Below are 144,179 nucleotides of genomic sequence, written 5' to 3' on the forward strand. Positions count from 1 at the left end.
AATCCTGCCCGCTCCCATCCCCCGTCGTCCTGCGGGAGGTTTGGACTAGGAAGTAAACTGTCTTTAGCTCTGAAGGAACATCCGAAACATTTAAAACATTTTACATCTACTCTTAATAGAAGTTTCTAGAAGTATTTTTAAAATGTTTTTCTTTTTGATATTTAATAATGGTTGTATTTTTTTTTAGCTTGGGTCTTTTCCACAAGTTGACAGTAGATATCTAACAGACTACGGACCAGGTGATAGATATCTAACAGACTACGGACCAGGTGATAGATATCTAACAGACTACGGACCTGGTAGATAAATATCTAACAAACTACGGTCCAGATGATAGATATCTAACAGACTACAGACCAGATGATAGATATCTAACAGACTACGGACCAGGGGATAAGTATATAACAGACTACGGTCCAGGTGATAAATATCTAACAGATTACGGACCAGGTGACTCCATATATTTTTATACACTTGCTGTGAGATGATGTGTTTGGGTTGGACTAAATGTTGTTTGAAAAAAAAAAAAGAAGTTGATAGAAGTCTAGTGGCCACTCCTGAAAGTAAACTTTAACTTTCATCTTTTTCTGGTAGTCTGTCAAAAATCTAAATCAATTTTATAAACTTAATTTATGATATGCAGAAATCTTATCAGAATCACGTTTGTCAAAAATAGATTGAAATATTAATCAAAATTAGACTTTTAAAACCATCTTTGACTGATTCTTTTATCTCAAATCATCAATTAAACATTGCACTCTATACAAAAGAAATGAAACCAATAGTAAATAAAATAAATGAGAAATGGACAAGTTCTCATCCGAATCACAAGAAAGATGATGCCTAATATAAGCTATCCCCATAAGGTCAACGCTAATCTTTCGTCTCAGGACCGGACACAACAGAATGAGACAACATATGTACCGGAAGCTCAAAATTGGAACCAGTGAAATATGCCCTTGTGGAGTGTCACCAGAGAATGCTGACCATGTCCTTCAAAACTGCACTCTTTATTAAGAGATCCAAACAAGACACTCGCCCCAAAACACCCCAATAGTAAGAAAACTATATGGAGAGCTCCCTGATTTGGGAACCACTGCGCAGTTCATCTCATATATTGGTCTAGTCATCTGAACACTCCAACATAACAATGAGAACGAGGAAGAAGAAGAAAATACTAGACTATAAGGCTGTCCTTTCTTCATACAAGTTATTTTGGGATCTAATGAATAAGTTGCGTAGTTATCGGGAGGTCACTAAGAACAAATAGCATTCTTGTCACATACATAAATTATTTGTTTTATCTTGGGGATGGCTTTTAATGATGAAGTACCCACTGAATGTGAAAACCTTTTGCTTAGTTTTAATTGTCTGTAATTAAATAATGTGCTAAATATAGACATTATAACGCCGAGAAATGAGGCATTGAAAACATTGTCCAAATCGAGGCAATTTGTTTTGAATAATAACATGAATAAAGAATATTGGATTGGAATAAAAAGTCATTTTTCTTTCTTTTTTTTTACTTCGAGCTTCTTAAACACTTTTAACAGTAATTGTGACGCAAGAGGTTTGATTGCAGGTCACGTGGTTCGATTTCCATAACCAATTAACAAACGTATTGATCAGCTCGTCCATTCATGCGTCTACCTTGGGAACCTATTATTACCACGTTCGTTCGTTTGAGGCAACGTCTGAGTGGCCAGGTAATACTTGATTGTTCTGGCCAACATAGTCTTGCCAAATATTGGAAAGTGTATTCAAAAGCCATTCTGGCATACTCCAAAATTTTAAGTGTCAATTATATTACAATTACATACATGTAACGGCGAACTAGGATATGTACGCAACCAATGGCTTTTAAGATTGAACGCATACGGCTGTGGATTTTATAGCCACCGATAACTTTCTCTTTTATTGGGAGTCCTATAAAGGTTATATTCATACGAAAGATTATTTAGAGTGTCTGCTAAAAATAGCTCTGGCGCATTCAAAAGCCTAGAATTCTTTATCAAAATTTCAAACAAAATCCAGCACAGGACCACAGACCATGAATGACAAGTAAAAAAAATAGCGATTATGAATGCGACAAGCGATAGAAAGTTTAGAGAGACATATCCAGAAGGTTCTTTCTTCGATGTCAGCGAGGAGGCTTTGAAAACTGTAGACATTTGTATCAACTGTATTTTGGTTCATCTTCTTGGAATGTTTGGGTTCACAGGCAACGGGCTAAACATCGTGGTCCTGACTCATCACGGCATGAGAACCACGACCAACCTGATCCTCTTCTACCTGGCAGTGTGTGACCTCTGCTTCTCCTGCATGACCTTGATCTATTACTCTCAGAAAATTGTGTTTTACCTGAACCAGTACTGGTCGACCACGTGGTCTTCCTACGTCTACGTGACCTTGAACCCCGTGCAGACGTGGCTGTTCTTCACGAGCACATACCTCGTGGTGATATTGTCGGCGGAACGCATGGTAGCCGTCTGCTTCCCGTTTCACGTCGCCATCCTGATATCAAGATCTAGAATTAAACTCGTGGTCGGAGTTTTTGTATTCATACTAGCATGTCTTTTGTCCCCGTACTACGGCGCGACGTATTTAGACTACGCTATAATGAATAATATTACTGTTGTATTAAGGTACAAAACTGACTTTAGCTTAAACTCATACTTTTATTATTGCAGCTTCGTCTCATCTATATACGTCACGGCTATTATAACATTTCTGGTGCTTTTATTCACACTGATGACGCTAATCGCGTTAACCAAATCGTCAAAGAACCTCAGACGTCTCTCGTCAGCCGCCATGTTGAGACGAGCGCGGGAAATGAGGTCTGCCAAGACCAGCTTGTTTCTCTCTACGTCCTTGATCTGTCTAGTCCTGGTTCCGTCCGGGTTAATGGACGCTTTGTTGTCCACTAAAAGCTACATGCTGTATTTTACCCACAATGCCTTAATGTTGCTGAACACATTCAAACAGGTCCTCTATGTCCTCAACTCGTCCTTCAACTTTGTGTTCTACGTCATCACGAGTCCGAAGTTTGCACAAACTTTTAGGAACATTTTCAGGAAGAAAAAATATTTAAAGTATTCTAAAATTGCCTAAACTTAAAAATAAACCCAACAAATTCGCTTGATTTAAATTTTGTCACAAGAACTTTTTTTTCTTTTTTTTTCTTCTTTTCTAAATCCAGTTTATCTGCATGATTTTATATTCTTAGAAATGAATGAAATAAAATAATTGTATTAAATAACTTAAAAGCATGACAGAAAAAAAAAATACTAAGTTATTTTTAAAAATAAAAATGAAAAGAATAATATATTCCTTATCTCTAATTTAAAACACAAATTATATAAAAAATGGTCAAAACCATCGGAGTTTCCCTTTAACATTTGGTAAATGTCTAGCATATTTTTAGACATAGCAATAGGCAAGATAAAATAATCCGTATCAGTTGAAGGTATGTACTATATCTTTTGTTGTGTATTACATTCATTTTTTTATTGTTTCAAAATTCAACTCTTTAAAAATGTATTGTTTTTGGAAAGGTGGACACCTGTTTGTGTTTTCAGAAATAAAAATGATCTTAAAAATTCAGATACTTTGTTTTGTGAGTTCTCTCGCACCCAAAAGCTATTCCAATGTATGTGCCACCTTTGACAAGAAACGGTGTCAGTGCATTCAATTCGGTAGCGACTTCTACGGTAATAGTAACATACCGTAACACTAATGCTTGTGTGAACTTTTAACAAGAAAAAGCGCATAGCTTTAATTGGCAGCTGTGGTCCCTATTTAACAAAAGCACAAGGGAAATAGTTAACAAGGACACGTATAAAAGATTAAATCTATTATTATTACAAAAAGGGCAGAAGCTATTTTACGAATTAAATTTATTTTTATAATTTTAGAAAAAAAAACGACAATTTGTTTTGTTCCACTCCGTGTCACTCGTTAATAAATATCAAAATCTTGCAGCCCTCACCTCTCAAACACCCCCCCCCCAGCGACGCCACTGGCCAAACGTATTGATAACATGGATTTGTTGTATAAACTTTTTTTTTTTTTTTTTCGTTCACGTACTTTGTAATTGTGCTAGTCCAATCGCTATGCTTAGAAAAAGAGGCGTCCAAAAGGTCGTCAAGAAAACAAACTAGATTGGACTGGATGACTGCCTGGTCGTCTGGTGTGTGCTCTGGACTGTCGGTCGATGGTCCCGTATTCGAACCCCACCTTCCCGATGGAAGATATTAGGATATAATTATCTTCAAATTATAAGAAACATCCAAAATGTATACAAACGTACTGTCCTCTTATTGTCGAAAGTTATTGGGGGGGGGGTCAAATGTTATTACATTTATTCCTGAAGAAAAATTGGTCTAACAGAATCCGAATAAAATAAAATTTATTCCTCATTTGTATAATTAGTATGTATACATGATTACATGACATAGTGAAAATATAATAACATTTATTAACAATGTAGCCTATTATACAATTCGATGATTACAATTCTTTTGACTCATACACTTTCTATCTGTCAGCTGCTCTAGACGAGGGATTGGTTCTAATTTGGTGTTGTATCATTCTTTCAGGAGATGTCCTGGAAATACATTGCATTTAATAATATTAGATTTTAAAAGTTATCTACACATGAATCTGGTTATACCACTAACTAATACTAATACTAATACCAAATACTAATAGCATTACCATTACCAATAGCCTACTAATACCAATACCAATATCTATATTATAAAGTAGAATGTAAGGTGTATGTATGAATATGACTTATAGACATCAAAACCGCTTGACCAATCTTGATAAAACTTGTCAGGAATGTTTCTTGGGTACCAACTTAGACCGTAGTGTATGTATTGTAGCCCTAAAACAAACTTAAGACCCTCAAAAAAATAATGTTGTCCGACTCTATTACAGCTATAGTATTTTATGGATCTAGGTCATGTCTACAATGTTGACATGAGAAAAGATCGAAAGGATTTAGACCTAGATCTAATTTCAAGAAATACACTTTGCGCAGATAGTTTTTTACTTTGACACATGAAAATACAAAAGAAGATCCATTGATCTCATTATATAATAAAATTAACCTTCAATATATAAATACTAATACCAATACTAATACTAATATTACTACTAGTGTCTAGTACTACTACTACTACTACTACTACTACTACTAATAATAATAATAACAACAAAACTCGACTCTAGCTGCGCCAGAGAATGAATAAAATCTTACTCTGGAATAAATGTAACCTAACACAACTACACCAAGCTGCATTAAACTTTCAACAAACATTCTTATTAGAAAAAGACATTAACCAACCAGTCGATGACCTCTGGAATTTCATTAAAAACCATCTTAAAAGCATTATAGAAAATCAAATACCAACTAAATACACATCAAACAAAATAAATAAATGCTGGTTTAATAATAGACTAAAGAAGCTTTGTAAACAGAAGGAAAACCTATATAGAAAATTTAAAGAAACTAATGCAGAAAGAGTTTACAAAAAGTATATAAAAATTAAACACTTAACCCAAAAAGTAAGCAGACAGCTGCAGAGTGAATACATAAACAATGTAATATCTAAAGACAACAACAAAAACCTATGGTCATACATTAAGTCTAAGAAAATGGAAACAACAGGCGTAGCGCCATTAAAAGATGAACATAACATAATACATAATGATAATGAAACTAAAGCAAACATTCTAAACAAATACTTTGCATCAGCATTCTCAGCCCCAGGAGACAAAGACATATTACTGAATTTGAACCAAGTAGACAACATAGAAGATATAGTAGTACAAGAAAATGGAATTCAAAAACTATTAGCCAACACCAAACCAAATAAAGCTTCTGGACCTGATGGTATTCCAGCTAGATTACTCAAAGAACTAAGTAATGAGCTAGCCCCAGTGTTCAAAATACTCTTTCAGGCTTCACTTAACCAGGGCAGAGTACCAAAGGACTGGAAAGAAGCTAATGTCACCCCCCTATTTAAAAAAGGAGAAAAATCTGACCCAGGAAACTACAGACCAGTATCACTTACCAGCATCACATGTAAAATCCTAGAACACATAATATGTAGCAACATCCTAAACCACTTAGACAAACATAATGTCCTCACACCATACCAACATGGCTTTAGGAAATATAGATCATGTGAAACACAACTAATAGGACTAATTGATGATTTTTCAAAAGGTTTAGATAATAGTGAACAAATAGATGCTATCTTACTAGATTTTTCTAAGGCTTTTGACAAAGTTCACCACCATAGTTTGCTTAAAAAATTAAAATATTTCGGCATTAATGGTCCACTGCATCAGTGGATTAAAGACTTTCTGATAGGGAGAGAACAAACTGTAATAATAAATGGCTCTAAATCAACACCGATAACAGTAAACTCAGATGTACCTCAAGGAACAGTCTTGGGTCCACTACTATTTTTAATTTACATAAATGATTTACCAAATTGCATTACTTCAGGAACAAAAGTCAGATTATTTGCAGACGATTGCATAATATATAGAACAATAAAAACAACACAAGACACAGATATTTTACAAAGAGAATTAGATGAATTACAGAAATGGGAATCAAATTGGAGCATGTCTTTCCACCCAGAAAAATGTCAGTTGTTAAGAGTAACAAAAAAACTAAAACAAATTAATTCCACTTATCTTATTCATGGCAAACCAGTAACACAGACTAAAAACGCAAAATACCTAGGTGTTATAATAAATGAAAAACTGTCATGGAATCCACATATTGATGAAACTACAAAAAAATCAAACAAAGCATTAGGATTTATTAAAAGAAATTTCTATAAATCAAATAAGAACATAAAACTAAAATGTTATTTAACCTTGGTTAGGCCAATAATAGAATATGCATCCTCTGTTTGGGACCCCTCAACTCAAGAAAACATTAAGAAACTAGAACAGACACAAAATAGAGCAGTGCGATTCATAACAAACGAATATTCACATTTGACTAGAGTAACACCTTTAGTAAAATCACTAAATTTAGAAAGCCTTCAGGACAGAAGGCTCAAAAGTAAAGTAGCAATAATACATAAAACACTGAACCATAATCTTCAAATACAAAAACAAAATTTAATAAAATACTCTGAAAGACACAAAGATAAAGGCACATTCCTCGTCCCATATGCTAGGACAAATTTGTACAAATACTCCTTCTTCCCTAGTGCTATTAGAGCATGGAATGGGTTGCCTGAGCTAGCCAGGAAAACCAGTGACTTGGCAGAATTTAAGTCATTGGTTAATATGCATGACTAAATGCATGACGCGTAGGACGTAATCATCTTCTTTTTTGAAGTAACGTCTGTATTATATAAGATAAGAAGATAAGAATAATCATTCGTGTCTAACATTATAATAATATAACACTGTTGTGGCACGGTTACTATGTGAGGTCATCCGTAACACACGGTCAAGTGCTGGAGACCTGAGAGTTAGGGGACTTGCAGGAAGTCACGGGGTGTGTTGTAAACAAGGGCAATAAAGAAGATCTAGTGGAGTTGTTTTTGTATATAATGTTTTGCCTTGTATATATGTTGCGTTTAAATACTTCAAAATTAAAGGCACTTATAACTAAAGGGACTTGTTTCTTCACAAACGAAAATAATAATAATAACAATAATACCTTTCTGTACTTTGTTTTCTGTGTACTAATTATCTAAATGAGCTTGAGGTCTGGCTGTCAAAAACAAAAGAGAAACAGATTACTCACAGTCAAGTCAAGAAATAATGAAAATGTGAAGCTTGTAACTGACATACATCGAAGACACCCATTCCATTAGACTGCAAGAAACCAAAGGGCGTTAGACTTACGTAACTCTATAACTTCTGAACTAAAAAAATATTCAAGAAACATGATGAACACAACTGTGGCTCATCTCATGTTATGAAATACACGAGTTATATGCCTCTGTCTATAATGTCTATATATGTCTTTATATGTTTATAATGTCTATATTCTTTATATGTCTATAATGTCTATATATGTCTTTATATGTTTATAATGTCTATATTCTTTATATGTTTATAATGTCTATATATGTCTTTATATGTCTATAATGTCTATATATGTCTTTATATGTTTATAATGTCTATATATGTCTATAATGTCTATATATGTCTATATATGTCTTTATAAGTCTATAATGTCTATATATGTCTTTATATGTCTATAATGTCTATATATGTCTTTATATGTCTATAATGTCTATATATGTCTTTATATGTCTATAATGTCTATATATGTCTATATATGTCTTTATATGTCTATAATGTCTATATATGTCTTTATATGTCTATAATGTCTATATATGTCTATATATGTCTTTATATGTCTATAATGTCTATATATGTCTTTATATGTCTATAATGTCTATATATGTCTTTATATGTCTATAATGTCTATATATGTCTATATATGTCTTTATATGTCTATAATGTCTATATATGTCTTTATATGTCTATAATGTCTATATATGTCTTTATATGTCTATAATGTCTATATATGTCTTTATATGTCTATAATGTCTATACGCTTATCGCGCCAGAGCTTGTTCTGTGTCATTTGGTCGAAAAACATCTGTATACATTTTGGAGGGAGAAGCTATAATGTATTTATGCTCCCGGAAATAAACAATTCAGCACAAAAAACAAAACGAAACCGTGTTTTAAAATTTCATCAGTATTTGAACTTTCGAATTCAACTGAATGCTGCAAGGAATACAAGAAAGAAATGGTAGCCAATGGACAGAAATGTGGGTGTATCAAGTTTCGATACAAAGAGGATACCCATCCGCTAAAAGTCCGAAGATTAATGAGGAATGAAGCATTTTCCGTGGCTACGCAGTCCTAATTGTGACCTACATATGCCACTTCCAATGCAAGCATAACCATTGTCCGCCGGTGGTCGATTAAGATTTTCTTTTCGCCGTCTGTGTCTGCCCTAGGCAGAGGATTTTTTTTTTATCTCAATTGTGTATTCCGCGGCCTTTTGTGTAAACTCCATCTGTCTCGATCAGAGGCCGCATGCAGCCAGGTGCTCTCTTCTATATCAGCTAAAGCGAATTGGCGCCTAAGCTGGTCTTCAAAGTGTTTCCGTGGAGCACCTCTGTTACATCGACCACCTTTAAGCTCACCAAAAAGGATTGCCTTTAGCATGCTGTAATATACTAAAGCTACAACCTGTGCCTTGTATGCAATCGAGAAGATCGGACTTCACAGCCACCTTCGAGTTTATAGGAAAATGTAAAAGTAAAGTTTCCCTTTTCGGACCTTGCGATCTATGGGGCAGATGTTAAGGTCATCTGTTTCTTTGGCCAACGGTTAATGAGCAGGGTGTTATGTAGCCAGCACAACGACCAACCGCCTTTACTTTCCCCAACTAAAGTCAGTTACCCATTAGAGTTGGGTTGACTCAGGGGCGCCCTAAAAATCCAGAAATTCAAAATCCCAGTCTTCATCGGGATTCGAACCCAGGACCTAAGGTTCAGAAGTCAAGCACTTAACCATTCGACCACCGCGCCCCCATTATAGGAAAATGAGTTTGTGCTAATCTTTTATACGAAAGAAGTACTTAACATGAATATCTTAAAGATTTTATTTAAACAGTAGACAGTTGGTCAACATCCAACTTACATTGATGGCTTGGGATAAGGAGTTTCTCAAAGGTTTCGCCCTGCTCGCCGATATTGGAAGCTCTTTACCATCTGAATAAGAAATAATAAACATCATCCATAAAAAGGGCTTTGGAACACTGTTATGGAGTGTAAGTGCGTGTTTCTGGTATAACCATGAGAAAAAGTGGGCGGATTATTTGGTTGTGTAGGCTGAAGAGATTCTGATGAAATCACGAGGTGGTCTGTCGTAATTCAAGTTATAAATAGAGTTGTTAAAGAGGAAGCGAGGAGAAAAAATGAGAGAAATGTGACAGACAGACGTATACGAAGCATGTAACTGGAACACATGGTGCATTCTTTTCCTTTCGGATTTCCCACTTTACAGATATCCAAGAGCTCAACTCACTCTGTCTGGTAATAAGTTTGTACACGTTAATTCTCCCACACCCAATCTCGGATCAAGCTGAAATTTTGCACTATTATTTTTATTTACCTGACAACACAAGAATCAATTTTTTAAAAGTCAACCAATTATTTATTGATATTTACTTGTTTTGTTTGTTATCAAACAAAGGAAAGAAATTGTACTTGATAGATGTGGTGGGATAAGTTGAATTACGGCTTGAGCCCTAAGGAAACAAGTTTTTTTTATGCATTTAAAAAGCGATTACGGTAACATTTACACAGATACCTCCCTTCTTTCCAACCTTTCCCACCCTCCTTCTCTATACTGGCCCAGACGAGTGATAGGATCATAGCTTATTCAGAAAGCTAAAAGCTAAACAAAAATAGATGGTAAAAATATTTCTAATCACACAGAGTTATTATTGGTTACACCTAGCTCCCCATCACATAATAACATGACTGATCTAAACTAATTGATGCAATTACACTGTATATAAGCTTTGTACTTTTGTTAATTAAAGTAAGAGTTGAGTATGCTAAATTAACTTATCAGTTTATAATTAATTTGTCAGCCAGATTTATTTTTGTGTGTCAATGTATTTGAATTAAAATACGAATTAGGTCATAAGTAGCTGACTACGGAGAATAAACAATGTCAAATTGTCTTCAAATGTGGGCCCTGGGGCTGAAGGCTTATAATAAACAGCTTGGCTACCTATCAAGGGGGTGTAAGCTTGAATCCCGACTCGACCAGAGTTGTGTTTGCTGAGCTCCCAAAAGGCAGCACGGAAACGCTCTCCCTCATACCCCCTGCCCACACTGGTCAACAAAACTAGATTGGACCATAGCGTAAGTATAAAAGATGCGCTAAATAAAACTAATTACAAAAAAAAAAAAGCTTAATCAGCTGTAGAATGTCCCCATTTAAGCCAAGCTTTAAACTGTTCCAGTCTCTTTCCGCACTGCAGGAGGTTTGGACCAAGATGTAATTGTCTTTATTAATGTATAGGCGTAGACATGTGTATAGCCGTAGGCATGTGTATAGCCGTAGACATGTGTATAGCCTTCCTCCCTAGGGCTATTAGAGCATGAAATGGGTTGCCTGAGCTAGCCAGGAAAACCAGTGACTTGGCACAATTTAAGTCATTGGTTAATATGCATGACTAGATGCATGACGCGTAGGACGTAATCATCTTCTTTTATGAAGTAACGTCTGTATTATATAAGATAAGATAAGACATGTGTGTATCCGTAAACATTTGAGTATCCGTAGTCATAGGTATAGCTGTACACATTTGTATATCCGTAGGCAAGTGCGTATCCGTAGACACGTGTGTACCTGTAGGCATATGTATAGCCATAGACATGAGTGTTGCCATAGAAACGTGCATGGCCTGCCCTTAGAAAGACAAGAAACTTAAAAATGATAAAAAAAACAACTGATCGATGTGTTAATCTATCGATTACTTACTTCTTTTTGTTTTTCTCCTTACAGATATAATCTTCCACCTGACGCCATATCTGTAATTTGTTCGACTAGAAACAAAAAATTTCAGCTTTCAATGTTTACAGAGTCTTAAATTTGATTAAACTTAATTAATTAAAAAATATTATTTAGTTTTAGAAAATGCCAAATTAATAACATACCAGGCGAAATATTTTCTGTTCGACTTTGCAGAGCCTTTCTTTCGCAAAATAGCTTCTGAAGAACGAAAAGACATATGTACTATTGATCAACATAAAAGGACAGTTGTTATTATAACAGGAAAAAAAATATATGGTGCATTCTTTTCCTTTCGGATTTCCCACTTCAAAGATATCCAAGAGCTCAAGATAAATATTTAAGAAACTGAGGCAAACCTATCACTTTATTTCTTAAACATTTACAATGATACTATTTTCCGATAATCTTATATACATTATCCAATCTAAAAGAATCTACCAGGACTCATTCAAGTAATTTTATTTTTAGAAAGCTTATATCAACTCACTCTGTCTGTCGGTCTGTCTGCGTGGAATCTTGTAAATGCTATTTCCTTTCCAAGTTTTAGATCAAGTTGAAACTTTGCACAATTATTCATTGTCGATGACAACACATGAATCAATCAAAAACATTTAACCAATTAGTTAATTAATAAGTGGTAATAATTAAATTTTGTTTTATTTAGAAAAAGGGGAAACAAAACTTGCAATATTGAGACGTATGGCAGCGCTTGAATTGTGACAATATTTATAGATATTTTTTTTAATAAAAGGATCTGATTAGTTCCCTTTGTTTGGTCATTAGCTTTATTCACAACATTAACTCTTTCTCTTCCGTAATTATTTACCACATTCTGGTGGAATCAACGTTGGTATCGTCAGTTAGGAGAGAAAGAGTTAACAAGAAATTAAAAAAAATTGTTTTAGCTTAAATTCTACTCATACCTGCTTCTGGCGCCAGTCGGTGAGCCACAATACTTCCATATTTAGGAATCCACACTGGGTCCCTATCAGCTGCTATCTCAGCTTTCATCTCTGTAGAACCTAAAAACATATGTTGAAATTAGTAATGGCTTCAATGACTTAACTCTTTCTTTCCGTACTTATTTTACACGTTCCGCTGGAGTTATTCATTTCGCTCATTTGTGTTTCACTACCCTGCTATGATTAAACTTCAACACATTTTTTTGAATGTTGTCAGGAAATGTTAAATTAGGTTATATAATTATAGAAGAATGTATGCTCTGTTTATATAACACAAAATTAAAGTTTATAAAACCAAAATTTCATTTAATTTAGCGGTGTCAAATCAACGTAGTGTTGTCAGTCAGGAGAGCAAGAGTTAAACAAGTGTTAGCATGAATGAGTTCTATCCCCTGCATTCCCGCCCTTACTTCCGGTGCTAGCAGTAGTGACGTAGTTCGTGACTATGTCTGGCGTCTGCTGCCGATCTAAATATATGACCAACTTATGATTTAAACTTGTGATATCCCCTGAATTTCCGCCCTTACTTCCGGTGCTAGCAGTAGTGACGTAGTTCGTGACTATGTCTGGCGTCTGCTGCCGATCTAAATATATGACCAACTTATGATTTAAATTTGTGATATCCCCTGAATTTCCGCCCTTACTTCCGGTGCTAGCAGTAGTGACGTAGTTCGTGACTATGTCTGGCGTCTGCTGCCGATCTAAATATATGACCAACTTATGATCTAAACTTGTGATATCCCCTGAATTTCCGCCCTTACTTCCGGTGCTAGCAGTAGTGACGTAGTTCGTGACTATGTCTGGCGTCTGCTGCCGATCTAAATATATGACCAACTGATGATTTAAAATTGTGATATCCCCTGAATTTCCGCCCTTACTTCCGGTGCTAGCAGTAGTGACGTAGTTCGTGACTATGTCTGGCGTCTGCTGCCGATCTAAATATATGACCAACTGATGATTTAAAATTGTGATATCCCCTGAATTTCCGCCCTTACTTCCGGTGCTAGCAGTAGTGACGTAGTTCGTGACTATGTCTGGCGTCTGCTGCCGATCTAAATATATGACCAACTTATGATTTAAATGTGTGATATCCCCTGAATTTCCGCCCTTACTTCCGGTGCTAGCAGTAGTGACGTAGTTCGTGACTATGTCTGGCGTCTGCTGCCGATCTAAATATATGACCAACTTATGATCTAAACTTGTGATATCCCCTGAATTTCCGCCCTTACTTCCGGTGCTAGCAGTAGTGACGTAGTTCGTGACTATGTCTGGCGTCTGCTGCCGATCTAAATATATGACCAACTGATGATTTAAAATTGTGATATCCCCTGAATTTCCGCCCTTACTTCCGGTGCTAGCAGTAGTGACGTAGTTCGTGACTATGTCTGGCGTCTGCTGCCGATCTAAATATATGACCAACTGATGATTTAAAATTGTGATATCCCCTGAATTTCCGCCCTTACTTCCGGTGCTAGCAGTAGTGACGTAGTTCGTGACTATGTCTGGCGTCTGCTGCCGATCTAAATATATGACCAACTGATGATTTAAAATTGTGATATCCCCTGAATTTCCGCCCTTACTTCCGGTGCTAGCAGTAGTGACGTAGTTCGTGACTATGTCTGGCGTCTGCTGCCGATCTAAATATATGACCAACTGATGATTTAAAATTGTGATATCCCCTGAATTTCCGCCCTTACTTCCGGTGCTAGCAGTAGTGACGTAGTTCGTGACTATGTCTGGCGTCTGCTGCCGATCTAAATATATGACCAACTTATGATTTAAACTTGTGATATCCCCTGAATTTCCGCCCTTACTTCCGGTGCTAGCAGTAGTGACGTAGTTCGTGACTATGTCTGGCGTCTGCTGCCGATCTAAATATATGACCAACTGATGATTTAAAATTGTGATGCCTGAACATGATTTTTTGCTCAATAAAGCAAATCTATTATCAAGGGAAAAAACTGTTCTTCGCCTTAGGGCCTTGTTACATATTAAGCTATACAACGAGGCAATAAGACAATAAAATATTTTGGTTCAGAAAACTATTCTTTTGCAAAAAAAAAAAAAAATAACAAAAAAACAAACAAATAAACAAAAAAACATTTGGCTGATGAGAAGAGACAGACCTGAACCTTGTGCTTGCGTTTCTTGCATGTCTTCTGCATGTTTTTCTTGAACTGCTTGAAAAGACATAGAGAAGACATTTTGAACCTATTAAGTTCGTGGATATAATTTGAATGCACTGGAATGTAGACAGCATCCAAAAAATTAAAAAAAAAGGAGTGCATTTATATTGCACAATTTGTTGGAGGTACAACATTTGAACCAGCTGTTGGCGTACAAAGTTTGCACCGGCTGTTGAAGTAAGACGCTTGCACCAGCTGTTAGAGTACAACGATTACACCAACTGCTTTAGTACAACGTTTGCACCAATTGATGGAGTGCAAAGTTTGCACCAGCTGTTTGAGTAAGATAGTACCAGCTCTAGCTAAAAAAAAGTTTAAACTTTCATTAAAAAAAGACGTTTGGAAAAAGATGTTTGCACCAGCTGTCGGAAAAAGAATAAGATATTTGCACCAAGCTGTTGGAATTAGACGCTTGCACCAGCTGTTGGAATAAGATGTTTGCACCAGCTGTTGGAATTAGATGTTTGCACCAGCTGTTGGAATAAGATGTTTGCACCAGCAATTGGAATAAGATGTTTGCACCAGCAATTGGAATAAGATGTTTGCACCAGCAATTGGAATAAGATGTTTGCACCAGCTGTTGGAATAAGATGTTTGCACCAGCTGTTGGAACAAGATGTTTGCACCAGCTGTTGGAACAAGATGTTTGTACCAGCTGTTGGAATAAGATGTTTGCACCAGCTGTTGGAATAAGATGTTTGCACCAGCTGTTGGAACAAGATGTTTGTACCAGCTGTTGGAATAAGATGTTTGCACCAGCTGTTGGGATAAGATGTTTGCACCAGCTGTTGGAATAAGATGTTTGCACCAGCTGTTGGAATAAGATGTTTGCACCAGCTGATGGAATAGGATGTTTGCACCAGCTGAAGGAATAGGATGTTTGCACCAGCTGTTGGAATAAGATGTTTGCACCAGCTGTTGGAATAAGATGTTTGCACCAGCTGTTGGAATAAGATGTTTGCACCAGCTGATGGAATAGGATGTTTGCACCAGCTGTTGGAATAAGATGTTTGCACCAGCTGTTGGAATAAGATGTTTGTACCAGCTGTTTCAATAAGATGTCTGCACCAGCTGTTTCAATAAGATGTTTCAACCAGCTGTCAGAATAAGATGTTTGCACCAGCTGTTGGAATAAGATGTTTGCACCAGCTGTTGGAATAAGATGTTTGCACCAGATGTTGGAATAAGATGTCTGCACCAGCTGTTTCAATAAGATGTTTGCACCAGCTGTTGGAATAAGATGTTTGCACCAGCTGTTGGGATAAGATGTTTGCACCAGATGTTGGAATAAAGCTGTCTAATGTAAACTTACTTTTGTAGTGGGTTGCGAGGTGTTAGAATGATATTACGCCAGATCTTTACCTCTAAGCCACGGGGCCTGAGGCGGTTAGCCCACTCGCCTTTCCTAAAGGCCGCCTCTGGGTGGGGCGCAACTTTGTTCTTCTCACGAAGAAAAATGTTTACTGCTTACGAGGTGCAAGAAGCTTTTCATTCACCCACGTCAACACCAAGTCACCAACACAAACACACACACATTTTTGAAATGCATTTTTGGACTAGGGGCCATAAAAATGTAAAATAAGGGCCTACTTACGTAACTCGTCTTGTTTGTCATTGAGGTCTTGGTCTGTCGAATGAAATCAATCATTTGTATAAATAATCTCTACTAATATACTTTTACAACGTTAAACTGAGCGATTACTAAGGTGTGGCTGTATGTTTTTAACTATTAAATCAACTCTACCTAAGTTTTAAGAAAATATATCGGCGAGCAGTGAATACAAAATATAATAGTGGACTACATACCAGACATGAATAGAGTATCAGAAGCTGTTTCAGTCATTGGCCTAGTGAATAGAAGGGAAACATAATTCTTACATTTTATTACGGATAGTCATGAACATATAAAATGAAAGTAATTTTTGAAAATTGTCGAAACTGGTTAATCTGACAACCCGATTTTTTGGGGCCAGCCGCTTATCTGTACCGCATTCTGAAGTACTGAAACAAATCCGGTTAATCGAATCAGCCGGTTATCAGAACCTTCAATGAAGTCCAGAAGGGAATCGGCGACGATTGCAATATCCCATGGCACGGCACGGACATAGGGCTCTTCGCCCCTGACCTGTCTGAGGGCTCCCAGTAGTAGCGGTCATAATGACTGGGCTAGAAAGCAGACCGTACCACGTACACAGCTCACCGCCCCTAGTCCTGGGTTCACTCGCTATAAAGTGGTCGAGACAGCGCTGACCATGGGGGGCTTGTCTTATACTGTAACCGCCACTGTCCAGTGCAGGGACCACCACTCCAGCTAACGGGACACTGATGACGGCCGCCCTTTGTGGAACGGAGTGGTGAACTTATTGGACTATTAGAACCAAACCGATCGTGTCAGGACGTGGTCCGATTTACTGGATTGGATTGTAAGTTAAGTAAAGATTCCCTTTCAGAACTTGCGACCTGCAGGCCCACGGTTAGCTAAGGTGTCTTATGGCCACCGACATAGCACGCTAAACTGTATTACTAAACCTAAATCTAAATCGACCACCTGTGGACAATGGTTATGCTGGCAGAATATGTAGGTCACAGCTGGGGCTGCGCAGCCAAGGGTAATACTGCATTCCTCACTAATCTTCAAACTCGAAGACAAGCCTGATAATTATTATATTAGTTACAAATGTAAACAAAAAAAATTGTTGAAAGGGTGTTTATTGACATTATAATTTGTGTTTAAAATAGAAAATTAAGGTTTATTGGTGTATTTATGTCCAGCTCAATGTTTCTAAATAGCAAATCTCCTCGTGCCAAACATTTCTATTCAGTTTCTTTTATTTGTGACGAGGCTCATTACGGCAATTAACCCACGTGGTACCAAACAACAAGACGGGAAAACCATATTAACTCTTTGACTGCGGAATTATTTTCCACGTTTGGACCAAGTTAATTTTGTTGGCTATTAATCCACGTGGTAAGAAAGAACAAGACGGGAACACAGTCAACAGCTTCTGTACAATGACCAAGAATGCCGGATACGAAATAGGGTTCAATACCCACATCGAAATTGGGTTCAATACCCACATTGGGATCTTCCTAGTGCAGAATATCTTCCAGTGTTTGATTGTTAGTAATAGAATTGTACTTAATAGACCATATTAACTCTTTAACTGCGGAATTATTTTCTACGTTTGGACCAAATTAATTGTGTTGGCCTTTCGATTAAACTTTTATTAGCGAGTTGCTTATAATTCAAATTATCTGATTGGATAAACTGGCTTTCAGCAAAGACGTTATTTTTATTGTATATCATTGTAATCTCTCTGTGGACCCCCTATGTTTATTTTGCGGACGCCTTTGGGTCCGCGGGTCTCAGTTTGAGAACCACTGATGTGTGGTGCTATACAAGTCAAAGATACTTTCCTGGGAATGAGTGAGTTACGAATTTAATGCCCTAAGATAATGTCAGCTTTTTTTTTTAAAAACCTAAATGTATTTCAATTTCATTTACATACCCAAGACTTCATAAGATGTACAAAAAAAAATATTGCAAATTCTTCATTAAATGCAAATTTAAAAACTTAAATACTTATTTTGTACTTACCCAGACTGCGTTGACATTTCAACTTGAGACATTTCCGGTGTGCCGGAGTAAATAGTGACGTCATTTCCGTCAAACTCATCTTCGTCCACTTCATAGGTTGCAAAGTAAAAATAAAATTGTTCATTTTTTTTAAATACAAAAATAAGTTTGACCTGAATTGAAATCAATATATATTCCTGACTCTCAAATATTGACCTCATAAGTGTATATCCCTTATCTCAAATCTAGACCTCACAAGTGTATATCCTTTAACATTCTATTTCTATTCTCGTTGTCTACTGTAAATAAAACAGTTGCATGCAAGAATTTAGGCCAAGATGTAGAGAACAAAACGCCTTTTTATTTGTCGTTAGGTCAACCACTGGTTTACCATATAACTATTGCAATTCAGAAGTGTCTATTATGAGACTTAATTGCCCTGAGTGTGTCAAAATATGTAGGTCACATCTGGGGCTGCGCAGCCACGGGAAATACTGCATTCCTCACTAATCTTCGAACTCGAAGACAAGCCTTATTATTATTATTATTATGACAAATAGCACCGTGATACAAGCAGTCTTTTTTCTCTCTTAAAATTAAAGACAGTTCAAAAATGGGTAAATCCATTTCAAAAGTTAATAACGAAGACCTTCTTTTCTCCACTAAAATACACGGTAGAAGTACATTAAAGCAGAATAAAATCTTTTGAATTATTTCTCCACATTTTATCATTTTCCTTCAGACAAGGAACTAGGCGTCATGTAATATATGAAACAGAAAGTAAGGTATATGCATGTATGTAGCTATGTATGCATGTCCCGCATATAAGTCAAAGTCGTTTGAGCAATCCTGATAAAACTTGAATAAATGTTCCTTAGACAATGGTGAAGACCGAAGTGTATGTTTAATGTCCCTCCCATAACCAAAGGGACCCAAAAATTATTTAAAAAATTTGCTATCTCTATTAAAAGAAGGAAAGTTTTTTGAAAATCGGGTAAATCCGTTTTCACAGAATTTTATATTGATATGAATGTATCGACTTTACGGGAAAACACATTTTCGCAACCTACTTTTATTTTCGTGGCGAAAGAAAAAAAAATGAAAGTAACATTAGTTAAGTTCGACATATATCTAAATCCAATCCACTAAATCAGTAATACGCAAACTAAGGCCCGCGGGTCATATCCGGCTAGTAGGATGGAACGTCCCCTAACATGTATGGCTATAGATAGACAAATACATAACCAAATGTAATTACTTACTAGTAAATGTTGAGTTTGGACTGTGCCTTGAAATGTGTACCGTGAACATAGAATACAAAAAGGTATTAATTAAAATTTTAACTAGATAAAATTACTTAAGAATTAATTATTGTTTAATGTTTTTGAATGAAGTATAGATGTCACTATGCTGCTGACGGTCGTTGACTTGTAACACCAAACTGCTGGTAGACAACTAAGCTGCAGCAGTAGTTTGGATTCAGAGCTTTCCCCCTTCTAGGTGGGTAGCCAGCCAAATACCAATCATCATAGGTCTGAACACTGACCTTGTGACGTGGCAACCTGTGGTCAGTGGAGACCAATAGCTTGTTGCCTTGTCACAGGTCTGAAGTACTGAATTATTGGTCTCCACTTACTATGGATAGTAGAATTCTTATATCCTTAACCACTTCCGACAATAACACTCTTACACAAGCCTCTGAGTCCACACAACTCTAATGGGTACCTGACATTAGTTGGGAAAAAGTAAAGGTGGTTGGTCGTTGTGCTGGCCACATGACACCCTGATCGTTGACCGTTGTCTACAAAAACAGATGACCTTTACATCATCTGCCCTGTAGACCACTTTACTTTTAGCCCTTATTCAATGAAGTAACTCAAGTACAAGCAATTATCTAATTTTACCGTGTTTCTTAAAATTGTAAAAAAAAAACAAAATTCTTACCCAAGACTTAATAAAGCTTTCTGCATCTCTGATAACTGTTTTATACAGGAAAACAAGAGTTACAATTTTTAAATGATGTGTGATGGATTGTTTCTAAATAAAACTATAAAAATAATGTCTTGTGGGCTTTTGGAGTTGTCGCGTAAGGTCAGCAATTCTGCCTGGTCATCGGCTTATAATGGTACAATTTGGGGAAAATTGTACAAAGGTATCATGTGGTCAGAAATCTTTGAAGGTGCAGAAATCTATGAAGGTACAATGTGGATAATGACCTATGTACAATTAATAATAATATTTAATACTACTACTAATAATAATAATGATCATGTCTTCGATTTGGACTATTAAGGATGAGTGCAGTGTTTTGCCACGCCCCATATCTCAAATCGCTTTGGGCCCCATCAAATCTAGATCCGGTCCTACGCACTTGTGGTGGGCTCGTCCTTGGTTTTCAAGTTAAAGACTGCTAACAACTGCTGAATAGATGCGAGAACCATACACAGTTCACCTTAAAGTTTATCAACTGCCTATAATTGACCAACACAGCAATGTGTAACGAGCCTTGAGTTTATTCTCTTAACATGGCCAATGACTGAGTCCATTTGCCATAGCAAGATGTCGCCTAGTGTAGTCCTGTCATGTAGTCTTATCTTGAGTCATTTAAAAAGTGTATGGAGTTTTATTGATGTCTACCTATGTCACAGGGGTTTTCAACCTGTGGGTCGCGACCCCCTTGGGGGTCGATTGACGATTTGCCAGGGGTCGCCTAAGGTGTCGCCTAAGACCATCAAAAATAAGGATTGTTATTGTCTATTCTTCTATTGCTGTATGTGTGTGTATAGGGGGGGGGGGTCGCGGCAGAGTGGGATATTGTAAAAAGGGTCGCCGAGCTTAAAAGGTTGAGAACCGCCTATGAGATATAACGTACCTCTGACTTGACGTTCCTCAATTCTCGTTTTATTTTTCGTTTCAATTTCAGCATGAGATCTTTGACGTATTGAAAAAAAAGTGTTCACATTAGCTTACTATTAACAAGTGTTCATTTTGATTGTGTAAGAAAATATATACAATTATTGATTTCAATAGAGAATGATTAATAAGCAAAATATAAAAATATTGTAATAAACAAATATTATTATTATAGCTTTTATATAGCGCTGCTTTCATGTTTATAGCATGCTCAGAGCGCTTTTGGTCCAATCTCATTTGTGGACCAGTTGGGGGGGGGGGAGGTATCTAGGAGTTGGTTTTCCATATAGCAGTAAACACAACTCTGCCCGAGTCGGGTGTCGACTCTCGAGCCCCCTTCTAGGTAGCTAAGCCAAGCCAAGTTCAAGCGCACTTGGCCTCTCGAGAACGCTTCCCTAATGGGAAGTACTCCGTCTTTACAGTTGTATATATCGATATCAAACAAAATAATTAATTAATTTTTTCATTGATTCATTTTTTTTTTGTTAGGTGAAATAAATAGTTCTAGCTTGATCCGAGAATGGATGTGGCAGAAATAACTTTTCAAAATTTTTACTAGACAGACAGACAGACAGAGTTGATATAAGCTTTGTAAGAAAAAGTAAAAAAAAAAAACAAAACCGAAAAATATTAACAATACAATATATTCATTATTTAATTTTAAAAAATGTTTTATATGTTTCGGACGCTAATTGATAAATTAAGATTACGAATCCCTAGCCAACAATTCTTTCAGTACAGAGGAATGGCAGCGGACAAGGGTCTGACTCTGGACCATCTTGATGACAGACCAGTGCACAAACTATTAGACCATGCAGCCACAGATTGTCACTTATCCAAAGAAATACATCTATATGATTATTAGTCTTAAATGACTTACCTAATCCTATTTCTCCCACATCTGCAGCCAGCACCAGTTATAATATAAGAGAATATAAATATAATCTTATTAGAAATAGAACGCACATCTACTTATATAGTGTCCATATGGACGATACAGATTATTATTATTATTATTTTTTTATATATTATGATTATATCTGAATATAGAGCACTTCATATTTTACATATGAACATGTTACATTTAAACTAAGCATAATTGTTTATATATGTTATTGCATATTACATTCTTAATACTTTAAATCGAATTGAAGGATATATTAAAAAAATTGTGATACTTTAGTCAACGAACCTTTATGTGGACACGTGATCTCATTCTCTGTATGTCTGGGGCTATAAAAAAAAGAAAAATTATTACCAAGTCATAACATTGTAAAGGTATACAACCTAAGGCTCATAACTCATAGTCTCCCTTTTGTGTCTATGTTTGTCTATATATAGCAAGGATGTGTAATATGTATTCTAGTTTGACAAGACTGTATAAAACAGTTATGTTTGAGAAGATGAGGGGTTGCAGAGTGTTTTAATAATTTGAGCACGCTTTTTAATTTATTCACAAAAAACTATTTTTTTTTCCGACTGGCTACTGAGAATTTCTTAAATAAAAGTAATGTGCAGAATGCGTCGTTCTTTGATTTCAGTTGTCTAATAGAAAGACTGAGCAAAAATTATTATAAAACACACGTCAGAGGACGTATCTAATATTTTTAGCTGTAATGAGATGGACGGTCAAATAAGATCGACACAAAGACAGGGGAAAGTAGAAGAAACTATCATCTTGTCTGGCTATTAAAACCCTAGGCAACGGCTCTCAACCTCATCGGGGCGCCCGATGGGTACGGTCGCCACAGGAGACGATTAAGTCAATAGAAATGCAAAAGAAGATCCCGATAGGGGTGCCTAAGAACTTAGGGTTCGAGGTCGCTTTCTGGCGGACACCCGCACCACCGATGTGACGCATAGAAAGAAAATGGAGGACTTTCCCTGGTGCTCTTGGCTTTTGGCCTCTAGTCCCGAGCGTCTTAGGATGAGGCCATCAGCAATAGGGGTGTAACTTTTACGGTATACGGATGTATGCAAACACCACATGAAGCTCTTCAAACTCGACACAAGCAGCTGGGAAAAAGTAGCACTGGATAGATCCACATGTGAGCGAGCATATGCCATACACAACAGAAGCAGAAAGAAGGGTGAAAGTACAACGGTGCCTGGTGATTATATATGCCCAACCAGTGACCGCAGATGTGTATCAAGGATTGGTCTCTTTAGTCACACAAGAAGTTGCAAAGGGAAAAGAGCATCCCTCGAGACGAAAGATGCCGCACAGAGAGATAAGGATGCAACGTAATTACTTTTGCTTTAACTCTTTCTCTCCTAACCGACGATACCATCGTTGATTTGACCTCATTAGATTAAATTCATGTTTAATTTTATAAACTTTTTTTTCAGTAATATAAAAAGAGCATGCATTCCCCTTTAATTCTATACCAAATAAAACATTTTCTGATAACAAACAACAAAGTTATTGAATCTTAATCATAACAGTATAGTGAAATAGTAATGAGCAAAATGAAGAATTCCGTCGAAATGTGGGAAAATAATTACGGAGAGAAAGAGTTAATCTCTACCAGACAGATGAATCGTTCAAACAGAATAATAAGTCTTTACTATTTAGCAATACAGAATATAGGAAAAAAAAAGATTAAACTAAAAAAAAAAGATTTTAGAAACTTACGGTGGTGGATTTTTGATGGCTAAGTCTTTTAAGATGACATCGCGTTGTTCTGTTTGTATTCTTCTGAGTTTCATAGCCTCGTAATCGTCACGGATTTCATTTTGAGCTGTTAGAAAGGTGAATGAAATTTGAATAACACTTCGTTATTAATAATCTCAATTAGAGGATATCGCTAAATGATGACATTCTACATGTTAGTGCTTCATAGGTTTAAATTATAGCTTAAACCAGTGATTCCCAATGTGGTCTAGATAGACCCCCAGGGGTCTACAAGGACTTCCAAGGGGTCTACGAGACAAAAAAGTTTGGGAACCATTTGCTTAAACCTTAAATGCAGCCGAACAGTATAATAGATTGTAGTCTTTTGATCTTTAATTGAGATAGACTTAAGGTCATTCGGATAACTAACTCTAGAAAAAAAAACAGAATTTTAGTCCACCTGCCCAGAAAGTAAATAGACTGTGTCCGACTGATTTTAACAACCTACAAATGTGGGCCAGTTGTACTGTAGTGTGTAGTCGATGATAGCAAGACCACACTGCGCGTTTTTTTTTTCATTGCGCGTCATGCAGTAGTGTTTGTTGTATGTTGAGTCGTCAGACAAGAAAATAACACAATTACGTTGTTAGCTACACGGGTAAAATGTTTCATAAAACACTTCCAGTGTCGTCTTTTTTTTTTTTTTTTTTTTTGGTTACTGTAAATCTTTGTGTGAAATATTATACATTTATTTTTAGTGACATTTAAAATTTATCGATATAAGTAAGATTTTCTCCGATATATAATAAGTTAATACAATTTAAAAAAAAAAAAAATTCTCTTCTTAACTAAAGGTTTTAATTAAACGCAAAAATACAAACGCATATATTTATTTAGACATCTTTGATATTAAAATTTTATTATGCAATAACATTTATTAACAACAAAAAAAATCATTTCTTTCATTATGAAGAATTATTTCTAAAATGTTAAAAAATATTAGATTGATCTGTAGGCATACAGTCGGATGATTAAATAGGTCTAAAAAAAATAAATAAATAAATATATGGCCTTGTATAGTTGTCGTAGTTTAATTTTTTTATTTTTAGTTTAATGAAATTGTATTTTGAGATTGGTGATAAACTTTTGGTTTAACTAACTTATTTTAGTTGAAACGTAGTCCTAGTTTCACTTTTAAAATGTAGTTATGGTCCCATCACTACATGCTAACCACTCTGCTAGTAAGGTGCATATGACTATAGAAGATTGTAAAGTAGTATATTGTTTATTTTAAAGTTACTTTAAAGCGGCCACCTATAAATTCAGCTAATACCACCACTTCAGTCAAGTACTATTTTTTCCCCTTGTTTTTTCCCCTTGTTCTTCCCCTTGTTCGAGATACAAGGAGAAATAATTAATTACCAAGAGTTAATTAAATAATTAGTTAATTGTTTTTATTGATTCTTGTGTTGTCAGGTAAAAGAAAAAAAATGTATGAAATTTCAGCTAGATCCGAGATTGGGTGTCGGAGAAATAACGTGTACAAACTTTTTACCAGACAGAGACAGACAGACAGAGTGAGTTGATATAATCTTTGTAAAAAATACATTACGAAAAGGGTGCGTACCACGGTTACAGTGCAATTAATGTTGGATTATCGAATATTACATGTAAATATCAGACGGCTAGAGACAGGTTCAATTTCATGTTGTTTTATTAGAAAATTAAGGTTATGGAGAAGCAGTCATACTCTATATGACATTGAAAAGTCATATAGATAACAGTTGCATTGTTTCTGATCCAATGAGAAATCAAATTTTCTCAAAATCAAATTTTAGATTTCCAAGTATGTAATTAGGGTTTCTATATTTACATAAAAAAATAACAATAATTAAAAAAAAAAAAAAGATGTTACTGTGTATTAAATATCTAAATGTTTTTCATTAAGTCAATCCTAGAGATATTACATTATGACAGTTTAAGTAATACTACTTCTTGTACAATTATAATGAAGCCAACAACTATACAACCTTTCTTTTGGATTGTGTAACGCTATAGTCATATATAAGACGTCTAAGACGTCTCAGCAGGAGTTGTTGTTTTTTTTTAAAAGAAAACAAACAAGAAAAACATAAAAAAACCTAGTCGACAAGGGGCGCAGCATAAGCCTCTATTTTGCAGGGCCTTCTTAGGCCACTGCAGCATTTGCGACCGCAATGGGCCCCCGCACTTTCATAGGCCCCACGCTAAGCCTAGGTGTAAATTATAAAATTAAACCATTTTTTCAACTAATAGAATGCAAAGACGAATTTATTTTGTAATTTTCACTTATTATCCGTATCCCTACCCAAACTAGGCCCTGAGCAATCCGTTTCACATAGGGCCCCTCAATAGTTAAGTCCGGCCTTGCTATGTAGTGCTTTATATTTATTTATATATATATAGATAGATACTTAAAAAAAACTTATATTAAGCGTACTTGTATCGATTAGTTTGAATCAGTCATGTAATTAAATATGTACTAGATCTAGACCAGGGCTGGCCAACCTATGGCTCCAAATGTAGCACTTTGCACGTTTACAAGTGGCGTACTATACACCCCTAAGATAATAATAATAATAATAATAATAATAATAATAATCAGAATCAGCCTACCTAGGTCGCCATAACCAAGTTGCAAAGTTAATACACCAACACCTGGCTTTGACGTACATATTGATCGGTAAGGACACTCCCCCTTATTATAAATACTCTCCGCAAGAGGTTCTCGAGTCTACTGAACATCTGCTGTACTGGGATAGGCCTATTCTGACCGACAAAACGGTAGATTTCAATCGCCCGGACCTGCTGTTCATCGATAAAAAAGAAAAAAACCGCTACCATTATCGATATCGCCGTACCACTGTCTCATAATTTAAGAAAAACTGAGATAGAAAAACAAAGAAAATATGGGAACCTAGGCTTGGAGATTAAGCGTCTATGGAAATTGTCCAAAATAACAATATACCCCATTGTTATATCAACCGAGGGGATAATAACAACTGACCACACAGACACCTTCAAGGCCCTTAACATTCCTAGGAACATCTTCGTTGCCTGTCAGAGGGCGGTACTGCTGCAGACCTGCCACATCACCAGAAAATTCCTCAGTGGAAACTGTTAAAGGGACTACGATGAATTTTGTTTCTCTTTAGCGAAACTCGACCCTGGCAGCGCCAGAGAATGACTACTCGTTCATTTCTAACATAATAATAATAATAATAATAAACATGTCTAATAGTAAAAAATAAGAAAACCGATTTGCAGAGAATAGACTAATTTAATGCATTTGCAACTACGATGTGAAAGAGACTTATTTGTTGTTAATACTAATGGGTCCCAAACCCAGAACACGTATAGTGAACAATACTGTACCAGATTTGGTCATAATAATTTGGACAATATTCAAAGATTAATTTTTTTTCCAGTTTATTTTTTATTCCGTTCTGAAGAGAGATGACCTTGCCAACAACACATAAGACACTAACACAAGTTTACGGTTTACATAGCAATTTTTTTTTATTCACTTTCCATTGCATAAAAAAAAGCAACCAATTTTATGGTATCACAACAACAAATGTAAGAACTTTGTTCAGAATTGTACATAGTTCTCGGTTTCCTTTGCTTGTCCCTTTTCCAGCCCTAGACATACATACCACATGGGCTTTCATCTCAAACGAATTGCATGATCTTCGGAGTTTTGAAGGTCAGTGTCTTTATTTTTTTAATTTTTTTTTTAAAGGAAACCTCAAAATTTGCGCTATTCAATTTTAGCTTTATCATCATATGAAGCCTTGGACCTTGGGCCTCTTTTCTTTGCCTTCATTTTTGGGCTTTATATGCCTCTTTTATGGGCCCTCTTGCCTCTTTTGTGGGCTTCTTTTTTTTTTTTTTTTTTTTTTTTTTTTTTTTTTTTTTTTGTAAGTTCTCATAATTCACAAGTATTAAATGATAAACAATTGAAAAGTGATTAACCTAAAAGTAAAATAATAGTTATAGAAATATTATTTAATATCAACTACATACTACCTAACCATTGAAACCACCAGAGACAGAAAAATGATACATAATCCTCTACCCCAGAACAATCAACACAATATCAAATATCCCTGACCCCCAACAACCCATTTCTGGAACTCTGCCTGAGTAGTGTACAAGCATAAGAAAATCAAACTAGATAATTCTCTACCCTTAAATCAAAAATATTCCTAAATGTCAATTCTAAGTGACTAGGATCAAACACTTTATTATTATGTAGAGCTTTGAGCCAGCTAGCCCAAACAAGATTCCTGTATTCGGAAACAATAATCAAGTAAAAGTTATGTATTATTTTATTTTTTAGTTTTGGCAGCTTGTTTAAAACAATAGACAAATTAACATTTACATAGTTGTCACAATTAGCTTCTAATAAGTCCCTTACAGTACCTTTAACTTTAAGGAATAATGGACATTCCAAATACATATGTTTCTCGTTATCAACATTTTCAAGATGGCATATTTTACATTCACGGTCATTTGCCCGTTTTGAACCCTAGGGGTCATCCCAAAGATAAGTGTAGATTATTTCTCTAGCTTTTGGTGTGATATGTTTGCTGTGTAGGTTTATGAATGTAAAATTCAACAGTTCAGGTTCCGGATCCATTAATAATATGTGAATGTTCCGCCTTATTTTATTACAATTGAATAAACTTATATTCGGTGAATAGGTTTTTAAATGCGTTTGTCATCCCTTAGGAAGAAAAAAAAAGTTACACTGGGTAAAGTGATGTAATTAGAAAATGAACCGCAGGGATGCTGTATAATAGTGTATAAGAAATAGTCCAGTGAACTTACAAATGAGCTGAGAACAAAACACAAACTAAACAATGAAATCTGATACAAGATGCTTCTACTTGGAAATGACCAAATATTTCCTAATTTTGAAATATAGTGGTGAGTTTCCAGAACCTGACAACCTAACAACCTTTTCGATTGTAATTTAAACAAGTCTACTTTAGGTTCTCTCCCTTCTTCCACCCACATTGCAAGACTATGAACAAAAATAAAGCAGAAAGTGATAACAAGCGTTAGTTTAATGAAATGTGGGATAATTAATCCTTATACATTTCAAGTCCAGTAGGAAAACAAATATCCTTTGTTTGTGAGCGCAATGTCTCGAATAACAGAAGATATCTTTTCAGACATTATATAAAACATGACGTTGAACTAGAAGAAAACCAAAAGATAATGTCAGACAAAAAATGCTTGTTCAGGAAAATAAGAGGATTAAAATGAGGCGAAGGCTCTTTGTTAAGAGAAGCTGTGCAAGAAGCGATACTTAAATCATCATATACAAAACCGTACTTCTCTTGTCTCAAAAGTGATAAAACTACTGGAAATAAGCTCAATGAAATCGCTGTCTCAATGACGACACAAGACACATTGATGAACTTTTTATTGTCTTTGAACGAGTCTACTGATATTTGTGTTACCCAGTGAAGTATTTTATAAGAGGAATTGGTGATAATGTAAATATCTCCGAAGGCCTTACTTCACCCCATAAAAAACAACCAAGAGAGCCTAACATATTTTAGAAAGCTGATTCATGTTTGGAAAATGATCAATTACATCTTAGTAAATTCTTAAGTGTCTCTACCGATGAAGCATCACCAATGATTGATAGAGGTACTTGAACAGTAAACAAAGTTATGTAAATGCAAATCAACATACAGATTGCAGTAAACATTTTCATAGATGAAAATATTCGAAAACAAATTGAGGTCGTGACTGTCCGATTCAAATGTGATGAAATGTATCTGTATCCACACCTAAAGCTGTTTCTAGTATCCACATCTAAAGCTCTATCTACTATCCACACCTAAAGCTATATCTAGTATCCACACCTAAATCTGAATCTCTAGAATCCACATTTAAAGCTGTATCTAGTCCACGCCTAAAGTATCTAGTATCCATACCTAAAGCTGTATCTCTGTTATGCACATTCAAAGCTGTACCTAGTGGACATAAAGCTGTATCTAGTGGATATCTAGTGGACACACCTAAAGCTGAATCTACTGGCCATACTTAACTTAACCTCTGTTTGAATCAAGTCAAAAACACATTACTACCAACGTTCAAAAAATTAAATTATTAAAACGCGACATTGATTTATCTTCGAACTAGGGCCTCTCATAATGTTTTCACACGAGGCGTCTGAAACAAGATCATTATAAGTGTTCTACACATCATGTATCTAGTCATTCATGTTAACCAATGACTTAAATTCTGCCAAGTCACTGGTTTTCCTGGCTAGCTCAGGCAACCCATTCCATGCTCTAATAGCACTAGAGAAGAAGGAGTATTTGTACACATTTGTCCTAGCATATGGAACGAGGAATGTGCCTTTACCTTTGTGTCTTTCTGAGTATTTTATTAAATTTTGTTTTTGTAGTTGAATATTATGGTTCAGTGTTTTATATATAATTGCTACTTTACTTTTGAGTCTTCTCTCCTGAAGGCTTTCTAAATTTAGTGATTTTACTAGAGGTGTAACTCTAGTCAAATGTGAATATTCGCCAAGAGACTGAATTATTGAAGATCTGAGTGCAAGACTATGTAGGCGCCTGGATCCGCAGGGAGCGCAAAGGTACATCTTTTGGTCAAAGTTTGAGGCACACAGTTTTTAAGGGTTATGTGGTTATACAAATGTATAAAATAATAAGCAGGGCCGGCTTGGGGGAAAGGAAGCGAGGCTACTGCCCCAAGAGAGGGGCCCCCACAAAAAAGCTTTTATTAAAATCATCAATGGCTTTTCAGCTCGATTCGTTAACGCAGTAATTTTGTTTGTAATAAATTGCTTTTGAATTGAACTCGTTACCACATTCTTTGTTAAAACAATTTTAATATTAGCATCAAATCTTTGAAAAACTTCAAGGAAAAAAATATTTGTAAAATAATTAAGGGGAGATCGTTGGCCCGGGGCCCCTAGACCTCCAAATTCGGCCCTGATTATAAGAGTATATAAATGAGACATTCCTGATCCACTTACTGAATATCTGGTTGCCCTCCTCACGTCTGCAGCAAACAAAGAAGGGAAAGAGAACGATGAAAGGTGGTGGAAGGAACAGGACAGATCGATACTTCAAGGTAAACTGAAAGTTCTGGTAACACCAAATTTTGTAACTGCCTTTCTCTGTCTTCTCAATGGCTGAGCTGTGGATCGAATCGGACCAATCAAATCTCTCACGTCCAGTGTGTTGTAGAGCAGACGATGTTTTAAAATTAAAAAAAAAAACAAAAAAACTGACAAAATTTTGTTTAAAAATATGCAATGTAAACAATACAAGTGGGCAGACCCAAGCAAACCTGGAAGAGGTCAGTCATCAGTGAAGCTGAGGGTGCTGGAATGACATGGGAGCAGATGAAGAAAGCTGCTCAGAACCGAGTTCGGTGGAGAGGTGTGGTTGCGGCCCTATGCTCCCCTGGGAGTGCACAGGATTAGGTCAGTAAGTCACACAAAACATTTGGAGAGTTAAAAATAAAACTTTATCTCCCCGCCTGCTCCGCCCATCACTTTGTTACACATTCATCAATGCAGTGATATTTTAAAAAAATACTGGATGAAAATTTCAGTGATGCAAATGACATGGAAAAAAGATAATTTTAAGACTTCTAAACTCTAAACTCCAAACTCTGGACAATTCAGATTGAACGCTCTTTCTTTACATTCGCAAAAGGTGGGGGGCGGTGGCTGATTGGTTAAGCGTCCTGGGTTCAAATCTCGGTTAAAAAAAATGGGATTTCGCATTTCTTAATTCTTAGGGCACCATTGAGTCCACCCAACTCTAATGAGTACCCGACTTAAGTTAGGGAAAGCAAAGGCTGTTGGTCGTTGTGCTGGCCACATGACACCCTGCCCATTAATCGTAGGCAAAAGAAACATAACCTTAACATCATCTGTCTATAAGTCGCAAGTTATGAAAGGGGGAACTTGACATTCGCGACCCCCCCCCCTCTCACCAGTTTCACCAGGGAAATGTTGTTTTTTTGTTGTTATTTATTTTATTTAATTACCCACAATGCGCCCAACTCCTCCTAAGTGGGCCACAATCGATCATATTCCGTTGTAAAAACCTTTACAAAATATTGTTGAGTGGGATCTAAAAAAGCACATACCCTCATAAATATTTCTCTAATAAATCTTTCTGACTAAGTAGGACCCGAATGGAGCATTCAGCTTTTGACTTGTGAAAGGTTTGTGTATTATTGTATTATACAGAAGTATAGTTCCTCTTTCAGACTTTGTGGTCTATAGGGCAGATGATGTAAAGTTCCTCTGCTTCTGTGGCCTACGGTTAACGAGGGTGTCATTTTGGCCAGCACGACAAACAAACCCCTTTACTTTCCCCCAACTAATGTCAGGTACCTGGGTGGACTCAGAGGCGCCCGAAGACCATAACATTAAAAATACCAGTCTTCACCAGGATTCGAACTGCGGACCAAGGTACGGAAGCCACGCACTTTATCACTCAGCCACCGCGTATTATTGTACTAGATACGTTTAAAACTAGAAGTATGCTACATACTTGAACGCAGCGATCAGAAAGTTTAGAAGCAGGATATTGACCAGGACGACATAGAAGGCCATTAGAATAGGTACATAGTATGTCCCGGACTCTGTCGGGCATCTCGTCTTCGTGTACGTATTGTACACACTTGGGTCATCGGTGCAGGAGTCATCTGAAACATTGTAAGATTCATTACATTGTATTCTCATATTACGGGCAGGAAACGAGGGGTTAAAAAGTCTCCAAGTTAACTCTTTGTCACTGAAACATTGATTCTGATATTGGTTTTTCATTGACATGGTTCATCAACTTTTAAAATCTAGAATTCTTTAGTTTATGAAGCGAGAAACCTATCAAGCTCAAATGATAATTCTTTAAAGATTTTGTAAGCTCCCATTTAACTAAATAAACTTCGAGCGTCTTTAGATCATAAATCCCTTTCATTTTGATTTGATATCTGGGAAATCCTATTTCACAGTGAACTAGAATTTATTTGTATTTTTGTGTTTATTTGTACAAAGCTTATATCAACTCACTCTGTCTGTCTGTCTGTCTGTCTGTCTGTCTGGTACAAATTTTGAACACATTATTTCTCCCATGTTCCATTTTTGGAGCAAGTTAAAACTTTTGGACAATAATTCACTATCTTTAATAAAACATGAATCAACCATAAAAAATAATTAATTAATTTGTGGTAATTAATTAATTTTATTGGATGTAGAATATATAGCACTGTAAATGTTGAGTGTTTATTCCCCTTAGATAAGCTTTATTTTTTCAAAGTATTACTTTTATGTTTTGTTTGTTATTCTTATCAACGAAACAAAAAAAGGAAATAAAACAAACAGTACTTGAAACATCCAGTTCGTCGAATCCGTATTCCCCGAAAATGGACCAAAATGGCCGCGTGTTAATGAAGTAGACAAGTTTCCCGTTAGGCTTCGCCACTGGGTATAGGACGGACTCCGAGGCGACGGCAAAGGCGACGTAGAACACCATAATGATCAGTACAAACTTCAGGAATATTTTAGTCTGCAGTAATAGAGATATAAAGAATTACTTAATGTTTTAGAATCTGGACATGGACAATGTCACATGCATAGTAATAAGTAGAAAGATTTGAGTTTATAAAGACTATCTTTATTATTTGGCTAATATACATGTAAAATTAGGGCCTTGTACAGGTGTGAAATTAAGGGGGAGAGCACTCAAGACGATATATATTATTGTAGTTGTTCCTACCTTTTTATTGTATTGATCGCTACTACTAGTAATATCCCTTAATTATTATATAATAACAAGTTAGTTATCTTATCATTATACACATTCTCTTCTTTCTGGAAAGACAATGGATGCCTCTAAATCAGTGGTTCTCAAACACTGGTCCGACTAGGTTCGCAAAAACACAAATATTATAAATTTTAAAAAATAACTTCGCTAAAAGCCAGATAATCCGATCAGATAGTTGAAATAATAATCAACTCGACCCCTCAATACTGTTGAATATGTTTATTACGTTCTATTCTAAGTCGACCTAAACCAGAGATGGCTGCCTGGTCGTGCGGTCTGTGCGCTGGACTGTCGTTCGGATTTATCGACGGTCGAGGGTTCAAACCCTGCCCGCTCCCATCCCCCGTCGTCCTGCGGGAGGTTTGGACTAGGAAGTAAACTATCTTCAACTCTGAAGGAACATCCGAAACATGTCAAACATTTTACAATTTGAGGATAGTCTTTACTTGTATAGTCCCGACTGGGTGTTGAAATAATCTTTTTCGTGCAAGGTTTTCAATCATGCATGAATCCATACTAATATAGGAGCAGCTTATTGAAATAAGGATGGCTGCCTGGTCGTGAGGTTTGTGCGCTGGACTGTCGTTCGGATTCATCGACGGTCGAGGGTTCAAACCGTGCCCGCTCCCATCCCCCCGTCGTCCTGCGGGAGGTTTGAACTAGGAAGTAAACTATCTTCAACTCTGAAGGAACATCCGAAACATGTCAAACAAACATTTTACAATATAAAAAAAAAAGAGGAAATTAAACCAAAAATAAAACAAGGATACTGTCGTGCGCGCGTGTTTTCCGTTCATGTTTAATAGTTGTGTTTTTATGTACAGGAAGTAGTTTGTATTGGGCGTCTTTTGTTGTCAAGGCCATTGTGTGCTACTTCACGCTTCTAGTTTCTGTATTGTCTTTATAGCAGAGAGAGCTTTTTAGCTGTAGAGCTGATTGCGCTATAGTTTGCAGTTTTACTTTTTCTCCGTTTTAAGGGGTGTTAGGCTTGGGGCCATGGTGAAGAGTGTCGTCTTCTCGACCTTGGAGCCGTGACATTCTTGAGTTGTTTGTTGTATTCGGAGCTGTTGATCCGTAGGGCCAAGATGGAGTGTTCGTGTGTGAGGTGTGTGTTATTTGTATAGTTACCAATGCAATATTTAAATATCCATATCTAGCATGTAAGCTTTCCTGACACAAAGAAGACTACGCTGGCTCTGACATGTCACAGGCATTCTGGCAGATGGTAGAGTCTCGAAAGATATCTTATATGTTGAGCTTGTGGAGGGAGTCAGACCCAAGGGCCGCCCAAGAATAACATATGGAGATGTCTGCAAGCGAGACATCAATGAAAGTATGTGGGAAGAAATAGCCAAAGACCGGAGTGAATGGAGACAGACTGTGCGTGCTGGGACGATCCTTGCTGAGAGCAAAAGAAACGAAGCGGCCTTAATAAAGAGAGAAAAAAAGAAAGCTGCCTTGTCAGCTAGCCCTGAATAAAATGCATACAGATGCACGAATTGTGGCAAAGTCTGCCCCGCTAGAATTGGCATGGTTAGCCACACGATATTCAGCCCCGTCTCAAGACGAAACCAAAACCAGTGACTCATCTAGGTGAATCCATTGCCTTCCGAGACAAATGGAACCATATTTATTTAAATATTTATGATTCATTGATTGGCATTTGTTGAAATATATTGTTTATTGTGTAATAAGCTTATTATTAAATATTGTTCTTGTTGAACAATTGTTGATTAGTTATTAACTGGTCAGGTCGAATGACCATTTATTAACTGTTCAGGTCGAATGACCATTTATTCACTGTTCAGGTCGAATGACCATTTATTCACTGTTCAGGTTGAATGACCATTTATTCACTGTTCAGGTTGAATGACCATTTATGCACTGTTCAGTTATTTAAAGGGTCCTTCTCCTCAGACTTATATCTAAAACTAAAGGGTCCTCCTCATCAGACGTACATCTAATACTAAAGGGTCCTCCTCGTCTGACGTACATGTAATACTAAAGGGTCCTCCTCGTCAGACGTATATTTCACTTACCATGTTTTTAATAGTCAGCAACAGCGGTCCTAAAAATTTAAAGATGTAGTAAAACTCTAGGATTCCAAAGCAGAAGAGAATGTAGTCAACGCTCAGTATCACACGAGAACCTTCCATCCACCGGGAGTTGTCGTGGTCGTAGTAGGCCCCGACTTTCATGAAAAAACCCACCACAAATAAAAGCACAGCCGAAATTTGAAGAAGTTGGAACGTTTCTATTCTCTCTGTATACAACTAAAACAGATACAGAAATAATACCCATTAAAACCTAATCATGGATAATGAACAAGGAAGTACAAGAAATACCACTAATAACCTAGGAATACATCATAGATCATATCATTGTGTACAAGAAAACGGTGTACTTTCATGGCACTTGATAATCGAGCTTGCTTATTGAATGGATGCCAGTTGTTAATTAAAATCGGACTAGATGAGGTGTATCCTATAGTATATTTCATATAATGAGTGGTACTGAAAGATACCCAAGATTGGGCTTAAATATAGTATCCAAGATAGAGAACCCAAGATAACCCAAGATAAGGCAACCCTGATAATATACAGCAGATTAGTCTCCCCTACAAAAGCGCCAAGAGAAGGCAGGTCCAGAAAAGATACCAAAAGATATATCGCAGAAAACCCAGCCCATATCAAGATCAGATCCAGATCGTTTTAATAGGAGTGGGGCAGTTGCCCCAACCATCTCCTCCCCTATCCGCCAGTGCCTCTTATAAGCTACCTAATAAAAAAGATGAACCAGAGAAGATACCCCAATGTGGCACTATAGATAGAATCATCAGTTAAAGTTTAGATACCAAGCATCATAGAGGCGTAGAGGCTAACAAGCGAATATTTAAAATGTGTTGTGATAACCAGTTGAATTAACCTTACAAACAAAAAACACTACAATAACCATAACTCTTACTTGTCGTATCAGCTCCAGAGAAAAACTAACAATAAAAGCCCAGACGATCCATTCCAGGACATGAAAACTGCCGCTTTCCAAGAAGGACACAAGTAGCACTGCATACACCACCAGAAAACAGATGTGACCAAACTAAAAAAAAAAAAACAACCTCCCTGGTTATGAGAAGTGTTTTTAAAGAGAACAGTCATAAAAATTGAATGGAATCAACATTAGTTTCAAAGCTATCTAAATTTCAGTGCGCTATTACAAGTGTACATATAGACCTTCTTGTAGCATATAAAATTTCATTTTTCAGACCATGCGATCTATAGGGCTGATAATGTTAAGGTCATCTGTTTCTTTGGCCAACGGTCAACGAGCAGGGTGCAATGTGGCCAGCACAACAACCAACCGCCTTTACTTTTCCCAACTAAAGTCAGGTACCCATTAAATTAGGGTGGACTCAGGGGCGCCCTCAAAATCCCTAAATCAAAATCTCAGTCTTCACTGAGATTTGAACCCAGAACCCCGGGTTCAGAGACCAAGCGCTTAACCACTCAGCCCCTACGCTCCATTGTAGCACATACTAGTGATATATACTAATGACATGTACTAGTGACATATACTAGTGATATATACTAATGACATATACTAGTGATAAATACTTAAGACATATACTAGTGATAAATACTTAAGACATATACTAGTGAGATATACTAGTGATATATACTTATGACATATACTAGTGACATATACTAGTGACATATACTAGTGACATATACTTGTTATTTATACTAATGACATACTTGTGACCAGACAACAGTTATGTAAGCGCTGAATGTAGCAATATATGTTGGTCACAGGTAGGACTTCGTAGCCACGTTAAACACTTCACCCCTTAATTAAATCATCGGACCCGAACATAAGTCTTCTCAATATCAGGAGAACGGATCAAGGCGAGTAACTGGCGTCACAACCAGTAAGCAAGGGGAGGAAGGACCTTGGCTGACTGCCCACCTAGAAGAAGAAAAACTCTGCTTTCAAACCCCTGCTGCCTTGCAAATATACACACACTTGAGAAAGGCTAAGTGAGATAATCCTGATGGTACATGAAACATGGAAACAAATGTTGTAAAGATACTGATGGTACATGAAACATGGAAACATGGGTTGTAAAGATACTGATGGTACATGAAACATTTACACATGGACTGGAAAGAACCTGATGGTACATGAAACATGGAAACATGGGTTGTAAAGATCCTGATGGTACATGAAACATTTAAACATGGTTGTAAAGATCCTGATGGTACATGAAACATGGAAACATGGGCTGGAAAGATCCTGATGGTACATGAAACATTTAAACATGGGTTGTAAAGATCCTGATGGTACATGAAACATGGAAACATGGGTTGTAAAGATCCTGATGGTACATGAAACATTTAAACATGGGTTGTAAAGATACTGATGGTACATGAAACATTTAAACATGGGTTGTAAAGATACTGATGGTACATGAAACATTTAAACATGGGTTGTAAAGATACTGATGGTACATGAAACATGGAAACATGGGCTGGAAAGATCCTGATGGTACATGAAACATGGGCTGGAAAGATTCAGATGATACATAGAAGATGTCTGTTATCTTGGCTCCATCATATCCAACGATATTCTACTGGAAAAAGACATTAAAAACAGGATAGCCGAAGCATTGGGCACCATGTCCTGGTTACAGAAAAAATGTGGGACAATACCCTGCTGAAAAAAATACTAAAGATTAATTCCATCTATTTTCAAAATCGGCATTAGCAGCTGGTAAAACGTGACACTGGATAGATCCACATGCAGAGCGAGCATAAAAGGTCCCGGATTGCAGATGCCATACACAACAGAAGCAGAAAGAAGGGTGAATATGAAACGGTGCCTGGTGATTACATATGCCCAACCTGTAACCGCAACTGTGCATCAAGGATTGGCCTCTTTAGTCACACAAGAAGTTGCAAAGGGAAAAGATCGTCTCTAAAGACGTCAAATGCCACAGGGCAAAAAACACAATTCAAATATATTCCTGAATGTTTCGACCATAAACATATAGCCAATTGGAATAATATTTGTTTTCGTAAAACATTTAGATGCACGCAAATGCAACAACATCCTCTCCATCATCAAAATTGATAATATAAATTTAATAAATATATAAACTGTAGACAGAAGTTTAAAAATTATAAACACTTTGAATATTATATATTTCTAAAATATGTGCATTCTTATAGATATAATCTGTGGATGCAGGTAATTCCTGATGTTGTCCGCAGCCCGTAATCTGCCCACCCCTGCCACAGATAGATACATATTAGTGACATATACTAGTGACATATACTAGTGACATATACTTGTATGTGCATTAACTTATGTCTTACCAGAGCCATAAAGGCCTTGGCTCTTGGGGATACAAGACGTTCCATGCATGACAACCTGAGATGGCAAACATTTTTTTAATTACATTGATACTGTAATACAGATGTAAACAGTTTAATGAATATTATAATTATACAAAGATGTTTTACCATAAATTATTAAAATATATAAGAAAGGGTTAGGGTTTGGAGAAATTAATGCATTCTTCTTCTTCTTCGATATTACAGATATTACTTCATAATACGTGATACGCATTTCATGTGTCATTCTAGTCATGCATGTTATAATAATAATAATAATGTTATTTATAAAGCGCTGTTAACAAACAAAATGTAGGCTCGAGGCGCTGTGATAACTTTTTTTTTTTTTTTTTTTTTTTTTTTTTTAAGGACTGTGATAACATTACAAACACAAACACGACAGCTAAAATGACAAACTAATCTAAAAAAGTTTTAAACAGATAGGTCTTAATGTTATTCTTGAAAGTGGTGTAGCATGTTGTCTGCCTGAGATCAGTGGGGAATGAGGTCTAAGCCTTTGGGCCGTGCACTGAAAATGCCCGCTGACCGTAGCTTTTGAGGGAGAAACTTGGCACTACTAGCGCAGGGATCTCTGAGGGACTTAAACTACCCTATACGCATCTACTAGACCAGATACACACACTCATACACCCATACAAAATCACACACACACACACGCACTCTTCTAGAACCCCACACTCTTTCCCACAATATCATATTTGTCCAAAGGGCCGCAATCCCACAAAAAAGTTTCATCTCATTCTTACAATTCTGCATTCACGCCCTTGTCGAACATGTCAGCAAATTCCCGATAAATTTGATAAGGTCTTATTATTAAATGTCTTTTCCGCTACCATAGTGCAAGTCTATTTAAAAAACAAACAAACAAACTACCAGCTGCCTTCCTCTATGCAAAGGAGGGCATACCGACTCCTAAATTTGTCTTTAAAGCGGTTCCGGGGGTGGAGGCTCCTCTGTTACGCGGCCCTCAATTAAAAATCATAAAGAAAACCCTTTCAGTAGTAGATAGTAATGTAAAGTAAAAAAATGACAAAATGACAGTAATATGCAAGTTGCAATTTGTTCTGCGTTATAGCGTCTAATGTGGCACTCTTCTTTATTACTTTGAAGTTAAAATCTCACCACAAAGGCCTCATTATTGTCGTTTGAGTGATGAGATGGTATTATTATAGAAATTTGTGTTTCTCACGGAGACACGCCACTACATCGAAGACCTTCCCACGCTTGACCTTGCACATATTCCTGACGTAACTTCTGTGTTCCCAATAGACTAAGCACTGTGCCAAGTTGGTTAAGCACTGGATAAGCGAAGTCTGCTTGCCATTATTATTTTTTTAAACTCCATTTGTGACTAGGGCCCGAGATTCAGTTGGTAGGGAAATAGAGACTTGGAGTAATTACGGCTTTATTGTGGTTGACAAACACAAATATTTTTAGAACATAAATCGCTTACTTTTTGGGATTCTCCAGCTGTTCTTTCTAAAACATATGGAAAAAAAACAACAACATGCATTTCTATTGCTATTACATAGAAATAACTTACTTCTATATGCAAAATGTAATAATAATAATAATAATATAAAATTAATAATAATAATAATATATAGCTTGTCCATCGTGGTTCGATGATGACCACTTTTGTCATCCAGGGGGGTGGGGGTGGGGCTGTTTAAAAATGTTTTACATGTTTCGGATGTTCCTTCAGAGTCGAAGATAGTTTACTTCCTAGTCCAAACCTCCCGCAGGTCGACGGGGGATGGGAGCGGGCAGGGTTTGAACCCTCGACCGTCGATAAATCCGAACGACAGTCCAGCGCGCAAACCGCACGACCAGGCAGCCTGCACTGGGGATTTGTGCCTCTTCATGTGGCTGGTGAGACCTATGTCAGTATAGGGGAATGGATTGGCTGCACGCATCTGTTTGTTGTTGTTTTACAGATATATGAAACCTGGACATAGGTTTTTAGAATTTTTTAAATTCTTTGTTATAAACGATTTAGCGATTCTAGTAGGCGGAGCTACAGAAGACAAGGGCGGAAGTGATGTTGTCTAGACTTAAGCAGAAGTTTAAAGGTTTTAAAAAAAATTTGGTTTCGAGTGTATGAAAAAAAAAAGATTTCTCTGTATTTGAGTTATAGAAGGCCTTAACATTGACCTTCGACCTCGTAACCTGTGGGTACCGAGACCATTATCTCGTTGCCAAGTCGAACAGACCTGTGACGTGAAAACTAGCTATTGTTCTCCGCTGCCACTGGTTGCGACGTTGCAGGTCAAAGTTCAGGACTTCTATGACGATTAATCTCGTTTATAGAAAAAAAATTGCTTCGGGTAGTTATGAAGTAAAAAGTGCCTACAATAAATAGGTTTTTTTTTATTTTCATATGTCGGAAAACCTATAAATAGCAACCTTTTCGGTGTATCCGGTGAACAGGAGAAAGGAAGTGCTGCCAAGATTTGTTTTTACAAAGTGACATGATTATATTGGTGCGCAATTTGCACTGCACATTTTGTAAATTCTTCTGTTAGTAACATGTATTTTGATGACAATCTTTTATTACCAAAATTTAAGCACCTTCTCTTTCGAACCTTTATGACTCTTCCTACATCTTCTTTATAAGTTAAAAGAGACTCCCTATAAAGAATAAGGTAGTAGGAATATCTAGTTACAATGAATGTTCTAATATAAGCTAATTTTATTTACTGGTATGGTTTATACATGTAAAAGGTAATCTCGTTCTTACAAGTTCTTTGAAAAAGACGGGCTAAACTGCTAATACAATAGACTTCAATAGAGGGTAGAAGAAGCAATAGCTATAATCTAGTACAGGGGGTCTCAATCTGGGGGTCGAATGACGATTTGCCAGGGGTCGCCTAAGACCATCGAAAATATTGATTCTTATTGTCTATTCTATTGCTGTATGTGTGAGGGGGGTCGCGGCAGAGCGGGGGTTTGTAAAAAGGGGTCGCCGAGCTTAAAAGGTTGAGAACTGCTAATCTCGTAGTTTTGTGCTTACATTCTGATATGAAATATTGCTGTTTCTCCAGAGTCTGTTGTTCAGTTCTTGGCAAGCTTTGTGCGCAAGGAAATCCCGGTTCTTCATCTGCAGGGCCAGCTCTACGCAGGACATGTCCTTCCACTGAGGCATGGTCTGGCTGAGTAGAAGGATGGCGTCTTCCTGATACTTGGAGTAGGTGTTGTTTAAAGTCTTCAAAGCAAACTGTTGGTACTTCCTGAACAAACAGAATTTGGCATAATTTTAAAGAAATCTGTTGGCACTTTCTGAACAAACAGAATGTGACATAATTTCAAAGCAAACTGTTGGTACTTTCCTGAACAAACAGAATTTGACATAATTTCAAAGCAAACTGTTGGTACTTTCTGAACAAACAGAATGTGACATATTTTTCAAAGCAAATTGTTGGTACTTTCCTGAACAAACAGAATGTGACATAATTTCAAAGCAAACTGTTGGCACTTCCTGAACAAACAGAATGTGGCATAATTTCAAAGCAAACTGTTGGCACTTCCTGAACAAACAGAATGTGACATAATTTCATTATATTAAGCTTTGGGTACTCTCCAAACCATTTACGCAAAACAAAGCATGATACTTAAAATATTACTTTACACAAGAGTGATCCAAAAAGAAAGATATTGCTTTTTGCTTTAACTCTTTATCTCCGTAATTATTTTCCACGTTCTGAGAGAATTGTTCATTTTTGACATTTGAATATTCTACCTTGTTGTCATTAAACTTCAATAACCCGAATTATTGGCCCGAATAGCACAGTCCACAGCAGCCCTTTCAAAACTTAAAAAAATATGGAAAGATAAGGGCTTAGCCCTCGGCACCAAAATTAGACTGATGCGCTCTCTGGTCATGGCCACATTTTTATATGCTTGTGAGTCGTGGACGTTGAATGCAGAGCTTGAGAGGAGGATCCTAGCAATGGAATTGAGATGCTACAGAAGGATCCTAGGCATCACATTCAAAGACCGCATCACAAACCAAGAAATCAGAGACAGGGTTACTGTAGCGATCGGAGCTCATGACGACCTGCTTACTATTGTGAAAAAAAAACGAAAGCTTAAAATCTTTGGCCACATTACGAGATCTACGGGGCTCGCAAAGACCTTTCTTCAGGGAACAGTGCCAGGAAAAAAGAAGAAGAGGCAGACAGAAAAAGCGATGGGAGGACAACATTAAAGAATGGACAGGCCTGCCATTGAGAGAGGTTCTGAACAAGGCAAAAAAAAGGGAGGAATGGAGAAAGACGGTCGACAAATCTTGCCTGGTGCCCCAACGGTCCAACAGACTAAGGGATAGGTAAAGGTAAGGTAAAGAAAATGTTACTTTTGGTATACAATTTTAGGAGAATGCATGCTCTTTTTATATAACACAAGTTAAAGTTTATAAAAACAAAAAATAATTTAATTTAATGGAATCAAATCAATGATGGTATCGTTACTTCGGAGAGACAGTACATAAGAAATATGAATACTGTTTGGCCTATATTATAAAGTAAGATGCCAACCTTAATATAGGATTAAATTGTTACAACCGAGATAATATATATATATATATATCTTATTTATTTAATGAAGTGAATATATAATGAATTAAAAAGAACATACATATAACATAACGCGTGACTAACTTATTGACTAACTAAATAATTAACTATAACTATATAAAAAAAACAACTAACCAAATGACTAATAAAATATATAAACATATTAAATGACTAAGAAAATCAGTACACGGTTAGCTAATAATAATAACATATTGCTTTTTATTCCAAAGATAAAAGTTGACTAACAAAATGATTAAATAAATGACTAAATGGCTAGCCAAATGACTAAGAAATAACTAAATAACTAGTCGCACGACTAACAAAAAAAATTAAAGGGCTAAACACACGGCTAAATCAATAACTAAATGGCCTACCTCGTGACTAAGCAAATAACTAAATGTCTAGATAAATAGCTTATTGACTAGCTAAATAACTAAATGGCTAGATAAAACACTAAATGAATAGCGAATAGCCAAAAGTCTATCTAAACTATATGGCTAACTATAATAAGCAGTGAGTGCCTTTAACTGAAGAACTATATGAGTAAATAAAGAATTAAATGACTAACTTTTTCTGCTGTTTGATTCTTTGAATATCCTCCACCTTCTTTTCCTTGGCTAGCATTGCACGCAACAACATACAGGCGAACAGAGCTCCACCTATAGGGTACTGTGACATTGAAAATGATACTATATTTTAACATTGAATATCGGCATGCTATCAGGACAATCTAAATATATAATTTTCTTCTTCCCTCAAAAGTTTAAACGAGTAGTAAGGAGTAAAGGAAAGATCACTCTGTTATTTCTATGCTACGGTCGTAGCGCATCATGGTGTGAATGAAAATGGTGCGAATTTGGATATTGAATGGAAGTGAGATTAAAAAGGTGGAAGCCGGAAGGGATGGATCTGAAGAGAGTTGGAAAATATGATGTTTACGTCATTTGTGATCATATTAAAGTATTTTTAGATTAACACTGCGGTCGCATAGGTTGCAGTGGGCTAAGTTCGGCCCTGCAAAATAGCGGTGTATGCTACGCCGCCGGTCGACTAGTAATGATATATTTATGTATTTTATGTAGACGTATTCGTTTAATTATGGTAGTACATAATGTGAGCTTCATTTAAATTCAGCCAGGGTCGGATTTACTGCATTGCAGAAAGTGCAGCCACCCAAGGCATCACCCACAAAGAAGGGCCTTCAATAAGAAAGTTTCCCCATTTCAGACCTTGTGGTCTATAGGGCAGAAGATGTTAATCTCACCCAAATTTTTTACCACAGTTAACGAGGGTGTCATGTTGCCAGCACAACGACCAACCGCCTTTACTTTCCCCAACTAAAGTCAGGTACCCGTTAGAGTTGGGTGGACTCAAGGGCGCCCTCAAAATCCCTAAATTCAAAACCCCAGTCTTCACCGAGATTTGAACCCAGGACCCCAGGTTCGGAAGCCAAGCGTCAATAAGAATAACAAATATTTTTTAAAAAGTCATATTCATACTAAAAATTAATTCAAAAATAGAGATCAAATAAAGAAGTGCTCTAATCTTAGAACTGAATTAACTCTTTATCTCCGTAATTATTTTTCCACGTTATTGACAGAATTGTTCCCTTTTTCACACTTGTACATTCTACCCTGTTATGGTTAAACTTCAAAAACCTTTTTTTTTGTAATCAGAAAACGTTACTTCTGATATAGAATTATAGGAGAATGAATGCTCTTTTATTAGACACAAATTGAAGTTTATAAAACCAACCATTAATTTAAATTTAATGAGGTCAAATCAACGATAATATCGTTAATTAGGAGAGAAAGAGTTAATAAACTACTTTTTCGTTAAAGTTTTCAAAAGAGTGCAGGGGCTTCAGATACTAAACTCCGGCAAAGATTTATAATTATCATTTATATTTCTAGGAAGGGGCGTTAACTGACAGAAGACATAAAAAAAAAGAAGTTTTTACGTTGGATTATCTTACCTTGACATATCGCCAAAATATCTCTGATAATTCAAATTTTTTCTTCAATATTGCAAGTTTGAAGAGGCGTTCAATTTTGTAGTCTAAATAAAGATACACCATTAAATATTCAAGTCAGTTTCTTGATTAGGAACTAATATGTTCAAATCTAACGATAATTTCGTTTGTACACATCACCGAGAAGTAGCTGCACCATAAATATATAGAGCTCTAACTATGGATCACGGACGGAGACTTAAACCAGCTCACATCCCAGTGAAAAGAAAAAGGACGCCTTTTATAAGTTTTCTTGACATGACCGACGCATCATTTTTCGACAGCCACAGAGCAGAAAGGGAAGCACGAGAACTAGCTGCTACCATGCTAGCTAATCATCCAAGTACCCCACACAGTCAGACTTTCTAACCGATGCGAAAACAACCCTCCAAAGCTTGGAAAACTCTGATTCCTCCTGTATAAAACTACTCAGGGCAGCACTTATAAAGCTCAACAACAAAGCAAAGAAAAACTGTTATCCAATGGATACCAGCACATATAGAACTAGAAGGAAATGAGAAAGCTGAGACACTCACCAAGAGTGGCAGAACAAACTCACAAAAAACATGGCACTCTATCCAGAAGAAATGAACAAACTAATAGAAAATAAAATAAATGAAAAATGGACAAGCTCTCATCCGAATCACAAGCCTATTATAAGCAATCCCGACAAGATCAACGTCTAATCTTTCGACTCAGGACCGGACACAACAGAATGAGACAACATATGTTCCGGAAGCTCAAAATTGGAACCAGTGAAATATGCCCTTGTGGAGTGTCACCAAAAAATGCTGACCATGTCCTTCAAAACTGTTCTCTTTACCATGAGGCCCGTACAAGACACTAGCCCTAAACACCCCAATAGAAAGAAAACTATAAGGAGAGCTCCCTGATTTGGAAACCACTGCGCAGTTCATCTCATGTATTGGTCTAGTCATCTGAACACTCCAATATAACAATGAAAGATGAGGAAGAAGAGGAAGTCTACACTGAGATTCAAACCCAGGACTCCAGGCTCAGAAGCTAAGCCAATCCTGTCTACTGATTAACTGAAGATCAAAATTATGATACATAGTGAATGTAACTTAGAGGTATCAGAATATTGTTTGATTTTTTTTTTTTTGGTTGGGTAGTTCTACGGATTTTTTCTTTTTTTGGGGGGAGTTCAATTTCGTCAAAAAACAAAACAAACTTGATGCACAAATACAAATTTTAATCTGTTGACAGTGTTGACACAACACAATAGAATGAGACAACATATGTTCCGGAAGTTTAAAGTCGGAACGAGCAAAGCCTGCTCTTGTGGAGCATCACCAGAGAATGCTGACCATGTCCTTCAAAGCTGCATACTATATCAAGAGGTCCGAACAAGACTCTGGCACCAAAACCCTCCAATAGAACAAAAACTATACGAAAAACTGCCTGATCTGGAAACCACTGCGCGGTTCATCTCACATAGAGGATTACTGATCTGAACTCTCTCATCTGTAAACCACTACGCGGTTCATCTCAGATCTAGGATTACTGGTCTGAACTCTCTCATCTGTAAACCACTGCGCGGTTCATCTCAGATCTAGGATTACTGGTCTGAACTCTCTCATCTGTAAACCACTGCGCGGTTCATCTCAGATCTAGGATTACTGGTCTGAACTCTCTCATCTGTAAACCACTGCGCGGTTCATCTCAGATCTAGGATTACTGGTCTGAACTCTCTCATCTGTAAACCACTGCGCGGTTCATCTCAGATCTAGGATTACTGGTCTGAACTCTCTCATCTGTAAACCACTGCGCGGTTCATCTCAGATCTAGGATTACTGGTCTGAACTCTCTCATCTGTAAACCACTGCGCGGTTCATCTCAGATCTAGGATTACTGGTCTGAACTCTCTCATCTGTAAACCACTGCGCGGTTCATCTCAGATCTAGGATTACTGGTCTGAACTCTCTCATCTGTAAACCACTGCGCGGTTCATCTCAGATCTAGGATTACTGGTCTGAACTCTCTCATCTGTAAACCACTGCGCGGTTCATCTCAGATCTAGGATTACTGATCTGAACTCTCTCATCTGTAAACCACTGCGCGGTTCATCTCAGATCTAGGATTACTGGTCTGAACTCTCTCATCTGTAAACCACTGCGCGGTTCATCTCAGATCTAGGATTACTGGTCTGAACTCTCTCATCTGTAAACCACTGCGCGGTTCATCTCAGATCTAGGATTACTGGTCTGAACTCTCTCATCTGTAAACCACTGCGCGGTTCATCTCAGATCTAGGATTACTGATCTGAACTCTCTCATCTGTAAACCACTGCGCGGTTCATCTCAGATCTAGGATTACTGGTCTGAACTCTCTCATCTGTAAACCACTGCGCGGTTCATCTCAGATCTAGGATTACTGGTCTGAACTCTCTCATCTGTAAACCACTGCGCGGTTCATCTCAGATCTAGGATTACTGATCTGAACTCTCTCATCTGTAAACCACTGCGCGGTTCATCTCAGATCTAGGATTACTGGTCTGAACTCTCTCATCTGTAAACCACTGCGCGGTTCATCTCAGATCTAGGATTACTGGTCTGAACTCTCTCATCTGTAAACCACTGCGCGGTTCATCTCAGATCTAGGATTACTGGTCTGAACTCTCTCATCTGTAAACCACTGCGCGGTTCATCTCAGATCTAGGATTACTGATCTGAACTCTCTCATCTGTAAACCACTGCGCGGTTCATCTCAGATCTAGGATTACTGGTCTGAACTCTCTCATCTGTAAACCACTGCGCGGTTCATCTCAGATCTAGGATTACTGGTCTGAACTCTCTCATCTGTAAACCACTGCGCGGTTCATCTCAGATCTAGGATTACTGGTCTGAACTCTCTCATCTGTAAACCACTGCGCGGTTCATCTCAGATCTAGGATTACTGATCTGAACTCTCTCATCTGTAAACCACTGCGCGGTTCATCTCAGATCTAGGATTACTGGTCTGAACTCTCTCATCTGTAAACCACTGCGCGGTTCATCTCAGATCTAGGATTACTGGTCTGAACTCTCTCATCTGTAAACCACTGCGCGGTTCATCTCAGATCTAGGATTACTGATCTGAACTCTCTCATCTGTAAACCACTGCGCGGTTCATCTCAGATCTAGGATTACTGGTCTGAACTCTCTCATCTGTAAACCACTGCGCGGTTCATCTCAGATCTAGGATTACTGATCTGAACTCTCTCATCTGTAAACCACTGCGCGGTTCATCTCAGATCTAGGATTACTGGTCTGAACTCTCTCATCTGTAAACCACTGCGCGGTTCATCTCAGATCTAGGATTACTGATCTGAACTCTCCTGACATCGTACAATGAGAACGAAGAAGAAAGAAAGAAGAAGGACGTATTTCCGGTACTGCAGACCGTGCCGCCCTCTGGTGCACTACTTAAAATGATGAAGGACTTCACAAACTAGGAAAAATAACGTTTAAAAATTATGTATATTAGGAAGCAAAATATAAAAAATCATTAAAAACAAACCAGAAAGCTTATCTAAGGGAAAAAACTCGGCACTTACAACAATATCACTTACAGTTTCCAATGAATATTGGGAGGTTCAATTTCCCTTTTTTGGTATCAAACAAATGAATTCTGGTAATTAATTGAATAATTGTTCAATTTTTTAAAATTTATTCATGTCTGTCTATGCCAACGAATAATTATGCAAACGTTCAACTTAGTCTGAGAATGAGTGTGTGTGTGGGGGGGGGGGGGACAATGTGTACAAGCGATTTACCATACAGACAGATTGAATTGATTCTAGTTCAATTATATTGAAAGAAAATGAAATTTTAAGCTTCATTTCCTTCCTAGGGTTACACCAATTTTGTCAAGATACCAATACACAATACAGCTGTCATTAAATGTATGGAATATATTGTTATTAAAGCATTTTTAAAAAGGTAAAGTCTTCACAAAAATGCCGTTCATGGTCTCCATTAAATATGCCCAGCTTTAATCATGTCAGAATTGAATAAAAGAAAAACAACACGTGGTTTGTCTGTCTGCTATCGTGTGCGCTTCCATCAGGAGGATTGTGTAATTTTTATTTTCGTTAAGTCCACTTTTTTCCTTCGACACCGAGTCCACTATTACTTTCCCATTTTTCAACTACCTCTAAAAATAGAAATAATCGAGACCATATAGAAAAGTGGCTCTTTGGATTCGACAGTTGGCCACGTCAATGAAAGCAATATTGAGGTTTTATTGTGCACAAATATTTACGGTTTGTTTCCAATTCAAATTGACGCATTAAATGTTAAATCTGTTCCATTTCGTCCTTTGTTTTTCGGAAACAGGTTACCAGTCCATGTCGGAGGGTTCAGATGACCAGTCCTGTATCTGACCTGATATGTAGCAGTGGTTACCAGATCGGTCAGCAGTCGCGTAGCTAGCGATTTGGGGGGCCCGGGGTATGATCTCCTTAGGGGCCCATGTATTTGGACATTTGACATCAAGACAAGAGATAACGTCACAACATTTAAAGTAAACACAACAAATTTCGGACTCTAATTAGAAGGCCCCCTTTAAGTGGGGACCCTAAGGGATTTTCACATTTGGACACCCCCCTCCACCCTACTATAGCTACGCCACTGTCCCGCAGCTCTCCATATAGTCTAATTTCTATATGGCTTTTTTTTTGTGTGGGCAGGGGACCAGTGTGTAGTTTATAACTATTTTGGTCAGATCTTATAATGATGACATTTACCTTCCGTGTATATTCGCTTCTGTCCACAATAGTCTCTGATCCACTGAATCAATAAATCTGTTTTTTTAGCCTGTAGGTAATATGAAAACATATATGATTTTATATCAAGATATTTCAATGTTTGGATAAAGAACAAGATATAGCCTAATGATGCATGGATATTGGATACACATCTGTATGGGAAAATAGCACGAAATAGCCTTCAGTTGTATTGATATTGGATACACATCTGTATGGAAAAATAGCACGAAATAGCCTTCAGTTGTATTGATATTGGATACACATCTGTATGGAAAAATAGCACGAAATAGCCTTCAGTTGTATTGATATTGGATACACATCTGTATGGAAAAATAGCAAGAAATAGCCTTCAGTTGTATTGATATTGGATACACATCTGTATGGAAAAATAGCACGAAATAGCCTTCAGTTGTATTGATATTGGATACACATCTGTATGGAAAAATAGCACGAAATAGCCTTCAGTTGTATTGATATTGGATACACATCTGTATGGAAAAATAGCAAGAAATAGCCTTCAGTTGTATTGATATTGGATACACATCTGTATGGAGAAATTTCAAGAAATAGTCTACTAGTATATCATACGACTATACGGAAAAATTATAATTTAAGGTCAAGCAATGGACGCTTGATAAAAAAAAAATATTTCAACAAATACTTTCAAAAGGATATTCTTCAGTTCCTTTTGTCAAAAACATAATTGTGTTCAGTATTTTTTTTTACCTTTACCTATCCCTTAGTCTGTTGGACCTTTGGGGCACCAAGCAAGATTTGTCGACCGTCTTTTTCCATTCCTCCCTGTCTTTTGCCTTGTTTAAGGCCTCTATCAATCTATCAGTAACTATCATGGTTAAAGGGAACAGATTGCGTTGGGTATGTCACCTTGAAGGAATGCCAGAGAATGTAGGAGCAAGGATTGTTCACCGGCCAAAGCCGAAGGGCAGACCACGCGCAGGTCCTGTATGTTGGTGACGTAGAGGCAGATCTACGACAGCAAGGGGTCCGGGCAAGGAGGCACTAGGCACAGGACAGATCAGAATGGAGATAGATTTAATGACATTTAATACCTCCTTAGTTTTAAATTGAAAATGATATTTCAATTTATATCTATTTGTTGTAAACTATCAACTAATAAAAATTTCTGAAATTAATTAATTTATATATTTAAAATAATATACTTAAATAAGTTTGAGTATGTCAGTTATAAATTACTTTTTATAAATTTAATTTTGATATAAATCAACCTAAAATGAAAACAATTTTTATTTCTTATTTATTTTAAATAAAATTTAAATATTATTTTTTATAAGGTGGTGTCGATCATAAAAGATAATAACAAATTACATACACTTCCTGTTGAATGGGAATAGTTTCCCATATAGTCTTCCTGCATCTATAAATAATCCTATATCAATGTTGTATGAACTAGTTACTGCGATTTGTAAGAATAAATTTTTTATTATCGTCAATGCATTGAGTAACAAACGTTGGAGTAGAGTATGGCGAAACTAAGCTTCAATACAAAACTGGGCTTCTAGACCAGGGGTCGGCAACCTTTTGAGTCGAAAGAGCCAAAAATTACAATTTTCAAAATTTTAAAGTTTTAAAGAGCCGCAAAGTTTTTACTCGCACATTTTCCGAATGAAAGAAAAAAAGAATCAGTTTATTTATAAAAACCTTAAGTAGTGTTTTTCACAACAAATTAAATAATATATATATATATATATGGCATTATTAGATAATTTTTTTTTATTTCGTCAACAACTTAAGAAGTTAAACATTTGCTTACAGCACTAACTTGAACAAACAATTGAGCAAACAAATTTAATGGGACCGTTGACTTCGCATGGTTTTAGAAAGTTTAGATACCATTGCCTCATAACTTGTTTTTAGATTTAAACTCTTAATTTTCAAATTTTCAATTGTCAGTACACTACCTACTTTGCTTTTAATTATATTAATGAAAAAAAAAAACACTCTTTCTCGCTCAAATATGTCGATCTGAAGATAATCAGCACTCCAAATGCCAACTTCTTCCCTCTCGGTAGCAATCTAGAAGAGTATTCCGTGGGCCGAATCAACTTGTAGCATTTCATTTAAAGCTGTCCATTTTTGTTGTTACGTACATACATTTCTGGAATTCCAACTCTCCCAACTTTGCTTTTCAACTCTGTACATTTTCCAACCCCATAAAGCTTTACTTTTTAAATTGGCCAATTGCATTTTTAGAGATCCAGTATCAATGTGGATTTCTTACTACTCATGTTTAGGGAATTTACTCAGAATGCTAGAAAGGTTTTGTTTGTTTTGAACTGCTCAAATCAAGAAATTCATCATTGGTTTTATAAATGTACTGAAGTAATTTGCATCAAAAGTTGCTCTGATTTTATCGCGAGACTGCTTTAGACATTCAAAATGAAGTAACTTACCGCTCCGAATAACTTCTGCAAAAATAATTAACTTTTCTTCAAAACAAACCAACTCTTTTACCAAAACCTAGTATGGGTTTCCCTTTCCCTGCAGTTTTAGATTAATCTCATTTAATTTCTCTGTTATATCAACCATAAATTAAAATATTTGCAAATATTTGTCGTATCATTATTTCGTTCAAACACAAAGCAAAACGTTTCAACACTTTACCTTTGGAAAGCCATTGCATTTTATTGGGAAGAAGGAGCTCGGAATACTGAGTATCCATTTCGTTTAACAATTCTTTAAACTGGTGATGGTAGAGTGCTTTTGACAATCTTGATTACCAATTTCATTACCACTATTTCGGTCCGAATCTTTTTGGCGCAAAGTGCTTCTTGGGTGTATTATTCAGTGAAACGTAAGAATTTTATTTATTTTGCTTCGAAAAATCGCAGTTGCCCTTTTATTTTTTTCCTATCTTATTTCTGGCTCCTTCAATTGTTATTGAAATGATTTTATTTAAATGGATCTAATTTTTTCCAATGTAATTTTACACGGCATGCACTATATGTTTCCCTCTAGTTTGTTCCGAGAGCGGTTGCAATCCTTGAAGTTTTTCTTTTGGACCTTGGGAAGACATATATCTAGCATAATGGGTAACTTGTGCCCTGTCTTTATCAACTTTATGTCGCAAGATTAGCAAGTGACAGGGCAAAAGAAAGTTGAATATCTTCCATCTGTAAATACATTTCAAGCCATTTAAAATATTCTATCTTGCAGTGTTTTCGTAGATTGTGGCAAAGCTTTGATTTTTTAAAATCAAGATTTCTGTTTTGTTTTTGAAATCACGAAACAGCTCTTCAGATGCAAGTATGAAGCAGTCTTTCACATACCATCTGTAAATGGTTTGCCTTTTTGTGTTTTTTCTAGTGGTATCGCAAAGCCTGCCAGATTAGCATTACTTGTAAATTGCTTATAAGTTTGAGAAGATAATCGCTTTTAACTTATTTACTTGAAACAACAAGCTTTACGTCACAGCCAAAGCACGTGGTGAAGTTGCCAATTCATCTAGCGTCAAAAGCGACTTGAAAGCTACATAGAAACATCCGACGATGGCGTCATTAGAGAGCTTCTGACGGACTGACAACAGTGACGACGCGTGTAATGGGGGAGGGTGTCCAATAGATAGAATCGGTGCCTAATCCTCGTTGAACTATTTTTAAAAATAAATTTTATAAATAAAATAAATAATATTTGCGTATGGAACTAAAGAGCCGCAGCTTCTCATCCAAAGAGCCGCATGTGGCTCGCGAGCCGCAGGTTGCCGACCCCGGTTCTAGACAACAGTGGGCTTCTAGACAAAACTAGGCTTCTAGAGTATTCTAGACAACAGTGGGCTTCTAGACAAAACTAGGCTTCTAGACAACAGTGTGCTTCTAGACAAAAGTAGGCTTATAGACAACAGTAGGTTTCTAGACAACAGTGGGCTTCTTGACAAAACTAGGCTTCTAGAGTATTCTAGACAACAGTGGGCTTCTAGACAAAAACTAGACTTCTAGACAACAGTGGGCTTCTAGACAAAACTAGGCTTATAGACAACAGTAGGTTTCTAGACAACAGTGGGCTTCTAGACAACAGTGGGCTTCTAGACAACAGTGGGCTTCTAGACAACAGTGGGCTTCTAGACAACAGTGGGCTTCTAGACAACACTGGGCTTCTAGACAACAGTGGGCATCTGCTACTTCTAGATAACACTGGGCTTCAAGACAACACTGGGCATCTGCTACTTCTAGATAACACTGGGCTTCTAGACAACACTGGGCTTCTAGACAACACTGGGCTTCTAGACAACACTGGGCTTCTAGATAACACTGGGCTTCTAGACAACACTGGGCTTCTAGACAACACTGGGCTTCTAGACAACACTGGGCTTCTAGACAACACTGGGCTTCTAGACAACACTGGGCTTCTAGACAACACTGGGCTTCTAGACAACACTGGGCTTCTAGATAACACTGGGCTTCTAGACAACACTGGGCTTCTAGACAACACTGGGCTTCTAGATAACACTGGGCTTCTAGACAACACTGGGCTTCTAGACAACACTGGGCTTCTAGACAACACTGGGCTTCTAGATAACACTGGGCTTCTAGACAACACTGGGCTTCTAGACAACACTGGGCTTCTTCTATTACTAGACAACACTGGGCTTCTGCTACTTCTAGACAACACTGGGCTTCAAGACAACACTGGGCTTCTTCTAATACTAGACAACACTGGGCTTCTAGACAACACTGGGCTTCTTCTACTACTAGATAACACTGGGCTTCTAGACAACACTGGGCTTCTAGACAACTATGGGCTTCTTATACTACTAGACAACACTGGGCTTCTAGACAACACTGGGCTTCTAGACAACACTGGGCTTCTTCTACTACTAGACAACACTGGGCTTCTGCTACTTCAAGACAACACTGGGCATCTGCTACTTCTAGACAAAATGGGGTTCTAGACTGGACTGGGCGTCGATACAAAACTAGACTAACCTTTTTAGGATTGATTTTGCTCATGCTGGACTCGTTGGAACTCACGCTTGCACTCCCATTAACAGCCTGAAAGTAAAAACATAAATATGGCAGTGATGCCCAAACCACGACCCGCGGGACACACCCGGCTTGTGACGCTGTCATTGCCTCAAAATTTATGCCGACAGTGCAATTTGTAGCCACAGTGGTTTATATTTATACAAAACATCTAGTGATCTGGTCAGAAAAATTTTAAATGACTACCACCTCACGTTTCATCACAGGTAGGCTATGTCACATTGTCTCGAAGTTGGCAACCAACAAACTCTACAATAAAAACAAAACTAAAAAAAAAAAAGAGAACTGGGCGGCAAGCTGTCTCCATAATGATCTATCACTGGCAATGTCTGAAGCCTCCTCCCACCTGGTGTCCACTGTTCTGAGGTCCTCCATGAAGGTGTGTCGCCAGGTAATACGAGGACGTCCCTGTTTGCGCTTTCCTCGTTTTGGCTTCCATGTTATCGCAACTCTTGGTGTGCGTAATTCATTTTGACGTAGAACATGCCCCGCAAACCTCATGCGACGCTCAGTCACAACCTCACTAAGTGTTCGACTTCCAGTTCGGCATAGGATTTCCTTGTTTGAGATCCGGTCTGTGTAACTGACTCCCAAAATCCGTCTCAGCCATCTCTGTTGAGCCACATTTAGTCTTTTCTCAATTTTGACAGATGACTTCCACGTCTCACAAAGAAAGGAATTAAAGCTTATATAGTTGTATCAATTAGTTTAAATAAGTTACGTATTTAAATTTGTATTAAATCTAGGACCAAGACAAAACAAAATAGATATCCTCTTTTTTAAATAATCTTTTTTTTAAAAAAAGAGGGAGACGACCTGTATAGTAACTCATGGCTCAAGCTTTCTGAGGTTTCTCAAGCCAACACGGTAACCACTCTGCAAGTGGAGAGCTTATGAACATGGAAGAGTGTATAGTCTCGTCCTATTTTTCATGTTGTGTTCACTGAAACTCAGACGACGACCTATAAAGGGGACTGATTCAGCTTATACCACTACTTAAGCCAAGTAGAAATTCTTTCCCTTTTTTGAGATACCAAACAAAATAATTAATAAACAATAGTTAATTAACTAATTGGTTGTTGTTTTTAATATATATATAAAACCTTGTGTTGTGTGGTAAAAGAAATAACAGTTCAAAATTTCAGCTTGATCCGAGATTCGGGAGCGGGAGAAATAAAGTTAACAAACTTTTTACAAGACAGACTGTGGTGAAATAGTTACTATTTGTTTATGTTTGTGTAAGGTCGTGAGAATGTGTTCACAACATTGATTTAGTGTGCTACTGTCCAAGTCTCTTTCGTCAGTTCATGTGTCGTTCTAGTTTAATAAAGCCTTGTTTTAGGTTACTCTTCAGTGTTCCTTTATTTCTTATTACACAGACTGAGTCGATACTCTGTCAGACTGTACTGTCGGGGGAACCTTGTTTAGGTGAAGGAGTACCACAATTCTTCTTCATGATATGGCTCATATGCAATCACTAATATAGTGATCACACATCATTAATGCACAATGTAATAAGAAATCACAACATAAGACTCAACATGAAGCTTTAGAAATATTGACGAATCCCGTCTATTGCCTTCCTTTGTATTTAGATTCTCTATAAAATTGGCTTCCTCTATATTTTGACCTTCTTGGCTTTTAAAAATTCCGTTGGAAAATTACTGTTTTTTTTAAAAACGAAATGTAGGCCTAAACATGATGTTTATTGTTTTTACAATTAAAACAACCTTGACCTTCAAACTTATTATTTTCATAGTATTCTTTATCCTATGAAATAGACATAAATAATAGAGGGAATACTGAGATACTGTTGTACTCACTTGTCTTCCAGAGCAAGAACACGAGACATTCACCTCAGAGAAAGGATCTCTGCTTGTTATCTCTCTTTGAACAGCCTACAATCAAGAAAATAGATAGTGAGACAGACAGACAGACAGACAGACCAATAGATAGATAGATAGATAGATAGATAAATAGATAGATAGATAGATAGACAGACAGACAGACAGACAGACAGACAGACCAATAGATAGATAGATAGACAGACAGACAGACCAATAGATAGATAGATAGATAGATAGATAGATAGATAGATAGATAGATAGATAGACAGACAGACCAATAGATAGATAGATAGACAGACAGACAGACAGACCAATAGATAGATAGATAGATAGATAGATAGGTAGATAGATAGATAGATAGATAGATAGATAGATAGATAGATAGATAGATAGATAGATAGATAGATAGATAGATAGATAGATAGTTAGATAGATAGACAGACAGACAGACCAATAGATAGATAGATAGATAGATAGATAGATAGATAGATAGATAGATAGACAGATAGATAGATAGATAGATAGACAGATAGATAGATAGATAGATAGATAGATAGATAGATAGATAGATAGATAGACAGACAGACAGACAGACAGACAGACAGACCAATAGATAGATAGATAGATAGATAGATAGACAGACAGATAGATAGATAGATAGATAGATAGATAGATAGATAGATAGATAGATATTATGCAAGAAAAGTTATTTGGTAAGTTAGGATACACATTTACCAGGAGGTACTTTCTTGTTATGTCCTGCTCCTGGATATAGTGGACTGGGTCCAGTCCTTGTTCAATCATATATCGAACAAAGTTGTACCTTTTAAGTTCCAGCGCTTCCACTATAATCATTCGGCACGTCTCGTAATTCTGAGAGAAGAATTTATATAAGAACTTTTTTTTTAATGCGATGTAGTGCATAGTAACAAGGCCGGGCGTAGGAATATGCTAACTAGGCTGCCTCCCGATTGGTGGAGGCCTCGAACATGATTTAAAAAAATATTTCGGGAAACAAAATTGCGAAACTTCAAATACTCGTCTACTAGCGTAGATCTAAGTCTCTACTGAATTCTATATGGCATACGGAACGCTGCAGGAATTGCGCTATATGAATTTATTTTATTTTTGTTAATTTAGATAAAGCCATGGCGTAGATAGGGATTTGGGGGGCTCGGGGGGGGGGGGCTTAAGCTCTATAGGGGCTCCTGCATTTTGACATTCATCATAATGACCTGAGATTATGTACTTCATAAATCTATAACTTAATAAGGTATAACTCAGGTTACTGCCTGAGCGTAACTCCGACAGAAAGAGTTAATATGTGTGGTATACATGCAACAGGGTCACTAGCCTATATAACAACATGAATAGCAAGATTACATGGCAGTGGCGTAATATTTAATTTAAAATACGAAAGAGCAAACACTCGTTTAGGGGACCCCCTCAAGTGGGGGCCCGGGAGGACTTTTGAATTTGCATCCCCCTTACCCTTCCCATCCTAGCTACGTTATTGGAAGGTTTTAATTCATTGCGTACTTTTATTTTTCGGCCTTTTCTAATTGTCCTAATTCGTCTAGGGTCTTCAATTACCTAAGGCCGGCTCTGCTAGTAAACATACACCTCGTGTTTCTTATAGTTCTCTCGCGAATTATTAAATGCGTGAAACAGTGATGTCCAAACTACGCCCCGAGGGTCATATCGGGCCCATAGAGACATCTACCCACAATGCAGAATGAAACCGCCGAGGCCCAGTTCACGTGGATGACTTTATTTAGTGGTGAGGGCACCAGTGCCATGAGTGTCGGAAAATGATAGGACCCCCACAGATTGGGAACCGTTGGTTTGGAACTAGTAACATCTTTCTTTATATTCACTCAATGCTAAGTTACCATAGCAACACCTTTCGTCATTACCTAATAATTCTAATAAGAGATAATTAGGTATACTTTCTATTTTCAGAATTTAGGACAGTAAACGAACAAGCTCAATTTGATCTTCGTAATGGTCCTAAGACTTGAGTCTAAGACCCTTGGAACTCTAGGCCTATGGAAGCTTGTCTCCCTTGGAACTCTAGGCCCATGGAAGCTTGTCTCCCTTGGAACTCTAGGCCCATTGAAGCTTGTCTCCCTTGGAACTCTAGGCCCATAGAAGCTTGTCTCCCTTGGAACTCTAGGCCCATGGAAGCTTGTCTCCCTTGGAACTTTAAGCCCATGGAAGCTTGTCTCCCTTGGAACTCTAGGCCCATAGAAGCTTGTCTCCCTTGGAACTCTAGGCCCATGGAAGCTTGTCTCCCTTGGAACTTTAAGCCCATGGAAGCTTGTCTCCCTTGGAACTCTAGGCCCATGGAAGCTTGTCTCCCTTGGAACTCTAGGCCCATGGAAGCTTGTCTCCCTTGGAACTTTAAGCCCATGGAAGCTTGTCTCCCTTGGAACTCTAGGCCCATGGAAGCTTGTCTCCCTTGGAACTCTAGGCCCATGGAAGCTTGTCTCCCTTGGAACTTTAAGCCCATGGAAGCTTGTCTCCCTTGGAACTCTAGGCCCATGGAAGCTTGTCTCCCTTGGAACTCTAGGCCCATGGAAGCTTGTCTCCCTTGGAACTCTAGGCCTATGGAAGCTTGTCTCCCTTGGAACTCTAGGCCCATGGAAGCTTGTCTCCCTTGGAACTCTAGGCCTATGGAAGCTTGTCTCCCTTGGAACTCTAGGCCCATGGAAGCTTGTCTCCCTTGGAACTCTAGGCCCATGGAAGCTTGTCTCCCTTGGAACTTTAAGCCCATGGAAGCTTGTCTCCCTTGGAACTCTAGGCCCATGGAAGCTTGTCTCCCTTGGAACTTTAAGCCCATGGAAGCTTGTCTCCCTTGGAACTTTAAGCCCATGGAAGCTTGTCTACCTTGGAACTCTAGGCCCATGGAAGCTTGTCTCCCTTGGAACTCTAGGCCCATGGAAGCTTGTCTCCCTTGGAACTCTAGGCCTATGGAAGCTTGTCTCCCTTGGAACTCTAGGCCCATGGAAGCTTGTCTCCCTTGGAACTCTAGGCCCATGGAAGCTTGTCTCCCTTGGAACTCTAGGCCCATGGAAGCTTGTCTCTCTTGGAACTCTAGGCCTATGGAAGCTTGTCTCCCTTGGAACTCTAGGCCCATGGAAGCTTGTCTCCCTTGGAACTCTAGGCCTATGGAAGCTTGTCTCCCTTGGAACTCTAGGCCCATGGAAGCTTGTCTCTCTTGGAACTCTAGGCCTATGGAAGCTTGTCTCCCTTGGAACTCTAGGCCCATGGAAGCTTGTCTCCCTTGGAACTCTAGGCCCATGGAAGCTTGTCTCCCTTGGAACTCTAGGCCCATGGAAGCTTGTCTCCCTTGGAACTCTAGGCCTATGGAAGCTTGTCTCCCTTGGAACTCTAGGCCCATGGAAGCTTGTCTCCCTTGGAACTCTAGGCCTATGGAAGCTTGTCTCCCTTGGAACTCTAGGCCCATGGAAGCTTGTCTCCCTTGGAACTCTAGGCCTATGGAAGCTTGTCTCCCTTGGAACTCTAGGCCCATGGAAGCTTGTCTCCCTTGGAACTCTAGGCCCATGGAAGCTTGTCTCCCTTGGAACTCTAGGCCCATGGAAGCTTGTCTCCCTTGGAACTCTAGGCCCATGGAAGCTTGTCTCCCTTGGAACTCTAGGCCTATGGAAGCTTGTCTCCCTTGGAACTCTAGGCCCATGGAAGCTTGTCTCTCTTGGAACTCTAGGCCTATGGAAGCTTGTCTCCCTTGGAACTCTAGGCCCATGGAAGCTTGTCTCCCTTGGAACTCTAGGCCTATGGAAGCTTGTCTCCCTTGGAACTCTAGGCCCATGGAAGCTTGTCTCCCTTGGAACTCTAGACCCATGGAAGCTTGTCTCCATTGGAACTCTAGGCCCATGGAAGCTTGTATACCTTGGAACTCTAGGCCCATGAAAGCTTGTCTGCCTAGGAACTCTAGGCCCATGAAAGCTTGTCTCAATTCGAACTCTAGGCCCTGGAAGCTTGTCTCCCTTGGAACTCTAGACCCATGGAAGCTTGTCTCCCTTGGAACTCTAGGCCTATGGAAGCTTGCACCAATCTGCTTATCTATACAAAACTTCTATCTGAGAAAGATCATACATTAAGGTGTCTACATCTCTTATTGATGACTCGTATCACAAGATACTTGGATTAGAAGCGAACACATCTGGGAAACCTCCCCATATTCCCTCCGTTGTGTGGATAGTGACATGTTTGATAGGGCTTTCTTTCAATATCGCAAGTGTAATGGACTTGGTCATTAGGCACCCCCAACGAAGATTCTTTCTTTGCTTCCCTATTGGTCTAATCGTCTCCTCTAAACGACCGTTTCCACCCGAGTGCCAAGTCTAGGCTGACAAGCATTGCCCGCTAAACATAGCGTTAAAATTAATAGTGTTTTTTCTATTCGCTCAAAATCAATGTAATATTCAGTGTATTGAAAACATTGAATTAGATTCGCCTAGGATCAGTTTAAAGAGGTTTAACTTACATTATCATCCACAAGTTTCCAAAGTTGACCGAGTTCCGCCGCTAAGTCCAGCTGGTCAAAGTGAAGAGACAACATTAAAAAAGTGTTCAACTCTACGCTGGATTCTGGAAATAGTTGCAATTAAAAGAACATTAGAAAATCTACTCTACGCTGGATTCTGGAAATAGTTGCAATTAAAAGAACATTAGAAAATCTACTCTACGCTGGATTCTGGAAATAGTTGCAATTAAAAGAACATTAGAAAATCTACTCTACGCTGGATTCTGGAAATAGTTGCAATTAAAAGAACATTAGAAAATCTACTCTACGCTGGATTCTGGAAATAGTTGCAATTAAAAGAACATTAGAAAATCTACTCTACGCTGGATTCTGGAAATAGTTGCAATTAAAAGAACATTAGAAAAGTGTTCAACTCTACGCTGGATTCTGGAAATAGTTGCAATTAAAAGAACATTAGAAAATCAACTCTACGCTGGATTCTGGAAATAGTTGCAATTAAAAGAACATTAGAAAATCAACTCTACGCTGGATTCTGGAAATAGTTGCAATTAAAAGAACATTAGAAAATCAACTCTACGCTGGATTCTGGAAATAGTTGCAATTAAAAGAACATTAGAAAATCTACTCTACGCTGGATTCTGGAAATAGTTGCAATTAAAAGAACATTAGAAAATCTACTCTACGCTGGATTCTGGAAATAGATGCAATTAAAAGAACATTAGAAAATCAACTCTACGCTGAATTCTGGAAATAGTTGCAACTCAAAGATGTATTCAATATGAATCGGCCGGTGCAAAGAAATAAGCTCAACAACAGATTTATAAGTATTTGAAATCAAGGCAGGAACAAAAAAAGTTTCCGCTGGATGAACTAACTGAAGCCATCTTCGGATTTCATAACAAGCAGGAGATCACGACCTCCCCACCACAAATCATATCCACTAAAGAATTAGCACCAAACCTTACCGAGCATTAATATATAGAACAATAGGGGAAAAGATAGAGAAAGGGTTGAAGATGGCTTTACATAACAGTAGTAGAGAGAAGGGTGAAAGTGGAACTGCGCCAGGTGATTACAGATGCCCAACCAGTGACCGCAGCTGTGTATCAATGATTGACCTCTTTGTCACACAAGAAGTTGCAAAGGGAAAATATATTCCACAAGCCGGAAAATGCCACAGACATACATTAATATTTGAATATGGACGACGCACGATAAATGTACAAGCAATAATATATATTTAAAAAAAAAAAAAAAAAAGATTCTAAAGGGAGGCAATACTTAGAATTAAGAATGAAGTAAAGTTGACTCCCTTTTTTATCTAAACATTTTTGCGCCGCTTCAGTTATCGCCGCTGGAATTCAAGATTAAATATCTTCACAGATTATAGCAGATCCAGTTATTACAAAATATATCACAGATCATAGCAGACCCAGTTATTACAAAATATCTTCACAGATCATAGCAGATCCAATTATTACAAAATATCTTCACAGATCATAGAAGATCCAATTATTACAAAATATCTTCACAGATCATAGCAGACCCAGTTATTACAAAATATCTTCACAGATCATAGCAGATTCAATTATTACAAAATATCTTCACAGATCACAGCAGACCCAGTTATTACAAAATATCTTCACAGATCATAGCAGATCCAATTACTAAACCCAAAGACCAATCCCAGGCTGTCATACATGAAATATAACGAAAATAAATCAATCTTTATGTCTAACGAATCTACTTTTACCGTGCATGGCTGTGAGTATAGACTCTGCTAGAACAGATTGGCTAAGTGTGTTCTTTATATCCAAAATATGATAGGCACACTTTGTGTTGACCAGCTGTTCAGTTAACTCTTGTAGCTTACTGGGAAGTAATTAACACATAATCCGAGTTTATTCAAAGTACTAATCAAACTTCAATCTACTTTTTGTAATTCACTATTTTAGTTAATAGACTACAAAATAACAAAGTCAATGACCAGTTTTCAGACCTTGCGGTCCTTGGTGCAGATGATGTTTAGGCTTATGTATATGTGGTAGAAGTCAATGAGGATATCATGTGGCTAGCAGGGCCGGATTTACGTATGTGGAGGCCCCCTGAACATTTTCGAATGTTTTAATAAAGATCCATAATGAATAAAAAGGCTTACATTTTAAAAGCATGCTATATCTTAAAGAAAGTTTTCATAAATTTAATCTCACTTTCCTTTTTAAAAAATATTTAATACGTATATTTTTGTTTTGAGCAAGTTTTTTGAGGGTTATGCCCTCGGTAGACTTACCGTAATCGGCAGCTGATTTTACTTATTCCGAGCATGATACAAGCGTTCTCTTCTAAATCACATTTTTGCCATCCGTAAAAATGCGGAAAAAAAAAAGGTTGGAAAAAAAAGTATCCGGCCCGTCGAAATTTGGATGTATTAAAATTTTTTTTGTGGATTCCCCTTTTCTGTGGATCCCCCGGGTCTATAGTCCCGCCCTTCCTCCCTTAGATCCGGCCCTGGAGTAAACAATGTTTTCCCAACAGGGATTAATTGGATTCTTTAACGTATCACCTTTATCTAGATTTTTTGTTATGTGCCTTAACAGTATGAGGCAATATCAGTGGTGCCCAAACTTGGGCCAGTGGGCAATGGAAACTCCTGCCCAAAAAGACTTAGACGACCTCTTCTATTTGATGTGGCTTTTAAAGGGGGGGGGGAGGGGGGGAAATTTGGGCCAGTAAAGCGTGTATTGGAGATTTATACGGCACCAAGGTCGAAAAGGTTAAGCATCACCCATCTATATAAATTTTTAACATTTTTGGCCCTTATTTGTAATATTTTAGTGTAACTTACTCCTGTGTGCAATTCACTTTATCTAGCAGAGACTCTACGCAGTATTTCAACGACGACTTTTGATTCACAACACTGTGGAAAAAATGTGAAACAAAAAAAGTTTATCCTAGAAAACCCTATTTCCCAGAATACGATGACATAAGAATGCTCAAGGATTGAATTGTAAAGTAATGGCCTCGTGGCCTTTTCAACCATGTCTTTAGTGGAATAGATCTACAACGTACCTTTGAATTTCCAAGATCTCCGCCATGACGTCTGAAAGTCCCCCAGAACCCTTAAGAGACGAAGAGAGAGAAAGAGTCTATTATAGGAAGGATCTCTAATAGTGCATTCATACAGGACGCGGACAAGCCTATTAGAGTTTTTCAAACATGGCGGAAAAACTATGAACAGATCACTTTTTTGGTGTATCCGTGGTACAAAATACAGGAAGTATTGAGAAGCTTTGCTTTTTAAAAGGTATTTGACACATTTTATTTGGTGAACATTTCAGAAATGCAGAATTAAATTTTGTAAGCTTTTTTTTTTTTTTTGGGGGGGGGGGCTTACGCCTCTCTTTTAGTGTTCATGTACTAGTGTACTACTTTATGTACTAGTGTACTACTTTATGTACTAGTGTCCTACTTTATGTACTAGTGTCCTACTTTATGTACTAGTGTCCTACTTTATGTACTAGTGTACTACTTCATGTACTAGTGTACTACTTCGTGCACCAGTGTACTACTTCATATACTAGTGTACTTATTCATGTGCTAGAAAACTACTTCATGTGCTAGTGTACTTCTTCATGTGCTAGAAAACTACTTCATGTGCTAGTGTACTTCTTCATGTGCTAGAAAACTACTTCATGTACTAGTGTAATACTTTATGTACTAGTGTACTACTTTATGTACTAGTGTACTACTTCATGTACTAGTGTACTACTGTCACCGTGTTGTTTTGTATGTTATGAATGTGGCTGTGGTTATCAATGTAGGCGTGGTGGTGACATTGGGTTCTTGTTATAAATCACTGAATAATGAAATGACGCTGGGTGTAGCAGATACAATAAGTTTAATATAACACCACATAGTGAATACACCATACAATTCGACCCAGGAATGGTCAGTATTAATCCAACAGTAATATACGAATATCACAACTTAGTACTTGTTCTATAACCAACTACTTTAAACATCTAACTCTACTGCTTATATCTTAAGTGACTCAATACAAGTGCTTGCTACAAGATCTCTATCTGGACTGACTGCCTTTAACTCTCTGGTTCACCTAAGGTCAAAAGTGTTCACCTTAGTGCAACATGGGTTGTGAATAAGATTCACAATATGGAATTAACATACACAATACAGAATTAGGGTTTCTACTCTATGGCACCAACTTTGAGGTGGTGACATTACCTATCACCCCCCTTTTGAAAAAAAATTTTGAAGAAATTTTTTTTTTAGCTTGACGACATACAATTGCAGAGTTCAAATAGAACTACAAACTTGCAATAAAATATATAATATGACAGTGTTACACAAAATATTTGCTGAATCAAAAAAATTCATACAAGGGCAAAATTCTCTAATTCATCATATTCTTGTAAGGCAATTCAAATAATTCTCTGAGTCAAATACTTAACATCCCAAATAATTCTTTACATGTAGTTCTAATATATACATCAATGTTCAAATGTGTTCAATATTTACAAGTCTTTTCATAATAATATGTGCAAAGTGTGACAAAAATTTCAATGACAATCTCCTATGTCACAATGTGAAAAATTAATACAAGTTTTTATTCACAATATCTATTTATAAAAAATCTTTGACACTGTAGAAATGTTAGAAGTCTGGTTTTTGACACCAATAGTACAATATGTACATATCATGTAGAAAATGTTACAAGTAAGTCTCAATATGTAAGTGATAAGTATAGAAAAATTCAAAATATGTGTCAAAATTCAAGATTAAATTGCTTAATGATCATTGTTACCAATTCAATGTATCTGTTTACTTCAATATGAGGTTTGACATCTCCATAAAAAATTGTTGTGCATTAATATTACACAAGTAAATATGTATAATTCAAGTATCAAAATATTTGCTCAAAAGTATGAACATCAAATCAAAATAAATATCTTTCATAGTGCTTGTTGCATGCACCTTATGTTTCAATTAAGTATTTCTCCATATGACAGTTCAAATAATTTGTAGCTAGTAATGGCAAAAGTTTAATGTTACATTGTTTATCAAATAATTATTGAGTACAAAGTTCAAAAAAATCTTTGTCGAAAAAAAATTCAACTGAGAAAATGTGTCAGTTGTGATACAATCTTTGAGGTTACATTAATTTGTTCAAGCATATACATACAAGCATAACATCATAATGGTTTAGTTGTATTCATTTTAATCTGTTGTGAAAAAATGTGTAAGTCCAATTTAAAAGAATAATATCAAGTGTCTCTTTCAGCACTTGAAATATCAAAAAGTTTGTACAACAATCTTCTTGTTTACATCAATGATTGTTACAAAAATATATAGTCCATAAGAATAGTTTGACAAAAATGTTTTCAAAAAAATACAAGTGTATGTCAATATTTAATTACACTAATTGACATTGAATAAATAAGTTACATTATGAATCAATCTCCTTTTTTCAATAGTATTGAAAAATGTGACTAAGTTATATAATTGTGATAAATGACATAGTACAAAAAATTGCAATCTTGTTTACAATAGCTGTAGAAAAAAATTCAAAGTTGTTCTCAATACAATGAGAAAAAATAATGTTTACATTGCATGGAAAAAAATTAAGCTAGGTACTGAATAAGTTTGGAAAAAATTCAATGTTTGTTTACATTGTTGAGTACAAAAATGTTATTCTTGTTGACAAAAGAATGTGAAAAAAATTGTTGGTTGCAATGTAGTAATCAAATTCCAAAGTTTGTTTACAAATAGAGTTTTTTAAAAAAATGAAGTCTTAGTTCTAGTTCAATGTTTACAAATAGTACTTAATGTTTACAAAATGATGCTCAATGTTTACAGAATAATGCTCAATGTTTACAGAATAATGCTCAATGTTTACAGAATAATGCTCAATGTTTACCAGATGCGATGTATTAAGTCAACAACACTGATGTTAATTGTGAGTCCCTTAATTGGTGTTCCGTATATTTTATGTAATAACTCTTTGTAATGGCCAAAGTTTTTTATTTGTACCCACATTGACTCTCCAAGTTCTGGATGTTTCCAAACTTTTTTATATCCAAAATCACAAGTTATATCTTGTACTATTTGAAAAATTTCTTTCTGAAAATCAGAATCAGACAGGTCATAAAACCATATTGTTTTATGTATTACTGGCTTTTGATGCACTTTAACTTTTGGATAAGATCCAATAATTACTGGACTGATAGTATTTTCAAGTACTACAACTTTTATTTTCCCTTTTATAAATGGTGATTTGATTTCAGCAATGGCAGTTTTACATTCTATCTTTCTAGAGTTTGGTAAGGTTACAATGGCTATATCATTCAAATAATCTTCTTTTTCTACTAAATTGGGCTCTACAAAAGTGATTGTGGATTCTTCATCAACTATGCATACAACATCCTGATAATTGACTTCTAGATCATATACTTCTATCTGTTTGCTGTTTTTAAATGTCAAGGCTAATATTTCTTCTGTTATTATTACTTTAGGTGAGCTAATGTTAATGTCATTTTGTATTTCTTGTTTTTCAGCTTTATCTTTATCATCTATTTGTATTTCATCTGTTTGTATTTCACTATCATTTGTTTGTGTGTTAATTGTTTGGCAATCTTTATTTAGTTTAGATGCTTCTGTTAGCAAATGAGTTTGACATTCTTCATCTATTTTATTTGTAATTGACTGATTATCTTTAGTTCCTTTATGTATACTGACATTGTTGTACTCATGTGAATTAGTAGTTGATGCTAACTCAATATTTTCTTGATTCACACTATTAGCCCATTTTACTAAGGCTTCTTCTGACAGTTCAACTATGTTCTCTATGTTCCCTATAATTAGTTCTTCAGCTGGGTTGTTCATTACTATGGCTTTGTATTGACCAGTGAACCATGGCGATTCAATGAAAACTAATGCTGTTTCACATTCTTCCCATAAGTCTTTATTTGCATAAGTCAGAGTGACCTTGTCTTTTAGGATCTGTTCAGGTTTTACTAGTGATTTCTTCACAATGATTGAGGTGCAGCCGCTGTCACGTAATGCATATACCTTAATGCCATCCACATATGCAGGATAAACTTTTAATTTGGCTACCTTTGTCTGTATATATGCTACTGTTTCATATTCTATTGGTGTTTCAGTTGCTACAGCTGCTATATTTTGTCTGGTATGATTGTTATTGTGGTAAGTATGTTGTCTAACTTGAAATTGGTCTCTTCTAGACATTCTGTTGTTTTGCCATCTTCTGTTTGTTTGATGTGATCTACTGTTAGTTGGACTGTAGCTTTGCCATGTTCTTCTGTTATATTGTTGTTGATAGGATCTATTATAGTTAGGACTGAAGCTCTGGAAAGTTCTGTTATCTCTTCCATATTTATGGTTTCTATTTACATATTGCTGTTTTTCTGATGCCATTCTCTTTCTGCACTCTGCTTTGGTGTGACCCAATATGCCACAGAAAAAACATTGTATGCTCTTGGCATATTTAAATTTATTTGTAGATCTTGGATGGTTTTCTGTCACTGTTGCAGCTACATTGTACAATTCCTCTTTGTCAATGGTGATGTTTGGGTGTGAGTCTTTGTATGTTGTTAAGTTTGATATCAATTCAGCTTCATTTTTTATTTTTCTCTCCTTCAGGAATGAGAATGCTGCATCTGTAACATTAATTAGCACATTCTCAATGAGAAAGAAATCTAAGATCTGTTTGGGGTCATCTAAATTGCAGTTTGCGAGTTGTAGCCACTTTGTCATGTTCTGGCGCATGTCATGTATTGTTCTTTTTAAATCTGTATTCTTTGCTAGTTTTATTTCCCTAAAAAGTTTTCGATAGTGTTCCTCCGTTTTGCCAAAATGTTCAATAAGTCTTTGTTTTACTGTGTTGTAGTCTTTTCTTTGCTCCATAGTTAGTGTGTCGATGATGTTTAGTGGTTCACCTCTTAGGTTAGCTAGAAGTTGTTGAGCCATTTGTGCACTATTCATATTTGCTGTTTGACAGATGTATTCAAATTGAATAATGAAATTTTCCAATGTGTCTTCTTTTGGGTCAAAGTTCCTAAATTTGCTATGATACTGATGGTGAGATGAAGTTTGACTTGCTGAATTGTCTTTATTTTCTTTTGCTAGCTTGGCCATTTTTTCTTCATGTTCTTTTAATTTTATTTCATGCTGGCGTTCTTTTTCTTTCTCTACGTTTTCTTGTTCTTTCTCTCTCAGTCTTCTTTCATGTAGCCTTTCTTCCCGTTGCTTGTCTTTTTCTACTCTAATTCTATCTATTTCAATTTTAATGAATGCAGCTCTATCATCTTCTTTTAACTTTAGTTTATCCACTATCTCTATTAGTTTTTCATATTCAGCCATTTTCAAAGATTCAAATTAGTAATATAGTTTATTAATAGATATGTGTACACAAAAAGGTAGTTGTAAATGAATATTGTACAATAAATACTTATTATTGCTCAAATAGTAATTACAGGTAATAGTAGATATATATTTTGTGCGAAACAATTGAGGTTATGAGGTATCTTAAGTTATTCTTGGTACTTTGTCTAGTTCGTAATGTAATACTTTACTGATCAATTATGTGATTATGTATTTTTAGTATCTCCACTTGCAATGTAAAAATTTATTGCAACAAGTAATTCACAATTATGTGAGCCTTATTAGTCTGATAAATAGTGATCAATGTATCAATAGCATCAAAATAGTTCAATGTGCTCAAAGTATATATTATATACAATCAATCTTGTCACAATCTCAAATCAAAATATATCACATAGTGTATCAAGTGTGTAGTGTAGTGTTGATAATAATAAAAAATAGGTTGAAATAAGAAGTAAAATAAATATATATATATTAATAAGTAATTAGACAAACATAAATACACTATAGATACTAAACAGTCTGCTTTAAAGAGACATTACAAGATAGTAGAAATAGTAGACAAAAGAATTACAATGAGAAATAACAATGACGCAAAAGAAAATTCAACAAATGTAAACAAGACGATATCAATACAAGAGTTTAACAATATGATAGATACTTGACAAATACAAACTTAACTAATACAGCTATACGATCAAGTATTTACTTTATCTAAAGAGTCCCTACCAATACCTGGATGCTTACTTGAAAAAAAAATATAAATGCTCAGACTCAGTAGATAATTAAATTTAGTCCCTAAAGTCAAATGTATATATAAATACAAATGTAAAAAAATTGTGGTGTAGTTCAAGAGAACTAATCAATACTGATAATACTAAGGGTAATTAAAGTTACTTCCCTTAAATATTCACTTGATGCTTGACTTGTACATAAAGTTCCGGTGATGCTCCACATAAAATATGTCCACGGTACAGTTCATATGTAATCCACTTTCTAAATCCGCAGCACAACGGTACAGTTCATAAGTAATCCACTTGTTAAATCCACAGCACAATAGTACAGTTCATAAGTAATCCACTTGTTAAATCCACAGTACAATGTTACAGTTCATAAGTAATCCACTTGTTAAATCCACAGTACAATGTTACATTTCATAAGTAATCCACTTGTTAAATCCACAGTACAATGTTACAGTTCATAAGTAATCCAATAAATACTTCATATGTTTGACAGATAATCCATTAAACAATTCATATAGTTGACAAGTAATCCAATAAATAATTCATGTGCTTGATAGGTAATCCACTGTTTCGTACAGTTGCTGAAACAAATATAAATAACTAAAAATGACCATAAGTAGTGACGACAAGAGAGGTCTAAGAGTGAGAGCGCTCTCTTATTAAATGTGCTGTTAGACAGCGACAATAGGAGTGTGTCATTAGAATTATGACGAGCACTCGATGTAGATGATTCTTGAATATGTCAGCTACTTCGACTGACCATATATCAGCTGTCTTCAAACGATGACTTGAATGACTTGTAGTACTAGATTTTCACCCACACCGGTTGTAGTATCACGGTTGTCTAGTTTCACCCACACAGGCTGTAGTATCCAGGTTGTCTCAGCATATCATGTTTGATCTCTTTCGCTTAGGATGTTAAAGTGACTTTGAACAATGCTGTGCTCCTAAAGCTATCTCAACTGGTGTAAAAGTACAACCACATAAATCAGGCTTCCAGATAAATGACACTTAGGACAGTAGTCAACTGGAAAAGTTGAAAATACAGCTCAGACAGGAACAGTTCAAATTGTTCAGTTCATCACAGATGAAAAAAAATAGCGCGCTAATGGTAACTGTGTCATGGCAGGTCAATGTGACATGTAGTAGTAGCTCTAGATACCAAGTGTGTAGTCAAAAAAAATTTAATAAATTCTGGATTAGTTGCAATTCATGTAAAGTTCAATCTTGAAGTACAAGTTAAAATAGTAGGCACAGTTAACTTTTAATTTCAGCTCTGTTTTCTGTTAGTAGTGTTAGACTAGCTGAAGATAATAATAATGAATAATGTCACTCTTGGATCACGTGAATCTCACTTGAAAAATTGTGTGCTGGTCTCAATAAATGTAGATCTAGGTCATCTCTATAATGTTGAATGTGTCGCTGAACGACCAAATGAGAAAAATAGTAGAGTCTGTAATAATCAGGTTTTAGCTTTCTTGCTCGTTGAGTGGCGTCATGATTTGTGTAAACAAATATTTTTTAGAGTTACTTTTTCATGTGTTAACTAAATAGTTCACTTGCCAACTTAAAAAATATCCGTATAAATGTTACTGTAAGTCACTGTAGTATTAAAATACTTCTGACAGCAATAGGAAAAAATTCTTGACTTGTTCCTCTGGTGCTCATAAATCCTTTAAGTTAGCAGTTCTGACTTCTGACATCATAAAATATCGTTTGCTGACACTTCTGACACTATTCTGACATGAATTATGTCATTTTCTGACAATAAATGACTTGCACTTTGGACACTTCTGACACCAAAAATGTCACCGCGTTATTTTATATGTTATGAATGTGGCTGTGGTTATCAATGTAGGCGTGGTGGTGACATTGGGTTCTTGTTATAAATCACTGAATAATGAAATGACGCTGGGTGTAGCAGATACAATAAGTTTAATATAACACCACATAGTGAATACACCATACAATTCGACCCAGGAATGGTCAGTATTAATCCAACAGTAATATACGAATATCACAACTTAGTACTTGTTCTATAACCAACTACTTTAAACATCTAACTCTACTGCTTATATCTTAAGTGACTCAATACAAGTGCTTGCTACAAGATCTCTATCTGGACTGACTGCCTTTAACTCTCTGGTTCACCTAAGGTCAAAAGTGTTCACCTTAGTGCAACATGGGTTGTGAATAAGATTCACAATATGGAATTAACATACACAATACAGAATTAGGGTTTCTACTCTATGGCACCAACTTTGAGGTGGTGACAACTACTTTATGTACAAGTGTACTACTTCATGTACTAGTGTACTACTTCATGTACTAGTGTACTACTTCATGTACTAGTGTACTACTTCATGTACTAGTGTACTACTTTATGTACTAGTGTGCTACTTTATGTACTAGTGTACTTCTTCATGTACTAGTGTACTACTTTATGTACTAGTGTACTACTTTATGTACTAGTGTACTACTTTATGTACTAGTGTACTACTTTATGTACAGTGTACTACTTTATGTACTAGTGTACTACTTCATGTACTAGTGTACTACTTCATGTACTAATGTACTACTTCATGTACTAGTGTACTACTTTATGTACAGTGTACTACTTTATGTACTAGTGTACTACTTCATGTACTAGTGCACTACTTCATGTACTAGTGTACTACTTTATGTACTAGTGTACTACTTTATGTACTAGTGTACTACTTTATGTACTAGTGTACTACTTCATGTACTAGTGTACTACTTCATGTATTAGTGTACTACTTCATGTACTAGTGCACTACTTCATGTACTAGTGTACTACTTCATGTACTAGTGTACTACTTTATGTACTAGTGTACTACTTCATGTACTAGTGTACTACTTTATGTACAGTGTACTACTTTATGTACTAGTGTACTACTTCATGTACTAGTGTACTACTTCATGTATTAGTGTACTACTTCATGTACTAGTGCACTACTTTATGTACAGTGCACTACTTTATGTACTAGTGTACTACTTCATGTACTAGTGTACTACTTCATGTATTAGTGTACTACTTCATGTACTAGTGTACTACTTTATGTACAGTGTACTACTTTATGTACTAGTGTACTACTTCATGTACTAGTGTACTACTTAATGTATTAGTGTACTACTTCATGTACTAGTGTACTACTTCATGTACTAGTGTACTACTTCATGTACTAGTGTACTACTTCATGTATTAGTGTACTACTTCATGTATTAGTGTACTACTTCATGTACTAGTGTACTACTTCATGTACTAGTGTACTACTTCATGTACTAGTGTACTACTTCATGTACTAGTGTACTACTTCATGTACTACTAGCTTTTGTACTAGATGAACCCGAGAGGGCAGGAAAGAGCTAGGTAGCCATTCAAAAAACTAGCAAGAGACCGTTGTGAGTGGCGTGTTTTTACTGAGGCCCTATGTTCCACGAGGAACGCAAAGGAAAGACGACGATGACGATGATGCCTCTATTTGGTTATTCCGGCCTTATGCCGTTTTGTTTTGGTGGACCAAAAGATCTGAGGCAGATAAGAAACTAAAAGTTTGGAAGTTGTTCCATTTCTAGCGCTGAAGCAATTTCCATATGAATAAAACATTAGTCAATTTTAAAAACAAATGAACTATAAATTAGTGGTAATAAAGAAGAGTTGGTACGAATACAGCAGCTTTGCATTGTAAAGCAGAGTAAAGTTCCCCTTGCAGACCTTGTGGTCTTTAGGGCAGATGATGTAAAGGTCATCTGTTTCTGTGGCCTAAAGTCTACGAGGGTGTCATGTGGCCAGCACAGCAGCCTTTACTTATCCCCAACTAGTGTCAGGTACTCATTAGAAACTGGGTGGAATCAGGGGCGTACAAAGATCCGAAATTAAAAAATCCAAGTCCTCACCAGGATTCGAACCCGGGACTCCCGGCTCCGAAGCCAAGCGCTTTACCGCGCTCAGCCACAGCTATGCATTGAGATAGTGTTAAAATTCTAGTTCACTTCTTTTCTTAGTTGACAACAGACGACCTTCAATTTAGCGTCCTTGAAATTGTTCAGTTTATCGTGAAATTCCCCAATAGGTATAATGAGCGCCTAAATAGTTTATGTTGTCTGTTTGTCTTGTACAAATCTCGTACACGTTATATCTTCCACTGCCCATTCTTGGATCAAGTGGAAAGTTTGCCTTATTATTCATTGTCCTTAAGAAAACATGAATCAACAAAAAATTATTTTTTTACCAATTTATGAATTAGGTAATAGTATGTTGATATAGAATAAAATAAAACTTACTGTATTGAGAGATATGTTTTGTAACTGGGTAATTCGTTCAATTATATAAGTTTTTTTTTTAATTATCTTCTCTGTATATATAATGCTCTACGTCGCCCAATTATGCGGGACAGGACGCACGCACGCCGACTCTCTAGGCCTCGATAAGAAATTCACGAAAAAATAACTCTTTTATTTCTGCAAGTCGGACTAGAGTTACCCCACGTAACTTTCCCGGCAACAGAGCGTGGCTCAGAAAAAAAAAAGGGGGGGGGGGGATGAGAACAAATCATCTTCTTTGTATCTATATTATCTATGTCGCCCAACCATCCACTGTCACTAAATATCGGAGTTCGCTACGTCGCGGGTCGGCTCGATTTTTATATTTTGCTTTTTTTTGAAATATGTCTTACCTTTAAAATAATTAAGGGTGTTTTGTTTTGAATGCACTTGGCTATTTCCTCCACAGACTTTGAAGTTCCATTACACAATATTGTACACTCTAGCCACTCTGATAATGAGGAGACGAACACATGGGTTTAGATTGCATGCATAATGTATTACAGTATTCAATGCATATAACAAACAATGCTGTGTTTAAACACATGTCTGTAAGTGTCAGTAGTGCAACATTCAGTTTAATTTCTTCAAATATTCCATTACATGGCTGATACATTTAAAGGCAGATTGATGCAATCCCTGTTCATGGCGACATTCTTGCGAACCTTGAACTCTAATTATTGGATTGGAGAGGTTGATCCTAGACATGGAATCGAGGTGCTATTGAAGTGACCTAGATAGTTCCCACAGACCGCAACACAAATGAGGAAACTCGAAACAGGATTACTAATTACAATGGCTATTGGGCCGCAGGATGGCCTGCTGACCACTGTCAAAAAAAGCGCAAACTTAAACTGTATGGCCATATCACGAGGTCCTCGAGGTTCTCAAAGACCTTCCTCCAGGGAACAGTACCAGGAAAAAAGAAGAAGAGGCAGACATAGAAAACGGTGGGAAGACAACATTTAAGAATAGATGAGCATGTCATAGAAAGACATAGGAATGGAGAAAGACTGTCGACAGATCATGTGTGGTGCCCCACCGATCCAACAGACTAAGGAATAGATGAAGATGAAAGTAGCATTATTTATATGCATGTGTAAACATACATGTATTGCTGGCTTTTAGTTTTGAAAAGCCCTTTTTTTTTCTTTCTGTGTATTCGTCTTCAGTATCATCTAAATTTACGGTAGTTAAAATCTTTGAATAGTTAAATGCAACAGCTACTTATGTTGTTTTAAAAGCGCACACTTAAATTATCAATAAAAATAATGATTGCACATTTTATGCACATACATATAAACCTTTTCTTAAACAACAATATCAGTTTCAATTATTTTATCATTGGAACAAACTACAGTTCACAATATTGATCGATAATGTACTATTAGAAACCGGTTATGTATATGCTCCAACTCTGATGAAATATTTACCTTTTTTTCTTATTGACGCTCTCATTGCTGGGTGAGTCAGGATGTAGTTTTTAATGTTTGGTGTCAGACTTTGATTCAAATCATTGTTCTCGTGTAAATGGAGCTCACTCTCCTGTTAGTGAAGTAAAAAAAATTAAGGCTTACACGAACAAGAGGGCAATTTTTTTTTATTTTTTTTTTTTTAAAGACATCTTGATGGGAAGAAATGTACCATCATGTGGACAACATTTATTCACTGATTTTGTCTCTAAATGAATAGTAACTCACCGAAATAGATAGATAGATAGATAGATAGATAGATAGATAGATAGATAGATAGATAGATAGATAGATAGATAGATAGATAGATAGATAGATAGATAGGTAGGTAGATAGATAGATAGATTGTTAAGAAACAAGTCCTTTTACGTTTAAAGTGCCTTTTAATTGTGAAGCATTTCAACATAACATATATACACTGCAACGTTATATACAGATACCATACTTCACTAGCTGACTTCCTCTCTTCTTGTTTACACACTCGTCACTTCCCCCAAGTCCCCTAACTCTCCTATAGCCAACTCTTGACCGTGTGTCACGGTTGACCACACAGTAACCGTGTCACAACAGTCCTCCCAGGGCAGAGAAAAAATTTTGATCGTATCAAAATTTCATGAACCCGATAGTTTGGGTGTACATGACATGACATGTAAAACAATGGCATCTTCAATTATGAGAGAACTGATAATGCCTAGGACGACAAATAAATCTTCAATAATATTGCAAGGAACATTTCCAATTAAAAAGTATCGTAGACATCTTTCCTGTTATATTATACAACTTATATTTTAAAAAATTCCGCAGTTAGTTTTTTTCCTATGTAACGATAGTCTTTTTGAATGCCAACATTGTCAGGTGAAAAATACACAATTAATTAATACGTTATGTTACATCAAAACATCTTCCAAATTACTGTGTGGTCAACCGTGACACATATATTATCTATGATAGATAGATAGATAGATAGATAGATAGATAGATAGATAGATAGATAGATAGATAGATAGATAGATAGATAGATAGATAGATAGATAGATATAGATAGAGTTAAAAACAAGCAAATTTTAAAAATCCTATAAAAAAAACAAAGGTTATCTATGGGAAATAACCACGCACTTACAATTATATCCTACAATAATGTAGAAGTCATTTCCCTTATTCGATTTTAAACAAAAAGCTTAATTACCAATTATTGACTGACTAATTAGTAAATTTTGTTAATGCATGTTTTTTAAGGTACAATAGATTATTTTGTTTTAAGTTTCAACTTGATCCGAGAATAAGTGTGGGACAAAACACTACATATTTAGCCTTACATGTGAATGCTGAAGGATTAATTTTCCTTAATTTTCAACTTGATCCGAGAATAAGTATGGGAGAAAGTACGTGTAAAAAACAATTTGTCAGACAGACAGAGAGACAGACAAAGTTGATATAAACTTAGTGAAAACTAATGAGGCAATAATCTGCAATGGCGACCCTACCGGAAGAGTGACGATACCAACAACTGCAGGACTGTAGTCGGATGTCGGCAGGGTGATGCTCTGCAACAGGTTCCCCAAACTCTTGAACAGGGAGGAGTCCTCCCCCTCAATTATGAGCCAGAGTTCTGTTTGGGGGGAGGGGAGGAAAGAAGGTAGACAAATAGTCAGGGATGTGAAAGTAGACTAACTATGTTCGTTTATTGTCTGATTAGTCTTTTTTTTAAAAGTCACCGAATTTTGTAAGCATATAATTTAGAGCTTGCTTGTCCCAGAAAGGGCGAGGTGGCCGAGTGGCGGTAGCGATTGGCGTTCGATCCAAGGGGGTCCAAGGTTCGAGCCCTCGAAGGTGATTTGATTTTAGAGCTTCGAGTACTATCCATCTCTTATGGGTACCTGACACTCTTATGGGTACCTGACACTCTTATGGGTACCTGACATTAGTTGGGGAGACTAAACGCTGTTGGTCGTTGCTAGACTACGTATGTCAGAAGACCTTTGTTTTCTTCCTTTTAGTGAAATGTCAAAACGTTATTTCAAGTCAGGTGATCATGAATCGTCCATAAAACACATTCGTGCTATTGGTGTTATATGAATTGAACTTATTTTTTGATTTAGATCTAGAAACAGAAAAGGTTTTTCATTCATTGCGCATTTATCGGTCTCAATTTTTTGTTGTTCTATTTCATTTGTGGCCACCCTATTCACTTCGCCTAGGGCCTCCAGTTATTTAAGGCCGGCCCTGCTACCAACACTATACAAGCACGCTACCAGTACACTACCAACACTCTACCAGCTTGTATGTAACGAGAAGCTATACAGTCTAGATACTAAAACTTTGTCTACATAAGCAATAACTATATAGTCATTAAAATAATTACCCTCTTTGACTGTCAACTGTATCAACTGGGAGAGAAAGTCTCTGATAGAGAACATTTTCCCTTTGGCTCTGTCTTCTGTTTCGAAGGAACCAACCAACCTGATTATCAACTGAAATAGTTTCAACATTATCAACTTCAACATTTGACATTGTTTTTTTTTTATTTAGCGTTCAAAACCTCTATTGCGGTGTCTTTTGTTTTATAATAATTTTATTGAATTATTAATTATTAATTAATGCCAGATTTTTATCAGAGGATGACTGAATGAAAACATCTGGCCCTGGCTTTTTTTTTTTGGTACAACCTGGTCCACATTTTGTGTATAGTCGTATATCTTATCTTATATAATACAAACTTCAAAAAAGAAGATGATTGCGTCATGCATTCAGTCATGCATATTAACCAATGACTTAAATTCTGCCAAGTCACTGGTTTTCCTGGCTAGCTCAGGCAACCCATTCCATGCTCTAATAGCACGAGGGAAGAAAGAGTATTTGTACAAATTTGTCCTAGCATGTGGGAGAAGGAATATGCCTTTAGTCCAAATAGCTTACAATATCTATTCATATTGATTACCCCCTTCCTGGCATTTGCCCAAAAAAGCCCACATGGTCAATCCGGCTCTGGACAATGTTTTAAGGCGTGTACATATTAAATGTTTACTTTTAAATAAAAATAGTAGATAGGTCCATATGCTTAGTGTTTTGCGCATAAAAAAAATTGTTTAGCTTTGAAACACAGTTTAAGGTTGTTTGATACTAGTGTTAGTAATGCCAGGGGCAGGTCTCTCTTACAATCGGAAATAGCAGACGTAGGCCTATATAAAAATTTATTTGTATATTGGTTTGAAACAAAATTTGAGATATTCAATTTTACTTTAGGGTTCTTGGGAAAATTCCATTTTCTCTGTATTATATGTGATACATGTTCGCTTTGCAGTGCTTTGTCCTCGTCCTGGCCTGTTTCGTTCTCTGTAGGATGTGGTAGGACACATTGATAAATGTTCGACTGTAGATAAATTATGTTAACAATTAAGACAGAGGATACTAACTAGAGTTCTTATACATGCATTAAAAAACTAGAATTCTTAAACATGCATAGAAAACTAGAATACTTAAACATGCATAGAAAACTAGAATTCTTAAACATGCATAGAAAACTAGAATTCTTAAACATGCATAGAAAACTAGAATTCTTAAACATGCATAGAAAACTAGAATTCTTAAACATGCATAGAAAACTAGAATTCTTAAACATGCATAGAAAACTAGAATACTTAAACATGCATAGAAAACTAGAATTCTTAAACATGCATAGAAAACTAGAATTCTTAAACATGCATAGAAAACTAGAATTCTTAAACATGCATAGAAAACTAGAATTCTTAAACATGCATAGAAAACTAGAATTCTTAAACATGCATAGAAAACTAGAATTCTTAAACATGCATAGAAAACTAGAATTCTTAAACATGCATAGAAAACTAGAATTCTTAAACATGCATAGAAAACTAGAATTCTTAAACATGCATAGAAAACTAGAATTCTTAAACATGCATAGAAAACTAGAATTCTTAAACATGCATAGAAAACTAGAGTTCTTAAAATAGAAAGCTAAAGATAAAACAGATGTAGAAAGATATAGAGTTACAGATATTATTTTTAATCAAACCACTAAATACAGTCGGACCAGATCGGTGGGCGATCTTCTTTTTTTCGACTGCTCTGATTACACGAATATGCCCTATCTTATCTTATCTTATAAAATACAGACGTTATTTAAAAAAAGATGATTACGTCCTACGCGTCATTAATCTAGTCATGAATGTTAATCAATGACTTAAATACTGCCAAGTCACTGGTTTTCCTGGCTAGATCAAGCAATTCATTCCATGCTCTAATAGCGCTAGGGAAGAATGAGCCTTTGTACAAATTTGTCCTAGCATATGGGACTAGGAATGTGCCTTTATCTATGACTCTGTGTGTATTTATGAGTATCTATCTATCTCTATATATAATTCTCTTCATGGCTCAACAGTTTGGACACCAAGAAGTAACGAAAAGATCACTCTGTTATTTCTGAAAGTTGGACTAGAGTTACCAAACGTAAATTTAGAGGCGAAAAAAAAGAGGGGTTGGGGGAGAACAAGTAGTATTCACCCGTCACTAAATAGCAGGGCCGGACATTACCATTGTGACCAAGACGTTATGGAAAGAGAACAAGTAATCTACTTTGCATTCACCCGTCAATAAATAGCAGGGCCAGAATTAACCATTGTGAGGCCCTATGCGAAACGAATTTTGCGGGGCCCAGTTTGGGTAGGGATACGGATAATAAGTGAATTTTAAGAGTTTGTATTACAAAACAAATTTCGTCTTTGCATTATATTCATTCTTTACTAAGTCAGAACTACTTTACGATCCTTGCGTGTAGCGAAGTCATACAGTATATCATAAGAATTCTGTTTTCTACATAGATCACGCTCAATAGCAAGAATTACCAAATGTTTTAATCTATCTTTGAGAATTGGTAAATCAGGCGGGCGCGGGAAATCTGTTATAAGTTATAAAATGTTTTAATTTTAATGCTAAACACCTATAGCGCGGGTCCTATGAAAATACTGGGCCCGATGCGGTCGCATGGGTAGCAGAGGCCTAAGACAGGCCCTGCAAAATAGCGGCGTATGCTAAGCCATGGGTCGACTTGTTTTATTAGATTTTGTTTTTGTATTTGAAGATTATGGTTCAGTGTTTTATGTATAATTGCTACTTTACTTTTAAGTCTTCTCTCCTGAAGGCTTTCTAAATTTAGTGATTTTACTAAAGGTGTTACTCTAGTCAAATGTGAATATTCGTTTATGAATCTCACTGCTCTATTATGTGCCTGTTCTAGTTTCTTAATGTTTTCTTGAGTTGAGTGCTCCCAAACAGGAGATGCATATCCTACAAAGAAGGGCGTGTTATAGTTTGTGTAACATTCCAAACCTTTTTTTTTTTAACTTTTATTGAGAGATAATAAGACAAGAACTACAGTTACTTCCTAACTTTGTTTATAAAAAAAAGTGCATAGCGCATACACGTTTTCTTAAGCACAAAAAAAATGTTTTCTTTTCTAAATTCTAGTCAATATTTGAAAGGTAATCTAATCCCACGTGATATGACGCGATCTTCTGATTGGCTGCTCTTGAACAAAGGCACCGGAAATAGAACTGCCTTCTCTCTTGCATGAAATGATGGTGCAAAGTTTCAATGCATTTTCCCAGCATCCTGCGAGGTAACTTGCACCAACTCATTGGGGGGCAGCATTTTCTGATGACGTCATGAGATTCTCTACACACTCTACGTTGTCTCTCTACATTCTCTCTCTACATTCTCTCTCTACATTCTCTCTCAGAAAATATCCTCACCGTACAAATAAACTTACCCCATTCGCTAGTGTGATGAAGTTATCATCTGTGTCTTTCTGAACTTTTTTGAAGTCAGCCTTCTCCTGGATGAACTGTATACGAATTACGACAATCAAAACTCAAGAAATCATTCAGAAAAATAAAACAGCCATAAAATCGAAGCTGCATTTTATTTTATAAATCTAGCATCAGATTTTTTTTTCAATAGCTTTGAAACAAAAACTTACATCAAGATCTGGAGAGACTTGATTTCTTTTGAATAGGGAATGAAATAAACAGAGAGATTAGATGAAAATTGTAGGCATTTATTTTAATAATATATGACTTCACCTTACACCACTCACATAGTAACATATTTGAAGTTTGTAGGACAAACATATTAAAATACAGTTGAAATTTCATGACATACATATACATACAAACATCTGAAAACCATGTTCATGATATATTTTGTTCTAATAAAGAAATAGCACGCTTAATTGAATCGATACCGCATTAACACTACATTCTTTCTTCAGCCGATGGAAGAAGCAGTCTTGACTAACATTCTACATTCTTTCTCTACATTCTCACTACATTCTCTCTCTTTATTATCTCTCTACATTATCTCTCTACATTTTCTCTCTACGTTCTAACTCTACATTCTCACTACATTTCTCTCTACATTGTCTCTCTACATTCTCTATCTACATTTCCTCTCTGCATTCTATCTACACTTTCTCTCTACATTCTCTCTCTACATTTCTCTCTACATTCTCTCTCTTCATTCTCTCTCTACACTTTCTCTCTACATTCTCTCTCTTCATTCTCTCTCTACACTTTCTACATTCTCTCTCTTCATTCTCTCTCTCTACCATTTCTCTCTACATTCTCTCTCTACATTCTCTATCTACATTCTCTCTCTACATTTCCTCTCTACATTCTCTCTCTACATTTCTCTCTACATTTTCTCTCTACATTCTCTCTCTACATTCTATCTACACTTTCTCTCTACATTCTCTCTTTTCATTGTGTTATCTTTTCCTACAGACTTTCTATCTACTCTTTCTTACCTTGACAGTCTTGGAAAAGTCAAGGAACCTTTACTGTTGCTCCTCTCCATGGGATATATTTAGGTCAGTGCAAACATCTCCTGTTCCTGGAAAGTACAGTTTTTAAAACTTACTTTTTTTTTTATTTATCTTGACCCATAAATCAATTAGGCTATGTCAATGAAAAATATGTTTTGCTTCCCATTCACTTTTAATAGATTACAATTCATCGAATTTTCATTCTATGTGTGGATTATGTTTTTACAAAACTCGCTCTGTCTGTCTGGTACAATTGCTCAACGGCTCAATTCAATGGCTCCAGTGGGCACTTGTTAATCATAGGCCCGGGCGCAGTAGCTCCCTTTTGCGCCGATTGTTGCTACGCTACTGTTTGCATCATACACAACGAAACTAAGTCTGAACATGTTTTCGAATAATAAAAAGAAAAGAAATTCTTACAGCATGTATACCGTAGTCAAGTTCAAAAGAACACACCCAGGACTTAGACAAAGAAAATTGTCTTTCTGTTATGACTAAAGGCCAAACGATTTCAGTTTTTGATTATAAATTTAGGCATGAACAAGCATGTCTTAAAGTAAACATTGGAGAGAATTTTGTTTACAGTGATGAAATGTTCACTAAATTGCACACCCATTAAAAAAAATAAGTCTTTTTCAATAGACTGTTTGATATGATTGAATATAGAGCTTAGAGCAGCGGTTCTCAGCCTTTTAAGCTCGGCGACCCCTTTTTACAATCCCCCACTCTGCCGCTACCCCCTCCCCCGCGCGACACACACATACAGCAACAGAAAAGTAGACAATAGCAATCCATATTTTCGATGGTCTTAAGCGACCCCTGGCAAATAGTCAATCGACCCCAAAGGGGGTCGCGGCCCACAGGTTGAGAACCCCTGGCTTAGAGTAACATGTATCGATTGGATATTAGGATTCATTATTTAGACTCTATGGTTACGATTGTAATTATAAACGTACGGTGTCATTGATACCGTTAGGCGAAACTGTTAAATCTTCATGATAGGATCTTTGGATGGCGATGCCAAGAAGGTCTTTCAGCAGACGATCAGATCGGAATGTTCACGAGACATTATGAGATTTCACACGTGACGGCGCGTGAAAACATGGACTAGAAAAGATACGTTACTTTGATAGGTGCCCCACCAGATGTCTTGAGAAGAAGGTATGGCCTGGAGGTAGAATGAAATCACAGTCGTGTGAAGGTCTTAGATCTAGAGCGACGCCCAAATTTGCTTTTATGATACGAGAAGATATCATGTCTCGGGGTATTGAAGCTAAACATTAAACAAAAGAGGGAGGAAGAGGCGGATAACAGAGGATATAATAGGGAGGCACACGCAGTAGCGGCCTTAGGGCGTGGCAAGTGGGGCAACCACCCCAGGCCCCGCGCCTGAGAGGGGCCTCGCGATCGAGTCACCAACTTCGAAACCCAAATCAGTTCTTATAAACTAGGAGTTGTAACTCAATATTTTCCCAGCATCTTTATGATACCAATTGCCATTTAAGCTCATAACATTCATTTTTGGTTTCGAAATACTGTTTCGGTAAAGACAGCATCTTATGAACTGCCGATTTTAAGAGGCTATCATCGTTTAACAGTTCACCTTGGCATAAAAAAAAACCCACGTTGGTGGAAGCACATGGATAACAGTGGATATAAGAGGGAGGCACAAAGATAACAGAGGATATAAGAGGGAGGCATAAAGATAACAGAGGATATAAGAGGGAGGCACATGGATAACAGAGGATATAAGAGGGAGGCACATGGATAACAGAGGATATAAGAGGGAGGCACATGGATAACAGAGGATATAAGAGGGAGGCACACAGATAACAGTGGATATAAAAGGGAGGCACATGGATAACAGAGGATATAAGAGGGAGGCACACAGATAACAGTGGATATAAGAGGGAGGCACAAAGATAACAGAGGATATAAGAGGGAGGCACATGGATAACAGAGGATATAAGAGGGAGGCACATGGATAACAGAGGATATAAGAGGGAGGCACACAGATAACAGTGGATATAAAAGGGAGGCACATGGATAACAGAGGATATAAGAGGGAGGCACACAGATAACAGTGGATATAAGAGGGAAGCACATGGATAACAGAGGATATAAGAGGGAGACACACAGATAACAGTGGATATAAGAGGGAGGCACATGGATAACAGAGGATATAAGAGGGAGGCACATGGATAACAGAGGATATAAGAGGGAGGCACATGGATAACAGAGGATATAAGAGGGAGGCACACAGATAACAGTGGATATAAGAGGGAGGCACATGGATAACAGAGGATATAAGAGGGAGGCACACGGATAACAGTGGATATAAGAGGGAGGCACATGGATAACAGAGGATATAAGAGGGAGGCACACAGATAACAGTGGATATAAGAGGGAGGCACATGGATATAAGTGGATATAAGAGGGAGGCACACGGATAACAGTGGATATAAGAGGGAGGCACATGGATAACAGAGGATATAAGAGGAAGGGAAAACAGATAACAGAGGATATAAGAGGGAGGCACACAGATAACAGAGGATATAAGAGGGAGGCACATGGATAACAGAGGATATAAAAGGGAGGCACATGGATAACATATGATATAAGAGGGAGGCACACGGATAACAGAGGATATAAGAGGGAGGCACATGGATAACAGAGGATATAAAAGGGAGGCACATGGATAACAGAGGACATATATAGGGAGGCACATGGATAACAGTGGACATAAGAGGGAGGCAAATGGATAACAGTGGATATAAGAGGGAGGCACATGGATAACAGTGGATATAAGAGGGAGGCACATGGATAACAGTGGATATAAGAGAAAGACACATGGATAACAGTGGATATAAGAGGGAGTCACATGGATAACAGTGAATATAAGAGGGAGGCACATGGATAACAGTGGATATAAGAGGGAGGCACAAAGATAACAGAGGATATAAGAGGGAGGCACAAAGATAACAGAAGATATAAGAGGGAGGCACATGGATAACAAAGGATATAAGAGGGAGGCACAAAGATAACAGAGGATATAAGAGGGAGGCACAAAGATAACAGAGGATATAAGAGGGAGGCACATGGATAACAAAGGATATAAGAGGGAGGAACATGGATAACAGAGGATATAAGAGGGAGGCACAAAGATAACAGAGGATATAAGAGGGAGGCACATTGATAACAGAGGATATAAGAGGGAGGCACATGGATAACAGTGGATATAAGAGGGAGGCACAAAGATAACAGAGGATATAAGAGGGAGGCACATTGATAACAGAGGATAAAAGAGGGAGGCACATGGATAACAGAGGATATAAGAGGGAGGCACACAGATAACAGTGGATATAAGAGGGAGGCACATGGATAACAGAGGATATAAAAGGGAGGCACACAGATAACAGAGGATATAAGAGGGAGGCACATGGATAACAGAGGATATAAAAGGGAGGCACATGGATAACAGAGGACATAAGAGGGAGGCACATGGATAGCAGTGGACATAAGAGGGAGGCAAATGGATAACAGTGGATATAAGAGGGAGGCACATGGATAACAGTGGATATAAGAGGGAGGCACATGGATAACAGTGGATATAAGAGAGAGACACATGGATAACAGTGGATATAAGAGGGAGTCACATGGATAACAGTGGATATAAGAGGGAGGCACAAAGATAACAGAGGATATAAGAGGGAGGCACAAAGATAACAGAAGATATAAGAGGGAGGCACATGGATAACAAAGGATATAAGAGGGAGGCACAAAGATAACAGAGGATATAAGAGGGAGGCACAAAGATAACAGAGGATATAAGAGGGAGGCACATGGATTACAAAGGCTATAAGAGGGAGGAACATGGATAACAGAGGATATAAGAGGGAGGCACAAAGATAACAGAGGATATAAGAGGGAGGCACATTGATAACAGAGGATATAAGAGGGAGGCACATGGATAACAGTGGATATAAGAGGGAGGCACAAAGATAACAGAGGATATAAGAGGGAGGCACATTGATAACAGAGGATATAAGAGGGAGGCACATGGATAACAGAGGATATAAGAGGGAGGCACACAGATAACAGTGGATATAAGAGGGAGGCACATGGATAACAGAGGATATAAAAGGGAGGCACACAGATAACAGTGGATATAAGAGGGAGGCACATGGATAACAGAGGATATAAGAGGGAGGCACACAGATAACAGTGGATATAAGAGGGAGGCACATGGATAACAGTGGATATAAGAGGGAGGCACACAGATAACAGAGGATATAAGAGGGAGGCACACAGATAACAGAGGATATAAGAGGGAGGCACATGGATAACAGAGGATATAAAAGGGAGGCACATGGATAACATAGGATATAAGAGAGAGGCACACAGATAACAGAGGATATAAAAGGGAGGCACATGGATAACAGAGGATATAAAAGGGAGGCACATGGATAACAGAGGAGGAAAGATGGAAAACAGAGAAGTGAAGAGGGGGACAGCATGAACAACAAAGTATATACATGTAAAGATATGGGGTTAAAAAACTGATGACGTAGAGAGGGATACGTAGGATGAAATACACGAAATTAACATTACGTCAGACTAGATACATGGAAATCTAATGACGTAAGACATGACCAATTTATAATTTTTCGCACCATAGCCGAATAAATACGAATGAGATAATATATGTTCAAGAAAGTTCAAATTGGGAATAGCGAGACCTGCCATACACACAGTTCAGATGACGTTAGAGGAAATACACACAGTTCAGATGACATTAGATTAAATACACACAGTTCAGATGACATTAGATTAAATACACACAGTTCAGATGACATTAGATTAAATACACACAGTTCAGATGACATTAGATTTAATACACACAGTTCAGATGACAGATTAAATACACACAGTTAAGATGACATTAGATTAAATACACACAGTTCAGATGACATTAGATTAAATACACACAGTTCAGATGACATTAGATGAAATACACACAGTTCAGATGACGTTAGAGGAAATACACACAGTTCAGATGACATTAGATGAAATACACACAGTTTATAAGACATTAGAGGAATTACACACAGTTCAGATGACATTAGATGAAATACACACAGTTCAGATGACGTTAGATGAAGTAACATGGAGATAAGATGATGTACAATGGAGACATTGAAATAGATTAGATAGAGATGAACGTGGGGACGGAAAGAACTCAAAAATCGGAGTTGGCAAGTTAGGAAAGCTATTTTCACAATTATTATTAATTATTAAACACGGTGTGTTTTTTTTAAATAGGTCCCAGTGTGCTATACTATTAGATATGATACATTCTTCAACCTGGAAGTGTCTTGCGAAGAGCAATCTGCCATGACATCTACAGTATCACAAATTACAAATAGATAGATAGTCACGTCTTATTTATGCGCATCTGTGGGTCAATCTAATCGTGCATGTCAACAAGAGACGTCAACTCTTTCTACGTCATTGGTTTTCCTGGCTGATTCAAGCAACCCGTTACATGCTCAAATGCATAGAACATGACCACACAGTTTTAAATATGAGAGAGTTCCTGTCATTTGTTTAAATGGCGATATGATGTTAAAAACGGAACAAACATATTTTTAAAATGATTTTTTTACTTTTTCGTGAAAGTACCTTTTCAAAAAAACAAACAACACAATTCTTAAAGACAATTTGCACCCATTAAACCACAGATACAACAGATCAGAACTTAGTGGTGTTCAGCTCTCCATTAAGGCTAGGACAGAAAGCTTTATCCTTTATCCTGAACTTTCAGTCAGGGTGCGTCAAGATCATTTGTCGTCATCGAGAATTGGTGTGACCTAGTATTAGGATAGGTCATTAGACCAGTGACTGTACTGTACTGGCAAGTAAGTACAGTGGTACTTTATGGTCCCAATTATATTATCTAGGCTAATAACTATAGCCTCTAGATCAGCGGTTCTCAACCTTTTTAGCTCGGAGACCCCTTTTTAGAATCCCCCAATCGGCCGCGACCCCCCCCCCCTTTCCCCACACACACAGCAAAAGAAGAATACACAAAAACAATCCATATTTTCGATGGTCTTAGGAGACCCCTGGGAAATCGTCAATCGACCCCCAAGGGGGTCGCGAACCACAGGTTGAGAACCCCTGCTCTCGATGTACAAAACTACTGAGACAGACAAATAATAATAATTCTGAGATTTCAGTTGCAACAAAAAAAAAAAGGAGTTTATTTACAAACTTAAAAGCCCACAAAAGAGGCAAGATGTCTCAAAAAAGAGGCAAAGAAAGAGGCCCAAGGCCCAAGGATTCCTATGATGATAAAGCTAAAACTGAATAGCGCAAATTCTGAGGTTTCCTTTGGAAATAAATAAAAAAATTAATTAATTAAAAAAAAAAAGATTTTTTTTTTTTGGTGTACTGCTGTCCTGGTATCTCTCGTGGATTTGAATGAAATATAAGTAATTTTAATTAGCGATGTATTTCTTGTCGTAAAGTGTACTCATATTTTATTTTGAAATAAAAAAAAAAAACAACTGAGGCAGATATTAAAAAAAAAAGATCTCTCTAGAAAATTAGGATAGCCCCCCCCCCCCAATCAAAGGTGTTAGGTGGAAAGGCAGCATATGTATGCTCCTCCCCAACACCATCCAACCCATCGGCCGACCGGGAAACGACATAATATAAAGATAGGTTAGAATATCAATAACAAGCTCTAATCATATATATATTTAATTGATTCTCTTAGTAAGCTGTGATTTCTACAAATAAATTGGACCGCCCCCAACTCGAAAGTTTATGGGGGGCGGGGGCGGCATTGATGCTATCGCCCCCCCCCCTCACCACCCCACCAAATCGGTCAACATACTCGAGGGGGGGGGGGGCTCGGCCGAGTGGAGGGGGACGATCGCCTCCACCGACTCCCCCCTTCCCTTTTGGATCGCCAGTGTTAGAGGGTTAAACCGAGACCAATCGTTATAGAAGGCCGTAACACTGACCTGCAACGTCACAACCTGTGGGCAATGGAGACCTATAATTCGTTGCCACGTCGTACAGACCTGTGACGTGGCTACGAGCTATTGGTCTCAACGCCTGGTCTCGGTCAAACTGTCTACAGGTAAGAACAACAGAAGTTCAGTGTAATGGGTAAAACTATAAAACTCAAGTTATAAATAATCTGTTAAAACTGAAGTGTTATATAATCTAATTTCTAATTTCAGCTTGACTAAAGAGGTGCTTTCTCACCACTAAAGTTCTTGTAATGGACTTTCTTAGGTCAATACCTACGTGATGTCATTGGACCGTGAAGATTGGAGATCACTGATTGGTACCTATACAGAAGACAACAGTAGCTCGTCCTTGCGAAGTCTCATACCAGTGAGAAATATCCCGCCTGCGGTGTTATCTAATATTGTGTAGGTACCAGGCCACCCCAGGGCGCTTCATGGACGATTGAGCACAAATTAAAGTGAATTATGCGCCCTCCTCCTCCCCCCCCCCCTCATAATAATTGGTCGCGGTGACTGTCTAGTTTCGTGAATACTTTGAATGCAGGTAGGTCACGTCACGACAATGTCGTAAACATCGCAATGTCGTAAGACTACAGAACCATATTGCCCATGTCTAGGTATTGTTTGTTTTTTTTTATCTTGGCAACTGCAGGCTCAACACCCTCTGTATGTGGAAGGGGGAGTGTAGATATAGACTGTCAAGAAACACGTGAAATAATATGTTCCTCTTATTGGGTATTGTTATTTTTTATGACGTTGAATTCCTGGGCTAATATAAGAGGTCCATGCGTCATGGTCCCATGCCCGCCTTGCTAATGTCATTCTTAAGGAATGCTTTCCATTACATTTGGCACCAACACAGCTGCAGAATCTGCCAATGGTTGTGGAAAAAAATAACATGTACAAAAAGTGTACCAGACAGACAGAGTGAGTTGATATAAGCTTTGTACCAGACAGACAGATAGACAGAGTGACTTGATATAAGCTTTGTACCAGACAGACAGACAGAGTGAGTTGATATAAGCTTTGTACCAGACAGACAGACAGAGTGAGTTGATAGAAGCTTTGTACCAGACAGACAGACAGACAGACAGACAGAAAGAGTGAGTTGATATAAGCTTTGTACCAGACAGACAGAGTGAGTTGATATAAGCTTTGTACCAGACAGACAGACAGACAGAGTGAGTTGATATAAGCTTTGTACCAGACAGACAGACAGATAGAGTGAGCTGATATAAGCTTTGTACCAGACAGACAGACAGATAGAGTGAGCTGATATAAGCTTTGTACCAGACAGACAGACAGACAGAGTGAGTTGATATAAGCTTTGTACCAGACAGACAGACAGGCAGACAGAGTGAGTTGATATAAGCTTTGTACCAGACAGACAGACAGACAGACAGAGTGAGTTGATAGAAGCTTTGTACCAGACAGACAGACAGACAGAGTGAGTTGATAGAAGCTTTGTACCAGACAGACAGACAGACAGAGTGAATTGATATAAGCTTTGTACCAGACAGACAGAGTGAGTTGATATAAGCTTTGTACCAGACAGACAGAGTGAGTTGATATAAGCTTTGTACCAGACAGACAGACAGACAGAGTGAGTTGATATAAGCTTTGTACCAGACAGACAGACAGATAGAGTGAGCTGATATAAGCTTTGTACCAGACAGACAGACAGACAGAGTGAGTTGATATAAGCTTTGTACCAGACAGACAGACAGACAGAGTGAGTTGATATAAGCTTTGTACCAGACAGACAGACAGACAGACAGAGTGAGTTGATATAAGCTTTGTACCAGACAGACAGACAGATAGAGTGAGCTGATATAAGCTTTGTACCAGACAGACAGACAGACAGAGTGAGTTGATATAAGCTTTGTACCAGACAGACAGACAGACAGAGTGAGTTGATATAAGCTTTGTACCAGACAGACAGACAGACAGACAGAGTGAGTTGATATAAGCTTGGTACCAGACAGACAGACAGACAGAGTGAGTTGATAGAAGCTTTGTAACAAGAAAAACAAAAGAAATAATTTAAAAAAAAAAAAAAAAGCTTATACAAAGTGTAATTTTATCAATTAGTTTGAGTCAATCATGTAATTAAATTTGTAATAGGTCTAGACCAACAATAATAAATCTGTGCGATTAGAATGTTAGGTTTTTTATTTTTTTAAACTTTTTTTCTGCTTTTAGCTTTCTCAATACGCTGAGAAAGAAAGTGATATTTGGGTAAATTTTATTGTAATCGGTTTTTAAGGCAACATACTAACCACTCTGTTAGTTAGCTGCTTATGACTATAAAAGATTGCATAGTTTTGTATTGTTTGTTTCAAACTTTCTTTAAAGCCTCGACATGTAAAGGAGACTAATTCAGATTAGATCACAACTTGAGCCAAGTACAAGTTCTTTACCTTTTTCGAGATACCATAGAAATAATTAATTACAAATAAACTAATTGGTTAATTTTTTAAATTGATTCTTGTGTTGTCAGAAATAATTGTGCAAAACTTCTGTGTAAAAATTTTTTCTGACAGAGTGAGTTTGTAAAAGCACTGTAAAAATATAATACAGAAATCACATTTAAAAATAACAAAATAAAATAAAACATCTTGAGAAAATGTACTGCTTGAAAAGTGTCCATAACTGGCGCGAGTCGCTACCAGCCACCTAAAGACCTCTGCTCAGTGCACAAACCACAGAGGTTCTGTTCACATTGCACAAACCACAGAGGTTCTGTTCACATTACAAAAAACCACAGAGGTTCTGTTCACATTACAAAAAAACACAGAGGTTCTGTTCACATTACAAAAAACACAGAGGTTCTGTTCACATTGCAAAAAACCACAGAGGTTCTGTTCACATTACAAAAAACCACAGAGGTTCTGTTCACATTACAAAAAACACAGAGGTTCTGTTCACATTGCAAAAAACAGAGAGGTTCTGTTCACATTGCAAAAAACACAGAGGTTCTGTTCACATTGCAAAAAACACAGAGGTTCTGTTCACATTGCAAAAAACCACAGAGGTTCTGTTCACATTACAAAAAACACAGAGGTTCTGTTCACATTGCAAAAAACACAGAGGTTCTGTTCACATTGCAAAAAACCACAGAGGTTCTGTTCACATTGCAAAAAACCACAGAGGTTCTGTTCACATTGCAAAAAAACACAGAGGTTCTGTTAACAGCACACAAACCACAGAGGTTCTGTTAACAGCACACAAACCACAGAGGTTCTGTTAACAGCACACAAACCACAGAGGCTCTGTACACATTGCACAAACCACAGAGGTTCTGTTAACAGCGCACAAACCACAGAGGTTCTGTTAACAAAACAGAAACCACAGAGGTTCTGTTCACATTGCACAAACCACAGAGGTTCTGTTAACAGCACACAAACCACAGAGGTTCTGTTAACAGCACACAAACCACAGAGGCTCTGTACACATTGCACAAACCACAGAGGTTCTGTTAACAGCACACAAACCACAGAGGTTCTGTTAACAGCACACAAACCACAGAGGCTCTGTACACATTGCACAAACCACAGAGGTTCTGCTCACAGCACACAAACCACAGAGGTTCTGTTAACAGCACACAAACCACAGAGGCTCTGTACACATTGCACAAACCACAGAGGTTCTGTTAACATCACACAAACCACAGAGGTTCTGTTAACAGCACACAAACCACAGAGGCTCTGTACACATTGCACAAACCACAGAGGTTCTGTTCACAGCACACAAACCACAGAGGTTCTGTTCACATTGCACAAACCACAGAGGCTCTGCTCACAGCGCACAAACCACAGAGGCTCTGCTCACAGCGCACAAACCACAGAGGTTCTGCTCACAGCGCACAAACCACAGAGGTTCTGCTCACAGCACACAAACCACAGAGGTTCTGCTCACATCACACAAACCACAGAGGTTCTGCTCACAGCACACAAACCACAGAGGTTCTGCTCACAGCACACAAACCACAGAGGTTCTGCTCACAGCACACAAACCACAGAGGTTCTGCTCACATCATACAAACCACAGAGGTTCTGCTCACAGCACACAAACCACAGAGGTTCTGCTCACATCATACAAACCACAGAGGTTCTGCTCACAGAACACAAACCACAGAGGTTCTGCTCACAGCACACAAACCACAGAGGTTCTGCTCACAGCACACAAACCACAGAGGTTCTGCTCACAGCACACAAACCACAGAGGTTCTGCTCACAGCACACAAACCACAGAGGTTCTGCTCACAGCACACAAACCACAGAGGTTCTGCTCACAGCACACAAACCACAGAGGTTCTGCTCACAGCACACAAACCACAGAGGTTCTGCTCACATCACACAAACCACAGAGGTTCTGTTCACAGCGCACAAACCACAGAGGTTCTGCTCACAGAACACAAACCACAGAGGTTCTGCTCACAGCGCACAAACCACAGAGGTTCTATTCACATTGCACAAACCACAGAGGTTCTGCTCACAGCGCACAAACCACAGAGGTTCTATTCACATTGCACACAAACCACAGAGGTTCTGCTCACATTGCACACAAACCACAGAGGTTCTGCTCACAGCACACAAACCACAGAGGTTCTGCTCACATCATACAAACCACAGAGGTTCTGCTCACATCATACAAACCACAGAGGTTCTGCTCACATCATACAAACCACAGAGGTTCTGCTCACATCATACAAACCACAGAGGTTCTGCTCACATCATACAAACCACAGAGGTTCTGCTCACATCACACAAACCACAGAGGTTCTGTTCACATCACACAAACCACAGAGGTTCTGTTCACATCACACAAACCACAGAGGCTCTGTTCACATCACACAAACCACAGAGAATCTGCTCACATCATACAAACCACAGAGGTTCTGTTCACATCACACAAACCACAGAGGTTCTGTTCACATCACACAAACCACAGAGGTTCTGCTCACATCATACAAACCACAGAGGTTCTGTTCACAGCACACAAACCACAGAGGTTCTGTTCACAGCACACAAACCACAGAGGTTCTGCTCACATCACACAAACCACAGAGGTTCTGCTCACATCACACAAACCACAGAGGTTCTGCTCACATCACACAAACCACAGAGGTTCTGCTCACATCACACAAACCACAGAGGTTCTGCTCACATCACACAAACCACAGAGGTTCTGCTCACAGCACACAAACCACAGAGGTTCTGCTCACAGCACACAAACCACAGAGGTTCTGCTCACAGCACACAAACCACAGAGGTTCTGCTCACAGCACACAAACCACAGAGGTTCTGTTCACATCACACAAACCACAGAGGTTCTGCTCACATCATACAAACCACAGAGGTTCTGCTCACATCACACAAACCACAGAGGTTCTGCTCACATCACACAAACCGCAGAGGTTCTGTTCACAGCACACAAACCACAGAGGTTCTGTTCACAGCACACAAACCACAGAGGTTCTGCTCACATCATACAAACCACAGAGGTTCTTCTCACAGAACACAAACCACAGAGGTTCTGCTCACATCATACAAACCACAGAGGTTCTGTTCACATTGCACAAACCACAGAGGTTCTGCTCACATCATACAAACCATAGAGGTTCTTCTCACAGCACACAAACCACAGAGGTTCTGCTCACAGCACACAAACCACAGAGGTTCTGTTCACATCACACAAACCACAGAGGTTCTGCTCACATCATACAAACCACAGAGGTTCTGCTCACATCACACAAACCACAGAGGTTCTGCTCACATCACACAAACCGCAGAGGTTCTGTTCACAGCACACAAACCACAGAGGTTCTGTTCACAGCACACAAACCACAGAGGTTCTGCTCACATCATACAAACCACAGAGGTTCTTCTCACAGAACACAAACCACAGAGGTTCTGCTCACATCATACAAACCACAGAGGTTCTGTTCACATTGCACAAACCACAGAGGTTCTGCTCACATCATACAAACCATAGAGGTTCTTCTCACAGAACACAAACCACAGAGGTTCTGCTCACATCATACAAACCACAGAGGTTCTTCTCACAGAACACAAACCACAGAGGTTCTGCTCACATCATACAAACCACAGAGGTTCTTCTCACAGAACACAAACCACAGAGGTTCTGCTCACATCATACAAACCACAGAGGTTCTGCTCACAGCATACAAACCACAGAGGTTCTGCTCACAGCACACAAACCACAGAGGTTCTGCTCACAGAACACAAACCACAGAGGTTCTGCTCACATCACACAAACCACAAAGGTTCTGCTCACATCACACAAACCACAGAGGTTCTGCTCACATCACACAAACCACAGAGGTTCTGCTCACATCATACAAACCACAGAGGCTCTGCTCACAGAACACAAACCACAGAGGCTCTGCTCACATCATACAAACCACAGAGGCTCTGCTCACAGAACACAAACCACAGAGGCTCTGCTCACATCATACAAACCGCTCAGGTTCAGTCGACTCGACGATTCTTTTCGATTATGTGGCACAAGGTCGGAAATGTACCTTTTACCAGATTCTTAAAAAGTTTGAGAACCACTGACATGGATTTCAGGTTAAGTTTCCTTCTTTTTAGCTTCAACACTTTTTTTTTTTTACATGTGGTGGTAATATGTGAATAGGAGCACAAGTAGAAAGGCGCATTTCTTATTCCATAGGGTAGGACAAATTTAAACAAGTGCCATAGAATGGAACGTATGGCGTAAATCAGCCAGAAAAAAACTAAGTCTCAGCAGAGCTAAGTCTCCAATTAACATGAATGGATTAACCCATGGATACGCGTAGGGCGTAATTATATGAATTATTTTAAAGATAAGTCTGTAACTTATGGCTGCCTGGTCGTGCGGTTTGCGCGCTGGACTGTCGGTCGGATTTATCGACGGTCGAGGGTTCAAACCCTGTCCGCTCCCATCCCCCGTCGTCCTGCGGGAGGTTTGGACTAGGAAGTAAACTATCTTCAACTCTGAAGGAACATCCGAAACATGTAAAACATTTTACAAACACTTATAAGATAAAATAAAATATAATGAAACAGTAAAAAAATATACTTACGAAATAACTCTTTCAGTTTCAGCAAGATGCAGTCTAATCTATCCCGAAAGGCTCTGGCGCTATTAAGATAAGCACTTAGAGGAGAAATAGCAGTCGAGGCGTCCACTGCAGACAAAGTCTGTCTAATGTTACAGAGCTACGTCTGCTCTGAGTGCGTTGTTTTAGTAGGGGCAGACGTCGAGGGGTCATGCATCATTGGAGAAGAATCAGATCACTGGATCAATAGCACTGACAATTGAAACGTATAGTATAAGCGAACCACAGACACACAGGTGCTTTAAAATTATTAGGCGTAGTCTATGTATAACACATTAACACGCATACATACACGCTCTTATGCGTAAATGTATTTCATTTGCAACATAATTATTTGCATTTGTTAATTGTTTTTAACAACACTAAACACAACTCTGTAAGAGTATGTCATAAATATTTTTTTTTATGAAGTCCCTTACTTCACCCTGTAGAATTCTCACTGATCTAGCTTAAAAGTTCATAAATTATTTTGCTTCACTAATTTTGTAATTTAATCACGGTAACGTGTTCATTTAGACGTTCATTCTACTGCATGTTTTAAAAGTGTATGTCATGTTCTTAGCTGAGGGTATTCTGTTTATTTAAATGGGAAGTTGGCTCATGAACCAATTAGCCGAACGCTTTTTATAAGTGTTTCCCAAAGTTTTCCCTTTAAAGGAACACTTTACACATTATGACTATATAGCGGAACAGTTTGCTTATCTTTTAGAGAGATGATCTCACGTGGTGGCTTACTAGTTAATTATTTGAGTACTTCTTGGAACCAGGGCCGGCCTTACGAATTGAGGGGGCCCAATTTGAAGTATGCATGAGAGGCCCCTCTTCTAAATTTGATTACAGCGTATTGAATGATGGGTGATAGTGTACTTTGGGTTCTTGTGAGGCATATTGAATGAACTTGGAGTTCTTGAGAGATAGTGTACTTGGGAGTTCTTGAGAGGCATAGTGTACTTGGAGTTCTTGAGAGGCATAGTGTACTTGGGAGTTCTTGAGAGACATAGTGTACTTGGAGTTCTTGAGAGGCATAGTATACTTGGGAGTTCTTGAGAGGCATAGTGTACTTGTAGTTCTTGAGAGGCATAGTGTACTTGGGAGTTCTTGAGAGGCTTAGTGTACTTGGAGTTCTAGAGAGGCATAGTGTACTTGGAGTTCTAGAGAGGCATAGTGTACTTGGAGTTCTAGAGAGGCATAGTGTACTTGGAGTTCTAGAGAGGCATAGTGTACTTGGAGTTCTAGAGAGGCATAGTGTACTTGGAGTTCTTGAGAGGCATAGTGTACTTGGGAGTTCTTGAGAGGCATAGTGTACTTTTAGTTCTTGAGAGGCATAGTGTACTTGGAGTTCTTGAGAGGCATAGTGTACTTGGGAGTTCTTGAGAGGCATAGTGTACTTGGAGTTCTTGAGAGGCATAGTGTACTTGGAGTTCTTGAGAGGCATAGAGTACTTGGGAGTTCTTGAGAGGCATAGTGTACTTGGGAGTTCTTGAGAGGCATAGTGTACTTGGGAGTTCTTGAGAGGCATAGTGTACTTGGGAGTTCTTGAGAGGCATAGTGTACTTGGAGTTCTTGAGAGGCATAGTGTACTTGGAGTTCTTGAGAAGCATAGAGTACTTGGAGTTATTGAGAGGCATAGTGTAATTGGGAGTTCTTGAGAGGCATAGTGTACTTGGAGTTCTTGAGAAGCATATACTTGGAGTTCTTGAGAGGCATAGAGTACTTGGGAGTTCTTGAGAGGCATAGTGTACTTGGGAGTTCTTGAGAGGCATAGAGTACTTTGAGTTATTGAGAGGCATAGTGTACTTGGAGTTCTTTAGAGGCATAGAGTACTTGGAGTTCTTGAGAGGCATAGTGTATTTGAAGTTATTGAGAGGCATAGTGTACTTGGAGTTCTTGAGAGGCATAGTGTACTTGGAGTTCTTGAGAGGTATAGAGTACTTTGAGTTCTTGAGAGGCATAGTGTACTTGGGAGTTCTTGAGAGGCATAGTGTACTTGGAGTTCTTGAGAGGCATAGAGTACTTGGAGTTCTTGAGAGGCATAGTGTACTTGGAATTCTTGAGAGGCATAGTGTATTTGGAGTTCTTGAGAGGAATAGTGTACTGGTAGTTCTTGAGAGGCATAGTGTACTTGGAGTTCTTGAGAGGCATAGTGTACTTGGAGTTCTTGAGAGGCATAGTGTACTTGGGAGTTCTTGAGAGACATAGTGTACTTGGAGTTCTTGAGAGGCATAGTGTACTTGGGAATTCTTGAGAGACATAGTGTACTTGGAGTTCTTGAGAGGCATAGTGTACTTGGAGTTCTTGAGAGGCATAGTATACTTGGAGTTCTTGAGAGGCATAGTGTACTTGGAGTTCTTGAGAGGCATAGTGTACTTGGGAGTTCTTGAGAGACATAGTGTACTTGGAGTTCTTGAGAGGCATAGTGTACTTGGAGTTCTTGAGAGAATAGAGTACTTGGGAGTTCTTGAGAGGCATAGTGTACTTGGGAGTTCTTGAGAGGCATAGTGTATTTGGGAGTTCTTGAGAGCCATAGTGTACTTGGAGTTCTTGAGAGCCATAGTGTACTTGGGAGTTCTTGAGAGGCATATAAAATTATGGTTGCTATTCTTGGAGTTCACGAAATTCGTCATTGATTATACTTTTTGCTGGTAGCCCGTGGAGAATAACAAGAACGACATTTTTGGTGCGGCTTTTGAGGATTTACTATGTGTCTGAAGATTAAAACGTTTTCCACTAAAGTCCCTATGCAAAGGGACCTAATTATGTTGTAACTCAATTAAATGCTTCACTAACAGACATAGTCTCCCTTTAACACTTCTATTTTATCACTGTAAGACTTAGCTATTGAAAAAAAAAAAAGAATCTGCCTTTCATCTCCGTTTCACTGCCTCCGAAGGATCTTTAAAATCACTTGTCAAACACTAACATACTTCCTCGAACAGGTGTTCTCAACATGTGCTGGCGAGGTCATGTCCGCCGGATGGAGGACAACACACCCCGAAAGTCATACTTTATGGTCAACTCGAGACTGGCTCCAGACAAAAAAGAAAAAAAAATGTGGATATTATTAAACGGGACTTCAAAGCAATGGACATCGATGTTGACAACTGGGAAGACATAGCCCTAGATCACACTATGTAGAGAGAGAGATGTTGACAACTGGGAAGACATAGCCCTAGATCACACTATGTAGAGAGAGAGATGTTGACAACTGGGAAGACATAGCCCTAGATCACACTATGTAGAGAGAGAGATGTTGACAACTGGGAAGACATAGCCCTAGATCACACTATGTAGAGAGAGAGATGTTGACAACTGGGAAGACATAGCCCTAGATCACACTATGTAGAGAGAGAGAGATGTTGACCAAGAAAGCTATGGACAGCGAAAAAGCATTGGCGTCAGTTCTGGAAGAAAAGAGTGTCAAACAAAAAAATGGCTGGCTCCTCTACCACCAAACCGAATGCCACCTTAACCTAGGTTACATGTGGACGGGAATGCCTCCGTAGGTCACAGATGACCTTTACCTCGTCAGCCCTGTAGACGAAAAGAACTGAAAGGGGAACTACCCATCCTTCGCTACATGATTTGTTTTGATTGGCCGAAACACATTTTTTACATGCTTCATTGGAAGGCTTATATTCCAATTGTAAGCTCTTCTTGACCTTGCACTGTAGAAGCTTTATGACTATTTCAATCCGAAATGTTCAACCTGTCAATTTCGATTCTAAATACACACTCTGTAGACCGTATTTGATTTCTCGGAATCGGATACAACGTCACTTCCTCCACGATACACATAATTTACTATGAACTCAATCCGTCCGTTTGTCTGTCTGGTGGGCTTTTTAAAAAGTTTTTTTTCTCCTATTTCCCCCATTTTCGGACCAAGTTGAAATTTTGCACAAATATTCATGGTCGATGACATCACACGAATCAATAAAGGACTGGAATAAAACGAACAATCGGTCACGGGTTCTCACTCCATTTTGTCATTCTTGAAATAATTATTGAATCATATTAGCGAGGGGTGGAGCATAGATCATTTCTAATATAGTGTTGTAACTCCGCCCCCTCGCCACACTGATGGTGCGCATGAGAGTATCAAGAGCAGGGGTGTGTAAGAGGTGAGTTTGTGTGTGTGTTTGTTTAATTTTAGTAGTTGCGAGTTGTGAACTGTTTTAGCATTGGGGTTTTCAAGGGGGGGACAATACTGTTATAACTCTGCAGTGCGCACCGCCATCCAGACTAGTGCTAGAAGGTGCGCACTGTGATAGACTAGACCTAAAAGGATGTCAACATTAGAAAGAGAGGAGAACGATTTCCGCCCAAGTAGAGAGCCAATATGGAGAGATTGTGCCTAAGATAGATGTTGTTTTGTGTACCTGTGATGTCGTGTACATAAACGTCTATGTCTCGTTGAGTTGCCTCACTTAAGTTATTACAATACGTTTTTCTAGCGGTCGGTCTTGTTAGTTGGAGAGCTGACCTGGTCTGAGTAGGGTGTTGGTGATTGTTGTCAGTGGTATTGACTAGATCAGGGGTTCTCAACCTGTGGGTCGCGACCCCTTTGGGGGTCGATTGACGATTTGCTAGGGGTCGCCAAAGACCATCGAAAAAATGAATTGTTATTGTCTATTCTTCTATTGCTGTATGTGTGAGAGGGGGGGGGGTCCCAGTAGAGTGGGGGATTGTAAGAAGGGGTCGCCGAGCATAAAAGGTTGGCCTATATTAAGGAGATATTATTTCTGCTTTGTGTGTACTGAATATCTGGGGCAATACTATATTGTGTCAAGATACCTTTATGTAATCTATTATTGCATCTAGTCTAGGCGCCCTGTAGTATTTAGTTTGGGCACATTTAGTTACTCTTACTATTGATGATTACGTACTCCATATTATATGTGTAACACATTGTTTGCTGTAAATAAATATTAATTCTATACTGCTTTGTTGAGTGTACTTCATATTACTTATACGCTTGTAAAGATCTACAGTTGGGGCATTAAATTACGCCCCTCAAAGAATCATACCCTTAGTACATCGAGCCTTTTATCTTTAGTAAAAACTAACCCTAAGTTCTTTACAGGGAGCACAATAGAACACAAGAAGTAGAAGACATGTTTAGATAGGAAGAAGGACTGTTGGAGATCCGGCTGCAGTGATGTGCAAGTTATTGGAGTCTGAGCTGTCTTGGCTCAAGAGAACGTCCTTTGTGCTATCTGTGAACTGTGTTGAAGACCTGGGGCAGCACTGGGAAGTGTGTCGGTGGTCTGTATTGGTATTTAGGGAGGAAAGGACATGTGTCACTTGAGATAGGACAATTTGGGACTTGATGGCTGAAGTTCATGTTCTGTAAATAAATAGTTTATTGTTACATCATGCATTTCGTTGAGTGCCTACCTTAGAGTTACAACAATCTATATTGCTGTAACTCTAGGTTAGGCACTCAACGAATAGGCATGCAACTCAACACATTGTAACAAGAAATAATTACAGGTGTTTATTCACTAGGACAAACACATAGCATCATTCAGCTTCCTCAGAGTCTTTCTACTAATTTACCAGTCCTTTAGACAGCAACCCGAATGTGGACCAACGACAGCCTTCCCCGCTTCGCTCCAGGTCCCTTCTACAACCTTCAGGCAGCACCAAAAGCTGGCTTCTTAGTTTCCAAACATTCAGACTCTTCACAATCCCTGATGCAATGTTATTATCTCCGTTCTAGTCTCTTCCTGTTTTCGTTCACTAGTGCGCTAGTGCGCACCTCAAGCACTGGTGCAAGGCAGGGTTACAACACTACCCCCACCTTAGTCTTTTCGTCCCGAAAAGAAACATGTTCACGGTTGGTCAGTTCAGGTGGAGGTCGGTCGGTGGGAATCGCAGATTGCATGGATCGTGCTCCCCACAAAGCAATCCACACTGCTCTCTGCAGGTGCCGCTTTCTCCTTCTGCTCCAATTGATCTGCCTTTGGTTAAGGGGAAGTCGTTTTCGTTGTCTGGCCTTTCTCTTAGTTACCACCGACGGCAGACTCATGGCAAGAAGCGATGCAGTGGATGTCATAGCGTAGGTCATCAAGACCATTTGTCTTACACGTTGCTCCAGCAGGCTTTCTCGATGTGCCGTGGGCCCCCAGGAGGCCAGGTTGTCAAACACGGTATAATCTTTAAGCTTGTCTGAAAGACATATCTGTGGGGGCACGTTTACAACGTCCTATGTGTCCATCTGCTGTACCACCATCAGCGCTTCTCTTGCTGATACTGGTATCAGGACAAATACTTAGTTGGCAGGTCTTCCGGTGCTCGAATTCTTCCTTTGAGGAGGTCCCGTCATCACAGTTATTTTTCAACGTCTGAGTGTAGGCAGGAATCACGATAGCATGATCAGATCTGTGCTCAGTGCTTTCACAACAAATGTTAGGATTCTTGTCGTAGGAGCCAAGCTTGCACGGCTCACTATTACAGTCATAGACAGCGCCACCATCAACGGCGTCTCCGTTGAGTAACGGATTGTTTATACCTGTCGACATGGTAGCCATCTGATCATCGGTCCTGCTCATCACGGTATCAAACGTATCATCGGTCTTGTTCAGCGAGGTACTGATACCTATCTGTTTAATCATGGTACAGATCTGCTCGTTGGCCTCTTTTAGCTGTACCTGGAACGAGTTCATCTGATCTGTCACGGTATTCATGAGCTCTCTGATATCTGGTTGTACTTCGAACAGATACGAGTCCGGATCTTCATCTTCGTCCAGCAAGGCTTGTCGAAGGCGTTCTCTCATCTTTTCTTTGGCAAAATCGATCTTCAACTCTCTGTCTCGGAGCTCTTCCTTCAACTGTTTGCAGCTCAGTTCGTCTAACTTCTTCAGCGTTGTCATTCTTTCCTTTCGTTGAGCTGCCCAAATCCCACTTCTGACACCAATTGCTGTAACTCTAGGTTAGGCACTCAACGAATAGGCATGCAACTCAACACATTGTAACAGGAAATAATTACAGGTGTTTATTCACTAGGACAAACACATAGCATCATTCAGCTTCCTCAGAGTCTTTCTACTAATTAACCAGTCCTTTAGACAGCAACCCGAATGTGGACCAACGACAGCCTTCCCCGCTTCGCTCCAGGTCCCTTCTACAACCTTCAGGCAGCACCAAAAGCTGGCTTCTTAGTTTCCAAACATTCAGACTCTTCACAATCCCTGATGCAATGTTATTATCTCCGTTCTAGTCTCTTCCTGTTTTCGTTCACTAGTGCGCTAGTGCGCACCTCAAGCACTGGTGCAAGGCAGGGTTACAACAATATATATTGTTGTAAATGTAAGGCAGGCAACTCTGCGTAGTTCTACAGTATATAAATAAGTGTGTTTATTTACCATGGCAAACACATAACTGCCTCCTGCATTCCAATAGTCTTGCTACTAATTCTACCTTCGCCGCTTCTCTCCAGGTCCCAACTACAGTCTTCCTTAGCTTCCACCAATTCTGACTCTTCACAACTGCTTGATATCCTCATCTTTCCTCTATCCTAGCGCCTTTCTGTTCTGGTTCAATAGTGCGCTCTCACAATTGAGACACGCACCTAGGGCACGTGAATAACGTTCAATATGCAAAAGTTCTTCAGCTGCTGCATCAGGTCTCACTGGGTTCTTCTGACCACCTTTAGGGCTTCTCTCGCTGGTTATGTTCTCTGGACAATCGCCTGTTGGCTCCAGACCTTCTTCTGTGCTCTCTCCCTGCAAGCTCCCATCAGCTCAGATCTCGTAGTTAGCCTGGGTGTAGGCAGCAAGAATCACGTGGACATAATCAGGTCTATGCAACAATCATCAGGCATCTTGTCGTGAGAGCCACGCAGGTTTTATCGGTTCATCATACAGGCTCAGCATGGTACCTAACGTCTCATATTTCTTGTTCATCGATTCGTCTGTCTTGCTCAGCATAGTATCCATCCATTCATCTGTCTTGCTCAGATTGATACCCATCTGTTTGATTTGTATTGGTATTAAGTCTTGCCAATAATGTTTCTGGATCCTACCCATCATCATTTATAGCCTGTCGAAGACTTCTTGTGTTCAATGGTGCTCTAAGAATGTCTTTATTCCTTTCAAATCATTGTTTCTACTTTCACTTTCAGCCTTGGGTTAAAGGTACAACATGATATCTACCCAATCGGAGCTGGGCGGACTCAATGGTAGATAGAACTAAATCCCCTTCTAGTTTCTCCACTGCCTCCCACGGAGCTAACATAAAAGCCCAAGGGACATTAACGTTTTTTTTTTTTTTAACCCCCAATTTCCCCCCTCCCCTCCCACGGGCCTAGCACTAAGTTTCGGGATGTGCGTCTATCGTGTGTTATTTGTTGGGCGTGCTTGTTTGGTTGGTCTTGGCGTGGTGTCTTAGTGGTTTTGGATCGTATCTTGGTGCGTGATGACTGGTTACGTTTAGTGAAGAGCTTATATGGCCTAGTGTAGGGAAGGTTCTAACCGGATCTGGTTTGTCTTTGTTAGCACATATGTTTGTTGCCTGTCATTGTAAAAATCACAACAAAATAGAACATTTTAAAATAATTTTTTTGTAAACACAAGACAATACCTCTTTTAACTAGCGATTAATTTTCTCTTAATAATTAAAAAAATTAAAGATTTTACCACCCACATTTCCTATTTTTAGATTATTCTACTTAAAAAAAATACGACGGTTATTAATTCGTTAAAGCCGTTTTCAAGATCGAGATCCGTGTCCAGGTTTTTGAGCTCATCCCCCAGAAGGTTTCACGAAGGTAAGAGTTTAAAAGAGATATTGTATCAAAACATGAAACAGAATAAAAATTAAAAAAAAAAAAAACTCAGGAAACAAGTAAACAAAACAATACGGAAGTTTATATAATGGAATGGCTGCAAACGTGTGTATTTTTTGTCCCACCACTCCCAGAGCAGACGAGAAGTTCATTTAGTTTTTAATTTTAACTGGCGAACTTCCAAGAAAGCCATTGTGAACTTTCGCTATTGATTTAAGCAAAAAAAAAACAACAAAAAAAAAAACGATTTTTTTTTATTCAGAGGAATTCTTCTTTTTTGAAATTAGTTTTAGTGTCGCAGACGTGAATTATCTTTTCCTGGAGATCATTATTGTATATTCTTTATTTGTGGTAGACCACTTCACATACCTAGGTAGTATAGTGTCACGTGACGCCTCGCTTTCAAGGGAAGTTGATAACCGTCTGGCCAGGGCCAGTAGTGCTTTTGTACGCCTTCAGGCGAGAGTTTGGCGGAACAAGTCCCTCCGCCTGCCTACAAAAATCAATGTCTACCAGACGATGGTTCTCTCAACTCTTCTGTATGGCTCTGAGACATGGACACTATACAGAAAACAAATAAGACTTTTTGAGCGCTTTCACCAAAGATTCTTGTGCTCCATCATCGACATACGGTGGCAAGACCGCACTAAAAACAGCGATGTCCTTGCGAACGCCGGTATGGACAGTATAGAGGACTTCTTATAATCCGACAGTTGCGCTGAGCAGGGCACGTATCCTGTATAGCAGACAGCTGAAGGTCACTCGCCAAGGCCGCGGGATACACATTTGAGACCAAAAGAAAATCCGCTGCCGAGGACAAACGCATATGGCGTAAAGAAAATCTAAATAGACAACCTGCGGACAATGGTTTTGCTTGCCTTGGATGTAGCAAAATATGTAGGTCACAGCTGGGGCTGCCCAGTCACAGGAAGTACTGCTTTCCTCACTAATCTTCGGACTCAAAGACTAGCCTTTTTTGTGAGCAGAGGACAGTGTTAACGGTCATTTTTTAAATACAAAACAATGTTTCGTCTTAGCACGGTTTAATTAGTAAAACTTTTGGGTGTATTTTAATTAAGAAACTCATCTGGATCGAATAGGATCGAGCCTAATTGGATTAGTTTGATCTTATTTATTGAGATCAGATCGGATCGAATCTGACCCAATAGCAATAGTTCTTATCAGATCCGATAATAACAGATCTAAATTCAAACCACATTCATTAGGAGATCGGATAGAATCGAATAAAGATTTAATAAAATCTCTTCCACATAACATATGATCAGTTCAAATTTCACGGAATCAAAAACCAACAAAATCGAAGCTGATCTTTTCTTTTTTTTGATCAAATAAGATCGAATTGAATCGGATATAGATCGTATCTGATCCAGTGGCGTCACTTGAGGTGCGTGGCACACCTGGTGACACCCAATTTAAAAAAAAAATAGCTATACGAATGTATATATATATATATATATATATATATATATTCTTTGTACAAAGGTTATGTTTAATAAATTATTTATTAAACTAAGTGACGCCATTTCATCTCCTCAGTCAGCATTTTAAAAAATGGCGCGCATTTATGAGTGGTTGGGGTGGAAACCAACAGCATCCCTCCAGGTTTCTAGCAGGCCAAGGGAATATTTTAAAATCTTGGGACGCCTCTGACATAAGTTTGAGAAAACACGGTTATTAGTAGAACATTCTTAGTGAAGGACGTAAGCAACGAGAGCGATTGAAATTTTTATTTTTTTTGAAGAAGTCAGTTTAAAACGTTTTCGTTAATGCAATTCCTGTGACTTTTAAAAATGTATAACTATCAAAATAGAATTTTCCTTCTGTCCAATTAGTTACTAATTCTTTACCCAGCGATATTCATCAACTATCTAATGTCTAGGAAAAATCGTTAGAGCCGTTTTCGAGATGTGTCCAGGATTTTGAGCTTACCCGTCCAGAAGCTTCCACGAAGGTACTATTTAAAAAGAGGTTTGACAGCTGGAGATCCCTTACAAAGGTCACGTGATACACATTAATAATAATAATAATAATAATAATAATAATCTTTATTATCCGTAAGGAAATTTGTCATACAATTTGTGCATTACACCAAACAAAAAACATTATAACTATAAGAAACCAAAGTGTACATTCACACCAGACTCACTCATAATTTACATGTGACAAAGTTTATACCAGATTGTTCTTATTTAATGATTTGATTGCCAGGGGAACAAAAGAGTGTTTGTGTCTGTTTGTCTTTGCTATCGGTGTCTTGTATCTCTTTTGTGATGGTAAAATCACAAAATCCTGACACAAAGGGTGATTCTTTATTTCGAGGATCTTGTTAGCTTTTTTATAGATCATGTTTGTCTCAAATAACTGCCCAAATGGGGTTTGTTTTTTGCCAATGATTTTGCCAGCAGCATTTAGGATTCTATTAAGTTTATTTTTATTTTTAATGCTCAGATTGCCATACCAGGCAGTGATATTGAAACTTAAAATATTGCAGATGTGAGCGTGATAAAACATAGCCAAGGCCTTTTCGCTAACATTAAACGAGGACAGTTTTCTTAGTAGTCGTAATCTTTGCTGCCCTTTTTTGCTGATATAATCAGTATTTGCAGTAAAATTTGAGGCCGAAAGAAAATCTACTTGCCGATGGCAGTCGTAGGCGGCTAAAAAAAAGATAATCTAAATGGACCACCGGCGTAGAATAGCTATGCTTGGACGTGGCAAAGTATGTGAATAGCAAGCTTGGATTGCGTAGCTACTGGAAATGCTACATTTCTCAATAATCTTCGAACTCGTAGACAAGCCTTATTATTATAGTTATACTAATATCTAGCTCTCTGTCTAGAAAATAGAATCTATTTCCGTGAAGAATACTCTACTCCAGGGGTGGGCAAATTACGGTCCGCGGGCCACATGCGGCCCGCCGAAGTGTTTTATGCGGCCCGCCGACACCTACAGAAGTCATGTGTGCCCACAGTATATACTTATAAAAATGCAAATATATTGAAAATAATATAAATATAAATTATTGAAACTGTCATTATAAAAAGTTTCAAGCAAACGAAGACTATGCTTATTGGCTATACATCAATACACTCAATTCAAGACACAATCTCTGATCAGTATTTATTCAATGCTATGAAGAACTATATTGAATGTTGGGTATGCTTGGAACAAGATGGCAAGGGTGACAACTGGTGGAGCTCGATCTTTGAGTAAAATGGTGGGGGTTTTTTTTAGTACCCCGGCCATAAACTTTAAACAGGAAAAATTGCACAAAGCTGCATAAAATTTCAATATACAGATGTCACTAGTGTATAGTAATCATACTCAATGAAGCTAGGGGTATTAACCACAGGTAGTTTCGATCATGAATAAATTAATCCAATATTTTTAGTATCATAGCATGGGCAAAGTAAACGAGAACAATATAAAATCTCAAGGAAGATATTGTTCTGTTACTTGAATTGAAGGACCGCGAATTTGTTACCAATATTTCAAATGAAGAGTGGAAGACAGATTTCAGGTTTCATAATCATAACAACAATGAGTCTCTTGCATATGAAATGTAAATGTATGTTAAATCTTTTCAAACAAGGCCTTCCTTTTCTACAAGCAAGCAAAAGAAAACAGGTTTTGTCATTTTCCTTTGCTGAAAGGCGAAATTATTTCTAGTGAAATGATTAAAAGTACAACACTTATTAAGATTATATAATTTTGCAATTTATAAAAGCAAATTTTAAGACGTCAAGAACCGGTTTTCCATATCATTAGCTCACCATTTAGCGCAGAAGCTGATTTAGCTCCAGAGGACATAACTCGAGCAAAGAGAAGTTCCAGTCAGTACCCCCACCGAAGTCTTATGGGTGCCACAATCTGTTTGTTAACACTTTTAAAAAATGTGCTACTGTTCACACTATTTGTGTACACATACATCTGTTCTTCTTCTTTGTTCTCATTGTACATGTTGGAGGGTTCAGATCAGTAATACTATATCTAAGATGAACCACGCAATGTTTTCTAGATCTGGCAGTTCTCCGAATAGTTTTGGTTCTTTAGGAGGGCCTTTGGCCAGAGTCCTCTTCGGATCTCTGATTTAGTATGCACCATTGAAGGACATGGTCAGCATTCTCTGGGGATGCTCCAAAAGGGCATGTTTCGCTCGTCCTGACATTTAACTTCCGGAACATATGTTGTCTCATCCAGTGAACAAGCATTATATTTTGGGTGGGGGGAAACTAAAATGTATAATTACTGGTCGATTTTGACTGACTGTAATTTGACAGCAGTCACAAGGGTAACAACTAGTAAGCTAGTTCCACAGTTCCGGAACATTATGCACGAGTGTAAAAAGTAAAATACTGCACATTAAGTACAACTGTATATTAATGGGTTACTGTAATATAAAAAGACAACAGCAATTAAAAAAAAAGTAATTGATTAAAAAAATTGCTAACTTTTCTTGTAATTCCTTAACGTGGAGTGTGGGAAGAAAGAAACGTGAATATAATACAGTGTAACTATGAATAAAAAATTAGCTAGATTATCTTTCTAAGTTGTATATACATATGCGGCCCGCCATTCCCAAATTTAAAGAAATGCGGCCCTCGATCCAAAAAGGTTGCCCACCCCTGCTCTAGTCTACACGTCTAGTCTAGATCTATAATCAGTATGATTTTTTTTACTATGTTAATTGACAACGACAACACAGATAAGACATCTCGATACATTTTCCATAAGGAAAAAGCCTAAGTGACAATTCACGTTTTAACTCTTTCTCTCCTAACAGACGATACCAACGCTGATTCCACCAGAATGTGGTAAATAATTACGGTGAGAAAGAGTTAAATATATCCAGATTGTCAGACTGTACACTTTATTTTTTAGAAGGTCCACTTAGTCATTCTTATAAGATAAGAAGATTATAAGACGTAATAATATGTCCACTTTAAAGTAATTTTTAGAATTGACTTTGTTCTTTGTTATGCACAATGCCAGTATACATGAAAAAAAAAGATACTTAAAAAAAATAGGGTTCTATTTAGTATAATTGTATCAATTAGTTTGAATCAGTCATGTAATAAAATTTGCAATAGATCTAGACTAACAATAATAAAGGGCGAGAGGTGGAGATATCTGTGTGAATGTTACAGTGATCGCTTTTCCTTTTTTTTTCTCTTACGACTTGAATTCAAACTCCAGTGCTCAAGCTACCTCAAACCAATGCACTAACCACTGTGCCAGCAAAGTTCTTATGGAAATACAAAGTCCAATAGACTAACTAATTCTCTACACTAAGTATAAAAGGGACTAACCAACTTATACGACCGTGTGTCAATTACAATTTCTTTCCATTGTTCAATACCAAATAAAATATTTACTTACCAAAATGTATTTAACATTTTTTTAAACTGATTTTTGTTTTGTCAAATAAAAAAAAAAGGATGTAAAAATGTCAGCTTGATCCGAGATTGAATGTGGATAAAATAACGCGGGTACATACTTTTTACCAGATATATACAAGACAATCAGAGTAAGTTGATAAAAGCTTTGTAAAAATAAAACTAAAGTATCTTTTTCAGATTTACTGCACCTAACAAACCGGGGATCATATATGCACCTATAAGTCAACCAATTACTTATACTTTGCTTGTTCATGTTACAAATTCAAATCGTGACTAGCATTGTTTTGCAAATGGAACATGAAGGGCCCAGTCACACTTACTTAATTTATCTACAAGGTGATACAATTAGTTCCTGAAGTCACCATTCAAGGTACAGTGGAGGGAAACATAGAGTTGAAGCTAGGTGCTGAAACAAATGATACAGACATATATTAAATATAAATGAATAGCAGCAACAACTTCAATAGAGCCGACACAGACAGCCGTTAGGCAGTTAGTGAATGGATGCTGCGAGGGTGGGGGAGGGGCTAGCTGGGGCTTGTGACCTTTGACCACTGGGGTGGTAATTTGCATACGGGCGAAATGACTCTGGATCAGAAAAAATGTTTTTTTGGACATTCCGATGGTCTTGAGGTTAGTTTCGCTTGGTGCGTTATCGCTTGGCGGTGGTGTCGAATCCAGAGTCACAGGTTCGAGCCTCGGTCGGCGCATGCCCTTATTTTCTTAGCATTTTAATTCACTACTTTCTCTCTTAAAAACTTGGTCCCTGGTGCTGCTATTCATTTATGTTTATGGTCGAGAAAAGTGGAGGAATTTGGTTACACGAACTGTCACAGCAGTTCCACGACGAAACTCACTTACACACTTTCTGTATTGTAATTTTTCTTCTGTTCCTTAAGGATAGTCTCTTCCTTATAATAGAATACTCAGTATCCCTTGACAGTATCCTGTTGTTTTCTTCTTGTTTCATAAGAGCCATATTGATACATATTAAAATATACATATTAAAAGTAATGACAGCAAACATCTCAGACATTGAAATCTATAGGACAGATGATACGAAGGTTTTAATGCTGACGATTAACGAGGGTTTGTGTGGCCAGCTAATGTCAGGTACACACAGAGGCATAGTGAACAAATAAGTGCGCCCGGGTCAAGGTACTTTATTGGCGTCCCCCCTCAGAGTAGCGCCAGCGGCATTACGCCTCTTTGCCCCTCCCCATCACTACGCCTCTGGGTACTCATCAGAGTTGGGTTGACACAGAGCCGCCTAAAAATTTCAGTCTTCACTATAATTAAATTCAAACCAGGGACTCCTCGGTTTGGAGGACTAGTACTTCATTCACTCAGCCACATTGCTCCCTAAACCAGTTTAAAATGTCGTGAAATGTAAATTAAAACCTGAGAAACATTAAAAAAGTACTTTAAAAAAAGCAAAGCTTATGTTAAGTGTAATTGTACCAATTAGTTTGGATCAGTCATGTAATTAAATTTGTAATGGATCTAGACCAACAAAAATAAATCCGTGCAATATTTAAAAAGCTTCTATCAACTTACTCTGTCTGTCTGTCTGTCTGTCTGTTTATTTAAAAGTCTGAACATGTTTTTCCTCCCATTTCCCATTTTCGGCTAAATTGAACACTTTGACAAATTATTTTTTGAATTTGATAAGACGTGAATGAATCAATAAAATTAGCCAATTAGTTTATTAACTATTGATGATTCATTATTTTTTTTTTATCGAAATAAGGGGAATAAATGCTACTTAATGAGAGATGTAGATGTATATATGGATTTAATCCCCTTATTACATTTTGACACTTTTTTTTCTTTTGTTTGTTTTCTAAATTTTTTTCCATTTTGTTTAGAGCAATCTCATGCTGTTAGCTTTCTCAATACGTTATGATTCTATCACTTGTCAAGAAAAGAGAAGGAAAAGGGGGGGGGGGGTGAATTGCCTGTTCAAATGTGATCGCTTTTTGAATGCATAAAAATAAGTTGCACGATTTTAATTTGAACTTACGGCTCATGGGACTAATCAACTAATACCACCATATCTATCAAGTACGATTTCTTTCCCTTGTTCAATACCCCCAAAAAAAAAATTATAATTAAATTACCAAAAAGTTAGTTAACTAATGGGTTATTTTTTTAAAAATTATTCTTGTTTTCTATGGCGTTATGGGTAACTGTGAATTATTTCAATTTGATCTGAGATTGGGTCTGGGAGATATAACGTTTTTTTTAAACCAGACACACAGAATGAATTTTGATTTAAGGTTTGTAAGTACAAAACAACAAAGAAACGAAACAAAAAAAATCCAACTTTTTCAATATTATTTATTTAAGCTTATTTTAAGACCGTGAGTAAATAAATGGATTATAAAAATTATATATAATATGTTTGTATTAAAAACTATTTAGACATTTAGACTATTTCCATTTCATTCATAATAGATCAAAAAAATTGATGAATTAAATTGTCATGGGCATGACATCGGAATGTTAAAACAGTCCACCTTTACATCAGCCATGGGGTTTCCAGGTCAGCCAAAACTGGTTTAAAATATCATTAAATAAAATAGAAATGTAGAATTTCACATTTCTAGTAACCGAAAAATAGAGACAGAATTGTTGGAGTTTTATGAAACCTTATACTTTAACTATTTCAGTGTATCATTATTGTCTGACAACTTGATGTTAAGCATCTTGTGATGAAAAAAAAATACAGGGCAGTCTTGTAGTATGATCGACTACACATGTACAGCGCACTTTTACAGGCCTACATGTGGACGTCTATCTGACCAGGTTAAAATCAGTCGGACATAGTCTACTAGGTCTATTTACTTATTGGTCAGGAGGGTGTGTGGATCAAAGTTTTTGATAACACATGATAAATAAACAGGCATATGCCTTACAACCGCAAACGTTTTACAAATTGTAATTAAACTTTATAGTTAGTATCTAAAAAAAAAATTAGACTACAATAGTGACTAACATTTTTTTTCTAGCTCAACTTTGGCCTTAATTAATTTGTTTTAGTTAAACTATGAGTTTCTAACTGTGTAGTGATTGTTGGGAGTAGAGACTGCACAAAAAAAGTTTACTTTATCGTTAAATTTAGAGATCTAAAACAGCTGAGATGAAAAAAAAAATGAAACCTTACAAAACTTTAGTCAGTGTTTCTGTACGACTTTCTCATTATGTAAGTAGTTGCTGTTCAATAAATACAATGGCATTCAATAGTGTGTCGACAGTGAATCTGTCTTTCCCTTCACATGTGCTCTGGCATGTTCTACATGTAATGTTATCTTGCTCCGACTTTACTACACATTCATAACAGCTAATGTGTCTGCATGCTATCAGGATCGGGTATCTCTCGATTGAGTCCAGATGTCTCATGCAGCAGCAACACGTGAGACTTTTATACGTCTGAAACAATAGAAATATGAAAAACATTTTTACAAAAACTTTTTAAAAAAGCAAAGCTTATATTAAGTGTAATTGTATCAACTAGTTTGGATCAGTCATTTTAATTTAATTTGTAATAGATCTAGACAAACAATAAAAAGCATTTATAAAAATAAAAAACAAAAGGGAAACGACCTGATTTTGAACTCATGGTTCAAGCCTTCTCAGGCTTCTCAAGCCAACACGCTAACCACTCTGCTAGTGGAGAGCGTATTGAAATGGAAGAATGAAGAGTTATTTATTGTTTCTACTGTTTTTATATTGGTTCTTTTGTTGTCAGTTAAAAAAAAAAAAATTGTACGAAATTTCAGCTTGATCCGAGATTGTTTCAAAGTTTGTGGGACAAGTCTCGTGTACAATCTGTTTGACAAACAGTAAGACAGACTGAATTGATATAAGCTTTGTAACAATGATTGAAATAAGTTTTTTTCTCTTGCCTGACAGTTTAGTTTTGTCATGTTGATTTTGTGTGTGTTGTGATTTAATGAAAAGGAAAAAGCTTTATAAAAAATAATTCCCGTCATTTCATCCCCTGATCATTTTTTCTAACAAAGAGTAATCGTAGAAATCATGAAATAAGCAACATTTAATATATTCATATATTTAATTGGGGATGAAATGACCGGGGATGAAGTGACAAAGCTTAAAATGACGGGGGATGAAGTGACCGAGGATGAAATGACCGGGGATGAAGTGACAAAGCTTAAAATGACGGGGGATGAAGTGACCGAGGATGAAATGACCGGTCATCATAAAACATATGCGTACTTTATAATTGCAAAGCTTTCCATTTACCCTATTAAGTGCGTCCTTACGCGTTCTCTTCTCTGTCTTTAAACACTGGATTTCATTTCGTGCTTTGTCAAAATTCTTTTTTAGTTCATCATTTTTCTGCATCTGAAATGGTTATTATTATAGCTAATGTTTCAATTTGTTTCATAATCAAAGCATACAACATAAAATACTATTTTTAAAAGTAGTATCTAAATTACCAATCGGTTTTCTCTGGTTTTAGAATTGTGCAGACTTCTGGTTAGTGACTTAATTTGGTCAAAAAGTGTATCCGAGAAGGTTTTGTTACAACTTTGTAGATGGCTGGTGTAGTTGGTCTATTGAAAGAAAAATAAATATTGATTAGCATTTTTATTAAGATATATTATAGTGGTCTCGATGAGATTGTGACAGAGCGTCGCATGAAGTTTGCGGGACAAGTTCACCGACAAAATGAATTACGCACACCAAGAGTTGCGATGACATGGCGGCAAATACGAGGAAAGTGCAAACAAGGACGTCCTCGTATAACTTGGGGCCACACATTCATGGAGGACCTCAAAACAGTGGACACCGGGTGGAAAGAGGCTTCAGACCTAGCCTGAGAGAGAGAGAGATGAACTACAATTGGTGACAAGGCAGGGAGACCTAGGTCTCCCGTAGTGCCCTGGTAAGGAACTCTGCTGTTTGGCGTAGTGCCTCATAGCTTCCGTACAAACATAGTGAACCACTAGATACGTCCTCCCGCAGCTCGCGGAGCTGCGGACACTCTTGCAAGACGTGCGCCACCGTCTCTTCTGATTCCCCGCAGTGTCAGCAACGGGCATCAAAATTTGGCCGGAACCGGGCGAAGTACGCACCTATGGGCCAGTGTCCCGTACGCCACTGCGCTATTGTTGTTTGTTCCGACCTTTTTAGCCTCCACCACGGGTCCTCTCGATTTGGGCGGCGCATGTGCTGCCAGACTCCCCTGGCAGTGTTGGAGTCATCCCAGGATTTTAACCACTTTTCATGTACCCACTCTCGTATTGTTGTCGTAGCCTGTTGAAACGTACTTCGTGACTCGAAAGCGGGCACGGCCAGCGCTCCTTCTCGTGCTAGAGCATCAGCCACGGCATTGCCCCTCACGCCGCAGTGCGAGGGCACCCACTGCATAACGATGACAGCTCCAATAAGCAGGCGGATGTTATTTGCGGCGCCTAATGCCTCTTCCACCAATTTGGACTTTCCCCCTAAGCCAGCCATGGCTTGGAGGCAGAACTGGGAATCGGTAACCATTACAACGGTAAATCAGACCTAGCCAGATCTTTGTGGAGACAGCTTGCCGCCCAATATGCCGAATGACGCTGGAGGATCTAATTGTGGAGGATTATTCAAAATAATATTTGAAACAAGCAAAGTTTAAAAACAAAATCCCTTTCAAAAAGCAAACCTTATCTACAGCGAAAAACTCCACATTAACAGCCGTATTATTAAAACTAATAATTATTTCACTTTTTTTATATCAAAAAAAAAATAAATAAATAAATAATGAATTTTAAATTTTACAATAAAGTCAATGTTATTCTTCCATATTTTCCACAGTTTGCTCATGCTATATGAGATTTGAGATAGCTCTTCCTTCGTGATCGAAGAGGAACACATTTGTCGTATCGTATGGACTCGAAGATGACTGTAAAGTACAATCTTCGCTTTAAAAAGCCGGCCGCATATGTGGCATGTGTATGATTGGTCAGTTGCAGATAGGCCTGCTTTTAGTCTCAGCTTTTTATTGGTTCGGTGCTCTTTCACGCTGGCCACTCTTCTTGCTTCAAATCTCGAGACTCTGAGACTCACAGCTTAACGCCATTATTTTGGAGCGATCGAGAGCTAGTGCTTCCCAGCTGTGAATGTCAATATCATACTCCTTGAAGGAGCTCTTGAGAGTGTCTTTGTAGCGCTTGCATTCCCCCTTCCACCCCCCACCCCCCTAGAACGCTTTACTGCACATAGCTCCTTTCACAGAAGTCGTTTGGTAAGGCGATTGTCTGGCATACGGACTACATGTGCCGCCCATCGAAATCGGGACTTTTGTTTTACTGTTGCATTGATACTGTGGACGTGGTTTGTATATATAACAAGTTTAAGGTAATATTAGAGTTACACGTGGTTGTAACATGTTAGGGGTCCAAAATTACCTGATCGATTTCTTCCGATCTCAGACGTTTGGAGGCTGTGGACAAAAATTTAATGTTTGATTACATTTTTACAAAATTGTATCAACTCTCTGTCTGGTAAAAAGTTTTTGAACCTTATTTCTCCGACACCCAATCTCGGATCAAGCTGAAATTTTGCATGATTATTACTTTTACCTGACAACACAAGAGTCAATAAAAAATATAACTTATAATTTAATTAACTATTGGTAATACACTATTTTGTTAGCTATCTCAAGAAAGGGAAAGAAATAGTACTTGAACGAAGTGGTGAAATAAGTTAGAGTTAGACCCTCTCATAGAATGTCGTCTAAGGCTTATAATAAAAGTGGATTGATGACTGATCAAAATTAATTGATACACTTAATAAATTCTCTTTTATTATGTACTTTTTTTTTTTTTAAAGATTTTAGATGGTGCATGTTCTCAAAGAATATATGGATAGTTTTGTTTTTTTCCTTAATGTACAGTCTAATCCTTCAGACTGTGTTCCTATTACATTAGTTTTCATTTGTATTACCTTTATCTGTTTTTCAACCCTTTACCCTCATCGGTAACCCTTTACTATAACCCTTTACCCTCATCGGTAACCCTTTACTATAACCCTTTACCCTCATCGGTAACCCTTTACTATAACCCTTTACCCTCATCGGTAACCCTTTACTATAACCCTTTACCCTCATCGGTAACCCTTTACTATAACCCTTTACCCTCATCGGTAACCCTTTACTATAACCCTTTACCCTCATCGGTAACCCTTTACTATAACCCTTTACCCTCATCGGTAACCCTTTACTATAACCCTTTACCGGTACGACTTTATCGCCCTACACGATAAAAAGGATATACACCCCTTGGCCATATAAGAGAAATGTCTAATTATTAAAGGCCGTCTGAGAGAAAGGCGAAGGTAATAATATAAAAGGAAACAAAAAGAAAAAATACTGAAAGACATGAACGTTGATTGGATCCAGTGATGTCCCTTTATTCTTCATGTGGTATTATTTTGTGTTATCCCCCTTGTTGAGTTATCTTATTTGGTGAAGGGCATTGCCCTGCCATACACTTCGAGCTAAGATAGACATCTACTACTTTCTCTACTCATTTAAGGTGTTCGTTTCAATTATAGAACTTGTTTAAACATGGTGGTAGCCAGGGGCGGACTGGCTATATGGGCTTTCGGGCAAATGCCCGGTGGGCCGGTATCCTAATGGGCCGGTAGGACCACAGTAAGCATCTTCCTTTTTGAAATCACGTCTGTATTTTATAAGATAAGGGCCGCATGGATGCCACTATTAAATTGTTAAATGTTTTATTGTATTTCTTATTCAGTCGAAGGGGTCTTATAGCGAAGGCCTACTAATTTAATCTAACATATTTTCCGAAATAATGTAATAGCCTACATATGCAGAGCTTCATCCTTTTAGGGCCTATACACTTTGCGATTAAAAAGCAACATAAAGTCTTTATTCCTTATAAGGACATAGTGTTCACTGTAAGCATGTGTACAGCTATCGATACATTATCAAACTTAACATAATGATTTTGAGGGCAGGTAGACCTAGAACTGGATGTCCATCATATAATATATAAATTATGGGCCGGATGGTATAGAAATGCCCGGGCCGATTGTGATACCCAGTCCACCTCTGGTGGTAGCCTATGCTATGGTAATTGGAGGAAATATGTTACGATTCAGCTCGTGTTATGCCCCCCTGCCTTTTTTTTTTTTAGCACATAAGCTCAAATTCTTTTGGACCGTGAATTCTAGTGGCATTTTTTTCTAGTTTATTCCCCCCCCCCACCCACCCACCTCTCTTCAGGTTACAACAGGGAAGTTGTTACGATGGACTATCCCTGACCTTTCTTGCCTTCTTAATTGACTATCCAAATGTTGACTTTTTTCTATGCTGTTTTTTTTTTTTCCCTAAGAAGATAAATTTTTGTCATGTAAATGTAGAGCCCTTCATGTGGAGAGGCATGAGGAGCAGTTGTTTAATATACATATTGTAAAATTGTAAATAAAGAGTTTAGATTAAGAATTATGTTTCTACAGTTGACATTCATTTTCAAGTGTTATTGTGTTGAGTTATTTTTAAATTGGTACTAACACCACTAACTAGGTATACGTCAGGAAATAGCAGTCGTTGTTTTTTTTTTTTTTGTTTTTTTTTAATTAATAATCATTTCGATACTCACTAGTCTGGACAGCAATGCTTGGGGTTGTTTCCCCTTCGGAGATTGACTGAAGACTGGTGAAGGATGTCTCGGCACCTTCAACTGTGTATGAAAGACAAGGTAAAGAATTACACTGTAAACTTATTTGACGCCAAAAACCTCTTGGGTAATTGGTCTGTACGTCCAGACAAATACTGAACTGGTACAGAAACTACTTTCAGTATCAGAAAGGACCTATTTTTTCTTTGTCTCGCGCAAAAGTCTGTAATGGGCGAGATCGTCATAAGAGCGTCTTTTTTTTGGTTAAGTAAGAAGTTTTGTCAAAGACTGTTTTTTTTTTTGGCTATTAAAAGTCGTAAACATAAGTATTTACCACAGCCTGGATGAATTCGACCATTCTGACCATTAAAAGTCGATAAGAATAGTGCTGGGAGGGTGAGGGGGGGGGAACAACGTTGTTTTATACATTCTTCAAAAAAAAAAGTAGACGCCTGTATACATTTTATCACCATCACTGGCGTCGTATCTTGGTAGGTTTATAAAGTCTGTATAGATAATTACATTAACCAAAACCTAATTTATATTTTCACTCTCACCTAAAGTACCTTTGTCCGAACCATTAGACTGGTCAAGCTTGGCGACTTTTATAGTCCCTGTGAACGTTTAAAAGATTATTTTTAGGATATTCATTATAATATATAGTCCACCCCCCCCCCTTTTTTTTTTCAAACCTTGTGGTCTAAAGGGCATGTGATGTAAGGGTCACATGTTTCTGTGACCTACGGTTAACAAGGGTGTCATGTGGCCAGCACAACGACCAAAAACCTTTTCTTCTCCCCACCTAATGTCAGGTACCCTATAGAGCTGGATGGACTCAGAGGAGCCCGAAGATCCCAAAATTGAAAATCCCAGTCTTCATCAGAATTCGAACCCCGGGCCCAGGGTCGGAAGCCATACGCTTTACCGCTCAGCCTCCAAGGTAAAGCTCTACATACTACTCGATTTAATTTAAAGTTTATATGTACCTATATATATATATATATATATATATATATATATATATATATATATTGGGCAGGATGGGGCTCGTTAGTCATGTCTGGCTGCTCACCTAGGAGAAGAAAAACTCTGAAATCAAACCTCTGCTGCCTTGCCCAAACATGGGAAAGGCTTCGGTAGTCAACCCTGTAAAAAATCAGGAGCTGGCGACCCTAAGACAGTTTGAAGCACCCAGTGCTACACCCTGGCACAACCTGGGACTCCGCTGACCCCAAAATATATCGGCAATGCCGTTCCTTTAGATACATCAGCTGCGTGTAGAGGGGGGAACTGTGGGAAATGTGGGTGACATCGTTTCGACCACAGCTAATGCCCAGGCTTTCATCTCATCTCCATGAGATATATATATATATAAATATAAGATATTATATATAGATATAAGCTCTAACACATTATCACACATTCTTGTCGTGCTGATTAGCATCTAAGGTATTAAGAATATTCCAATTAAAAAAACTATTCATTTATACATTTGTTTCATATGATTGATAGCATGTTGTTTTTTTTTGTCTTGCTTTGTTTTCCAGAGTCTAGGTCTATGTCCAGATACTGTTATAGGTCTAGATCTAAATCTAATGTATGTGTCTTGCGACAATGTCGTCGCGATATTTCTTTTGTTCCTCGTAAAGAGGGGCGCACTGGCTACATATAAGCTTTGGGCAATTCCGATGGTTGCAACCATAGGGTCCGATTTCAAGATGCGCAACGAAAAATGCGAATTTAATTTTTATTTTTTTGCCAAAATATTTTTGTTTCTATTGTAAATACATTCAAAGAGTGCCATACTTATTTTCTATTGTTCCCCTTATCCGTATTAAGTAATTATGAATGACAGCACGCCAACGACATCTTTGATATTATTACAAAGCTTATATCAACTCACATGCCTGTCTGGTACCAATCTTGAGCACGTTATTTCTCTCACGCTCCATTGACGTATCAAGTTGAAACTTCGCACACTTATTCATTATCGAAGACAATACATGACTCAATAAAAAGATTTAATTAGATCTGTGGTAATTAATTATTTCTTAAACTTAGAAACGAGAAATGAATCATACAATATTGGGTGGTGACGGTCATTTTGCAGTCATTTCACTTATATAAAATACTAAAACTCAGTAGTAGTCTCCTATTTTTTTAAAACAACGAGTGTACTAGGAGAATTCAATTTTTTTTTTATTTTGACTTGATGTCATGACATCTATTTAGTTTGTACTAAATTGTTAAAACAAACTTGAAGTTTGTCTTCTCTTTTGAAATGAATATCTAAAAATAGGTCACATGTTTAGTTTTGTTGTCTTCAATTAGTTAGTAAATTTTCTTTAATTTTCATATAACTTCTCAACTCATTGCCTATTATACTATAAAATGTAAAGTTTCCCTTTCAGAACTTGTGGTCTATAGTGCAGATGATGTAAAGGTCATATTTTTTCTGTGACCTACGGTTTGCGAGGGTCTCATGTGGCCAACACAACGAGCAACCGCCTTTACTTTCCCACAACGAATGATTGGTCTCCATTAGGTGGATTCAGACAGAGACGACCAAGGATCCCGAAATTAAAAATCCCAGTCATAACCAGGATTCGAACCCGGGACCACTGGTTCGGAAGCCAAACGCTGTACCACTCAGCCACCGCGCCTGCAAATTATGCATGTGACTTTATTTTTTTTTACAGAGAAATCTATACTATAAGGCAAGTAATGCGTATGTATGTATGTATGTATGTATGTATGTATGTATGTATGTATGTAATATGTATGTATGTATGTATGTATGTATGTATGCATGTATGTATGTAATATGTATGTATGTATGTATGTATGTATGTATGTATGTATGTATGTGTGTATGTATGTATGTATGTATGTATGTATGTATGTATGTATGTATGTATGCATGCATGTATGTATGTATGTATGTATGTATGTATGTATGTATGTATGTATGCATGCATGCATGCATGTATGCATGTATGTATGTATGTATGTATGTATGTATGTATGTATGTATGTATGTATGTATGTATGCATGCATGCATGTATGTATGTATGTATGTATGTATGTATGTATGTATGTATGTATGTATGTATGCATGCATGCATGTATGTATGTATGTATGTATGTATGTATGTATGTATGTATGTATGTATGTATGTATGTATGTATGCATGCATGCATGCATGCATGCATGTATGTATGTATGTATGTATGTATGTATGTATGTGTGTATGTATGTTTGTATGTATGTATGTATGTATGTATGTATGTATGTTTGTATATATGTATGTATGTATGTATGTATGTATGCGCAGAACGAAATTCTATCGAAGGCTATATCTAATTCTGGATATACCTCTAACTATAGATCTAATTCAAAGATGTTAGATCTACATGAGCATATACTATAAAATCCATTCTTTTCATATTTAAATGAAATATATGTAGGCCTAGAAGCAAATGATTGTTATTTTATTTAAAATGGATTTAGGTCGATTACCATTTTTATAGCTCCTTTCATACTATTTTTTACATTTACGCATTCACTTTACTTATAACATTATTATTTCGTTTAATAGTTTATAAAACACTCTCAGTGTTTATATTAATAGCGATACGCAAATGAAGACCCACGGGACGCGGGTAATATATGTCTAGTAGTAAATACATTATGAATCACAAACACATACAGATATAAACTAATAAAATAACTGTGTTTTACTCACTCAAATCGGTTGGACTATGTTTCGTTCCATCTAGCTGCGGCTTTGGTAGATCGCAATGAATAACTGGCTGGATCAAATCAAAATGGTTATGACCTGTATGGCACAAAGTGATGTATGGACCCAGTTCCTTGTTCTGCCAGTCTTCTCCCAGTGATTCTCGATTAGCAAATAGGGGTTCAAACATGATCCACTCATAATTATCACTATTTCTGAAGGGGCTAAATAGATAAATTTCTTTTTGTAGAACTGTTGCGGCAGCGAAAATTTCGCTTGTTTCAGCCCAATTGCCGTTTTTGCTCATTTTTGTCAGATATTGCTGTAGCAAAGGAAAAGGAAAAAGAAAAGGCTTACAAGTAAGTAATAGTCAAAGTTATCAGTGTGACTGTTAGAACAATCGTGAAAAGTTGTTTTTTTTTTTATATAAAATCTTTATAGATCTTTAGTTCACTAACCTTTGTCTTTGTTTAAAGAAAAGTATGCTTTTTTTCTTTCTTTTATAGCAATCAATGTAACTTATAATAAAACTTCTATAATTTTAAAACAGTGATCAGTACCACTTACCGAGACATCGTCGCTATCAATCAATGGTTTGAATGCATTGATATGTTTCTTCATGAATTGTGTAACAGTACTTCTGAAACTTTCGTAGTGTGATTCATTGCCGAATAGCCACGCTGACATTGCCCTGAAGAAGCAGTTGCCATCTGCTGCTGTGGTAACTAATGTTCTTCCTTCCTTTGCTAGCTGGGCTTTTATTTTTAGGTATTCACTATTCAGAGCTAGTGAGCCACCCTTGTGTCCTCTATTTTCTTGTACAAAATCTATAAAAGAATAAATTAAAAAAAACGTGTTAAATTATAGTTTATTCATCTCTATATATATACATCTTCCTACTAACCTAGTTGGGGGGGGGGATTTAATTTCCTTATAGTCTGAAGCCTTAAAATATGACTAATCCTCGTTTTCTTCTCAGGATATTTGTATCACAAAAATTCCGTTTCATTTTGATCTAAATGGTGTTTTTAGTTGCTATATCTCGGATACAGAGACACAACTTCTCTCCAAAGACTTTGTAGCAGGCGCGGCGGCTGAACTGTAAAGCGCCTGGCTTCCGAACCGGGGTTCTGGGATCGAATAATGGTGAAGACTGGGATCTGTAAGTCTTTGGGCACCTCTGGGTTCACCCAGCTCTAATGTGTACCTGTACCTGGCATTAGTTGGGGAAAATTAAGCGCAGCTGGACGTTGTGCTGGCCACATGACACCCTCGTTGTCGTTGTTAACCGTAAACCACAGAAACAGGTGACCTTCACATCATCAGCTCTATAGGCCACAAGGTTAGAAAGAGGAAATTTACTTTCACTTTTGAAAGCATTTGTACATTCTGCGTAGGCGCGTTTGATGCTGACAAACAGCGATGTCCTTGCGAACGCCGGTATGAACAGAATAGAAGGACTTCCGACAGTTACGCTGGGTAAGACACGTATCCCGTATGGGGGGGGGGGGGGCGAACGTATACCAAGAGGCAGTCTTTGTTTTTGCTGAGCTAAAAGGAGGTCAACGTAACGGAAACACTTCAAAGACCAGCTTAGGCACCGACTTGCCTTACCTGACATCTGGTTGCACGCGGTCTCAGATTGAGGCAACTTGAGGTCACTCCCAAAGCTCGCGGGAAACATATTTGTGACTGTAATAAGAAATAAAAAGGAACAATGAGGAGTGACCTAAAACAAGGCTTTATTAAACTAGAACGACACATGAACTGATGAAAGAGACTTAAAGACAGTAACACACTAAACCAATGTTGTGAACACATTCTCACGACGTTACACAAACATAAACAAACAGTAATTATTTCACCACAGAGACCAAAAGAAAATCCGCTGCAGAGGACAGACGCAGACGGCGAAAAGAAAATCTTAATCGGACCAACTGCGAATAATTGTTAAGGTTGCCTCGGATGTTGCAAAATATGTAGGTCACAGATGGGGCTGCGTAGACACTGGATCTGCTGCATTGCTCATTAATCTTCGGACTCGAAGACAAGCCTTATTATAGTCGACGGCGGCTTAGGATACGCCGCTATTTTGCAGGGCCGGCTTTAGGTGACCGCAGTGGGCGCCGCACTTATGCGACCGCAGTGGGCCCCGCACTTCCATTGGACCCGCGCTAAGTCTAGGTGTAAAAAAATATTAAATTAAACCATTTTATAACTTATAACAGATTTCCCGCTGCCTCGTATCGATTTACCAGGAACTCATTGAAATCTCCTGAATTTGCAAAATATAGCCTACGACAAAGTCCTGGAAATATTATTAAAATCTTTAGATAACTCATACGAATCTCCTGAAATATTTAGACAAAAATTGTCATTTTGGGGAGTCATTCAAAGATGAAAATGTCAAACCTACGCGCGATTAAAAAAAAAAGGCATTATCTCGTAATTGTGTAATCTGGTGATAGAAGCTTCTCGCGCCTCAAATGAAGAATTACTTTAGTTTAAAAATTCTCGTAGATAGAAATACCGATTACATTTTGCTATTGAGCGTGATCTAATAAGGAAATAAATTTTTTTATGATACACTGTATGACTTTGCTACACTTAAGGTTAGTAAAGTTCGTTGGATAACTCTATCCGCAGAAATAAATGAGTGACCTTTCCTTTACTTCTTCTTGTCCAAACTCTTGAGCGAAGAAGAGAATTATATATATAAATATAAATGTAAAGTAGAATATAAAGACAATGTTTTTATGAATGTCCCGAATAGAAATCAAAACCGTTTGACTAATCTTGTTAAAGCCTGGCTTGTTCTTTAGAGACCATAGTGACTGTTTAATGTTTCACACAATATAATCAAGCAGTCCGGGCGGTTTATTTCTCTACATTCTCTCTTAGAGACGTCCAAAAGCACCACTGGCATCAGCCTTTTTTTCAAGTTCCTTTAAAATGATTCGTTAGGTGATATTAGGCTTTCCAGATATATAAAATTGTCGACCACGTTAAGGGAATGCTAATCACGTGATTCTTAGGACTTAAAGTTTTAAGGGTAGCTTCTTTTTTCCAAGGTTTATTGTTAAGCCAAAAGAAGCAGCAGCATACTCACAAGCTCTATGACCTCGTTCAGTGAACAAAGTTTTGTTTGCTTTTTAACCACAGCAAAGTTTCCCTCCTAGAAATCGAGATCTATAAGGCAGATGATGTTTCTTTGGCCAACGGTTACAAGCATAAGGCGCGGTTGGTTGAGCAGTAAGGCGCTTGACTGCGGGACTCGGGTTCGAATTCTAATGAAGACTGGGATTTTTCATTTTGATATCTATAGTGCGTTTCTGAGTCCAACCAGCTCTAATGGGTACCTGTCATTCGTTGGGGAAAAGTAAAATCGGTTGGTCGTTGTGCTGTTCACACGACACTCTCGTTAACCTTGGGCCACAGAAAGAGGTGACCTTTACATTATGTGCGCTTTAGATTACAAAGTCTGAAAGGGGAACTTTTCTTTGGTTAGGAGTGATTGGCAGGTCATTGTGAGACCCTTTCGCATTGTGCTCCTTTTTCTAATCTCATCGTTTGGTGATGTGGTGTCTATAGGTGATGCCCGGTAGCTAGGACCATTCTATCTCGACTCCATTTCCATGACCTTTATAGTTCTGCAGTAAAGGTCCAAGAATCGCAAGCATACAAGAACGTGGCCATAATCATGAAAGGCATTGTAGAATCAAATGGTGAATAGACAGCTATAGTGTCTTAAAGTAAAGTCAGAGGTGATCAAAGGTTCCTTAACCAGGTTCTTGAAGGACTGCCTGGTTGTTTTAAAGTGGTAGTTGACTTCATTGAAATTGTCAGAGCGACATTTTAGAAGAGGCTAGCAAATTTAGATATTAACTAAATTTAACCAATGGATTAAAAAAATGGACTTACGGTAAAACTTTTAACTACAGCAGAGTGAAACCACATGGAAATATAATGTCTCTATAATTATGTGTTATAGGTTATCTATTAAGATTTATATCTTTAGCATATCTACAACCATAAAAAAAACAGACATTTCCCTGATGCATTGCCAAGCCAGACACTCAGGGTAGGTCACAACTATTATGACTCTATTTCATAAGAGCGTGTTTGTATTTAACTAAAAGTCATTTAGATTTCGTAACTTATTTTTTCCTTCTTATTTAATAAGGCAATATGTTGATGTACTTAAGTCTTTAGCTAACTATTATTTCCCCCCTTTTTTTCAAAGCTTACGTCAACTCACTCTGTCTGTCTGGTAAAAAGTTTGTTCATGTTATTTCTCCCACACCCAATCTCTTCTTCTTCTTCCTCGTTCTCATTGTTATGTTGGAGTGTTCATATGACTAGACCAATACATGAGATGAACTGCGCAGTGGTTTCCAAATCAGGGAGCTCTCCATATAGTTTTCTTACTATTGGGGTGATTTGGGGCCAATGTCTTATAAGGGCCTCTTGGTATAGAGAGCAGTTTCAATTTTGAGCTTCGGGTACATGTGTAGTCGCATTCTGTTGTGTCCGGTCCTGAGTCGAAAGATTATCCACTGATTTTCTGCACAATTATTTCTTTCAATTGTATACACAATAACCAATAAACAAAAAAAAAAAATAACCGATTAGTTAATTAAATATTTTGAATTATTTATTTAAGTTGTTGAATCTGAATTCGAACTCGGGCCTGCTCGATGGAATGCCGGGGTGTTTGCGATGTGGAAGATTGCAATAGAAAATATGCTATTCTAGTGCTAATAAAAATAGAAGGTATTGTAATCTATTGTTAGTTAAAAATATTTTGACGAACAACATTATTCTTCAAACAAGGATTATCTTCCCTTAGCTAAGTAGGTCTTACTGTCTCTAAAGAAAACAAAAACAAATTAATTACAACTGATTGATCAAATAATTGTTTTCTTTTTCATTGATTCACATGTTGTTGTCATTTAAAATTAATGCTTGCTGTTGTTATCGTTTGTATCATACAACTAAATATAGTTAAGTAATAAGTTACCACAAGTCATCCTTTCGTAACTGCTCAAGTTTGCTTTCGAAGCTTTTAAAGCTTTCTCAAAAAGTTCCAGATCTGCCACTGTAACAAATTTTTTTTTATTCAAATAGTGTTTGAATCGCTCTTTTTCTTTCTCTCTCTCACACTCTCTTTATATATAAAAAATAAATAAATAAATAAATAAATATATATATATATATATATATGGGGGGGGTGTTACATGGATGTGATAAAACGGGATTTAAAATCAGTGAACATTGATACTGACCATTGGGAAGACATAGCCTTAGACCGCACTAGTTGGAGAGAGACGGTGACCAAGAAAGCTATAGACAGCGAGAAAACATGGGCCTCGACTCTTGAAGAAAAGCGTGCCATATGAAAATGGCCGACTTCTCTACCACCAAAGCGAAAGCCAACTTGACCTGCAATATATGTGGACGGGAGTGTCTCTCCAAACTAGGGCTCCACAGTCATTTGAAAAAGTGTTCGAGATGAACCAGAGTCGTTTCACGACTGAAGGAGGCCGATGATGTTGTAACTCTGGTGGGGACGGGGATAGGGGTAATTGTATGTGTGTCACCTGCTGACAGCTGATGTCATACTCAACAGAAGCAGAAAGAAGGGTGAAAATGCAATGGCGCCTGGTGATGATATATGCTCAACCTGCGATCGCAACTGTGTATCAAGGATTGGCCTCTTTAGTCGCACAAGAAGTTGAAAAGTGAAAAGATCGTCTCACGAGACGTAAAATGCCACTCTAATCAGCTAACATAGAAAATACAGACAGGCGCTAGGCAATCTGTTGTGAAATACTATTCATTCCATTCATATCCGACATGGTCACGTGATCATCAAGAAGCGGCTCACAAGTACAAGACGAAACCCACCAATCAAGATAAAGTGCGGTACAGTGTGAATCAGTGGCAACAGGTCAAGGTCAGGTGTAGAGGCCTGAAGAGCTTGGTACAGCGATACAGAATGGAAGACCACCGCACCCCTAAACGACTCTTGTATGGCCAATTAAGTGAAGGAAGGCGCTCGCAAGGTGGGCAAAGAAAGCGCTTCAGGGACACCCTCAAAGCTTCTCTGAAGGCGTTCAGCATAGACCCTGGCACCTGAGAGACAGAGGCACATGACAGAGCATCATGGCGTCGCGCTGTGAAAACTGGCGCACAGGTTGCTGAGGAAAAAAGAACAACGCTGGCAGAAGAAAAACGCCACAAAAGAAAAGCAAGACAAACGACACTAGCCCCAGCTGGAATAACCTGCCCAGTGTGCGGCCGAACATTCCGGGCTCACATAGGTCTCACCAGCCACATGAGGAGGCATAAAACCCCAGTGCAAAGCCCTCAGCCCCCTGGATGACAAAGTGGTCATCATCGAACCACGATGGACGACTATATATATATATTGCACTACGGTAACCTACAGCCAGTGTTACTGTTGCCAATTGTACAGTATTGGCTGTAATTCATCAGACGTACAAGAGTTGGGCTATTTAGATCCTTGAGTTGTCAAGTTGTTTGAATTTAATTGTGTGGTGTGGTGAGGACAGTTAGAGTCGTCACAATATGTCTGTCGTCATCGAGAAGTACATAGAAGTTTAATTCATAAGGCGCTGGTTGTGAGTGTGTATTTGTGTCGTGTGTGAATGTTGTTCGCATTTGCATCTATATTGTTATTGTACAGTAGTTACGCTGAGGTTGTTAATTGTAGTCAAACAGGATTTCCATTTGATTAGATCAATAACCATTATCTTATCTTATCGTATATGAAGATACAATTTGAGAAAAGAAAGCTCAGATGTTCATGTATCACATACTGACAAGCAGATGTTTGATAACTATATATATATTTATAAAGGATTGCTTCATATTTTCAGACCATGAGAGCGGTGGGATTATAAGATTTGGATTTTCATAATTTGGAATGTCGAAACAGTAAATTATGAATAATTTGGAAACAACTTAACAACGTAACAGACGGGCAACAATAGTCATGAGCGCTACATTTTTTTTTGTTAAATAACGAATATCATAAATGTAAAATAAAAATTACGTCTGAACACGTTCTGGAGGTACGACGTCTTCACTATTCCAGACTTTCCGTCGAGCGTTTCGCCAAAGACAAACTCTGTCTATAATTAGGGAACAAGCAAAATGAAATAATAAAAAATACTTAAAAACAAAGCTTACGCTAAGTGTAATTATATCAATTAGTTTTGATCAGTCATTTGATTAAATTTGAAATATACCAAAAATCAACAATAACAAGGTGTGGACACACAAACTGAAAATCGCCCTCCCCCCCCCCCCCCCGCCAGTGACCCGCTCAGGAAGTTAAAATGGCAGGTTTCAAGGGAAAAAAAAATTCCATTTGCTTAATTAAATGCACTTCACTTGTATAATATCACACACTGCTTATTAATTGTTGTTTTAAATTATATTCGAAGGATGGATGAACGAACCGACACAGAGACCACACACAAAACTAATAGCGGCTAAATCTGTGCGATTAGAAATATTTTTTCTAATTTTCTTTGTTAGAGCAATTTTATGTGTTTAGCTTTCTAAGTACCCAAATGATGAAGCATTTGGGAAAAGGAGGAGTGGAAAAGACGGGGCCTTCTGGTTAAATGTTACTGTGATGTCTTTTTAAAATGTAATTAAAAACAAAGTGTTATTGAATTAGTACTAGAGCTCGATGGCTCAAGCCTCCTCTAGTCAATACACTAACCACTGTGCCAGCGAATAGCTTATGAAAATAGACGGTTTTATAATGTCTATTATTAGTTTCAAATCTTTAAGTAACGACCTAATTCTCTACACAAAGTGTAAAGACACAAATATTGAAATTCATATACCTCGTAGTCCACGCTCGGCAGTAAACCTAACCCTAACACTAAACCCTAACCCTAAATCCTAACCCTAAACACCAGTCACTGAACCTAAACCCCAACCCTATGTTTCATTGTACAACGTACGAAAGAACGCATGAAGCACATCTTGTAAAAGTTAAGTTGCGAAATTTTATTAGACAAGTAATGATATCTTACTTGTCCAAGAGGATTAAGGCTGATTAGATAGCTTCCTATTTCAATGTTGATTTCCTCTGGCTTTTCAGCTGGGCGATTTCCCCTTGCCCTATATACGAAGACGGGTTTTCCATTTTCATACATCTCCCTTAGATTTGGCTTTGATCCCTGTGAGTAAAATAATAGACATTTTCTTTCATATTCATTTTCAATTCTTATTGTTCTGTTGTTGTTTTTTTAAAACCATAAATTACTTATAAACCAAAGACATTTACATGCAACGAACAAACCGTATGTGTGACAGCGGTATGTGCATCCGTCTCGTTCGGTGGCTTCTTTGCCTGACCTAAAAAAGAAGGGGAAAAAACACCTGATATTAACCACTGTGAATCACGACTATCCAACTAAGGAGTCTAGTATCAGAATAATCTGCCAATCACATGTAAAAAGGAGTTTACCTTTGCGGCCCATCTTCAATATTCAGATAAAACAGATACTGACTGAAACATATTCAATGTACTATGATACAATCACGTTTATAAAAGGTTTAAACATTATATTAAAACAAGCAAAACTATAAAATAATTTAAAAAAAAAACAAAAAAAAAAACTTAACACAATCCCTATAATTACTGGAAAGTAAAGACGATTGGTCATCGTGACGACCACATGACTACCCCTATATCCGTGGGCCACAGAAACAGATGAAAGGAAGTAACGTTCCCCTTGTGGTCTATGGCTCATATAATCTGTTTCTATGGCCCATGGTTAACGAGGTTGTCATATAGCCAACACAACGACCAACCGCCTTTACTTTTCTCCAACTAATGTTTCTAAAAATAGATTATTCTAACTGAATTTCTTACCAATCAAACTAGATCTATAATAAAAAAGAACTCCCCAACTCTTGAGAAATATACAAACGCAACTAGCTTGACTTCAACTTAATACAAACACTAAACCTTGGTGACAATACTACTATATTAGTAGTTATTTATAGTTTAATCTAATGCTATATGTTTTACCAATCGAACTGTTAACTGTAGATATACCAACTCCCGAATAGTTTAAACTCAATCTCAAGACTGAAAACAATGTGTTTACTTTATTATATATAATATACACACACGCTAGAAGATATTCAATGAAAGTTATGATTTGCGCAGAGCCAAATATTATTTTTTACTTAAATCGATGGTGCGCAATTCTTTTTATGTATGTTTTATGTTTTGTTTGTTTGTCATTCTCCGTTTCAATCCGTCTTCGCATCAATTTATTCTTTATTTTCTGTCTGCATCTTCTTCTTTTTCCTAGTTCTGTTTCCTGAAAAAGGTCTTTTGAGTACTCTGAGGACCTTGTGATATGGTCATTTAGTTTTAGTAAGAGTTTTTATAACAATGATCAGTATTTTCATACTTAAATGTTATCTTATTTGAATATTATAATGTATTGTAGTTGGTCTTAATTATAGCATTTTGTGTTTCTAACCCTTGTTAGTTGGGTTTCGTGCCCCGAGGTGCCCCACGGAAATGCTTTAAAGACCAGCTTAGGCCTTAGCTGACATAAAGGAGAGCATCTGGTTGCATGCGGTTTTAGAACAAAACAGCTGGAGGTCACTCACAATAGCCGCGGGATACACATTTGAGACCAAAAGAAAATCCGCTGCCGAAGACAGAATAGAATCTTAATCGTTCACCTGCAATATTGGTTATCTTGACTTGGGTGTGGCAAAATATGTAGGTCGCAGCTGGGGCCGCGTAGCCGCGGGAAATACTGCACTCCTCATTAATCGTCGGACTCGAGATAAGACTTATTAGTTTTGGAGGCGAGGTGGCCGAGCGGTAAAGCGCTTGGTTTCTATCCGGGGTCCCGGGTTCGAATCCTGATGAAGACGGATTTTTAATTGCGGGATTTCAGGGCGCCTCTGAGTCCACCCAGCTCTAATGGGTACCTGACATTAGTTGGGGGAAAAATAAAGGCGGTAGGTCGTTGTGCTGGTCACATGACACCCTTGTAAACCGTAGGCCACAGAACCAGATGACCTTTACACCATCTGCCCTATAGACCACAAGGTGAACTCTACTTTATTTTTTTACTTGTATTTCCGTTTTAGTGGAGCCAGCGCTCGCTCGAACTGGGAAGTCTTAACCTGTACCGATATTTAGAGATACATTATGTGTTTTAATTGTGGTCTTAATTGAAATCTTATATGTTTGAAGGTGGAACCCAGTAGACCTATAGGTTCCTCATCTCTCATTGTAATTCTTTTAATTTTTTGTTTAATTTATTAATTACCCACTTGTTCTAGAATATCTTGTCTTTATCATTGTAATTATAATTACTTGTTCTTAAAAGTATCTATGCGAGTAATAACAGTTCAATGACAACAATACTGGAATAACTGAAGGGGGGCAACTCAACGAGACAAAGACGTTTATTTACACGGAGACATGACAAACACAAAGGGTTATCTGACTTGAGTACAGCATCTCCATATTGGCTCTTTACTTGGGCGGAAATCGTTCTCTCTCCTAATGTCAACATCCGACTTGTCTGGTCACAGATAGTGCGCACCTTCTTTCTGCACTATCTTGGATAGCGGTGCGCATGGCAAAGTCATAACAATACTTTAGTACAGGCCTACGGCTACTTACTTCAACTGTGAACTTAAGTGCTGAAACCGTGATTATAAGGGAAGTACTGGGGATAATTTTCATGCTTCACTATATCCTGTCGCTAGTATAGTAAGGTTCCCTTTCAGACCTTGCGATCTAAAGGTCTAATGAAGTTAATCATCTGTTTCTTTAGCCAACGGTTAACGAACAGGGTGTCATGTGGCAAGCACAACGCTATAATGTCAGGTACCATTAGAGCTGGGTGAATTCAGGGGCACCGAAAAAATTCCGAAAATCAAAATCTCCTCACCGAGATCCGAACCCAGGACCCAGGCTCGGAAGCCAAGGGATTAAACATTGTTGGATTGATTTTTTTTTTCTCTTGCGCGTTTTCTTCTGTCAGCGCTGTTCTCTATTAGACAGTCTACCAAATGATGCACTGGCCTTGGCGATTCGTCAGTGCAACGTCGCTTGTGTTTACGTAATAAATAGAGTTCCTAATATGTCTTAAACACTAGGGGGCGCTGTGTCAGAGTGGTTAACCGCTCGGCTTCCGAACCTGAGGTTTTGGGTTCGAATCTCGATGAAGGCTGGGATTTTGAATATCGGGATCTTATCAGGATTCACCCAACTCAAATGGGTACCTGACTTAAGTTGGGGAAATTAAAGGCGGTTGGTCGTTGTGCTGGCCACATGTGCTCGTTAACGGTTGGCCAAAGAAACAGATGACCTTAACTTCATTAGCCCTATAGATCGCAATATTCTACAGATATTGTTTCTACTTTCACTTTCAGCCTTGGGTTAAAGGGGAAACATGATATCTACCCAATCGGAGCTGGGCGGACTCAATGGTATCTAAAACTAAATCCCCTTCTAGTTTCACCACTGCCTCCCACGGAGCTAACATAAAAAGCCCAAGGGACATTAACGTTTTAACCCCCAATTTGCCCCACCCCTCCCACGGGCCTAGCACTAAATTTCGGGATGTGCGTCTATCGTGTGTTTTTGTTGGGCGTGCTTGTTTGGTTGGTCTTGGCGTGGTGTCTTAGTGGGTTTGGATCGTATCTTGGTGCGTGATGACTGGTTACGTTTAGTGAAGAGCTTATATGGCCTAGTGTAGGGAAGTTTCTAACCGGATCTGTTTTGTCTTTGTCAGCACATATGTTTGTTGCCTGTCAATGTAAAAACAAAACACCAACAAGAAAAACATTTTAAAAAAACAATACCTCCATTATACAATATATAAGATTTTTTAAATTAATTTTTTTTTAACCAGGCCCCATTCCTCATTATTAGATTATTTTGCTTCTAAAAATTATAACGGCCAAGCAGTTTTCCCTTTTTAGCGAATTCTTTTCCAAATATAAGACAACAACTGTTAAATTTAAATGATAATCGTTGAAGCCGTTTTTGAGATCTAAGTTTTTGAGTTAAATGGAGGTATTGTAGCACACAACGAAAGTAACGCAACGTCAACAAAATGAAATTTAAAAAAAGCACAAAGAGAAATAATAAACAAATTAATGAGAACCAAACTACAAACAAAGAAAAAGAAAAAAGCAGTAATGTATTGGGATGGCTGCAAGCGTGTGTATTTTCTATCCCACCACTCCCAGAGCAGACGTGAAGTTCATTTAGTTTGAATACTCTAGAGGCGGACTTCTAAGAAATCAATTGTAAACTTTAGCGCTTTTAATCAGACACACACAAAGTTATGCGCTTTTTTTGATTCAGTGCTTTTCAATTAAACAGGGGAAAGAACTGCGTTTTTAGTGCCTCAGACGTGAATTAAATTTGTACTACAGATTATTATTTTTTATTTGTGGGCAGGCGACACTCAAAATGGTCATTTTTAAATTTAAAAAAAAAACAGTATCTTGTTTTTAGTTTCCTGTAGTAAAATATGGGGTGGGTGTATTTTAATTAAGACACTATTGCAAATGGTATAGGCTTGCGTCGGGTCAAATCTAATCTCAGTGGTTCTTATTAGATGATTTTATCTCATCTAAATCTACACCAGATTTGTTAGTATCTTATCGGATTCAGGACGCATCTGATCAGATTAGATATGATCGAATCCTACTGTGAGTGGACATTATATAAAGCTGGCCGTTCTCTTTGTGTTTGCATAGAGTATTCTGTAGATGTATAGTCAATTTTAAATTTCTGTCGTTTTTTTTTCAACTCAAAAATGGTAACGGCCTAAATAGTTTTCCCCCTTGAAGCCAAGGAGCTATTATTTCTTTTCTCAGTGACATAATGAGCATCAACTTACACTTCTAGAAAAATCGAAAGAGACGTTTTCGAGATCATGATACTTTAGAATTTAGACTTTAGACTTTAGACCTTACACGGTTCTGACGGTACGGCTACTTTTATCTTTCTGAAAGCGAAAAATTTGATTTTTAAAATCAACTATGAAAGCAGTTTTTTTTTTTCCTGTTTTCAAAACAAGGGAGACTATACATAGATAACTGTGTACAATAATTTTAACACATTTATGCAAACTGTTTAAAATTTTTTGTCAAATTAAAAAAAAAATGTATTACTAAATTAGATAATATCCGTTATACTAACTAGTACATTTACAAAATATGATGTTTTTTGTAAAGAGAAATAATATATTGGACCTTTACAAAACAATTAGTTTAATTAGTTAATCATTCAATAACATCAGTTAGGCCAGGTTCATATCCAACTTTACACTCATGCATCTCTTAGTCCAGGGATTCTCAGCTTGTGGGTCGCGACCCCCTTGGGGTCGATTGACAATTTGCCAGGGGTCGCCTAAGACCATCGAAAATTTGGATTGCTTTTGTGAATTCTTCCTTTGATGTGTATGTGTGTGGGTCGCGGCAGAGTGGGGGATTGTAAAAAGGGGTCGACGAGCATAAAAGGCTGAGAACCGCTGCCTTAGTCTGTTGGACGTTGGGGCACCACACTAGATCTGTCAATCGTCTTTCTCCATTCCTTCCTGTCCTTTGCCATTGATAGAGTTTCATTCATGACAGGCTTGTCTTTTCTTTGATGTTGTCTTCCTATCGCTTTCTGTGTCTTCCTCTTCATCTTCTTCCTGGTACTGTTCCCTGAAGGAAGGTCTTTGCGGGCCCTGAGGATCTTGTGATGTTGTCATAGAGTTTTAGTTTACGTTTTTTGTTTACAGTGGTCAGCAGGTGGTCAGCAGGTCACCGTGGGGTCTTTTTGTAAGTAACACACAGGATTTAGCTATATCCTCTTAACTATTAGCTCATCGAAAGCTAGGTCTAGGTTGAGACAGGACGAGACAGGTGGAAGTCACTCACAAAAGCCACGGGGTACACCTTTGAGACCAAAAGAAAATCCGCTGCCGATGACTGACGCAGACGGAGAAAAGAAAATCTAAATCGACCATCGGCGGACAATGGTTATGCTTGCGCTGGATGTGGCAAAATATTTAGGTCACAACTGGGGCTGCGTAGCCAAGGGAAGTACTGCATTGCTCATTAATCTTCGGTCTCGAAGACAAGTCATATTATTGGGTCATCGAGTACATCTGAATTCTAACAATGTAATAATATCAACATTCATAAATCTCCATATCCTGTGGTATAAGTCAAACTAACACTTTTGACATGAGTCTCTACTTTTGACCATTGAAATCTAGTGCATATTATTTACATTGCTTCTCATATTCTTAATAATATTTGTTCATGTTCCAATTTTGGTTTGCATAAAAACTGAACAGTACTAGTTCTATAACAAATGAAGAAACTATTAAAATTCTTAGAATATAAGCGACCCATTAGTGTGGGAAAGTTTAATTGGAGATCTAAACAAGTTAATTCCACTACTGCTACATAAACAATGTTTCGTAAGTGGTCATTCAGGTCAGAAGACATTGACAGGCAACACTCAGTTGTCCGGCATTAGTGTGGAGACTGGTATAAATCGTGTGGTAGCCACTCATGCAGCAATCGGTCTGAAAGAAATAATGTAAGAAATAAGCTACAAAGCTTCTATCAACTTACTCTGTCTGGTTAAAAGTGTGTACACGTTATTTCTCCCACACCCATTCTTGGATCAAGCTAAAACTTTGCACAATTATTCATTGACATAGCCAAGACATGAATCAATAAAAAAAAAAAGTAACAAATTAGAAATTAATTACTGGTAGTTAATTATTTCGTTTATTAGCAACAAAGGAAACTAATATTTCAGTCTTCACGTGTTCCCGGGATTCCGGAGCATGTATAAATTCATTCTCCTGTTAGAAGGTGAAATATTATACACTGATCGTGTCGGGATTGATTGATATGAGTATCAGTTTTCTTGAAGTCTTGGTTTTTTGGTTTATTTATCATTCTATTCAGTGTTTAAGCTCTTCCAGATTGTAACCAACACTGTTGTTCCACTCCATGTTATATGTTTAGGTCAGTGCAAGCATCTCCAATTAATGGAAAGAAGAAAGTATAGTTTTTGAATCTTACATTTTAAAATTATTTACAATCTGTAAATCAAGAAGCTGTGTATAGGAATAATGTTTTGCTTTCTAGTAACTTTTAATAAACTACATTTCAATCATTAAATTTGGAAACACTTAGAATTCTTCCGCGAACTATCGAATTTTCATTCTGTGTGGAAATTTATATCTTTGTCTGTCTTTCTGTCTGTCTGGTACAATTATTTTACACGTCTCCCACTTTCCATTCTCTTATTAAGTTGAAACTGTGCACAATTGTTTGTTGTACCGGTACCTAACAGAATATGAATCAATCAAAACATTTAACCAAATATTAAATTATTTATTGGTAATTATTTTGTTTGTTATCGAAAAAGGAAAATAAATGCTACTTGTGGAGAGATTTGGCTGAATATCTGAAATTATTTCCCTTATTATTTTTTATTCACGCTTTTTTCTCCCACTTCACATTCTCAAAACAAGTTGAGCATTTTCACAATTGTTCATAAACAATGACAATATATGAATCAATTAAAAAACTAACCAATTAGTTAATCAATTCGTGATTATTAATTTATTTTGTAGTATATAAGCGTCTAAGGTTTGCAAGCATACAAGAATGTCGCCATGACTTGGGAGCGCATCACTCTGATTTTAATTCCGAAAGTTAGGACTTTGTCTTGTCAGATTGTATTAGTCTTTGTAAAGTTTATATTGCAATGTGGCCAGTAGTTTCATATTCACGGATCCCATAAAGTTTCAGCTGGCAGTTTTTTATGATAGAATCAAATTTTGATGATTAATCAATATCAAGATTGGAGTATTTTTTTTTTACAAATAATTATGTCATTCCGCAGTTTCAGTTACGACATTGTGCAAGTAATAATGTCATAATGATCAATTCTTGTTTATGTTCTTATCAGCACAAATAATAAAAAAATTTTCAGTGGCTCCTATGGGCCTTTGTAAAATGCAGTAACTCCCAATTGGGCCCATTGTTGCTAAGCTACTGTTTGCATCACACAGTCCATGCACAAAACTAAACTAGGTCTAAACATGTTTTCTAAAATATAAAAAGAAAAGAAATTCTTTCAGCATGTAACCAGTAGTCAACTTCAGAAGAACACAACCAGGACTTAGCCCAAGAAAATTCTCTTGTTATGACTAAACCCAAAACGATTTCAGTTTTTTTTATTATAAATTTAGACATGAACAAGCATGTTAACTCTTTCTTTCTGTAATTATTTTACCATATTCTGGTGGAATCAACGCTGGTATCGTCAGTTAGACATGAACAAGCATGTTAACTCTTTCTTTCCGTAATTATTTTACCACATTCTGGTGAAATCAACGCTGGTATCGTCAGTTAGACATGAACAAGCATGTTAACTCTTTCTTTCCGTAATTATTTACCACATTCTGGTGGAATCAACGCTGGTATCGTCAGTTAGGAGAGAAAGAGTTAAGAAGGAATCGTTGGAGAGAATTTGTTTACAGTGATGAAATGCACACCAGGGGCGGACTGTGTGTCGAATTCGGCCCAGGCGTTTCTATACAATCCAGCCCACACATTATATATCGTGTTGGCGTTAAAAGTTCATGTATTATTTTGCTTCACTACTATCGTGATTTAATCACGGTAATACGATCATTTTGAAGTTCATTCTACTACATGTTTTAAAAGTTTATGTCATTCTGTTTATTTAAATGGGAAGTTGACTCACGAACCAATGGACCTCATTCACCAATCGTAAACAAACAACATTTAGTCACGTGATCTTTTTAATAAAACAATGGAAAAAAACTGTCCCGTGACAACCATCATGAATTAAACATGAGATCGTAAATTATATAGAAGAGATAGAGCACCACGTGGCTAAAGGTTGTTTGTTTACGATTGGTGAATGAGGTCCATTAGTGGAACGCTTTTTATAAGGGTTTTCCCTAACTTTTCCCTTTAGAGGAACACTTTGCACATTATGACTATTTAGCGGAACACTTTGCTTATTTTTTTTAGAGAGATGATTTCACGTGGCGGCCTACTAGTTAATTATTTGAGTAGTTCATGGAACCAGGGCCGGACTTACGAATTGCGGGGCCCAATTTAATGGATGCAAGGCCCCGCTTCTAAATTTTTTTTTCAATAACAGCAATTGCCATAAATTAGATCATTAAATCAACATTTGTTATACAACATGCGTAGGACGCAAGTCAAACGCAATAGGCTCTAGTGGGTTAATTAAAGTTACATCAATCGTAAGATAGGTGTACACTGAATATGTTGACGCTTTAAGTCCTACATCTTTAAAAGCTTGTGATAAGAGTCATGAATGATGGTGACATGCTTAATGTAAATTGCAGGGCCTCTGCCAGGCGCGGGGCTTAATTAGCAATTTTTCGGATCGGCATAAGGCCTGTTCTGCTTGGAACACCTATTCAGGTCATGCGGGACACTAGGGTTCCGCGGAACACAGTTTGGGAAACACTGCAATAAAAAAAGAAAAACTATGTCGCTCTGTTTATGCTAATTTAATTATTCAACGTCTAGTAGACCAGTATTTTTAAAACTGTGGTGTACGGACCCCCAGGGAGCATAAGACGATTGAAAGGGTCCAAAAAAAAGATGAAAATATTGTATACAATTATAATTACTTCTTCGCTAAAAAAAGAGAAACAGCAACCTCCCAGATCTTTTTTTGGTCGCTGTACTTGGAATTCATAAACTTGTTCACTGATTATTCTCTTTGGAGAAAAAACCTGGAGAATAGAAATTAACACATATTTTGTGCAGCCTTTGAATGTGTCTTTAGGACTATCAAGTCAAAAAGGTTTCCACGCAAAGTCCCAATGCAAAGGGAAACAATTATGTCACTTAATTTTTATACTTGACTAACAGACATTGTCTCCCCTTGACAATTCTACTTGATTACTGTAAAACTGCGGCTATAGAAGAAATAATTCTGCCCTATAGATCGCGAGGTCTTAGAGCAGGGGTTCTCAGCCTGTGGGTGGCGACCCCCTTGGGGGTCGATTGACAATTTGCCAGGGGTCGCTTAAGACCATCGAAAATATGGATTGTTATTGCCTACTCTTCTATTGCTGTATGTGTGTGTCGGGGGGGGGGGGGGTCGCGGCAGAGTTGTGGGGTGGGGGGGGGGTTGTAATAAGGGGTCGCCGAGCTTAAAAGGTTGAGAACCGCTGTCTTAGAGGGAAATTTGAATTTTAAGTTTCACATCAACTCATAGAAGACTAATGCTTTTGAATTCGAATTATCTTAAGAAATTTTTTTTAAAGAAATCTTATACATTTGGGCATTAATGCTGATTATATGGAAGACATAGCCCTAGAGTGGCATAGACCGCGCACAATGTGGAAAGAGAAGTGACCAAGAAAGCTATGGACAACGAAAAGGCATTGGGGTCTGTTCTGGAAGAAAAGCGTGTCCAACAAAAATGTCTGGCGCATCTAATACTAAAGCGAATGCCACCTTAACTCTTATCTTATCTTAACAGACGTTACTTCATAAAAGAAGATGATTACGTCCTACGCGTCATGCATTTAGCCATGCATATTAACCAATGACTTAAATTCTGCCATGTCACTGGTTTTCCTGGCTAGCTCAGCCAATCCATGCTCTAATAGCACTAGGGAAGAAGGAGTATTTGTACAAATTTGTCCTAGCATATGGGACGAGTAATGTGCCATTATCTTTGTGTCTTTCAGAGTATTTTATTAAATCTTGTTTTTGTATTTGAAGATTATGGTTCAGTGTTTTATGTATAATTGCTACTTTACTTTTGAGCCTTCTGTCCTGAAGGCTTTCTAAATTTAGTGATTTTACTAAAGGTGTTACTCTAGTTAAATGTGAATATTTAATTCTTTTCTATTTTGTGTCTGTTCCAGTTTCTTAATGTTTTCTTGAGTAATAAGGGGTCGCCGAGCTTAAAAGGTTGAGAACCGCTGTCTTAGAGGGAAATTTGAATTTTAAGTTTCACATCAACTCATAGAAGACTAATGCTTTTGAATTCGAATTATCTTAAGAAATTTTTTTTAAAGAAATCTTATACATTTGGGCATTAATGCTGATTATATGGAAGACATAGCCCTAGAGTGGCATAGACCGCGCACAATGTGGAAAGAGAAGTGACCAAGAAAGCTATGGACAACGAAAAGGCATTGGGGTCTGTTCTGGAAGAAAAGCGTGTCCAACAAAAATGTCTGGCGCATCTAATACTAAAGCGAATGCCACCTTAACTCTTATCTTATCTTAACAGACGTTACTTCATAAAAGAAGATGATTACGTCCTACGCGTCATGCATTTAGCCATGCATATTAACCAATGACTTAAATTCTGCCATGTCACTGGTTTTCCTGGCTAGCTCAGCCAATCCATGCTCTAATAGCACTAGGGAAGAAGGAGTATTTGTACAAATTTGTCCTAGCATATGGGACGAGTAATGTGCCATTATCTTTGTGTCTTTCAGAGTATTTTATTAAATCTTGTTTTTGTATTTGAAGATTATGGTTCAGTGTTTTATGTATAATTGCTACTTTACTTTTGAGCCTTCTGTCCTGAAGGCTTTCTAAATTTAGTGATTTTACTAAAGGTGTTACTCT

At 37.6% G+C, this 144,179-nt stretch overlaps 2 protein-coding genes across 4 annotated transcripts; both read right to left on the minus strand.

The window, feature by feature from the left end:
* Window positions 1-4,391: 4,391 nt before the first annotated feature.
* LOC106054966 (transient receptor potential cation channel subfamily M member 5-like) lies at window positions 4,392-97,966 on the minus strand. Of its 3 annotated transcripts, none has more exons than XM_056004395.1 (43): window positions 97,816-97,966; window positions 83,662-83,747; window positions 82,837-82,861; window positions 82,627-82,701; window positions 80,080-80,211; window positions 79,204-79,312; window positions 78,326-78,450; window positions 76,803-76,914; window positions 75,723-75,820; window positions 64,934-64,983; window positions 64,710-64,781; window positions 63,618-63,736; window positions 61,865-61,968; window positions 58,090-58,227; window positions 57,331-57,405; window positions 55,451-55,516; window positions 50,469-50,538; window positions 45,686-45,768; window positions 44,279-44,379; window positions 42,150-42,366; window positions 40,590-40,615; window positions 39,098-39,152; window positions 36,690-36,821; window positions 35,765-35,998; window positions 33,287-33,467; window positions 32,454-32,607; window positions 30,917-31,080; window positions 23,872-23,977; window positions 22,429-22,469; window positions 22,117-22,137; window positions 21,196-21,254; window positions 20,268-20,302; window positions 19,586-19,611; window positions 18,345-18,432; window positions 16,553-16,593; window positions 16,341-16,373; window positions 14,687-14,737; window positions 12,522-12,620; window positions 11,742-11,796; window positions 11,566-11,630; window positions 9,709-9,779; window positions 7,700-7,753; window positions 4,392-4,606 (listed from the first exon to the last, which is right to left on the minus strand). In XM_056004395.1, the coding sequence occupies exons 2-42, from the start codon at window positions 83,709-83,711 to the stop codon at window positions 7,733-7,735; spliced, it is 3,579 nt and encodes a 1,192-aa protein (XP_055860370.1). In that variant the 5' UTR covers window positions 83,712-83,747; window positions 97,816-97,966; the 3' UTR covers window positions 4,392-4,606; window positions 7,700-7,732. The 3 variants fall into 3 exon arrangements, 2 of the variants coding, with proteins under 2 accessions (XP_055860370.1, XP_055860369.1); XM_056004394.1 differs by having other exon boundaries at window positions 14,687-14,740; XR_008773709.1 differs by lacking the exons at window positions 4,392-4,606; window positions 7,700-7,753; window positions 9,709-9,779; ... (3 more) ...; window positions 14,687-14,737; window positions 20,268-20,302.
* Window positions 97,967-98,685: 719 nt separating this feature from the next.
* On the minus strand, window positions 98,686-99,695 carry LOC129928977 (putative uncharacterized protein ENSP00000383309). Its single transcript, XM_056045592.1, has 2 exons — window positions 99,103-99,695; window positions 98,686-98,893 (listed from the first exon to the last, which is right to left on the minus strand). Exons 1-2 carry the CDS (start codon window positions 99,693-99,695, stop codon window positions 98,686-98,688), a joined length of 801 nt encoding a protein of 266 aa, XP_055901567.1.
* Window positions 99,696-144,179: the final 44,484 nt, after the last annotated feature.

Source organism: Biomphalaria glabrata, chromosome 11 (genome assembly GCF_947242115.1).
Source record: "Biomphalaria glabrata chromosome 11, xgBioGlab47.1, whole genome shotgun sequence".
In the NCBI taxonomy this organism is placed as follows: domain Eukaryota; kingdom Metazoa; phylum Mollusca; class Gastropoda; family Planorbidae; genus Biomphalaria; species Biomphalaria glabrata.

Bases quoted from the DNA above. Each gene is read 5' to 3' on its own strand.
- LOC129928977 (XM_056045592.1), bottom strand. From the start codon at position 99,695: ATGCCTCTCAAGAACTCCAAGTACTCTATGCCTCTAAAGAACTCCAAG. The intron at 98,894-99,102 runs GTACACTATGCC...ATGCCTCTCAAG, and splicing joins ATGCCTCTCAAGAACTCCAA to AACTCCCAAGTATACTATGC.
- LOC106054966 (XM_056004394.1), bottom strand. From the start codon at position 83,711: ATGGAGAGGAGCAACAGTAAAGGTTCCTTGACTTTTCCAAGACTGTCA. The intron at 76,915-78,325 runs GTAGGGTCGCCA...CTTCACTAACAG, and splicing joins TTGGTATCGTCACTCTTCCG to GAGAGTGAGCTCCATTTACA. The intron at 35,999-36,689 runs GTAAGAGTTATG...TATCTGTTTTAG, and splicing joins CTCTGGAGCTGATACGACAA to TTGTATACAGAGAGAATAGA.